Below are 144,179 nucleotides of genomic sequence, written 5' to 3'. Positions count from 1 at the left end.
TTTAAGCTTCGCCATTCGGTGAGTACATTTTCTTTGGCATCAGTGGCCAAAAACTGCTTCATAATGGAATCTCTTAAAGCTTTCCATGTTCGTGGAGCTTCACCGTTGGCTCGTAGGCTAGACCACCATTTCCTGGCGGAATTTTGAAAGTGCATAGCTACATGGCGTAGCTTAGAGGACTCTGTGAAGCCCTCATCTCCAAACGCCGCATCAAACTGTTGGATAAAGGCCAAAACTTTGTCCGTAGCACCAAAGGTGCCATCATAGGTAAGGAGAGAGATGCTCTTCCCTCCCTCTTTAAACTTCTTCAGCTTGGACGACCTCTTCCATGCGGCATAGGATTTCCTATGGCCTCTTCTTTTTTATGGTTCAAAGGTTGCACCATCACTTTCTTCAGAAGGTGAAGAATTTGAAGAAGGTGGAGAAGAGGTCTTTCTTGCCTTTTTCTTGTCTTGATCTTCGTCATCTTCACCATCACTTTCATAAGAGGAAGAGGATGAAGAAGATGGAGAAGAGCGTGTCCTCTTTCTCGCCTTTTTCTTCTCTTGCTTTTTATCATCCCTCTTTGAATTATGGTGTGGAGAAGGGTGCAATGGTATTCTCTACTTTGGTGGTGATGGAGAGCGTTTAGCCCGCCGTCTTCGTGGATCCATCTCCGCCGAGGTGGCAAGAGACTCACTTCTTTCTCGTTCCTTCGGTGGAAGATCTTGAGTTCTCCTTTGGGAATGAGATGCATCATCAAGAAGTAAATTCTTGAGCCCTTCGTATGGATTCTCTTCTTCTTTCCGAATCGGAGAGAGACCTCTTTTGGAAGTCTCACAAGGAGGCTTTCTAGGTGTTCTCTCGTCATGGTGGTGAGCTTGGAGAATCCCATGAGCACGGAGCTGCCGTTGCACTTCACTTTGGAGAGATAGATTGCCCATGGCTTGTTGAAGCCTAGAAACAAGATAGTTAACAAGCATCGGAGCATCATTAGTAGCTTGCTCATTAGCAAAATCAAAGTTATCAACATTAATTTCACTCTCTTTACTATTGTCATCCATTCTAACAACTTTTAGGTGTAAACTTTTTAGGTGTACTTTGGCACTTCAAGCCCTAGTTGCAACTCCTCTTTACCCCTTTAGAAAAAGCACTCAAACTACTATACCCATGGCTCGAATACCATTAATTGCAAGGAATAGAAGAGAGGGTTGTTCAACACCAAAACAGCACCAGCTCTTGTCAAGCTTCTAATAGTTCAATAGTGGTTAAGCCGTAGGTAAGCCCCGTAGGACTCCACTATTAAGACCATAGCTCTCGACGGTGATGCCTCGTTAACACGAAGGCAGGCGCACTGCAAGGCTGAAAAATCCCTATTCTACTTACTCACAGGCAATTAATACCAACCATTTATAGCTAGCTTGAGGACCTCCCTTCTTGAGCAAGAAAAGAGAAACCTTGTGCTCTGATACCAATGTAACATTTAATGGCCTAAAAACTTGTGTGTAGCGGAAATTAGCATGAACATACTGGGCATTTCATTAGAATAGATTCTTAATGAGAATTACAAGAGTGCTTGGGTAGAGAGAGCAACAAAAATCATAACACCTAGTTAGATAGCATGAACAATACTTTCAAAAGAGAGAGAAATTAAGCTATTGACAACATTTGAGGACCGGATTTACATGGATCCGGTCCCCCCTCCAAAAGGCTTTGTATTATGGTTTCTCCCATCCAGAGAGACATTGTACAATACAATTCTTTGTCTTCTTTCAAGACTAGCTAGTGCAATGAAGATGAAAGCTTCATGCACTAAGCAAAACACTTAGCAAACACAACATAAATTATCCCCAGTCTCAGACCCAAGACCTCACACACCTTCGAAGATGGTGAGAGCTAGCAGGGTATGAGAGTAGATTGAGAGGAAGAAGGAGTAGTCTTACGAGAAAGATGTACATCTCCTCACATAATCACTCATATTAGCATAGCTTAGCTTAGTAATTATCTTGGTAGAGGAGATGAGCATGCATTGGAGCTTGGCTCTTGGTTGGATTTGCATCCACATGCCAAGAGTGTGTCGATGTAGGCTTCTATCTCACAAGCTTGGAGTAGAAGATGAGCTCTCCATTAAAGCTTGGGAAGAGATAGTCTTTTTCTTGCTTCTCCATAGACTGTGTGAGAGAGTGTGTGTGTGATAATTCCTTGAAAAAATCAGCCCCCTCTCTCTCTTGGGCGAGCCCTCTTGCTATTTGCTCTTGTTGTCCTCTCATTGGACCTCCCTAGGGCTAGCCAATGACACTTAAGCAGCATAAGTGATAGCCTTCTGACATGTGTCCTCCTTTCCCCTTTTGTGAGAGCTTTAGGTTATTAATAATTCAACTAAACTCTCATTGGACCCCTTTGCCTCCTAGCCAATAGGAATAAGGCAAGCCATTGGGCTGCTGAATGCTCATTGGACCCCTTGGGAGACTGTCCAATAGTCTTCTAGAGGACTTAATTCTCATTGGTTCTTTTATTAAGTGTTTTTAAATTAATTAAACTAGATTTACTCTAGCCTAATTCTCATTGGTCCACCTCCAAGGCCATCCAATAGGAATTGGGTACACCTTGTGGGCATCTGGCCTAGGGAGCTGACATGTGTCCCTCATTCCCTTTGTGTAAAGGGAACTTGTGTGTGTTTGTGTGTCTTTCTCTCTCATCCCCTACAAGCTAGGCTCGCCCCCTCCTTAGTAGGGATTTGAGAAGACTTTTTTGACACACACAAAGCATCCAATTCCTCCATGGTTGACCTTTGGACACAACCTTTGAATTTTGAAACCTTAGTATTTTGGAAGTCTTAATGGGCGGAACCTTAGGGTCCTTTTAGCCCATTGTTTCACATGGCTCTTTTGCAAATGGCCCCCCCTTTGGATCCCTATTTTCCCTCCTTTGGATCCCTACTGTGGCCGGTTTGCTAGCTTAACCAATATTCTAGCTTTTTCTCCCCTTGCACTTCCCCATATTAAATGATCATTTTAACATGAGAAAATCATTTAGGAGAATAATATATTGATTATTATGGCATGTTGGCTCTTGGTATTTCACTGCTAAATGAAGTTTTCCATTGCATATACTCAACTTTGCTAATGTAGGTACAGTGATATACTCTCCCTCATTTTGTTAGCTTCACATATTTCATACCTTGAGGTTTAGATAAAAAAACAGTGTGCCTTGACCCCACCTATGGATGGTTTATAGGGTACATCTTTCTCATTGGTTGACCTTTTTTCGTCCCGCTAGATTTTCACATTGCCCCCATGTAGACCAATATCTAACAAAACTAGTTCCAAAGCCTCTAGAGCGACCTGTCATTCAGCTGACTTTTTGATTTTCCAAGCAAACCCAATGTACAGATATACCAACTTCTCTGCAATTCGACAGAGACCATGCATTGTACAAATATCGACATTAGCAAGTGGTATATCCAGAACTCGTCGGAAATTAGAGTCTTGATTGTGATGAGTAGGAGTCTTTCTCCACCACTTTGGGTCCATCACCTTTGCAGGCTCCATGCAATACAAGCATGGAGACTTTGCCATGGTACCCTTTCCACAATCATACATACACTTCAGTGTTTTGAGGTCACCTGCAAGATGCCATTGAACTTGAAAGTCTCCTCTCCCATCTACAGCCAGTACCTCTCCTCGATTTATTTGCCTATCAATGATATCTAGATTAGGGGTTTTATGGAACACCCAAAATAAATGTCATGGTCTTCTGAGATACGAAAAATAAATCTAAAATTTAGGTACAATAGAAGGCTTGCTAGAGCTGCAAAATTGGAAATAACTGGATTACCTAAAATGCACCAAGCCACCATATGTTTGTTTCTGATTGAACACTGAAGCATGAAGGGTCATCAGTGGGCCCTTTGGAAAGGTCCCTATTCATTAATGTGATTGTAACTCGCTCTAGCTTCTTCTCTTTAATAATCTCACACTCATCTAGCTTCAAAACAAAATGTAGAACGCCACTTGTCTCTTCAAATGTGATATTGTAGAACTCTACCATTCTAGTTTGCAACAAAGTAAGGTCCATGAATATATTGTTGTACTCATCATAAGTGACAGTAGTTCCCTGTGAGCTATAAATATCTTGAATATGAAATGGACATCCAATGAATTTGGTCTATTCATTATTGAGCTGGAGTCTTTCCTTCCAAACACTTGCGCTATTGGTAAAAGCTTAGACTTTATTCCCTTCTTCACAAACATGGAAGAGATAGACTGTTGAATAGCTGACTAACCTCTTTTACTAACGCCAAGGGAGTCCAATGTACCATGTATTTGCTTGGCAGGCAGTGCATTCTTTGAAATGAATATGTCAACGACATCCCATTGCAAAACCTTAAACTTTCTGTCATGCATTATATCTTTTACAAGACCACTAGTTATCAATGGCTTTAACTGCTTTCCTAATTGGGCTTCGGGTCTTTGTCTGGAAAGATAGAATCTCTATAAAGAAATAATAACTAACATAAGCAAAAACTTAGATCAGTTTAAATTAATTAGACAATTTACAATGCTCACCTCAATGCTTGGATCTTTTCTTAAGGCCGCCAGAGCCTACCTTCAACGTTTCAAGATTCCGTAGTTTCTTCTTTTGCACACAAGTGCTTAACATTGTCTCTTTGTTTTGTAATGTCCGTACCTTTGTTCGCAAGACCTGTGATTCTTGTGTGCACTGCAGTAAAATATTTTGGTCCTCATAATGCAAGTTAGAAAGTCCCTGAATCTCATCTGCTTGGTGCTTCACCATGTATTTATAAGTTTTTGATTTGCTATTTAGAGCTTTACAGTAGTCAAGCAATCCATTCTTTCCATTACCTGCAAAGATCAAGAAGTTAGTGGGATTTGAAAATGCAAGGAAAGTATTGTTCATGGGATTCAATGGATAGAGTGAGCCTTTTGTCCAAATATCTAAGTGTTTGCTCCCTTTGCTATGAGTCTCTCTCTCATGATCGGTGTCACTTTGATGTTAGTTTTGCCTCGCTTACACATTGGCGTATATTGGGGATCAAGGTCAATGTGTAGATGATAAAAGGGTCTTTTAAGGAGGACATTTGTGGGGGTGGAAGAAGAAGCCATGTATGCAGCAGTGCAAGAAAGGGAGGATTTCTTTGAGTTCAGCGCACAAACAGTGAGAGAGTAGGGAGAGAGCATGTTTGGAAGGATACGTCTTTTTTCCTTTAGTCATACATTCCACATACAGGAAACTCCCTCCAATTCTACGACGTTCATTAAATGCAACTGAAAACGATTTATTCTTCAATCATCATGGCCGTTATGACGTTGTGGCAAGAATCTACTTGTAAGTGCACCTTTTGAATGGTTATTCCAAGTTTACAATTGCTTTTACCACACCTATTTTCTAGAGAGAAAAAGTCAAAATTCTATTTTTCTTAGAAGGCCCTCCAAATGACCTCCGAAATTTCCTAATGAATATAACATTTAGTATTTACTAATTGAGATATTAATGGTTATAATGGTGTTGTTTTGTGAAAATTTTAAAAACCCACACACACACACACACACACACACAAGATGGTGCAAGATTGTAGAATTGAGCAAGGTAAGCCTACCTTCCTCCTTCGTTGCCCCTTCTCTCCACATGCCCTCTTTGTTTTCTCTCTCCCTCCGCCAAACACACATGCACACATGTGTGCATGCTCACACTTACACACATACATTGACACAAGTGCATAGATCTATACATTGCCACACGAAAAAATGCACGAGGAAATCACATACACACACACATGCAAAAATTTATGCAAATATTTTTCTAGATTAGTTTGTTGACTAGATTATGATTAGATTTGTTAATTGAATAAAGATCTTTAGCACATTCATTAATCATGTTTTGTTAAATTTATCTTCTTATTTAGCTTGTTTTATCAATAATTTGTTAAACAAACAAAAAAATTTAAAAAAAAAGAAATTTTGGAACAAAGATTGAAAAATAGAGTTAGAATTAATTACATAATATTAGAAATAGGTATAGATATATATGTATCACTATATACATATTTATATTCATATATCTAAATGTAGATAGCGGTAGAGTAGCAATAGAGAGGTAGGAGGGATAGACATATAGTAGGTAGAGAGGTGAATTCACAGAGAGATAGATGGAGAGATAAAAAGAGAGGTAGATAGATTAAAAGATAGAAGTAGAGAGATGAAGAGGACAAGCTAAGAGAAATAGGCATGTAGAGAGATAATGATAGACTAGAGATCATGATGTAATCTTAGAGTTGCATCCACACACAGAGTCCACTCTTCCTTTCTAAGAGAAGCTAGCTAGAGTCCCCTCTTTAATTCTTAGACAAGATAGCCCCCCTTTTGTCTTTGCTTTCTTTGAGTCTTGTCATTGAGGACTTCTTTGAATGAATGAAATTAGAGAATTCAACACAAAAAACATCAAGAAGCTCACACTCTTTTCTTGAACACCGCACACATTTCACACAAGCAACTCCATCCTTGAATTCAACTTTTTTTATATGATGTGATCTACTGTCAAAGTTTCTCAATTGATGCTACCACATGCAATATAAATACGTTTTCTTATTGATGTTTTTGTGATTATCCATGCTCAATAAAGTTGATCTTGCTATTCTATGATACAATGTCAAAGGTGTAGGTTCTAAATGCAGATTTGGCATGTGCAAACTTGAATAATGAAAATCAACAACAAAGTGGGCACATCCGATCGAGACTCATAGCTCTGGGCTAGTGTGTCATGTTCTTGTAATCAATGAAAACGGGATATGCACCGAAGTCAATGCATTTCAATGAAACATGTTAAATACTATGATGAATTTGATCCAGCTATTATAGATTGGGTTGTGGTTGAGCACAATTCATTGGTAAGTTTGGAAAACAACATGAGGCTATTGTATACAAAAATTGTTTGGGACGGAGGTCGATGACATGTCTGTCACAATTATGAACACCTAGGAGCTCATGTACAATGACATGAAAAGAGAGACCTCTTCCCCACTCTATTGGGGAGTGATGATGTCCAAATTGAATACAATCTTGCCCCACTCTATTAGGAAGTGATGATGTCCAAATTGAATGCAATCGTGACCCTTGACACTCTCCAACATGCAAATAAAAGGTTATATCAAAAAAGTTTCCCACCTCAATTGCTTCCATAATTCCTCATAAGATACAAGTGTACATAAGTACATTTATATAGATTTGTGCTCATTTGGTCTTTGTTTCCACTAGTGCCAACATTGTGTGAGAAAGTATATCCTTTTGTGAATGTAATTATGCTTAACTCTTCCAGCTTGAGCAGTACCTAGAATAGCTAAGACGCTTAGACCACAGAGAATATAAATTGAAGTTTTGGGACTAACACCTCGCTCCTTTATTGGCTTAGTTGCCTGACTCTGACTTTTATGCCATGTATTTTTAATGGCGACTTGGACGTATCTGTTCAAGGCCAAAAACCCAATTCCATAAGTTCTTGGAGATTTAGGCCTCTTCCATTGTGTTGGTCTATGGATGCCACCATTTTGTCAAGTAGGTTGGCATATTTTGGCTCTTCTTGACATGCTTGTTGTATGTTGACACTGCTTTGTGAAACATGTTCCATGATAGCTGATGGAGCCTTTGCTTTATCTCCCATAAGAAGTGGTTGTCAATGTGTGTGGGTTCTTTCTGATTGAGTTCCCACTAACAATTTTGGAACCCACCTTCTTGTTGGTCATTGTGTGATCTTCTTTGCATTTGCTCTTCTGCTTTAGCTTGATGGAGACTAGGCTTTGTATCCATATCTGATTGTTTCCATTGTAGAAGCCTTGATTTTGTAGTTGGAAAATGAGTTATCCATCTAGAGGTTACATCACCCTCAATTGTGATTGTCTTTTGTTGGCTCTTGGTTGCGGCTGCTTGTTTTTTGGGTCGAGCCATGTGCTACATGACTAATCTTGGTTGTTCCAGTACGAGCTACTACTTTTGGTAACCATATTCAAGTGTTACCTTCACAAAATCCTTGTGCTTCAAGTAGCTTGATCAAAATCATCCATTGGTTCACTTGTCTTAATTCGGTATCTTGACTGAGATCTGACTTAGTACCCAAACTTGTCGCATTGCTTGTTTCTTTGGAGGTCCTTTTGTTTGTCTTTTGCTGTTTTTTCCTCTCATGTGTGAGTTGTTTGTTTTCCATGGATGGCTCAGCTTGGTCTTTGTAGAACTTATTACTTGAGATGATTAGACCCATGTTGTTAATTTAGGCTTTTTGGCCCAAACACCGGTGTTTCCTTGGAAGTAGCCATGAACAGTGATTGACTCATATGATGCAACCCACCCGATGAAATTTGGTTGTTGAAGTTGAACCCGTTCTTGATGTATCCAAATTAGATCTTTGACTTGGATGTGCTCTTTGGATACCAACACTTGGATAACATTCTTCGGCTTCTTCCATACGCTTTTTGTGATGGAAACTTTGGTTGTTGATAGATTTTTGCTTTGGTTTCCATTGCATTGTCGATGGGGGCTCTTGATGTAGAGGCTACGCGAGAAGTTGTTTGATGGAGGCTTGTTGAAGGTAAAGTTGTCTTGCGAGGCTGATCGACTTTAGTGGTTGCTTTAGCTTTACCTTTCTCGATGGTGGTTGGTTGTTTCTTGTTTCCATGTACTTGAGGTTTCTCTAGGACTTTTGGTGTTTTTGTTGAATCTTTTTTTTCTGGTTGAAAGAAGATGTTCCTCTAGCTTTTTGTTAAGACAAGACTCTCTTTGATATGATGGGAGTTGAGTAGGTAGAAAGTATCTTTGTACTCCCTAGTACTCAACTTGAGTACGACTTCTACATTAGGAGAAACTTGGACTCAATTTTGGGCCCTGTAAGAAATGCCAGCTCAGCATAGAGAGAGGTAATTCTAAAAAAATACAAAAGTATTTTCTTGGAATTCTATTTCTCATAGTACATACGTAAAAATTTCTCGATTACTTAAATGCATGCTCGTACAAATTCTTTTTGAGAGCCCAACTTAAGTGTACACAAAAATCCATTTCTGTGAATCTTAATGAGTGATGTGATGTGCGATGAGAGAAAATACATAAGACATGTTTTCAAAATACAAAAAGAATACCACGGATACATCTGGAATTTCCAAAAACCTTAGGGTAGCACTTTAAAACGCTGAAATCTAATGTCTCTAGCTCAAGATATAGCATTTTTGAGCGTAGGGCCTCATGAGATCAGTACCAAGCGAATAGAGGTCCTTGAGACCCCTCAAGGGCGTCAAGGTCAGCACCAAGCGGAATAGAGACCCCTCAAGGGCCTCTATTCACTTGGTACTGACCTCATGAGGCCCTAGGCTTAAAAATGCTATATCTTGAGCTAGAGATGTCAAATTTTAGCGTTTTAAAGTGCTATCCTAAGGTTTTTGGACGTTCTGGATGCATTTGTGGGCGTAAAAATGCTATGTCTTAATCATAGGGCCTAATGAGGTCAAAACTAAGCAAATAGAGGTCCCAAAGACCCCTCAAGTGCCTCTATTCGCTTGGTTTTGACTCCTTTATAGTCTTAAATAGTACCTATCAATCGCTATTAAGTACGATCCGTCCGAATTTGAATTACAAGTACTTCATAAAAAGGTGATGCTTGTAAGAGATGTACAGGTACAAGCACTTCACTTCATAGGATAGCAGCAGCGGGTGATAAAAAGGTGTTCCGACGTTTGTGCAAGATGTCACTGTCAAGCGCCTTACTTTTCTAATGATAGTGACAATATTACCAAAATGGTTTTCATGGACATTTTCAAAATGAGAAAAAAGGCTTTTTCTACGTAACGTTAGCCTTCTTCCTATTGGCTAAGGAGCATTCTCTCACTAGAGCTAAAAGGTCCAAAAATGAGTCCATTTCTTTCATAATGCCATGTCAAAGCTAAGAATTGGCATTTTTGAACTTGTGTACAATGTTTCATCTAGCTCTTTGATAGATGGCTTTTCTACCATCATCCATGTTCCATAAGACATTAGATTCTTTGTGGCATTTGGATCTATCATAGCTGAACATGTGATTTTTTGTCATGTTTCTTCGCATATGCCGAGTTTGATCTTTGTAGGTGACACTCGATCTTTTGTCATATCCTTGTCCTTTCCTTGATCTTGCGTTTGATGTTGAAGTTGGAAAATTTTCTCTGTCATCTGCTTTTATTTGCGCTTTCTCTAGAGTTGGCTTCTTTGAATCAGATTCTATTGATCCTTTGGGTATGTCAATGATGACATATTCTTGTGTTTGCTCTGCTTCCTTTGTTTGCATTGTGGAACCATGCTCCATGATGTAGCTATATGTCTCACCTTTTCTGTTTTCATGCTCACAAACCTCATTTGCTTCCTTCAACACCTTTATGGTAAACAAGGGAGTTAAGTCGTAGCCCCTTGGAAGTTCATTTTCATCATCGTTCCCTAAATCATCTCTCCTCAAATTATGGTATTCATCCTCATCAACCTGTGGAAGATCTCATACATATTTAAATGAATATTGATAGTATAAAGGACCATGAGGCACAACATTGATGAGCTTGGAAGGCTCTACCTACACATGAGGTGACAAGGTCTCTCCTATAAGGACACCCCAAAAACGGCACTATCATGGGGTACTTTGAGGTCATATATTGCTAAAAAAACATGTAGTAGATGTTCAATGCATAAATATGGACTACTCTTTATAGAAGCCAAGCTAGATATAGAGGTAGAGCTATTGTGTGAAACCTATAAGCTCGTGAATATAAAGCATCCTTTGAAGTAGACTTATGCACTTTGATATTGCAATGATCAATATTGAATCAGTGATGACTATGAACAAAATCTTTTGAGAGAGAGAGAGAGAGAGAGAGAGTGTGTGTGTGTGTGTGTGTGTGTGTGTGTGTGTGTGTGTGTGTGTGTGTGTGTGTGTGTGTGTGTGTGTGTGTGTGTGTGTGTGTGTGTGTGTGTGTGTGAGAGAGTGAGAGAGAGAGAGAGAGAGAGAGAGAGAGATCTCAAATGGCAATGTTCTCATGCCATTTCTGCAATTGCTTGTTTGTTCAACCTCAGATGTTTCAAAAAAGTTTTCGATTTCATGGACAACGTGTATTATCAAAAAGGGTCTTCCTTTTCTTGACACTTTGATATTGCTCCTCTTTATTTTTGAGCTCTTTGATCTAGCCTTGAAGATTCTCAATGATGTTCATCATGTTCATCATTGAAGATTCTCAATGATGTTCATCATCGCCTTGGAGAGCATCAATTACTTGTTCCAACTCTCGAGCTTTATCACTGTGGCTGAGAGTTGTTGTTCACATCTCCTCCGTCATCATCTGCATCTGCTTTGCATATTTATTAACATGGATGATAGTTTCATCAGTTGTTCCTATTCTTTAAATTCTACTTCAGGTTGCTTAGAAGGTCCAGCAGATTCGGCTTGCATCTCTTTAGACGGTTCAGCTGATTCTGCTTGAGGTTATGTAGATGCTTTAGTTGATTCTTCTTTCTTTGTGTTGTAGAAGGTCTAGCTTCATCTTTGTCTATTTCCTTGGGCTGTTCATAACTGGCTTCCTCCTCTTGTTTCTCTTTCCCTTTTGTTTCCTCGCCTTCATTGGATTTGTCAGTTGGTGAAGGACTTGGATTAGGAATTGGTTGGTCTTCTTGTTCAGTAGTGGGTGAAGGTGGTCCTGGAGACATCTCTCCTTGTTCATGTTTTGGTTCAATCTGTTGTACAGATTTTGATTCACACTCGACTCTTCTCTTGCCTTTCTTTGTGCTTCTAAAGCCTCCTGTATCTTTAGGGCTTCGGCTTTCGCATACATTCTCTTGAGCAGATTCTTCGGATCTTCTTGAATCTTCTTGTTGGGGTTCTTTTGGTTCTAGGACCCTTGATTAACCTGGGGCTCCATGACTCTGGGTTTTCTCATGCAGCTTGACGACTTCTTTCATAATATTATTTCTCTCTTTCGAACCTTGCTTTTTCCTACTGAGGTTCTTCTTGATGGGCTGCCACTGCTTTTCTCTTCATTTCTTCTCTACTTGCCCTCTTTTCTTCAGTGTCAGAGCTCTCCTCACTGCTATGGGCTTTAGGTGAGTTTTCTATTGATTCTTCATCTGATTTATAGATTCTTTTCTTCTTTGATCTAGTGGCTCATGGAGAGGGTTGAGCTATAACTATCCATATATTCAGATATGGGGCTGGCGGCAAGTTATCGGGGCCATCCTAATGGCATGGTATGCAATCCAAGTTAGAACTTTTGGAGCTCCCAGATATTCTACTCTTCCTTACTTCTTCGTGCTCGTGAGTGTTGTAAGCACATATTGAGCATGATCTATTGTTTTTCTTGTTTTTTGACTTCAATACCTGCATAAAGGTGGTTGCAACCGCATGATTTGGAGTAGTGTATCTTGGTGGTTTCTTTGCGAGGAAGTGGAAGTGTTGATGATAGAGACGGGCGGGATCCTCCACTTGCTTGCGAATAAGGTCGGAGAAGGCGGCGGCAGCTGTATCCTTTGCGAATGCGCCAGCTATCTTCCTATCTTTGGCCCTCATTGTCATGCCTTTAGTTGGTAGCTTTAATGCCTCATCCACTATGTCTTTGTTAATAACCACTTCAACTTTTTGTCCCTGTTGATCCATGATCTGAGCAAATCCATCCTCTTTGATTGTGGACAACAGTTCATAACCTTGCTGGAAATCTACTCCACATGGCTCTTAATCATAGAATTCTTGAAGTCCTAACCTTATGTTGGCTTCTTTTGTGACTGGCTTTGTGGCTACATTATAAACTTCTTTGGGTAGCATTTGCAACTCTACCTGATTTCCATATTCACACTTGAACCTGCCGATGAAGACTCCTGTTCTTTTGATAGGTAGGTTACCTTGGCCATTTTCACTGAACTCGGATCCACTTGATATGGTGGCAATTCTAGCAGCTTTTCTTTCTGATTCATCCTCTTCTTTGCTTTCTCAACCGCTTGCATTGCACCTATTAGGAAACTATAGTTGGAAGTTAGAAAATTCCACAATTTTTGCTTTGAAATGTCAGGTGTCTGAATTGTTGGCAAATGATGTCCATTATGCTTCAAATCAACTATGGACCATGCATAGATGTATAAAAGCATGTAAAGATCAAAACCACTCAATCCAAGCAAAATTTGCAACCAAAGTAAATAATCGCGATTATTTATAGTAGGAAATTTTTTTAATATTTTTACACTTTTGACATCATAGGCTTGAAAAATATGTGATTTAGAGTGAGAGAGTAATGTGGACTCATTTGAGTGCACAGAGTGGAAATGGTGCCAGATTTAGTCTTTAGAGTCTGAAACAGTAGATATGAAGGGATTTTTGGTTTTTGTGATCCAAATGTGATCAAACTTGATTGGTGGGCTTGTCACATCTGTACTTTGGTCCCAAAGGTCAAAGTTGAAATTTGAACTCATTCTGGTGAAAAAGTAAATAATCGTGATTATTAATATTTTCATCAAATCGGACATTTTTTGTTGCAAGCTGGTTCTAGACATGCTATAGAGCCTTTGTGTGAGATATAGGACGATTTGGATTAAAAAAATGTGACAAATTAACTCAAAATTTGAACAGAAGAGCCTTTAGTGCATTTCTTGACAGAATCTGAGATTTTCTTGATCTTTGGGCTGTGAAGCAAAATGTTGATTTTCAAGCCAATTATGCACAAAAGTAAATAATCGCGATTATTAAATACAGTCGCATCTTTTGCTTGAAAAGATAATTTTATGATCTACACATCTTCATTACACCTAAACAAGTCCTAAAATGAGTTTGGTAAGATTGGTTATGTCGGCATCACTTCGTGCTCTTGTTGACTCTAAAATCACCGGTTTTTGTTACAACTTGGTGTGTAGATTGGTTATTTTGAAGCCATGGGCTTGTCCGCTACATAGTCTTGATACTGCTTATCCGGTTTGGGCTCATTCAGAGTCAGTTAACTTCATATGTCAAATTTGACACTTTGTAGTCTTCGAGTTGTTTCCTGCTGTTAGAGAGCTTTCCTTGACTGTTTTCTTAAAACCATCTAGGTACATTGTGTATAGAGCTTGTCTATAGGCTTCCCGTGGAGTCAGAATTCAATTTTGGCATGTGGCCGAATCCTAGATTATCTACTTGGGGATCCCTTGGACCCCTGCCAAATGGTCATCTAATGATATGGAAGTGTTCTATTATCTAGAGGCATGCTACAGTTCAAGTCTCATCCAATTCGGTTGAGCTGACAAGCCGCTATGGTCGTTTTTGTGTCGTAGGAATTCGTACATAACTAAGATTCTAGGGTTTTTTCCTGGGCCTAGACTTGCTACCCAGCTGTATAAAAACATTCTTTGATGAGTTGAGAACTTACCTCTCATGTCTCGTGTGAAACGGTGCTGAAAATGGAAGACTGTGGACTCCAAAAATCACGTGCGAAGAAGGTAGAAAGCTCTCTTCTCCAAGAGTGACTAGTGAAAATGAGGTGATTTTGGGCTACCTTGGATATCTATACTCGGACTTCCTAAAATATTTTTCCCCAGATTTCCTTGTTAGTCCTAATAGGCCGTTAAATGTATGTGAGACTGGTTCCTCAATCACACTACGTTAGCTCATTCTGCAAGAATTTGCAAAAACTGGCTCTAGTGGCCTAATTTAGGCCTCTTGCTTCCATTTGTCGTTATGATTGAAATTTTTTGTGCCTATCCGTCTTGTTCTTATGATCATAAACGTATCTTCAGCTTCTCCATCTGAGCTCATTTTCTATTTATTATTAATTTTTGACATGTTTATTAAAAAATCAAAGAAAATAATAGAATGCACTAAAAAAGAAAATTAAAAAATCAATAATTAAGAAAATGCATTGAAGAACACTATTTTATTACTTTTTGGTGGATTTCTCCATTTTTAAGCTCCAATATCAAGAAAATTTGATGAAAATAAACAAAAAGTCTCTTTTTTTATGTAATCTCTGATAGTATATACACTATTTACGCTCATCGGGAAGATGTTATCAGCTAAAATTCCCCTGTTGATGATTTTTAAGGGCATTATTAGGTAATTTTGCAAAAAATCACACGTTAACATCTAACTTTTCCTCCCTCTTCAAACATTGCCCTTGATTAATGAAGTCCTTTCGCCCCTCCTAGATGGAGCACTCCGGGACGACTGTGTGCATAGGTTGAACAATTGTGTCTATGCAAAGCTGTGATTGGTTCTATCATGCTTTGAAGGTCAATGCATTTCAAACCGATATGCGGTGCAAGAGTTGGGTCTTAAGTAGTTAACTCAAGGGCTTCTGTGGTCGAGGTTTCTTGTTGCTATTTTCTATAGCAGATTTTGTAATTTGTGTTCTCTTTGTCTGATTGCACCATCTGGATTCTTTGGCACACTAATTTCCTGAGCTATAGGTATCAATGATGACGGTTGATGAGATTTAAGTCTCCATTGGTATATTGGTTTTCCGTTGATGAACTATTGGGGTTGAGTGTTTTGAGATTCAACTTTCACTGATTCATCGACTTTACAATTTGTGGAGAAGCTAAAGTCTCCTTTGGTTTCCAAACCCATCTAGTGCTGGTTTCTCTTTTTGAAAGATGTTTTTCTCTGAGTTGTTAGATGTGAAACTGTCTTCAGTATAGTAGATGAGTTTTTGGGCACCCAAATTTGAGACCGATTGTACTTGATTTGTGCTTTTGGTACCCAAATCTGTCTAACTTCTTGCATGCTACTTGTAGCATTTGCTTGTCTAGAGGTTGATGTAGATTGATTATTCTTTGATTTCTTTTGTAGGCAACCTCTTTTCCATTTCTCTTTGCTTGGTGCAATTGAAACTAAGAGTTGTCCTCCTTTAAGTGATAGCTTGAGTTGATTGGTGTCCCAATCAGGTACTGCCTTGTATGTCCGCATCCATGAGATTCCAAGAACCATCATTTCATTCATATGTTCATCTGGTATGCATACAAAGACTCTGAGGAAGAAGAATTTGAGTTAAATCTTGGTGCAAATGTGGGAACAAATCATTCAAGGCTGAGTGGTACCCTAGATAACAATCTATCCCGGAGAAGAGAAGACATGAGTAGCGATTCATCTTGTGACCCTTCACTAGAGATCGGATGTAATAAAAAATTAGATAATAAGTGTAAGAGATATAAGAAGCGACGATATCGAGAAAATTTGTGTGCTAGAATAAATGAAAAGAAATCTACCATAGAATGGCTTAATTATAAAGGGGCATGTGATGCTCATCGAAAGCTGGTAGATAATTGGGGAGAATATCTTCAAAATGTCATGTGGTGCAGTCCACAACCGATTGACATCGCACAGCTAGAAGCTACAGAGAAACTGTTAGCAGCAAGCTTACTCGAATACCATTTTTTGGAGCTCTCATTCTAAAAACATTTATTATTTTGATGAATCAAGAATATTATAACCCCTATTTTCCAGATAAATATTGTAATTGATGAGCCGGGGCTACAAGCTTCCAGATTGTATCAACCTGTCTTTAGTTAGAGCTCCCAGATTATTAGTTTTGACCACCAAAAACCTTGGCTAAGGTAGCAAAGTTTTTGTAAGTTTTTTATAAGTTTTGGATAAATGAAATACAACCTGAGCTAACGGTGCTCACTTCTCTCCTTCTCTCACTTCCTACTCCCTCCCTGATTGTCACATTGCAGTCGCGTCTATTGCATTGCAACCACAGGTAAGAGCTCTACGCATTGACGTAAGCATTTCATAGTATTTTGTAGCTTTTGGCGTCGCCGAGACCCGCGTGTTGAGATAGGCATGGGACATCCCTCTACACCTCATTTCAGTTGATGTTGACACCTTAGTATATTTACTGTAAACACAAGAATAAGCCATGTATAGGCATTTGTGCCAGCCGTGTAATATCAAGGCCCTATATAAAGCCTTGTGTTGTACATATAGTATATGCTATGCAATATGATATCCTACTTTTGTGTGTACATCAATTTGTCCCTTTAGTGATTGTGTACCTTTTATTATTTGTGTGTAGCTCGCTGTGTAACAATGGTGTCTTTCACCTTTGAGCCTCCTTGAGCTCTTTTCCCCTCTCGATCCTTACAACTAGTATCAAAGCCAGTGAGCACCATAATTAGCTTAGCAACCTTCTCCTCATTGCATAGACACCCCACTTGCCCACTTTCTACTAATCACATAGTCGATTAGAAGCCAATTAACATCCTTAATCACCCTCTTAAATTGTGCAAAATTAGCCTCTTCACTTGGAATTACGCCGATCGGAGTACACGGATGCGAATATCATAGAGCGGCATTTTGTCTTGCAACTTTCGATCAAGAAAAGGAGCAATTTAAGCCAAGGCAAGGAGACGATACTGAGCAAATTAGAGCCATGACACTATTCACGCATTGCATCAAAGTCTAAAGCCGGGCACCACTAAAATTAGGTAGCGAGCAGAGCGCTATAAGGTGTATTCGATAGAAATCGTGCTGCAGGAGGGAACTTGACAGTGCTACAGGAGACTGATCTTGTGAGCTCTATTACTTCACACACACACACACACACACACACACTTGCGGCCGCTCAAGGCTCTCCACTGGCAGTCCCTATCCATATGGAACCTCGTGGATGAAAGCACAACAGTAGGGCGACCTCAGCTGCAGCTTCAAATCCCTCAAAGCTTGAAAACGCCATCAACCTCCTTTGGAGGGTATCTGCTTGTTCTCGACAGTTTCTACTCTTATAATTCACCAAAATCGTTTTCCTCTTATAAAACTTTTTTTAAGTCTTTTGTTTTCATTCCACCGCCCATCTCTTGGCCTCTTTTAAACCCGTTTAAGCAGCATGTCCCACATGCACTGCGTATTGCAAAGTTATAAATCATTTACAAGCGTACACATAGCACCATAGGATCCTCATCTCGTGGTAGCTCGACAACATAGACAACACTTTCCACAACACATAGCAACAAGCAACAAGTTTTTTTTGTACAAAGTTTTTTTTTAAAGCTTTTGTAAATTCTCTACAAGTGCAAAGCAGATATTCAAAGCTCTCCCTCGACTTCAAGGCTAAACCTTCTTTTTTGTGAAGAGGAACTTTGCAAATCCTACTTGCAAAGAGTGACTTCGCAAGTTAAGCATAATCCGGCATTCATATTACCTCCTGTAAAGGGCAAGACACTGCCATAGAGATAGTATCTCTATTGGTAAGACCGAGACCCTCTGCGTTTGGAACCACTCTACATCATGGGAGAGAAAGGGATTGAAAAATTCAATGGAGACGGTTTCCACACTTGGCAAACCAAGCTGCGAGGATATCTTATGGAAAACCAACTATTATCTGTTGTAAAACCAAGAATAAGCGAACCATCCACTTCTGCTGAAGGCACTCTCACTAGAGCCCAAATCTCACAGACATAAGCTAAAGATGAACAGGCACTCGACATAATTATCACATCACTGCATGATAATTATGTGCATTTTACAAATAGATGTACCACTACAATTCAAGCATGGGATATTCTGGAACATAACTCCGGTGCTAAACAAAAGCAAAGTAAGATTAGCTTAAAGAAAAATCTTTACAAACTTACTATGCTTCAAGAGGAGGATGTTGCAAGCCTCGTTAATAGACTAATGAGCAAAATCACGCAACTCACTTACATTCAGTGCCAAGTCCCGGAAGAAGATCAAGTTGATGTGCTACTAAGTGCTCTACCTGAAAGTTTTGACAACATAGTAACAGTCTTAGAACAAAAGGAACCCATACCTTCTCTGCAATATGTTACAGGGGCAATCCATGAAGAAGAAAAGAAAAATAAGAAGAAATCGGAATCAATGGGAGGAGCTTATTTTACATCATCATCACCATCATCATCTAGGGCGTCATCATCATTACCCAGATTAAATAACAAGAAGTGTTATGAGTGTGGCAAGCCTGGACACTTCTCCAAGGACTGCTACAAGAACAAATATTGTAGCAATTGCGGCATCAAAGGTCATCCGCCATCAAAGTGCCAAGGAAGCAACAAAAATAGAGTCAATCTTACAGAAGAAAAGGACGGAGATACAGCTGAACAAGAAGAGAATTGTCTCCATGTGTGTGCCGCCCCCAACTATTTTTGCGAATATACTGATGTACTGTAAAATGGATAGTCTTCCACCTTCTTTGTTTAAGGGGAGGACTTCTTAGTCTGTGTGACACCATGTAATGAGACCACTCATTCCGTGTGAATATAGTATGTGCGACTACCTCGGTCTGTGTGACCATTAGCCTGTGTGGCTTTAGGTCTCGATTCAGCTTCATTCAGTATAGTCCATGCCTAAGGGGAGGATTGTTGAGATAGGCATGGGACATCCCTCTACACCTCATTTCAGCTGATGTTGACACCTTAGTATATTTGTTGTAAACACAAGAATAAGCCATGTATAGGCATTTGTGCCAGCCGTGTAATATCAAGGCCCTATATAAAGCCTTGTGTTGTACATATAGTATATGCTATGCAATATGATATCCTACTTTTGTGTGTACATCAATTTGTCCCTTTAGTGATTGTGTACCTTTTATTATTTGTGTGTAGCTCACTGTGTAACAATGGAGTCTTTCACCTTTGAGCCACCTTGAGCTCTTTTCCCCTCCCGATCCTTACACTGCGGTCTAGGCTGGGTATAGGGGTATCATTGCTAAGCATTTAGATACATTCTGGGTTGAAAACGACTAGGTCAAAAATCCACTGCTGTTAATAATCGTGATTTTTGCACTTGATCTCAAGTGGGATTTGAGACCATAAGCATGTGTTTAGGTCTTATAAACATTTCCTAGAAGTTTTGTTACGTTTAGATGTCATTTGATGTTGTAACAGATGTGATTTGTTTACCGATGAGAGCGATTGGCTTTTGGTGATTTCCGTCATTTAAGTGTAGCTTGAGTTAGATGTGAATTTTTTGTTGTTTTCCAAGAGATTGACAACCTCTTGTAGCCTCTATGCACTAGTCGAGTCAGCTTCGTCCCATGGATTGACAATTTATTCGTGGTTCTCGATATGTCTGCAATAAGATAGGAGTGAGGTTAGACACCCATCCCACATTTGGCACCGCTATTGGGGACAAATAGACCTAAACTAGGGAAAACACGAGTGTCTTGTGTAGTTGTCCATTAAATTCCTCTAGGATCTTCTAGAGTAAAAACTTTCTTTTTAAAACCGCATAGCTTAAGAGTGTCGTCGTTGCTGTGTAGAGGTAGCTTGGAAGTAACCGTACTTGCTCAGTGCCTTTAGGATTGTAGTATTGTAGAACTAGATCAGGGTTTGAGAATGATTGATGGACGAGACAAATCTTAAGATCAAAGCTCAAAAACCATAAAAAACAAGAAAACGAGTATTTGTGGACACTTTCCACAACCCCATTGCAGTAGAATCTAGGAGTAGGGTAAGTAGAATCCGAGGTGGATTTCAGAACATTGCTCTCTCTGAAAGAATCAATTGTGAGTTGTTATGTGAAGTTACAGAATTTCAAGTTTACGGCTAGAAATAGCACCACAAGACTGTCAACCACTCAATCTGACTGGAGAGTATGCTTTTAAAGTTGTATGGACAAGTGGGTAAGCTCAAGGGCGCATTGAGGTAAAAATTCCAAGATTTTGCAAAAACTCAAATTATTTACTTTTTCTTGACATTTTAGGCCAAACTAAGTTTTGACTTGACTCAGAGGCTTAAAATAGCTCATGAAAAGACTATGTAGTGAAAAAGTTCAAAAAAGTGTTCATTTTGAGCATAAAGTAAATAATCACGATTATTTACTTTCAGCTCAAAACTTACCAAGGTTGATACCACAGACTCTATGCATGTGTACAAACAACTTTTGTAAAGCCCATAGAATTTGGATCTCCAAACTGACCAAAAACTGGGTAAAAACTAAATATTGTACTGACTTTCGAAACTTGAGTGTAAATTGGGAAAATTTTGTTCAAACTCAATGAAACTTGACCCATAGGCTTATATTGATGTGATAAACATGTGTACATGCTCAATTGACCAAAAAGATGTAAAAATTTACCAGAAGTAAATAAACGTGATTATTTACATCTGTCCCATTTTTCAACTTTTTTTACCAAGTCAGCATACCACTAGCTTTAGCATGTTATAATAAGCCCACAAATCAAATTTGGTAAGATTTGGATCATTGAATTGAAAGTTGTGGCCAAATTTGCAAAGTCCGTTTGCGGATACAAACTTATGACCGACTGAACAAAAATTATCCAAACTTGATGAAACTTGGGTAGGGAGCTTAAGTTGAGATAGTTAACAGATCTGTGTCAAGATTGGGACAAAAACTTGCAAAAAAAAAAATTGGAGTAAATAATCGTGATTATTTACATCTGCTACAAAAATTGATAATCTTGCACATTTGAGTATACCACAAGGTCAACCATATCATGTAGAGCCCACAAATCAATTTTGGTAAAGGTTGGATCACAAAAGTCAGACTTAAGCCAGATTCTTGAAAACTGAGTCTGCGGACACGAAACAGTTGAGAACTTGGACAAATTTTTTTCAAACTTAGTGAAACTTGTCCAGAGATCTTAACAAGTTGTATACTTGGAAAATCAAGCCAAAAAGTATAAAAAGCTAAGAAAAATAAATAATCTCGATTATTTACTATTGCTACACAGAGACACCATTTTTTCCTTTTGAACTTGTACTGTGATAGACCAACATAATACAAGGTCACTAACAAAATTTTTGGGTTCAATCTGATTCAAATTAGTACATGTTCACTCAGTTTCTAGGTTACAGATTAGTCCTTTGACTTTTTGCAAAAGTAGAATCTGAAAGTCTCAAGGAGACTGACTCAGTCAGCTCAATTTGAAGAGATACACATAGACCAGTCACAATAGTTCGCAAGAATTGTACAATCTTCGTGAAAGAATAGATAGCTTGATCAAAACTGATACAGGAATCAGGTTGTAGACAAGGAATTAAAAGCTTGACAAAACCTGCAATCAAGTCAAGTGGAAGAAGTTGACAACAAGTTGATTTGACGGTAAGTACTCTATCCAGGGCTTCACAAGTCTATATGAACCTTAGATATGGTCGTATACTAGCTAATCAAGGCATATTTGGGGAGACCGCTAGTAGAGTATCCACCAAAGAAAGTGTGAATCAAGGCAATCCCTTGCACACTATCCTTGAAGAAGTCTTAGACACTTTTTCAGATTCAGCATCTGAAATGTCTTCCTATTCAACTCATTCAGATTCTGGAACGACAGTGCGATATAAGCACATACTCTCTTTTTATAAGACTAATCGCCATGGAGTTTAGGTTTACCTGGATCCTAATGAAGAGTATGCTATTCGCATTGATGACCATGGTATTGAGTTTGAAGAGGAAATCACGGCAAACAAACAAAGAAAAATGTACATGGATAGAAATGAAACTTAGTATTTACAAGTTGAAAACCTTACGTGATAGACAAATGGGGGTTAGAAGTAAATACCATAATTCTAGATATGGCAGCAAAAGAAGGACCGCTGATTTTAGAATTCAAGGGATGCAATCAAGCTGACTTGAAGCCTTTGAAACGGCTTAGTACGGATAATCCTAGGATCGGAGTCTATTGTTGGGAGGATAGAAAGTAACACATCTTCTATGGACTTCTCATGCCAAATCAGGACAGCTAACGCCCATGAAGATCATTTATATCTACAAAATTAAAGATAAAGGATTAGCAGATCTACCAACCTACCTGTTTAGGGATTGTTATAACAATAACTTTGTTATGATGACTCCTGAGGAGGTGGAACAAACCAAATACCAAGGGTACTCCATAAGGGATTGGATATTGGGCCAAGGACCAGAAACTATTCCAAGAGATAAACACCGTGAGAGATCCTTTGAGAGTAATGTTAAGAAACCAGAAACCACTTCATCATGAAGAAAATCGGGTGACACTAAAGCCAGTCCAGGGTTACATGAGTCACTATTTCCAACAGACTATTTTTGAAGGACTCGGAATAGAACCAATTGCCAGGAGATCGGGAGTTGAAACAAATAGACATGTCAGACCTGCTGATTTTTAGAAATGGGTCAAAAAATACAGTGGATCTAGGGATCCATACGACCACTTAGCAAGCTTTAAACAAGTGCTAAGAGCATAATGTATATTTGATTTCCATACTCAATTGGAGGGGTTTGGAATGACATTAGAAGGAAAAGCATTGACATGGTTCCAAAACATTCTACCAAGGTCAATCATGGACTTAAATACATTAGCTCAAGGATTTGTAGCTGCTTGTTCCAAAATGGGGATCAAACATAATACGGTAGCTCAAATCTATAGTTTCAAATAGAAACAAGGTGAGTCTGTTAGGGATTGTGCAACTAGAATAAAGCAATACATTACAAAATGCCCAGAGCTTGAGATACCTGCAGAAGAAAGACTAGTATCATTGTTTCTAGAGGGACTGCTAAACAAAGAACTTCATGCTATAATGTATAGCAAGAAGCATACAACCCTAGAAGAGTGTGTGTCAGATGCTATTGACTTAGGGAACAATTGTGATATTTTCAACCAAGAAGATGTCCCTAAGGATAATCAAAGTGAGAAAACAACATCCACCAAACCAGCACAAGTGGGAATGGCTACTGCAGCACCGCTTTCAGCCATAGAAGACATGCTCAAAAGGATGAATGACATGATGAATAAAATGAAAAAAGCACCAATAAGGGGAACAGGGCAAGGAACTCCTCCACAGGGACAACCAATTAGGCCGCAGAAATGGTGTGCAATCGAGGGAAAATGGACCAACCATGAGACCAATGAGTGCTATTACCAACCAAAGTATGATGGAAATGTTCAATACGTGCCTATGAGACCACAAGGGCAACTTATGTACAGATATCATCCTAATATGGCCCCACCTCAAAGACCACCAATGGGTATGGAAAGACCTCACCCTGTGTTGGGTCAACAACCTCCATATCCGGGACATAATACAGTGCCTGTAAAGTACATGCATCTAGAGGGAGTCTTAAATGAACAAGCACTAGTGTCTGTTACACCCTATGCTGAGCCTAGTCCATCTACAATAATGGTAGAAGGAGACTAGTATAAGTCACATTCACCACCAATGGAATTATCTGTGACTTATACTACACCAGAGCTTGCATCGATGTACTATGTAGCTAATCAAGGTGCTAGACCTCCTATGGTAAGACCCATGATTAAGCCAAGAACTGGAAACTGTCATAACTGCGGAAAAATGAATGCCCAGATCCTGACAAGAACCTCAAGCCAGTTGAAGCTTACAATGTTGCAAAAAGGGAGGACCCTTCCCTGAAGATTATCCTAAAAATCCTTTGAAAAAGAAAAAAACAGTAGTGAACGTAGTCCAAGTGATACCTAGTAGCTCATCTGAGAGTGAACTGATTGTTCCAATCAAGGTAATCACTAGAGCCCAGGCTAAGAAAAAGAAACAGAACCCCTCTGATGATTCGGAGAATACAAAAATTTCCTCTCAAAAGACCAAGAGAAGCAGAAACAAAAGGTATGAGATGAGAAAACAGAAACAAAGGGCTGAAATCAAGGAGAAAGCAAAGAAACTATTCGAGAAAAAGGTGGAAGAAACTGAGAAAGCAAAATCAAGGAAACCACCGTGAAATCTGGAGGATCAATTTTGGTAGACAAAATTTTTGAGCCAATTAATGCAGCTTTGGAAGCTTACACAGTAGGACTTAAATCATGCCAAAACATGGAAAACAAATGGAAAAACTATCCTTCTCCAGATATGGAAGCAGCTAAGCTTGAAGCTTATCAAACTTTGGGTAAAAATTACTCAAGAGATGCTAGAAAAACAAAAACCCAAGTTTGAGAGTATGGAAAAACCTGAGGAGCTTGTGGTAGGAACCAGTAAAGAAAAATCCAAAGTGGTGGTGGAACCCCACCTTGAAACAAAAGAGCCAAAACTTATAGTGCCGCCGGATAGCAAAGATGCCTTAGACAAAATTCCATTTGTAGAAGAAGACTGGCCAGGAAACTTATGGGAAAAAGTGAGAGAAATTAATGATGGGAGCCTAACGTTGAAGTCAGCCCCTATAGAGGAAGTTTGGTTGGACAATCTACCTCCTGATATGGACATGGATGTACAATCCTTGTATGGGGATTGCAAATCTGAAGCTTTAGGAATGTCTAAGCCATTGACCTTTAAAACATTACCCTCTTACTTGGGTGATAATGAAGATGAATCCATAGTGTGTAAAATCACTCAGGAAAAAAGAGTTGAACAGACTCTAGAGTTAGACAACATCCATTCAATCATGTCTACACCCATCCAATTCACTCTCACTTTAGGCGAACTGTTAAAAACCCGACCATATCTATGGAATGATCTATATAAAACTATAGAAAGGTGGAGATAACAGGGTTGCAAAAAATTGAAACACAAATTGGATAACAAAGAGATTCAATCTGTTCCAATGAACAAAGTCAGAAGGGGAAGAAGGAAACACAACTCTTCCAATGAAATATAATGACATAGAAACCGTGGAAATACTAGATAGTGGAGCAGGCATAGCCATAGCAGTCGCAAAACATAGTATCATTGATGACAAAGCTCAAGTGGATTCACAAATACCACTTCCTATTACAGTCAGATTAATTGACCAATCGGGTATGTATCAGTTATCAGCTGGCAAGTTATACAAAAGAAATCGAGATGGAATATTGCTTTTATGCATTAATTCCGAGGAGAAAACCCAATACCTAAGTCAAGCACATATTACCATAGTAGGACTTCACTTTACGGAAGACCAAACTATGCAAAGGATCTTGAGACTTGGAGTATTTTGGCCAACTATGAGGAGGGATGTTCATTATTTTGTGAAATATTGTCTTCAATGTCAAAAACAAGCACCCATATCTCATGTAACATTGTTCAAAATGTCGCTTATTCCTAAGTGGAGTAACTATCTAGTTACTTACTTATCAAGCCGAACATTTCTTGAGTATATGAGTAAACGCCATCAGAGAGCAATTGAGACGGGAGCAAGAGACTATGCTCTTATTGGAAACCAACTGTATTGGAGAGGTAAGGATACACACTTGCGTCATTGTGCAAATGAAAATGAATACATTCCTATTACGGAACAAGCACATGCTGGATTAGTTGGAGGTCACTTTCAAGAGAAACCACCACAAGAGAAATCTTAATGGAATGCATATGGTAGCCAACACTTTTTGCAGATGCCAAGGAATATGTTTGAAGGTGTGATGCGTGTCAATGAGCTAAAATGTCAAAGCATGCCCTTAAGACCAATGATGGGGGCTAGAGCTTTTGCAAAATGGGGTATAGACTTTGTTGGGCCAATATAGCCACATGCTTATAGAACCCAAGCTCAATATATCATTGTAGCTACAGACTATTTGACCAAGTGAGTCAAGGCTAAAGCAACTAAAATAATGATGCCATAACCACAATGCTTTAATATATGAGTATGTGTTCACAAGATATGGACTACCAATAGAAATTGTCAGTGATAAGGGAACTCATTTCCTCAATGAGGTAATTGAGTATTTGCTTAATGAATTTATGGTCATCCATAACAAATCAGCTCCCTATCACCCACAAGCAAATGGACAAGCTGAGCATACGAATAAAATTCTTAGCTCGATATTGACTAAAATGGTTAGTTCAGGACGGACAGATTGGGAAATGAATCTCCATGCCACTCTATGGGCTTATAGAGTATCATTCAAGACAGCTTTAAATGCTACACCCTTAAACCTTGTTTATGGTCTTGATGCCATACTGCCGACAGAATTTCTACTACCGACACTAAGGGTAGCTAAGAATCTCGAATGGACTGGACATGAATTATCAGAGAGACTTGAAGATTTAGAAAAGCTGGATGAGCAAAGGCTAATTGCTGTAGCTCACATCTACGCACAAAAGCGAAAACAAAAATAGTTTTCTGATTCCCATGTAATTACAAAAATCTTCAATAAAGGAGACTTAGTTTTAGTCTTTTCCCTTAAGCAACGTATTCCCAAGTTTAAGAAAAAGGAAAACGGACAGTTCATCATTGAAGATGTATCTCCAAGTGGAGCTGTTAAGTTATCCACTCTAGATGGTGAACCAATGGTTGCCACTAACCAATGAATTGCTAGAAAGAATGCATGCAGCCAAACAACGAAAGATAAAACGAAAGCAGGTTATTGATGAAGCCCAAGAAGAAGCTCGGCTTCGAGTAATCAAACAAAAGGCTGCTCTCAAGAACCAACAAATACCTATTCCCATCAACACTCTGAAACTAGATGACTAACAATGGGAATTGCAGAAAGATACAGTGTCAACAGATGATGAATGGTTAGATGGAATGGATCTTTGCATCAAAGTACAGCTAAACAATCATAGCACAAATGCATTGGTCGTGATACAGGAGCTTGAGTAAATTCAGCTAGTTATTCCCCGAGGTTATTCCACATACAAGAAAGCAACAAGTCAACCTTTGACAGCAAGAATAATGACTATTAAAGGATGCAATAAGAAGCCAACACCACCATGCGGAGTAGTCAACTTAAATGTGATATTACATGGATGTTCATGCCCTCATCAGTTTGTATGCTTGCCAGATGAACACATGAATGATACAATGATTCTTGGAATCCCATGAATGTGGACATACAAGGCAGTACCAGATTGGGATACCAATAAACTCAAGCTATCACCTAAAGGAAGACAACTCATTGTTCCAATTGCACCAAGCAAGGAGGAATGGAGAGGAGGTTACCAACAAAGCAAATCGTTAAGCAATCAATCTTCTCCATCCTATCGACAAGAAAATGCTACAAGGAACATGCAAGGAGTCATGCAAATTTGGGTACCAAAGGCATAGCTTAAGGACAAGCTCATTCAAATCTAGGTGCCCAAAACACCATCTACAATATTAAAGACGGTTCCAAGGTTCAGCACACAAAGAAGAGCATCTCTGAGTAGGGAACCTAACACGAAATGGATTTGGAAGAAAAAGGAGCACTTATCTTCTCGCAAACTGTAAAACCAGTCAAGCAATGGAGAGTTAAGTCTCAGAAGTCTCAACCACATCATTTTGACCAAGACAAACCAATATACTAATGGTGGGTAAAAACTCAACAACAATCACTATTGATACCGACAACTCAGAAAATCAATATACGAAAGCATCCTAAGCACACAAGCTACAAGATTTGCTCTTTGGAAGACAACAAAAGAAAACCTCGACATCAGAAACCCTTGAGTTAATTACTCAAGATCCAACTCTTGCACAGCATAATGGTTTTAACTGCATTGATCTTCAAAGCATGGTAGAGCCAACCAAGGCTATGCATAGACACGATTGCTCAACCCATGCTCACAGTCGTCTCGGAGTATGCCATCTAGGAGGGGTGGAAGGAAACTAAGCAATTAAGGGCAATGTTTGAAGAGGGACGAAAAAAGTTTGATATGAACGTGTGATTTTTTACAAAATTACCTAATAATGCCCTTAACAAGTCATTACACGGAAAATATAACTGATAACATCCCTATGAGTGTAAATAGTGTATATACTATGAGAAAATATAAAAAATAGTCTTTTTGGTTACTTTTCATCATTTTTCTTGATATTGGGACTTAGTAATGGAGAAATACAACAAAAAATAATAAAGATGTGTTTTTCAATGGATTTTCTTAATTATTTGATTTTCACTTTGCTTTTTTAGTGTATTTTGTTATTTTCTTTGATTTTTTTAATAATCAGATCAAAAATTAATAATAAATAGAAAATGAGCTCAGATGGAAAAACTGAAGACATACTGATGATCAGAAGGATAAGACAGATAGGCACAAAAAATTTCAATCAAATCGGCACAAGAAAGCGAGAAGCCTAAATTAGGGGGCGTAGGCCACTTTGGCAAACTTCTTGCAGAATGAGCTACAGGAACCCGATTGAAAAAAATATATAAGTCTAACATAGATTTCATAGCCTAGTAGGACTAACAAGGGAATTTGGGGAAAAATGTTTCGGGAAGTCCAAGTATAGATATCCAGGGTAGTCTAAATTCACCTCATTTCCACTTGTCACCTTTGGAGAGAGAGCTTTCGCGCATATTTTTCGGAGTCCACAGTCGCCCGTTTACAGTGCCGTCTCACACAAGACATGAGGGCTAAGTTCTATACTTATCAATGATCCATTCTGTACTGTCGGTAGCTAGTCTAAACCCCAGGAAAAAACCCTAGAATCCGAGCAGTGCACGAAGTCCTACGACCAAAAATTGACCATAGCGGCCTGTCAGCTCAACCAAATTGGACGAAATGTGAACTGTAGCATGCCCCCATATAATACAACACTTCGATATCACAAGATGACCATTTGGCAGGGGCCGAGGGAGGTCCCAAATAGAAGAGCTAGGTTTTTGGCAGATGCCAGAATTGGATTTTGACTTCACAGACAGCTTGTAGATTGGGCCTACACACAATGTATATGGTTGGTTTCATAAAAACAATCAAGGCAAGCTCTCAAAAAGTAGAAAACAGCTCGAAGGCGACAAAGCGTCAAATTTGACATACGACACCAAACCGACTCCAAATGGGCCAAAAATGGATGAGTTGCTTTAGGAAAATGTAGCGGACAAGTCCATAGCTTCAAAAGTGACTAACCAACTCCATAGGCTATGTAGTCAAAAAAATCGGTGAATTCAGAGTCGACAAAGCACGAAGTGATGTTGACAAGACAAAACTTTACCAAATTCAATTTAGGACTTTTTTTAGGTATATTGAATATGTTTAGGTCAAAATTTATCAAGTTTTGCAAAAAACGTTGACTGCTGTAAATAATCACGATTATTTACTTTTGTAATTTTTTGGCTATTACATGCCACGTTTCAAGTATGAGCCAAATTAATCAATGATAACTTGGAAAATTGCCAAAAAACGCAAAGAAGTCCTTCCAAACCAAATTTTGAGTTGTCTATCACAATTTTTTGATCCAAACCTCAAATCTCATACACAGAGTTTACATCATGCTTAGAACCAAGTTGCTTCAAAAAATGTTCATTTTGATGAAAAAGTTAATAATCACGATTATTTACTTTTTGACCCAAGATGGGGGCAGATTGCAACTTTGACTTCATGGGACCAAAGCACATGATGTCTCAAGCCCACTAACCAAGTTTGACCAAATTTGGAGCTCAAAATCTCAAAATTCCTTTATATCTACTGTTTCAAACACTAAAAGCCTAAATCGGGCACCATTTTCACCCTGTGCACTCAAATGAGCCCATAATTCACTCAGCGTATCTATTTGATATATATATCAAGCCTATGATGCCAAAATTACAAAAAGTTGAAAATTTTCATCAGTTGTAAATAATCACGATTATTTACTTTTATTGCAAAATTTTGCTTGGACTTTATGAATTTGATCTTTACATGTTTTTATCTCAATTTGTCAGCAATTCAGACTGAAGGGCATTTCAGAGCGCAAATTGCAGAAATTTTCTAACTTTAGTACTCTATTCACTAAAGAGGAGCAATGCAAGCTGCGAAGAAGGCCAAGAAGAGGGTCTCTCAAAAAGAGAAGTTGCAAGAGCTACCACCATAATTGGAACCCAATTCAATAAAGACGGCCAAAGTAACATATCTATCCATAGAACAGCTTGAAGAGAACAACACCACAATTTTCATAGGCAAGTTTAAAAGTGAAGAAGGACATCAAGAGAGCTACAACTGCTACCTAAATAAATCTATGATGTCACGGCAAATCCAAACACAAAGGAGGCCAATAGAAAGCTTTGCCTCAGAGAATTCTATGACTAAGAACCATGTGGTGTAGACTTCCAGAAAGCCTATGAGCTCTTGTCTACAATCAAGGAAGACGGATCAGCCCAAATTACTGACCAGCAAGGGCAAAAAGTCAAAGTAGGCATCACAAAAGAGATTGTGGCCGAGGCTTTGAAGTTGCCAACAGAGGGGATGACGATGAGGGCTTGAGACAGAAAGACAGCAGGTACCTTCACCAAAGAAACTACTGCGGAAACCTTTGTTGATCTCATCCAGAAGAAAGTGGAAGAACCAGCACGGTTATATCATTAACTTCCATTTTCTAGCAAAGAGACCGCCAAGGTACACAACACCTAATCATGTAGTTGCAACTACATTCACACAAGTGTTAGAGTCAACGACCAAACAACCCATTGATCACGCACACTATGTGCTATCCACGTTGAAGGGTACCAAGAAAGAGGGTAAGATCACGTATATGGGTGCACTTGACGTACTAACAAGAATAGCATACCATGCTATTGGCATGGCAGACAATTTACCACCTGCCCTAGATCAAAACACATGGATTGTGTCGGCACACCCATCTCCAAGAACCACCCACTCGTCAAAGAGAGTTTACAAATCTGATGAAGAGTCTGCAGGAAGCTCTCATGAAGCACATAGCTGTTAAGTATGGAGCCTGATTTACCCTTGTAATTTTCTGTGGTAAAAGCGCGCATTTGTAAGGCCCCCATTATGAGGAGAAGCCATCGTGCGTGAAGGAAAATCACTCACCGGAAACCAAAATTTTCACGGACAAGAATCAGGGGCAACTTTAAAGGCCTCGGGGGTGGAGGCCACCAAGACTTTTTTTTTCGCCGGAATATTATGGCCGGACGGCGGCCGGAAAGTGGTCGGAAAACAACCGGTTGGTTGGCCGGTGGCCGGTGGTCGGAAGTCAATGGCCGGTGGCCGAATTCAAAAGCCGACTTGTCTTCTCAAGGGCGGCCACACATGGGCGGATTGGAGGGTCCGATTTGGAATTATTCGCACAAGGGCGGCTACACATGGCTGTCTCTCATAAGAGAGGGCAGCCCTTTTGGCCTATAAAAGGAGGCCATTTCTACACACATTTCATAGTGTGAAGTTGATGCAACAAGGTGAGTGTGAGGTGGTGAGAGTGAAGCAAGGCGGGAGCTCCATTAAGGGTATAATCCCTTTGTAAACTACTTCTTGTTTTGAAGTACTAAAGCCATTGAGTGGTTGCTTTCCCGTGGACGTAGCCCACATTGGGTGAACCACGTATATCGTGTGTACTCTCTCTCTCTCTCTCTCTCTCTCTCTCTCTCTCTCTCTCTCTCTCTCTCTCTCTCTCTCTCTCTCTCTCTCTCTCTCTACTCTATAATCTCGTGTATATAAATCTGTCTCTCTCCATTAAGTAATCTACTCAATTATCTATTTAGCTACGTCTTATTTCCTAACAATAGCAGCAAAATCTCAGACAATGAAGAGAAAAGAGCCAGAAGAAAGGAGATGAAGAAGAAGGTAGTGGTTGCACATCAAGAACAACCTCAGGAAAAGAAGGCGAGGTTTGAAAGGGAAAAAGAAACCTACGAAAGAAGCCGTCAAGCTACAAATAAGGACACGGCACGGTGGGTCCCAAGAGATATAAAAGGCCCCCGAACCAAGAATCCTGTCAGGAGAGAACCAGAAGATCCCAAGGATTCTCTTGAACGCATGTACCAGGAAGCAAAAGTCTTAAAGCAAAAAGAAGCTCAAGAAGTAGAAAGAAAAGAAAGGGAAGATGCGGCGGAGCAACAGAGACAAGCTGAAGCGGCCCAACAAAGTGAAGCCCAACACAAACAGGGTGAGATGTCTCCCAGACCATCATCACCATATACAAAACAGGAAGACCAACCTATGCCAAGCCCTCCACCTTCGCTGACAGTTAGACCCATAGAGGGCGAGCAAGCCAAAGAAAAGGAACCTGAACCTGAACCAGAGGAGGCACCAATTGTTGAGCAAACCAAAGCAACAAAAATAGAAACCACACCCTCTACAACCACCCAACAGGAAACGGCTGAGGCATCCACGAAGCCTCACAAAGACAAAATAGTCGAGGCAACCACACAGCCACAAAGAGAGGTACAACCCTTACCGCTACCACAAACAACTGCCACAGCCCCACCCAAGGAGCCACCCACGGAGACTACTGAAACATCTAGGCAGCTCACTGAGCAAGAAGACTGGCAGACGAATGACGAAGTCATCATGCAAGTTAATGAATATGCAAAACAAATGCAAGAGATGACTAAAAAAATGCGAACAGCAGCACTTAGCCACAGTGCTAAGGCTAGAGAGATGGAGATGGTCATTGACGCTCTCTAAGGAGAGCTAGAGGGCAGAATGAATGTCATCTCCGATATGCAGAGACAAATCCAAGAGCTGAGAGCTCAAGCTGAACAACACCAGCTAGCAAAAGAGAATCAACAAAAAGAAATGGAAGAGCTAGGTGAACTTCTCATGAAGTTATCAAATGCCTGCAAGACCAAAGACGAACAATTGACAGAGGTTACCAATGAACTCATAACTACAACTCTATTAGTGCAAAAGATCCAAGTGCAGGTCGATGTAGTGAATGCTTCACTGCAATATTCACAGCAAAGAATCAATGATCAGGCAGCTTTCTTGAGACAGATAAGGGAAACTCCCAGAGTTGCCTCCATCAAAGGTACAAATGAAGTATACAAATCTCTAGAAAAGAAGAACAAAGATCTTGAACTCGAGAAAAGGGAACACCGATAGAGGAATACATGGTGAAAACCCTAACGAGCACCATGACATTCTTCAAAAGTCTCCTTGATCTCTCATGTGCTATGCTCTACAAAATTTGTTGAACGCTGTTCACATGCATTGAAGCTTTTCACGAGCTAGAGCAAGCAGGAGCACCGTGGATGTCATTCTTTGAGGGCAATAAGAGTCTTTGCTACGACCTAAGCGGCCAACCTTTCGAAGAATTCCTTTATGTCTTCTACGCCCGGTGCATGTTTTTACCATCTCACAATATGTTGGCGTTTGAGGAAGCGTTCTATACATATAACTTGGCGAACGAAGATTTTTGGGCCAGAGATCAGCAACCTAACCTCCATATTCGTAGGCTACTCAGCCATTGAGCTAAAAAACAGGGTCACCATGCAATTTTTGCAGGTTCTAGACAAAGAAAGAAAGATCATGTATGAGAAGGCTCTCCATGCACTTAAAGACCGCCTCGCCATCCGTCAACCCGAAGATTACTTCAGCCCATAAAGCTATGTCAAGGGATGACACAGGCGAGGAGGGGGGGAATGTTAGCAGCAAGCTAACTTGGATACCATTTTTTGAAGCTCTCATTGTAAAAACATCTACTATTTTGATGATTCGAGAATATTGTAACTCCTATTTTCCATATAAATATTGTAATTGATGAGCCGGAGCTACAAGCTTCCAAATTGTATCAACTTGTCTTTAGTTAGAGCTCCCAGATTATTAGTTTTGACCACCAAAAACCTTGGCTAAGGTATAAAAGACAATTTTTGTAACTTTTGGATAAATGAAATACAACGTGAGCTAATGGCGCTCACTTCTCTGCTTCTTGTGCTTCCTACTCCCTCCCTGGTTATCACATTGCAGTCACGTCTATTGCATTGCAACCGCAGGTAAGAGCTCTATGCATTGACGTAAGCATTTCACAGTATTTCGTAGCTTTTGGCATCGCCAACCCGCGGCCCAACCCGCGGCCTTATCTCATCATAAGTAGGAATTTAAGCTTCAAAATCAAAAGCTAAGTTTATACGGGATATTGAGGCATCATTGCTAAGCATTTAGATGCATTCTGGGTCGAAAACGATTAGGTCAAAAATCCATTGTTGTTAATAATTATTATTTTTGCACTTAACCTAAAGTGGGATTGGAGACCATAAACGACCTAAAGTGGGATTGGAGACCATAAACATGTGTGCTTAGGTCTTACAAACATGTCCTAGAAGTTTCGTTACGTTTGGATGTCATTTGATACTGTGACGGATGTGATTTTTTTGCCGATGAGCGATTGGCTTTTGGTGATTTCTGTCATTTGAGTGTAGCTTGAGTTAGATGCGAGTTGTTTGTTGTTTTCCAAGAGATTGACAACCTATTGTAGCCTCTTTTCACTAGTCGAGTTAGCTTCATCCCATGGATTGACAATTTATCCATGGTTCTTGCTATGTTTGCAAATAAGATAGAAGTGAGGTTAGACACCCGTCCCACAGAAACCAAAGTTGAGTTGTACTGTAAGGAGACGACAAAATTGAGAGCTAGCTCAACAACAAAAGGAAGTGGAGGAGAAATCACAGTCCAAAGAACAGCAAGATCCTACGGACTTACTCCCTGCACGTGAGCATTTCAAATCTTACACCACGAAGGAGCGTAAGGTTGTGTATACAAAGGCCCAGAGAACACCTATTGATGGCATTAATGGAGTCTATGATGGTCTAGCAATAGTTAAGGAAATAGAGTTAGCAGACCCGGGTGAGGAGTCCAAACCTGTCTTCATTGCCCAAGATTTGACAGAGACTCGAGAGTATGTACTTAAAGAACTCCTCAAGGAATTCAAGGATATATGTGCTTGGACACATTATGATATGAAAGGTGTTCACCTTCCGTGGTGCAACACACAATCCCCATGAATAGCATGGCTAAACCGGTCCAGCAACGACCCTACCCAATGAATCGTAAGTATGTGAAGATTGTTCAAGAAGAGATTGAAAAGCTTGTCAAATGCGAATTCATATACCCTATTGAGCACTCAAAATGGGTGTCTCCAATAGTTATTGTGCCAAAAAATAATGGGAAACTTAGAGTGTGTGTGGATCTCAAGGAGATCAATGCCGCCACAGGGAGGGACCGTTACCCCTTGCCATATTCAGAACATGTGCTTGAAAGAGTTGCAGAGAAGGAAGTTTATAGCTTTTTAGATGGGTACTCTAGCTACAATCAAATCACAATTGAGCTAGAGGACCAAGCTAAAACGGCTTTTATAACTGAATTTGGAGTGTTTTCATTTTTTGTTATGGCTTTTGGCTTAACCAATGCCCCGCTACCTTCCAAAGATTGATAAACATTGCTTTTAGAGAATATTTGAGGGAGTTTTGTTGAGCTTTCTTAGATGACCTTTTTGTTTATTCCTCTTGGAAAGAACAGTTATTATCATGTTTACAAAAAGTGTTTAAAAAGTGCAGGTTGTATTGCATCTCATTAAACCCTTTCAAATGCCAATTTTGGGTTAAACATGGAGTCATTTTAGGACATATAGTGTCCAAAAATGGGATTTTCACATATGAGAGAAAAATTAAATCCATTTCCAATTTGCCACCACCTAGAAACTATAAAGGAGCTCAAAGGTTCATGGGCCATGTTGGTTATTACAAGCGGTTTATTTTAAACTCTCTCAGGGTAGCTCCCCCTTTGTACAAGCTTCTTATTGAGTTCCACTGAACTGCAGTGTGTGACCATACTTATGAGTCATTGAAAAAGACCTTGACAAGAGCTCCCATTCTATGAGTGCCCGATTGGAATGTAATTTTCCATGTGCATATTGATGCATCAAACTTTTCTATTGGGTTTGTCCTAGCTCAACCAGGAGAACATAAATTGGACTACCCCATTAGCTTCGCAAGTCGTCAATTAAATGATGCTAAAAGAAACTACACTACAACAGAGCAGGAAGGTTTAGCTATGATTTATGCAGTAAAGAAATTTCGCTACTACCTTCTTGCCAACAAGTTTGTTTTCTATGTTGATCATCAAGCATTGTTGTATCTAGTAAATAAATCTTCTTCCACGGGAAGAATTACACGATGATTGTTAATTCTTCTTGCTTTTGATTAAATACCGTTGTGATGAGACCCGGTAAAAGACATGTCATATCGGATCACCTATCTGGCATACCCATTGGTGAAGTCCCTACAAGAATCAATGATGAATTTCCTGATACTTCCCTGTTCCTAGTCGAGACCATGTGTGAATGGAGTGAGAACATTGTGAACTTTTTAGTTAATCATTTTCCAGCCAAAGAGCTTCATAAAGATATAGCTCAAAAACTGTTAAAGGATGTGAACTTTATTCTCTAATTTCAAGAAAACTCTACAAGCTAAATAAGGACAATATTCTTAGAAGTTGAACCCGTGAGGATGAGTATTTATACATACTACAAGTAGCCCACATGGGTATAGCCGGAGGACAGTTTTTAGGGGAATAACTGTTAGAAAGGTGTTGCAAGCATGCTATTGGTGTCCTACCTTATTCAAAGGTGCATCACTTTTTGCAAAAGGGTGTGATAAATGCCAACATGACAAGATCACACAACAAAAGGATAAGATGCCCTTACATCCTATTAAAGTGACTCAACCGTTTGAAAAGTGGGGTTTAGACTTTGTAGGCCCAATTAGTCCAGCATCTCGTAACACTCAATCTCAATATATTATTGTTTCCACTGACTAGGTAGCAAAGTGGACAGAAGCCAAGGCAACACGCAAGGCTGATGCAAGGTCGACTGCCAAGTTTCTCTTTGAGAACATTATTACACGATTTGGTTGTCCCTTTGAAATTGTGAGTGACAATGGTACTCATTTTATAAATGGAGCGATAAAGGAACTCACTATCAACTTCATGATAGCCCACCATAAGTCCACGCCTTATTATCCACAAACAAATGGCCAAGCTGAGAGCACTAACAAGACCTTAATTTCTATCTTGATCAAAATAGTGGAAGCTCATCGCACAGATTGGGATTTGAAGCTGACATTAGCTCTATGGGTTTATCATACTTCTGACGAAGTGGCTATGTACACCATTCAAAATGGCATATGGCCAAGAAGCAGTTATGCCATGGGAATTTGTAATTCCTAGTCTACGGATAGCTTCACAAGAAGGTTGGGATGGTAACCCTCTTGTTGAGCGTTTATATATCCTTGAAAGCTTAGATGAAGAAAGGCAATTGGTTGTGCAAAGTGCACTTGTGAAAAAAGATAGGAGGAAGAAATGGTTTGACCGTCAAAGATATCAATGTTGGTGATAAAGTCCTTATGTATGGAGTGTGTAACAAAAAGAAAAAGTTGAAATATGCGGTAAAAGGACCATATTATAGAGTATGTGAAATCACTCCACAAGGTACCATTCATGTGGAAACTCCTGATGATAAAGTTGAAACCATTGGATTCCTCAATGGGAGAAAATTTAAAAGATATTATGATCCTTTAAGCCAAGAGGAGCTACATGCCATCCATTAAAAAAAAGGTAGCCAAGGCACAAGCAGAATTGAAGAAAATGCAAGCTCAAGCTGAGGCTAAGGAGCAACAACAATGTATAAGACGCCAACGAGAGGCCAACCTTGGAGTTACACATGCATTTCACATTGAAACAAGGATGATTGGTTGGACTCTGACATACCTCTACGATACCCTATTGAGCTAAATACCACATATGGAAAAGCGCTATATAATGCCTTATTGGACACGGGTGCTAGATATAATCTATTGTCATATGGAGTATGGTGTCAGTTTGGAAAGCCATCTCTACCTCAGAGTACTATCCAAGTCAAGGGTGTCAACAAGAAAAAACCTACGATTTTTGGAATCTGACACACTTCTGTCAGTTATAACAATGGGGTTGTAGCTCAAGACTTTTTGGTCATGCTTGCTAGAACTATGGAAGGAAATATAAACCTAGGACGCACGTGGATGATAGAGACCAAATGCACTATTGATTGGGGGACTGGGAGTGTCACAACACAGAAACCAAATCTTAGCCCTACCACTCAAGCCATAGTCCATAAGATATTACTTCCTAAAGAAATAAAACCCAAAACATTGCATGTCCAAGAGGTTGAACCATATGTCCCTATAGCCCAACTGTCTATGGGGACAACCAGCCATTACACAAACTTGAATAAAATTGCAATTGGTTGATGGACATATCAAAAGACCCTTAGGACTGCTTGAAAAAGTGATAGTTAATTCCTGTGGGATTGAATATCAACACACTTTTGTCATAGTAGACTTTGTAAAGAAACTCAATTACGAAATCATATTGGACAGACCTTTCATGCGACAAGTACAGCTCATCGAAGATTGGGAAAACAATTATCTGTACTTGAAGCAATTGGGATCAATAACAAGGGTTAATCTAAAAGATCACACTTACAGAGATGTCATAAAAACACCCATACAAGAATTCGATTCTGTCTCTTCGGCTGAAACTAAGCTTCCATCTTGGTTGAACAAGGACACACCTATTTGGATGTGCAGAGATTCAAAAAATGGGAGCTTAAAAGGAGAAGAATGTATCTTAGAAAGGGATTGCACAGACGAAGCCTACGTACATGAATCCTTTCCAGAGCATTTGTTTGAGCCATTTGAGTGGACTCAAATCTTAGCAACAATGGATGTATGTGTAAATATGTCTATGCCTACTCAATTTTGCAATGAGGATGGCTATGACATAATTCCCATACAAATGATTTCAACCCTTCACGTTGAAGACAAAATTCAAGAATCCAAGGACTTAATGAAAGCTCAACAAGTCGTTTCATACCGCTACTATGATACAATAGATGAGTTAGAAGAACATTCTGCTACCTTAGATGATTCGGGGTCAGAAAAAGAACATATGAGAGCTAAGCTACTCATGAGAAGAGGGGAAGAAAAGTTTTTTGACTTTTCAAACCAAAAACCGAGAAGATAGAAATAGTATAGACAAAAAAGAGACACAAAAAACTTGAAGCTAGACCTATGCCATCAGTCTCCAGTAGAACACAGTTCCTAATGCAGATAGATGCACATGATTGTGTCAAGGACAAAATCATTGGTAGGTATCCTTTAAAAAAAACCAGGAAATACCAAAAACATTGAGAAAAATGAGAAAGGAAACTCAAGCAAAACCGAAACACCATGACAAAAATTCAACAATGACACGAGTTAAGCGGAAAAAGAAGTATCAAGAGTTGAAAAAAGCTCTAAAGGAGATATATACAATTTAAATGGAAACCACTAAGGAGGATGGCAACGATGTAATGAGTGTTCCATCCCATTACAAGAAATATACTCTCCAAGACCGGAAAATCATAGTCAAACAACCTGTCAGGGAACTTCAAAACAGAGCGAGTCCTACGAAGGACCTGAAAACACAAAAAAGATAGGTCTGACCAAACCAAGAGAAGAGCCTAGACCTGCCTACATTGCAAATGACCTAACAGAAGAAGAAGAAGAGCTTTTGTTAAGCTTATTGAAAGAATATCGAGATATCTTTGCATGGTCTTATAAGAATCTCAAGGGTGTTGATCCAGAAATCTGCCAACATACCATACCTATGAAATCTGTCAACATACAGTACCTATGAGAGATGATGCAAAACCAAGTAGACAGAGGCCATACACATATAATGAAACATTTGCTAGAAAGATTAAAGAAGAGATAAAAAAGCTAAAGAAGCCGAATTCATTCATGAAATTGAACACACAGATTGGGTGTCTCCAATAGTGGTAGTACCCAAGAAAAATGAAAAATTAAGAGTGTGTGTCAATCTCAAGAAAGTGAATGCAGCTACCATTAAAGACAACTTTCCTCTTCCAATCACTGAGCATGTTTTAGAACAAGTTGCAGGAAAATAAGCTTACAGCTTTTTAGATGGATTTTCGGGATACAATCAACTTTTGGTTGACCCCAAGGATCAACATAAAACTGCCTTTGCAACTGAATGGGGTCTTTTTGTCTATCGATTTATGCCTTTTGGTTTAACTAATGCTCCTGCCACCTTTCAAAGATTGATGAGCCATGCTTTTAAAGAATATCTTCGGAATTTCTTGGAAGTATATATGGATGATCTATGTGTACATTCATCAACTGAGCTGATCATTTTGAACACCTCAAAAAGGTATTTGAAAAATGTAGACTTTATAGGATTTGCTTAAATCTTGAAAAGCACACATTTATGGGTAGACAAGGAAAAATTCTTGGACACATAGTGTCTGAAAAAAGCATAGCTACTGATATGGATAAAATTCATGTTATTGTTGATTTGCCTAGACCAACCACAGTCAAGGGGATTCAAGCCTTCATGGGACATTGTGGATATTGCAGACGATTCGTATACATGTATGCTATAATTGCAAAATCCATGTACAGCTTGATTACACACTTTGAATGGATTGATGAGTGTGAAGAATCCTTCATGAAGCTTAAGCAAGCTCTCACTTCAGCTCCAATATTGAAAGCACCAGATTGGAATAAGATATTCCATGTCATAATAATCAATATCTAATTCTCCTAAATGATTTTCTCATGTTAAACTGATCATTTAAAATGGGGAAGTGCCAGGGGAGAAAAAGCTAGAATATTGGTTAAGCTAGTAGACCGGCCACAGTAGGGAACCAAAGGAGGGAAAATATGGATCCAAAGGGGGGGCCATCTACAAAAGAGCCATGTGCAACAATGGGCTAAAAAGACCCTAAGGTTCAGCCCATTAAGACTTCCAAAATGCTAAGGTTCCAAAATTCAAAGGTTGTGTCCAAAGGTCAACCATGGGGGGAATTGGATGCTTTGTGTGTGTCCCAAAAGTCCTTTCAAATCCCTACATAGGAGGGGGCGAGCCTAGCTTGTAGGGGATGAGACAGAAAGTCACACACACACACACACACACACACAAGCTCCCTTTACACAAAGGGAATGGGGGACACATGTCAGCTCCCTAGGCCAGATGCCCACAAGGTGTACCCAATTCCTATTGGATGGCCTTGGAGGTGGACCAATGAGAATTAGGCTAGATTAAATCTAGTTTAATTAATTTAAAAACACTTAATAAAAGAACCAATGAGAATTAAGTCCTCTAGAAGACTATTGGACAGTCTCCCAAGGGGTCCAATGAGCATTCAGCAGACCAATGGCTTGCCTGATTCCTATTGGCCAAGAGGCAAAGGGGTCCAATGAGAGTTCATTTGAATTATTAAATTACCTAAATCTCTCACAAAAGGGGAAAGGGGGACACATGTCAAAAGGCTATCACTTATGCTGCTTAATTGTCATTGGCTAGCCCTAGGGAGGTGCAATGAGAGGATAGCAAGAGCAAATAGCAAGAGGGGTCACCCAAGAGAGAGAGGGGGATGATTTTTGCAAGGCATTATCACAGACACACTCACACAATCTCATGTGTGAAGTAAAGAAGACTCTCTCTCCTTCTCAAGCTTTAATGGAAAGCTTACCACCTACTCCAAGCTTGTGAGAAGGGAGGCCTACACCAACAACTCTTGGCTTTGTGATGCGAATCCAACCAAGAGCCAAGCTTCAATGCATGCTCATCTCCTCTATCATGCTAATTACTAAGCTAAGCTATGCTAATATGAGTGATTATGTGAGGAGATGTACATCTTTCTCGTAAGACTACTCCTTCCTCTCAATCTACTCTCATACCCTGCTAGCTCTCACCATCTTCGAAGGTGTGTGAGGTCTTGGGTCTGAGACCGGGGATAATTGATGTTGTGTTTGATAAGTGTTTTGCTTAGTGCATGAAGCTTTCATCTTCATTTCACTAGCTAGTCTTGAAGGAACACAAATAATTGTATTGTACAATGTCTCTCTTGATGGGAGAAACCATAATACAAAGCCTTTTGGAGGGAACCGGCTCCATGTAAATCCGGTCCTCAACTGTTGTCAATAGCTTAATTTCTCTCTCTTTTGAAAGTATTGTTCATGCTATCTAACTAGGTGTTATGATTTTTGTTGCTCTCTCCACCCAAGGACTCCTATAATTCTCATTAGGAATCTATTCTAATGAAATGCCCACTATGCTCATGCTAATTTCCGCTACACACAATTTTTTAGGCCATTAAATGTTACATTCCACATACATGTAGATGCTTCCAATTTTGCCATCGGGTGCATACTAGCTCAACCAGGAGACGGGATAATTGATTTTCCTATTTTTTATGCTAGCAGACAGTTGAATATAGCAGCGGAAAAACTATACCACCACCGGAAGGGAAGGATTAGGAATTATCTATGCCGTAAAAAAGTATAGACATTACCTATTAGCAAACAAATTTGTGTTCTTTCTGGACCACCAAGACTTAATGTACTTGGTCAACAAGCCATGCAACACAGGAAGAATAGTGAGATGGTTCATCATTCTTTTGGAATTTGATTTCATTGTAGTTGTGAAAAAGGAGACCACTCATCAAAGAGCAGATTATTTGTCAAGGATTGTTTCAAGAGAACCACCCAAGGGAGTAGACGATGATTTACCAGATGCATATCTTTTCTCCATGGAAATGATACCTCGATGGTTGGGAGCGGAGCTAGGATGGATGGTGTCAGAGAGCTGCCATTGATTGGAGGGAGAGCAGAGAAAAGAGAGAGAGAGAGAGAGAGAGAGAGAGAGAGAGAGCAGAAGCACAATATACCAAGCAACGCTATGTTTGATTTAAAATCCTTGTTACATATAAAGCCTCATGGCCATGAAAAATTAACTAAAAAGAGCTTGAATTCATATGCATGCTCTAGGAGATGTTCCCACGGGCTTGGAAACCCAACAATCCCCCCCTCAAGCCCGAACTAGACAAATGACTCTCATGATACCTCGAGTTTTTGGTGTACTCAACAACCGTGAGTTTTAGGTACTCTCACAACAAAGGATTTTGGTGTATCCATAACCTGGTGCTATGATAGTAAACACCCCCCTGAACAAATAGGGTGTAGGTTGAAAAATTAGCTACCAACAAATGGAGTTTTTGGTTCACTACCAAACCTTGGGTTTAAGGTGTACCCAGTAACCTCATGAGAAGCCGGACAAAAGAGGACTTGAACAAAAACTGATAATTTGGGAGGTCTTACCACTCATGTGTGGCAGTGTCTATAGCCCGTACAATGTATGTCATGGCATGACCGACAACAGATACAACAAAAGAGGCTAAGACTGAAAAAAAGTGTGTGGTTGCTTTGACAATAGATAAAAAGAGTACAAATCTATGACACTGAACAAAGAAAAATAGTTTTCTGTACTTTGCATGTGTCACTTGTTGCTGCAAACCTTCAATTTGGGTGATTTTCATTTATCAAATCACCTTTTGTGAGGACAACTTGTCTCATGGATCAGTCTCTATTGTTATCTCCTCTTTGCACACCCGTTTGAATCCATAAAGCATAAGAAAAACCGCCATGAGATGACTTTTGAAAAACTGGGAGTCCATTGGGGATGCTCACTTTGTGATTGATGAAGTTCAAGTTTGCAGATTTATGAAATGCTTTGTTGACAGACCCTTTGTGGCTTTTCAATCCCGAGCCAAGGCTTGCCGATTTTTTGCAAATCTGAAATTCATTGTTTGTTGAGCTTAAAAGTAAGCCTCCAGAATCACTTGCTAATCTACTATGAGCACCGAGCATCGAGCACCGAGAGTGTGAATAGGCACTTGATTAAAGCCAAAAGGGTCAAATAAGGTGGACAATTGGTAAAACAATGTAAAAATAAAATAATGCCTATGTAGCTTAGTCGAGGAGAGAAGAACGAACAACGCTGATGTCATTTTGCTTAAGGGCGTCTAGTAGAGATGAAATTAGGAGACGATGTAGTGTCGAAAACTCACTAGCTTGCCAAGGCGACATGTTTGATGCCGAGTATGAGCCGTTTGATGTAGGTCAACCCACAAGCTTTCCCCTCTGCAAGCGACAGTTCCTGCGAGCTGCGCTGAGTTGAGCCGAGGCCATGCAGGGCTCTGATACCAGTGTTGGGAGCGGAGCTAGGGTGGATGGCATCGGAGAGCTGTCGTGGCTTGGAGGAAGAGTAGAGAATAGAGAGAGAGAGAGAGAGAGAGAGAGAGAGAGAGAGAGAGAGAGAGAGAGAGAGAGAGAGAGAGAGAGAGAATAACGAGAGCAGCAAAATAAACCAAGAAACGCTATGTTCAATTTAAAATCCTTGTTACATATAAATCCTCATAGCCATGCAAACTTAACTAAAAAGAGCTCGAGTTCAATTGCATGCTCTAGGAAATGTTCCCACGGGCTTGGAAACCTAACACTCTAGAGCTTCAACTTCTGTACTTAAAACAAAAATGAGACACACAAGACCCATCGCAATATAACCAAGAAAACATAGGAATGGGTCCCTAAAGCTTCTTTAGCAACAACTTATGATGCTAAAAAACAGAAGCCTTGTAAGAAACGCCCCACTCGCTCCAAGAAATGTAAGAAAACGTTGCGTTGGATTCCTAAACGACTATTGGAATCCCAAGGCTACTATGAAGGAAATGATCAAATTGAGGTGCCAAAACGTAAACTGTGTTCTTACCTGTCACCTGACCCATGTCAATCAAAACCTGTAATGATAAAGCCGATTGAAGATCGTGGGAAGGGAAAGATCACAAAACACTACACACCTCATCAGGAGCTAGTTTGGACATCCAAGTGAGAACGACTTGTTTCGCTTGGCTCAATTATAGAAAAAAAGCTTCTTGCTCTTCATGTAGTTCATATACGGAAATACAAGCTTCGACACTACCTTCACCTATCATTGTAAATATCCATAGAAATAAGAAAGAATTTGCACCTCCTGTTGTAAGTTCACAACCTACAACAACGTTGCAAATTAAATCATGGAAGAGTACACCCTTGAAACTAGATGAAATGCCTAGGGCGGTCAACAACTATTGGTCAAAGTCTTCACCCATGACAACTTGGAGCAACTGGTTTCAAAAGATGACGACATCATTCCAAAAGGTATGATCTATCCAAGGAAGGGGGGAGTGTTTGTTGACATCCATCATTCACTTGGTCCCCTCTTAACCTTTCTCCCTGACAGCTCAATCTCGCAATCTTAGAGAATGTATATATATAGCCCTATACTCAAAAAACAAAAATAAAGAAGTAAAAGAGCAAGAGCCACCAAACAAAAATCGAGAAACCTACAAATTCATAATAACTCATTATGCACAAGGACACGACCTTTTGACATGACCCTTATAGTATTTGTACTCTAACCAAAATCTATCTGTGTGTATAGATATGGCTAGTACGCTAGAGTCATCGACTCCTACCCTCGGTGAGAGGTATCCTCTACCCGGTGCTTGCCTGCAAATTGGATTTGGTAGATACGCTAGCTGTGAGAAGAATTTCAAGGAATTAGAGTGGCAAATACGTCTCTTGACCACAACTGATCCCTACTTAGTAGAGAGTGTCTCTTCGATTGCACAAGCTTACCCATTTGACCAAGATGACCATAGACATCTAGTGATGTTCTTAGTGAACATTTGTGCCTCTAATGATGAGGAAGAGCTATATGATTACACGGATGGCACGTATGGTCTCACGGATGATGACTTTGTTTTTCTCGATGATGACGAGGATAGGGGTTTAGACATAGGTTTACCCGCCCGTCTATTCAATATCATGTTCCCTTGACTCTCTAGGGGGTTGAAAATAATTAGGTTAGGGTTCCTTATGTTGTGTGATTGTGTTCAATAAATGTTGGTGCCTCTTCCCACTGATGTGCCTCCTAGAGGTATTCCTTGTGTTTTCTAGTGTGTACAGGAACGCGTTGCCATTGTTAGGATTTTGAACTTCATGGAATATTTCTCTTGTTCACTCTTCAAATCAAGCATGATCATCAACACGAACAGGTGTTTCTTGTCCATTAGCATTGCCCCTTCTCTTTTTTTTTGCAGCCATGTTTGTCTGCTTTAAATGTGATTGGTAGCACAATATTCATCACATTTGATTAGATTAAACATTATATTCTATATAATTTTTTGTCATAATCCCTTGTCTACGTTTAAGAATCAAGTAGTATGACTAAGCTCGTTTGACCAAGTTAGGCGTTAGAGATCTTCTCTTAATACCATGGGGAATGCCTTCCTAATAATCAATGGTTACTTCATGTTCTTAATCCGATTTAGGCAGCATTGTGTGCAATGTACTAGGGCTTTCTAGTAGGCTTAGTCCCTGTTGACCTTTAGCTTAAGTATTATAAAGGGAGTTTACTAGTGTGATGAGCTTGGGGAGGGTAACAGTGTCAATATGACCCCCTAAAGTTACAAAATTGAAAGGCAATGAAAAAACAAACAAAAACAAAAGTGTCAAAAATATAATATCTTAATTTGGTACTTCACTTACATGTATTGCCTATGGTACTAGAGCCCTAGAGGTTCCCAGTGTGGGCACTTTTCCTTTAAAAGCAAAAAGCCCAAGGCATTCAAAATAAGCATCCCTATCAAAAATTGAATCAATGTGAAAAAACTTTGGGGAGTCAAAGAAAAGGGAATAATTGAGGCGGTGATCTCATGAGCAATTCCTTTTATCGTAGCTTAACTACAAGGTCTTCTAGGTTAAGCCTCTGGTCAGCCCTTGAACATGAAATACTTTGTTATCGTAATTAAACAGCTTAATTGACCAGAGAGAATTGAGAAGCTTGCCACGGTATTAATAGTTGACCTCTAGTGCCTCTCGATCGTTAAATTAGCGACCCCGGACTTGTTTATTTTTTTACCTTTACAACTACTTATACGTTTGATTATATTATAGTTTAATGTTTTACTGCTAACAAATTGTTTAATATTCTGTTTCCAATCAATTTGTGTGCCTACAACTTTATATACTTTTTAATTGTATATTAGAATGTAATTATTGTGTCCATTTGGGTTGATTTTGCAGTGAAATTGAAGAAGGCTAAGGACATTCAATTTCGGATTCTCTTCCACCTCGACGAACGGGCTTCATCTCAATAGCTTCCTAGGACGGAATCTACATCAAGAAGGGGGGCATGTTAACCCTCACGGACACCCTATCACCTTCGACGGACGCCTTATTATTTATTTGGTTGAGTCATGGACCGGGCTTGTCAGTTTAGTAGGTATGTAGGTGATCGCCAATGAAAGGCGCACCACTTATCTTATTTTTACAGTAGTTTTACAACGACCGGCCACTGTGGGCGTCCATGTGTGAATGGGTCAAACTCTTATAAAAGGTCCATTTGACCTAAAAATCCTCATTCTTGGATTTGCAAGCTAAGAAGTGCTCTTGCTCCATCTCTCTCTCCTTCTCCTTCGTGTGCTCACGGATGTGTGTGTGTGTGTGTGTGTGTGTGTGTGTGTGTGTGTGTGTGTGTGTGTGTGTGTGTGTGTGTGCGCGTGTGCTTGAGAGAGAGAGAGAGAGAGAGAGAGAGAGAGAGAGAGTGTGTGTGTGTGTGTGTGTGTGTGTGTGATCAAGCATTGGGACGACATCGGCGACGGCGAGGCGGTTAAGCGCGGCATTAGCGGTGACTCCTTCTTCGGCATCGGCAGCACAGGATTCTCCATGAAGGAAGCATTGAGCGTTGAGTGACACACCATTGTTTCTTTAAGCTTGCTAGGACTGTTTAGTTGTGTGCTTGTAGCCTTTTGAGGCTCACACACAGTGCACAAGCAAGTTTTCAGCCCCCGACACGTACGGCAAAGCGCACAGGATACCAAAAAACCAAAACTATACTGAGAAATCTTGGGAGAAAACTGGTAGTGTCCCATGTAAACTGAAAAAAACCTCAAGTAAAATCTCAACCATAGACTATGTCGAAATGGCAACAAAGTGGCAGATCACTCGACCACTACATACTTATGAAAACCATCATCAATTACATCATATCGGATGCTCACTTATGCATAAAAACAACTCCAAAATCTGCTATCTATAGACATATAATATGGTTTAAACAACTCAACTGATCATAAACCGCATAATCATATATGCAAGTAGTGAGCAAACTAGCTCAAAACGCATCCTACAAGAGCATATGATTGGTAAAATCTGTAGCCACACAAGCATATGCAACTTTCACTCTCACAAGAGTGAATCCAAGAACGCTAAGTTGTGTCCAAGCTGACAAAAACTGTCAAAAGTAGGAGTCAAACTCAACCATTAAACCATCAGAGAGTAAAACTGCAGATACGGATAAAACATGGCGAGAATCTGAAAAAAAAACCTACAGAGTTTCCCTTGAAAACTGAGTAAAAACTCAAAAAATATCAGTTTTAAACAATTGACAACACAAACAATGCATTAAATGCATCAATGAAGCCATTTCAACAATGCACAATGTAGTGCGGATAATGTGTCGTGCTCTCTACAGTGGGTGGTCCTCAGTGCAATGTGCATGACAATCTCACTCAAACAGACTGAATCTCCTCAAACAGACTGAGCAAAAAGGAAACAATAGACGTCAACAGAGCTCACAAAGACACAACAGCAGACCAGAACATATGACTCGACTATCTCAAAGATTGATACAGACTCTGGCGTGGTAGCACACTCAGCTCCATCCCAGGACTCACAGGTACAATGGGGTTGTCGAGGCTCAGATGTGCAGGGATGGTGAAGACGTGCTCTGTGTAAAGACTCACTCTCGACAACCGCGTCGCTGGACCAGAGGTGAAGATGATAATCCCGATGACCAACCGCTACTACTCATATGTACCACCATAAAGGGCCACCAACGGCTCATAAATGTCAGAAGCGAGGGTGAAGGAGGGGGTGAGTAGGGGCGAGAGTGGGGAGGGTAGGGGCGAGAGTGGGGAGGGGGAGGGTAGGGGCGAGAGTGGGGAGGGGGAGGGTAGCGGCGAGGGTAAGAGAGGGGGTGGGTAGGGCGAGGGGGGCTAGGGCAGTAGATGAAATCCATGGTCCCCTGGTTGAAAGAGGAGATGCTACAGAGCGCAACCACCATGAGCAGGACAACTATAAAGAGAATGGAATTCATCAGGCAGGACAATCTCTGTGAAGGGAGCTTTGTTCTTGGAGAAGAAGACACCAATGGGGCTGATTTTTTATGTTGGGTGAACTTCTGTCGAGGAGATTTCTTCCCACTTCTATTTTCCTCCATAGGCTCACCAAATTCAAAGACTTCCTCCGAGGGCGCATCCAGAGTAACTTCTATGGCCTTCAACCTTTGAGCTCGCTCAGGTGGCTCATTGGGGTTAGTTACTGTGGAAACAATGGAAGAGGGTGTACCTCTAGGCAAGGAGTGAATACAGACTCCATAGCACGGCATAGATTTGGTAGCTTCTAACCACTCCAACAGATCTTCATCTGACCCTTCAGGTGTAGTAGGTTGTTCTTGTTCAGGGTTGGTTTCCATTGACAAAGAAACTTGCTCCACCACGGGATCCATACCTCCTTCTAAAAGAATCGATTGCATCGGGGAGCCAGAAGTATGTATCCACATTGCATCGTTTCCCCAATCATGGAGTGCTTTAGTGTGTCGCAGCCATGGCCTTCCAATGAGCAAAGGAAATCCACCCTTACCCTGGGAAAGACGAACCACAACAAAATCCAAGTTAAAAGTAAAGTCTTGTACCTGCAGAGGCACATTGTCCACTATGCCTACTGGGTAGACTGTCCGCGCTGGTCAGCCAACGTAACTGTGAAGGGAGCAGGGCGAGTAGGCTGTAGACCTAGAGCTAACATAGTGAACTCGGGCATCAGGTTGATGCTAGATCCACCATCCACTATCACTCCTGAGAATTGCCGACCTAAAACGGACACTGTCATGCGAGGGCTTCTATAATCAGTGAGTGGAGCAGCGGGATTAGATATCATATAGGACTATGATGGTCGCACTGGGAGGTGCCCGCCACTAGGACATGCTCCAAGATAAAGTGACTGAATAACAGCAAGGGTGTCACTTCTAAAATTTGCATCTAGCCGCAACATGTCATAAAGGGATACTTGTTGGAAAGTGTTCTTCAAGACTGTCTCTGCTGTAAGCTTCTCTTTTTCTACCTGTTGTTCTTCTGGTATCTTGATTTTCTGCAGATCGGAAACTGCTTCCAAGAAAGCTTCATCAATATCGGAGAGCAAAGATTTGGATTCTTTCATGGCACGAGGGGATTGCTTGTTAACAGCTGCAGGCAAGGTATTCACTGGTGTGAGAATGTGTGGGGGAGTTGAACTTGATGGAATGCTAAGACCAAGAGCGGCTATTTGGGCCCGTGTGAGAACGCCCGATGGCTCCTCTGCCAATTGCAACGGCTTATTTTGAGGGGTAACCATGTGGGTAGAAGGGGGTGGCTGAGAAACAGTGCTAACTACTATCAAATTGAGCTTGGGAAAGACAAACTCATTATGGATTTGACTTGGGTTTGAAGCCATGGATGCACGAATTTTATGGCAATCCTCACTGTAGTGATCCTTCGTTTCGGGGCAATAACGGCAGGGAGGGGACCCTTCTGGCAGGGGGCATTTGCTTTGGTAATGCCCATATTCCCCGCATCTGTAGCACAAAATGGGCCGATTCAAAGGACGAGTCGAAGTGCGAGGTGGTCCTTGCTCCTGGTGCATTGAGTTTGAGGTGGAGGCATAGAAGCTTTGAGGAGATGAGGGAGCATGGGTATTATACAAGCTCTAAGAGGAAAAAGTACTCTGCATACCTTGCATAGGAGGGGCTGTCAGCAAAGGTGGCATATGGTGTGGATGGCCACAGGTAGAAACCATGTTGGACGCAGGTGCTGGCCCTTGCTGAAGAGAAGGACCAAGACTTTTCTGTATTTGTCGCAATCCCTTGAGGGAGTAACAATCCTTATCCTCATGTCCAGATTTTTCACAGAAGTGGCAGTAAACCCGAAGGGGGCATTCCTGTGGAGGGTGCCCTGGAGAGCGGCATGAGCTACACCAAACCGTAGCCTTAGTCTCTTGTTGAGACTTGAGCTCTTCTAGCTCGTGCTTAATCTGTTCCAATGCCTCGTGATTCGGACGCTTCTCTTGTCTTAGAGAGAAGGACCTCTCCTCTTGAAGAGCTCGCTATAACTTTAGGGCTTCCAATTCCCTGCGTAAAGAAGTTAAAGGATTAGAAGGACTTTCCAAAAACACAGAGGGCGTCTCTATGTGAGGGGGGTTGGTGAACAGCTTCCTAGCCCCCTCTATCCTCGTAGCAGCTGCGATGAACTCCTCCAGAGTGGCATCGGGTCGGAGACTCTCTCGTAGTTTTTGCTGAGAACTTTTGGGAAGCGCCTTCTCTACCCACTTCTTAACCATAAATTCACCTGGTTTCTGGGGAAGCTTGGCAACCAGAGACTTGGTTTTCGTCATAATTTCTGCAAAGCTATCCTCTGGCTGGAGCACCATGTTGGCTAACTCATCCAACACCTTCTCTTGGTAGTCACCGGGCCTGAAAGCTGCACAGAATTGTTGCCTTAAGACTGCCCAGGTTGCAAAATGGTTTTGTTGTACCATTTGTCTGCTAAGCCATCCAAGGTGGATGGAAAGAGTACCAAATAAGCATCTTCCCTGTTAAGACCACGACCCCTACAAAGAGATACAAACCTCCTTGCATGGTCGTCAGCATCTTCTGAAGAGAGACCTTTGAATGTAGGGAACTTGATGTTTACCTTAGCCAAAACGCTAGCCAATGGCTCCATGGCCCCTTGCTGAGCCTGTTGCTCAGTAGGCTGCTGTAGAAAAATAGGAGAGAGCTTCACTGGAGAAGGTGATCTGGAAGATGTGGAACCGGAGGGAGGAATGGGTGATGCCGTATGTGGAGGTATGGGTGATGAGGTTGATGCACTTCTAATAGGTTCCAAGGTTCGTCTTCTGTTGTAGTACTTCAGAGGACTCAGGAGTGCGCTTTGACGCTCGACTGACCGCCTTGTATGGGTCATGCAGCGACCACCAAACCAACCAAGCTTTGGGCAAGAAAACCTTGAACTGGCTGAAGACTGGTCTAGCCTCTACTAGATCAGGGACGAGGAGGACTAGACCAGGGTCGAGGAGGTCTAGACCAGAGACGAGGGCAGGTTGGACCCAGGCGAGAGAGGACTAGACCAGTTGGACCAGTCGAGAGGAGAACAATGCAAGCCAAGGTCGGCGAAGCTAGGCAAGGTAGGCAAAGCTGGATAGACCCAACTAGCTTCAAGATTTGCACCTCACAGAGTGAGATTTCAGTTGAGGTCCCACCGTGATCGCCAAAATGAGAGCACCTGTAGCGTGGATAATGTATCATGCTCTCTACAGTGGGTGGTCCTCAGTGCAATGTGCGTGACAATCTCACTCAAACAGACTGAGCAGAAAGGAAACAATAGACGTCAACAGAGCTCACAAAGACACAACAATAGACCAGAACATATGACTCGACTATCTTAAATATTGATACAGACTCTGGTGTGGCAGCACACTCAGCTCCAGCCCAAGACTCACAGGTACAATGGGGTTGTCGAGGCTCAGATGTGCAGGGATGGTGAAGACGTGCGTTGTGTAAAGACTCACTCTCGACAACCGCGTCGCTCGACCAGAGGTGAAGATGATAATCCCGATGACCAACCGCTACTACTCATATGTACCACCATAAAGGGCCACCAACGGCTCATAAATGTCAACCATGTGGTGACCTGGCCACGATGTCCACTAGACCACCGTCGGTACCCTGCCCCACTACCACGTGTCACTCCCAGCCTAGAGGGTCCGTCCAGTGTGAAACAGCCTAGACCAATTGTACTAACTGTCCAACTGTCTGCCTGTCCTGTGAAGTGACACTGTAGCCCTGCTACACACAAAAATAGACTCGGTCTCTCATGTACAAATGTCATACACCAAGTAAAAAGTGACTAAACGCTCTCCAATCACGATGGAGAGAAACAACACAAAACCTGTAGATCGTAATCAAAAACACATAAACCTTTTCGAGACCATCCGTCTCAATCACAAATCCACATATGGCATACATGTACCATAAGCATGACAATCGAGCTCATTCCTACAAGTAGCTCTATGCACGACTATATTTGTCCGAAACACATGTATACCTATATATCTGTCATCCTATGAGCTATATTTAGCTCAAGTTGTATCCGTAAATGCATACATAACAAATCCGCACAAAGTCAAGTGCATAAAACCACTCTCTGAAACGCCCCACACAATCATACAATGCGTACAAAACCGCATCTGGATGTGTAACAATCCGAAATTCACATCACAAAGAATCACTTGCGTATGCAAAAGACGGTAAATTCTCTCTCAAATAGCACCACAGTGTCACATACATAGCGAGAGATGCAAACCGCATAACTCTCTGCAACGTAAGAACCAAACTACCAAAGCTTTTACATGTCAAGATTGTTGGAGACTACTGTAAACAATTAAGTAGTCAAAATTTTGAAATTCTGGTATGACCAGCACATCTAGAACATGTCAAAACCCTAGGATAGACTACTTGACCACATAAACTCAAGTCTCGGTGTGAGATATATCAAATACACAATGTTTCAACTCAAAAACATAGCACAAACTTGCTGCTATTGCACCTGTTGTAGCTCTGATCAGAATTTTAAAAAAAGGACATCACCATCGCATCCAAAATATGTCAAAACCCTAACGTAAACTCTTGAATCGTATCTATCTAACTCCGTATGGTGGAGATATGCAAAAAACGTTGTTTCGAGAGCCAAAAACAACAAAAACGAGCTGCAACATGTTTTCTTCTGCTTTTCTCTACAAAAATTCATAAATGGCTTGCTACACAAGCTCTATACAAGCTGAATATGCATGCCTAAACTCATATTTGGAATCTAGACTTCTCTTGCACTGCAATCTACATGCATACAATGCCGACTTAGAAGCTTCTATGTACATGAGCAAAATCATTTGCAAACATGTCAGATGTCCAAGCTACTCCCTTCTCTTGAATCTGCTACCGTCCATGCGCTTGTCATTGCGAAGCCGTCGACTCACTCGTTGCACTACACCCGCGGAAAATCAAAGCTCTGATACCACTCATGAGTACGCGAATGCCGTGCGTGTAGGAAGAGAGAGAGAGAGAGAGAGAGAGGGAGAGAGGGTGGAGCAATTTAACACAATGTATATGAGAAAGCCCTTTATTCCTCTATGTAATAAAAAATAAGATGTGTACAAGTAATGGACGGTTGGACGTCTCTGACATGTTGACTGAAGAAAGAGACACACTGCCTTTATCCCAACATGAATGGCGATTTTACAATGCTCCAAAAAAAAATCTTCATGAGTGCCCCTTTCACTTTGTTGTGTTAGTGTGAAACCCAACACCATTGAATTTGTCAATGTTTTTGGAAGATAATGTGTATATAGGATGATCTTACCAAATAATTTGGTAATATCTTGAGTCTTTACAAAATTTAGCGTGCAATATGTTAGAGAATACTAGCTTAAGTACGGCATGCACATTAGTTTTGTTTGAACCAAAGAGATAAGTTAATGATCAATACAAACTTAAGGACTGAAGCTTTTAAGGTATTTCACCCTTTGAATTGGAGTTGAGATGCTCTGAAATTTCAATGACTTGTGGTGATTTTGATGTCCTTGGGCATGCCATTCTATTGTTGCGTTGTTGTGGGAGTAAAGCCAAGTGCCTAGTGGCACATATAAGTACATGTTACGGCTATGAGGCCAAGTGGAAACTTGGCCTTAACTAATTGGTGTGGAGCCTTGGAAGAATGCCATGGGAACAAAGCCTTGCTTGAGGAGGACCCAAAAAAGCACCCTTAAATGGGAGTGGAGTAGTGTGATTTGCATCCTAGCGCTGAAGAACCATGTGTTGAAGGCATGGAACAAGGACCCCGAGAGCCAAAAAAATGTTTTATAATGTAAATTTGAGACCTATTATTGGATTCTCCTAGACGGCGAAAACCTGTATGCAAATAGGTCTCTAATCCACAAAAAAGGACTTTGTTTGGACAACAACGGATTGGTTATTTGCAGACGAGATTCTAATCGACGAGTCACCTTCGAGCCTAGTGGAATGAGGATTCCACCGGCAACAACTTTTGCAAAATAAGCATTGAAGGGCTTCTTTTGTCCTCAAGGCCACACACACACACACTCATTCAAAGGACACACACACTTAATTCAAGTGCACATGTAATTGCAAAAATTGATGACATTATCAAGCACAAAACACGGGTACTTAATCAAGGGATTATTGCTTAATGCTTGGGCTAAAAGTGACAATTACTGTCTTTGAAACCTCATGAAAGCCTCTATACACATACATATCAGTTTTCAATTTTTGCTCTCAAAAAAGTAAACTTTGCTTCCAAAAAGTAGGAAAAGTGAAAGGCAATACAAATACAAGCAAACAAATGCAAAATGCAATGAGAATACGATTACAACCACAAGAAAAAGAAGAAATCCAATGGTCTAATGATTAATCGATGCTCTTAATACTCAATTTCCTTGAATACCTTGGTAATGGCTCAAAGGTCTTGAGCCTCTATATATATTCAATGACACACAACTCAAATGTGCCCTACAAATGCAATTCGATACTAATACTAATCTACTAAGATCTTGTGAAGGTGATTAGAAAGTACTAATCACACTCGCAGCTCTGATACCACATGTAGCGACTATGGTGGATAAACCCATGTGGCATTCATCATTGTGTAAGCACCATAGCAATAAAAAATAAGTAGATTATAGAGTATACCTAGTATAAAGGGATAAAACTAGGTTAATTAATTAAAGAATTAGAAGAGATGCAAATTCTACATAGTAATCTTATGTAAGCTCAAGATAGAAGGTGAAAAAAATGTGCATCACACAAACGACAAATAACAACATATGAGCTAAAACATGTGACGTGATTTAAAGTGTGTAATGTGTACAAAACATCAGTAGCATGTGTCAGCAAAATCTATGTAAGAGGTTGTATCCATGGACGTAAGGATGCTTGGCTTTATTTAAGGATTGGTCACAATAGAGTATCACATAAAGGCTTACCCCAATACTAGAAAGTCCTCGGATAAAACACACTGTACAATGTCGCGTACACCTCAAAACAATGGCATTGTTGAGAGGAAAATGGATCACTTATGAGGTAGCACAATGTATGGTGAAAAGTAAACCTTCGCCACTTGCATTTTGTCTTTAAGTTGTTATACGTGTTGTGTATGTGCTAAGCAGACGTCCCACTAAAGCATTATAATCTATCACTACATAGGAGTCTTGACAAGAGAACCATATTATTGCTTAGCTTCCGCTTTTTTGCATGAGCAACAACTCCAAAAGTTGTTGGTTACAATTTAGAAAAACAAACATTACATTGGTTGTATTAACCACAAATGAAGCATATCTTAATTAGTCATTATGTCTTTTTGGTGGAAAATGCATCTTGGCCCTTATGAACCAAAAAGACATATGAGGTCACAAAATGTATATGATATGTGTTTGCCTTTGTTTAATGTTTAACGTTTAATGGCTAATGATCAGCATTGATTTAGCACTAAAGAAACCAACAAGCATTTTAAAGGATCACCACTTCAAACCATCATTATCTATCTTCAAACATAAGCAAACAGTAAGGCCTTTGGCATGGGCAAGCCAAACGAGAGAGAGAGAGAGAGAGAGAGAGAGAGAGAGTGAGAGAGAGTCGCATACCACTGCTACACCAGATTACACTTATGGGACATTCAACTTCCCCACTTTGAATACAATACAAGAAGACGACCTGAGCACGACGGATCATACATTTACACCATTAAGCCATGATGGTGACTTGAGAACGCAACTTATCTTCAATTTTAGTCTCTCCGTTATTTTGTACAGAGTTTCTAACAATGTTTTTGAAAGATTGGAGCAACCCTAGAGGAGACTCCCCACCGGAATGTTCCGCCAATCCTGTTCAAAAACAAATACCAACAACAGCAATTCACATTAAGAAAAAAAAGCTGATTACGAAGCATGCTTAGAAAGCAAGAAATAACCCATTATCATATGGAATGCTTGCATTATGGCTAGCAATCAATTCATATTTTCAATGGTCAGAAACTCGATAAAAGACAATAGCTCAGCTATCACAACTCATTACCAGGCTTTTGGACAGCAGCCTCCTGAAAGATGAACCCATGCACTTCACGCAACTCCTTTTCGACTATATCTCCATTTTGAGGCTCTTCTCGGTTGTTCAAATTGCTGTCAGTCGAGTCTGGGAGCTGTAATTGAAGGTGAGAGCCAAACTTTAAACCATTACAAACCTCCACAAGAAAATATCGAACAACGGAAATCTTTTGTACACAAGTAGCAACAGCAGCAGAAGCTAAAATCTTTTGGCATACCCCAAGATGACCACGAGAGTTAACAGAGTGAATTGAAGGTCGGAATGTGCATTCAGCCAACTCTTGCTTCTGCTTTTCTTTCCTCAAGGATTCAACTTTGGCTTGCCATTTTGCTCGGTCAAGCAAAAGCATCTTGTACCATTGATGCCTTGAGCTGCACATGCAAAGAAAAGTACAAATGAGAACAAGAAGAAGTGCTTACTTTTTGAGCAGTTGTACCATTAAACACCAGTCTCACGCATACAGAAAGCATCTGCCCCTATCATCATATTTTCTCAATCATGCGCTCGTGCTCTGGTTCTTGAACGATGCTCCATCTAGGTATCCTTGTCTGCCTAAAATGTCTGTGTCTGCTTCTCGTCTGCTCTTTCTCCACCTCCGATATGTACCCTCCTCGGGGCTCCTCATGTGTCTCAATGTCCATATTTTGTTCCCCTTCAGCGTCACCACGAATCGTTTCAGTCTGATGTTAAGAGCACACTGAAACCGAAACGTGCATATATGGATTTTGATAGGCCCTAAAACCTAGCTTGTTAGTGAAACGGCATGTGTTTCACTTAGTCAACAAAACGTTTCAAGGCCTGAAACATTTCACCTGTTCGGACCCCCCAAAACGCGTTTCATGGTGACCATGTTCCCCTTGCATGGCTGCCTAATTTTTGCTCTTCACATAATCCATGCCCAGGAAAGAAAGATAACTAGGGGGATCCTACACCAAATGGCAAAGCCTGATGTGGAATCACCCTCAAACTGATGGTGTGGTCCTCCCAACCCGCCCCTTTAGGAGCATCCCCGGAAACCTAACTATAATTGCAAGAGTCTCTCTAAAGCTCTAAAGCTGGAGAGTTCCATACCCAAGACTTATGTTGTCAAAATTGCCTTTTGCATGCTGAAAAGCTACAAGGCTCCATGCAAGAATTGGCCTACCTTTATCTATTCATCCCAATACTCACCACAAAATCTTTATATATACCTTCATAAGTTCATGATAGTCTGAACTCACGAATTATAAGAGGGAATAAAGCACTCATAAAACTATAAAAGCAAGGGATGCACGAAAAGAAAAGAAAAACAAAAACAAACAAACAAACAAACAAACTAACTAAATCACGTTGTTTGCTTCGAAACAAAACTAGATAAAACAAAACATTATTAACTTAAAAATGTTTTTAGAAAAGGCATGTGTAAAATAAGTTGACGCAACTTACTTGGCTTAAAACAAGTACTCAACTTTAAGCAAAAAAAGGATAAGACATCTTAAAAACTTAATCCTAGAAATCAAACTTCACACAACAACTTATAACGGAACTCGTTCTTAAGTCCTCAGGTAAGCTAAATATGAAATCGAAAAATGAATACTACTACAAACCTACGAAGAGCAAAGAACCAAACTTGACAATATGTGATCTCAACTTCACTGCTTGTCCAAACAGGAAGAATAAGATTATCACCTTTATCATGCATAGCTTGGACAACAGCTATGACATCCCTACTCACGTCGTCAGTGCCCAAGAGTAGGTGCATGTTTATATAGAGGTCATTCATGCTTTGAACGTACTCTACAAAACCAACGAGCTGAGTTTCTATCACACTCCGGAGGTGATAGGCATACTCAGCCATGATAAAGGCTAGCAATTGTCAAGCTATAGTGAAAATACTAGAAGCGCTAAAGATCAAAACAACAACATAAGGTGTTATTAAGTCAAACAATAAGTGGGCTTTTTAGCTCCCCACTTCTATTGAATTTACTACTGATTATCTTGAACATTCCAAAGGAAGAAACTAAAAATAAACTTACTACGATGCAAAAATGAACGAACTTTTTTCATGATTCTTTTGAATGAGTATCCTTTTTCAACTAGTAAAGAAATAAGATGGCAAGATTGAACAACAAAAGTAGATTTACTAGAACAAAGACGAGAAAATCTAAATAGTTGAGAGCAAATGACACCGTACTTAGCTAAAAGAGAAATGTTCGAAGAAATGTGAGGCATGCGGATGATTTTTAGATTGGCATATTCTGGTTCAAGGCGCTTATCATAGATATCTACTTCTAATCCCAAGGGAGTCTGAAAAATCTTAAGTTCTAAAAAGGCACAACAATCACTATTTGTGGTACACTTAAGTTCACAAAACTCCTTGGGATAAATTCCTCCGCCTACCGAACTCGAATTCAAGTACATAAAATCTTGAAAAGAAGGAACGTCAGGGACAAAAAGATCATCTACAAAGCGTCTTACATTGCATAACTTGTGCAAAAATATTGGGCACAAGTTTCAATGAATTGTTGAATATTTTGAAGTTGTATCTCTCGAGACCACCAACGTTGTGGTAGCTGTAGATAGTTTTCATGCTCCAGGCCAGGGTTAACTTCTTATTTTCTGGAGTTTCACATACGACTTTTATTTCATGCAAAGACACCCCAAAACTCTAAATTGTATACTAAAATCCTTTTTCATTTGTCAGCCATACTATCAGAGTAAGTGTGCCTCTGTATTAAAGTGAGAATTATATTTTTAACTTTTCACAAAACATTATCTAAGCAGACGATTGACACCTTAAAGTATTGGTAGGCACAGGTGCACACCTAAGCTATCTGACTAAGCCTCCTGAGAAGTTGTGGGAGAGAGCTTCACTCAAAAGGCACCATAGGATAGAACTTATTTGATATGTCTTTTTTGTTTCTTGATTTCTTAAAAAATATGTTGCAAGTTGAATTGGAAAACCTGAATCTCCTCTTTCTATTGGCCAAACTGCGGGAATTTTGATCCATTTTGAATTGAAAACTGAATTTCTCACTGTCAAGATGAGATTTTTTGGTGCATCGGAGATCAAAAAAAGGGGTTGGACTTGCTTTCTTCTGCAACTTTTATAAAACAATTAAACATTAAAAATGCGATTAGATCCCTACTTGTCTATGAAGATTGTGCTAAAAAGCATTTCCAACCTGAACATGACTTAACAAGTCCAGAAACTCGGAAAAGGTGACATGCTTTTTATTTTGGGTTCCCAAATGCTTGACTTCAGAGGCACCTGCTATCACCTCCTTTGGCAGCTGTGTCAGCTCTGCTGGATCAATGTCCACAAAACCATCCTGAGCGTGATCATGAATGCTTAGTCAGTTGAAAGCCTACAAAGCAACACGTCTATTGTGTAACTGTTGATTGCCCAAAAAACTTAGTTTATTCATCAAAATTATCAAAATGTTGTGGCAGAACATAATAAAGCAAGTAGAGATTGGGGAGCCTTCCATATTGCCTCAGTGAAATAAGAAAGGGTTTCACTATAGAATGCATTGCAAGGCGACTCAAGTTGTAAGACTTGACGGTGGACTAGCAACACACGTCCTGATACAGGTGGTTCCGCAGGAAGACTTAAACAGAAAAACGGTGCTTCTGGATACCTGGTCTTTATCAAGATATTGGAATATTTTATGAAGCCTGCGTTCTTTGGCACGGTTCAGTAATTGTTGAGATCTTTGTCCCACATAATGCCCATTTGCAAGTTCTTTCAACTCTTTCAAGTCTCTAGCAGCCAGTGTCTTTTTCTTGTTTTCAAGTTCGAACTTTTGCTGATAAAGAAAGTCACCAATCGGCAAAGCAGCTGCATTTCTCTGCATCATAAGAAACATCAAATCTCAAATGGAAACAGATGCTGCAGTACAGGCACATTCACCTGAACTGTTTCTGAACTCTTTTGTGTAACCTTCCACTTACCACACTCCCAGTTATTAACCCTCATCCTCTGAATATAGCTCACCACATGCCACCCTGATCCTACTCCATATGGCAACCCCCACAGAGCCTCGTTACTCAACTTTATGACCGCCCAGCTTGCTACATTTTTATGCTGATTATTGGCTTGTTTCCTCTGCAACAATAATTTCACAAGCACTTTTACTAGTCTTACTGGATGCCCAGTTGCATCTTGTCAGAATTCTTCTGCTCATTAGCAGATCCATGGTAAAACCTACTCATTAGCAGATCCATGGTAAAACCTGCTCATTAGCAGATCCATGGTAAAACCTGGTGCCAGATCATCCATACAACGAAAAAAGGAGAGCAATCTTCCAACCCTTCCTTTGAGCTCAAGAGGGATTCTTAGATACTCCTACCAGGCAGCCCATCTTTTGTTAGATTACATACAGTTCAATGGGAATAGGCCCCTCCATTGTTGCTCCTACCCACAATTCTTCCCGTGTATTAAACATTTACATTGATGCATTCAAAGCGCTTTCGCTATCTTTTGCAGAATAATCACACATCTCTTCCTTCGAAAAAAGGATGACGGAATAGAAGTTAGAACTGGACCTCCATATACGTAAATGACAAACATAAGCTATTGCCAAAGCCTTACATCAGAAAGTCTCAGCACTGAATCATGTTACATTCACAATCTACAAGGTCTAAGTAGTCATTACATACAACCAAGAGTGCATCTGTGTCTTAAATATCCCTATGCGTATTTTGTAAACCATGTCCTGTTGTTTAGCATCGAATCATAAGTTTTAGATATAATGCAGAAAACAAATTCAGGGCCATCGCAGTAGGGTGCATTAGACATTCATGTAACGAAAACAAAGTTTTTAAGATAAACTGCCATAACTTACCACCGCTGATTAGCATTAAGACCGCAGACATATGGGGGCAATAGATGGGACAATGCAGGCCATCACCCTCAATCTTTCAACCATCAAGGTCACTTTAGCAGTGTTATATTTCCTGAGCAACCTGGCAAGGGAATGGGCACAATTCATAAGGTAGCCTTCAGGAAGAGTTTTGAATGAGAAGGGGATCGGACAAAGTTTCACCGCAATCTACACCTTCCATTTTCTTTCCGGGCCATCAGACCAGCACCTTAATTCTACCCTAGTGGTCGTCCCATATATATCTGTTTGCTTGCTTTTCAATGCTCACATAGAAAAGAGGAAATATTAACATACTAGTCATTGATGGCTTTAATCTGGCCCAAAAAAATCCTGATTGATTGATTATATTTTTCACAAGCGTAGTAAAGCAGCCTGATAAAATTGAAACAGTGCGATCTCTTCATCAACCAAAAGAATCAGCCTCATAACATTGACTTGTGTCACATAGGTGACATCTATAAGTGTTAACATTAAATTTGAGTTCTTAAGTCAAGACTCTTGCCTCACAAAGAGGTTTTCGCCCTGTTTGTGGTTTGAATAGCACCTGACCCGTAGACAAGTCCACTGGCTTTGAGCAGCTTTCTTGATTACTCTGAATTCTTTTCTTTTTCTCTGTTAACTTTACCGCATACTGCATAAGTCTTTCAAAAACATTTCCCTCGTGATAATGTCCATGGTCATCAACCATCCCTGAACCCTTATGGTGTCTATTTATACTAGGACGAAAGGTAACTCTGCAAACAATTACATGAGAATGGCTTCAACGAGGGAAACAGCCTCAGACCAGGGTGTCCTCCTACCTAATAGTACATGCATGCCACTAGAACTAACAGAATAAAAGTTCAATAAGAGCACAGACATTATCGAGGCAGAAGCTTACCCTTCAGGATACCATTGACCATATTTAGCTTGACGTCTTCTGCGATTTTCAGCATCCCAGAAAAGCTGATCAAAACGACTATGCAATAAATCTTCTTCTTCTGGAGGCCGCTGATTAACTCGTGGTCTGAAAGTGCACTCCATAAATTTTGCTTCCCAAACCTGACCCAGAACAAATTGCCAACCAACAAGTAAGGCTCTGAAATGTACCAAGCACAGCAATTAAATATACTACCTCCTGACGCAATCCTTGAAGATCATGCCGTGGTTTCTCATATAAAAGCCTATCCCAAACTGGAATATCCTCTCGTTTGATTTGCTTAGCCAATTTACTAACCAGGAATGTGATATGAAAGAATAAAAAGACTGAAATCAGGAATACATCCAAGCAATCAAGAGCTTTTGTTCCACAAACAACTGAATTGATGACTAAGTTCAAGAAACAGCTACCTGATTTCTGGTTTTAACGTTAAAAGTCTCAGTTCTTTGTCTTCGTCTTCTTGCATTTTTTTATCAATCAGCCTTTGCCTCTCTTCTTCCTTGTTGAGGCCCTCTCTATAAAGCAATTCACCATAGTTACGGAATTGTTTGGCTGCCCTGCCGCGAAGTCGCATAATTCTTCTTGTTTTCTGTTGAAAATTGATGCTTTCCAAATCAAAAATCTATTCAGCGGTCTACAGATAATCAGAACATACAGAAAACTTATCAAAAACAAACTGTCAAATGTAACAATGGTTACAACTCTCGCTTGGAGGTGGTAGCGAAAAAGATACCACGGTGCAAGAATCATCCTGCAGAAGTTACAACACACATTCCCACACGCCAGCCCACCACCAAGTTCCAACTGCAGTTCCTTTACATGCAAGCAGCCATAAATGATAAACTATTGTCACCCTCCTGTTGACACCTACTATCCCACAGTAGTTGAGAAGTCTCAAAAGAACTCCTCAATAAGGCTCGTGCAGTACCAGTGCTGCCAGAAATACTTCCTTGAAACCCGCAAATCTGTGCCGGTACTCTTCTCAAGCAGACATTGCCCTTTTTAAGTGAGTTTTCGGGGTTAGGACAACCTCCAACACAAACACATATACCTTCATAAGTTCAGAATAGTCTGAACTCACGAATTATAAGAGGGAATAAAGCACTCATAAAACTTATAAAGCAAAGGACACAAGAAAATTTTTAAAAAAAAACTAAATCACTTTAATTGATAAGAAACAAAACTAGATAAACAAAACAATATTAGCTTAAAAATGTTTATAGAAAAGGCATGCGCAAAATAAGTTGGTGCAGCTTACTTGGCTAAAACTTCAAAGAAGTACTCAACTTTAAACAAAAAAGGATAAGACATCTTAAAAACTTAATCGTAGAAATCAAACTTCACACAACAACTTCTAAAGGAACAATTCTTAAGTCCTAACGTAAGCTAATTACGAAATCCAAAAATGAATACTACTACAAACCTACTAAGAAGAGGCTGCAAATAACAAAAGAAGTACAAAGATCCAAACTTGACAATATGTGACCTCAACTTCGTTGCTTGTCCAAACAAGAAGAATAAGATTAACCGTTGTCATGCATAGCTTGGACAACAACTAAGACATTCCTACTCATGTCGTCAATGCCCGAGAAAGGGTGTAGGTACTCTACAAAACCTACGAGCTGATTTTCTATCACCCTCCGCAGGTGTTGGGTATACTCAGCCATGATAAAGGCTAGCATTTGTCAAGCATACTAGAAGCACTAGAGATCAAAACAACAAAATGGTGTGTTACTAAGTCAAACAATAAGTGGGCTTTTAAGCTCCCCATGTTTATTGAATTTACTACTGATTATCTTGAACATTCCAAAGACGTAGCCATTACACCTGTCATTGGCAAACTTCGGTTGCATTGTCAGGGGTATTTGGGGCATGAGGACTTCTATATAATGCCTTTGGAAGGTTGTGATGTTCTCTTGGGAATTCCCTGGTACCACAAGAACAACGCCGTGATCGACTATCGAGCGAGGAAAGCAACTTTGACCACAGAGAAGGGCAGAACCATTGTACTCGATGCAAAACTTAAGGGTGAGTCCGTCCCTATTGTATCGGCTTCGGCCATTTCAAAATTAATAAAATCCAGTCTGTATGTTTACTCGATCTTTTTGAAAGAGTTGAATGATGAGGATAGGACAAACATGTATGAACTTGATAAAGAACGCCAAGGTTTTCTCCACACTCATGGCAATTGCTTCTTAGAGGGCTTGCCAGGCGAGTTACCAGCCGCTCGTCCTGAAGATCATACCATTGATTTGATACCTGGAAGCACACCACCAAACCAGCCACCTTACCGTGTGAGCCGAGCCCAGAACGAAGAAATTATGAACCAAGTGAAAGACCTCTTGGAAAAGGGTCTTGTCCAGCCTAAGTACTTCACCGTACTGCTCTCCTGTGTTGTTGGTTTTGAAGAAAGACGGATCTTGGAGAATGTGCATCAATCATAGAGCTCTCAACAAAATCACCATCAAGAACAGATTTCCGATTCCTAGAATCGATGATACACTTGACCGACTTCAGGGATCCTCGTGCTTTGGCAGGATCGACTTGAAAAGTGGATATTATCAGATCCGAATCGCGCCGGGAGATGTCTACAAAACAGCCTTTCGGATGACTTTTGGGTTATTTGAGTTTTTGGTGATGCCTTTTGGCTTAACCAATGCTCCTGTGACATTTAACCGGATGATGGACAAGATTTTTTGAGAGTATAGACTATTTGTTGGCACTTTCTTTGATGACATCATTGTTTTCTCCAAGAATGAGGCAGAACATAGAGAACATCTGCTTCAAGTCTTTTAGGCATTACGAGATCACAAGTTGGTGATTAATGCAGAGAAAAGTAAATTTTTCCTACTAGAGATACACTTTTCAAGACACATTGTATCAGCAGCAGGAGTGCAGATGGATCCGGCCAAGATAGAGTTTGCGCTACTTCTTGTCACAGAAGCAACTATCGAAAAAGCAGATGCGTTGGGCAAACATCTTGTCACAGTTTCACTTCCAGATTGTCCATGTGCAGGGACAGAAGAATTTGGTGGTAGATGCTTTGTCTCGGAAGCCGTTGGTTCTGGCTATTTCCGCGATACATCATAGGAGCTTCGAGGATATGGTCGATCAGTATGCCATAGATACAGATTTTGCACACATTTACACACGGATACGGTATGGGGAGACAGTAGCGGGATATTCCATTTGGGATGGCTACTTGATGAAGAAGACCATGTTGTGCGTTACACAGCCATTGAGGGAGAAGGTTATGATTAAATGCCACTGTCCGCCTATTACGGGTCGGCAATTTGGGAGAACATTGGCACGCAGTTGCAGTTTTCGTCATCTTTCCACCCGCCATAGACTGACGGGCAATCTGAGATTGCCAATTCAGTGGTTTTAGATTTATTGAAGTCTTATATCTCGGATCAGAAGACTCAATGGGAAAAGTACTTACCTTTGGTGGAATTTGCCTACAGCAACACGATACACTCTTCGACGGGGAAGGCGCCATTTGAGATCATTGAAGGTGTTGCTAGGTTCCACCCTTCCTAAGCACGATTTTTGAAGCTGATGAGTACACGCACGACTTGGACACAGCTTTTGCCAAGGTCCGCGAGGCTTTGCAGAAATCTCAGGAAAGACAAAAAAAGGCAACAGATCACCATCATCGCGATTTGCAATTGAAGGAGAATGATTAGGTGCTCTTACGTTTTGAGAAGGCACGCCTGAGAAAGAAAAAGGGAAAGGAGAGGCTTTTTTCCAAATCTTTGGGTCTCCTCAGGGCGCCTTGCCTTGGATATGGGCGCCTTGAGGAGACCCAAAGATGCTGCCTATAGGACTGTGCATGGCCACAGCAGAAATGACTCTGATCTGCTGATGACCTCCATTCTCTCAAACATGATGTTCACGTAGGGAGGCTGCAGCATGGTCAGCTAGCCTAGGGCGAGCACTGGGCTATGAGAGAGACTACAGAAACCTGGGGATCAGGGTTTAAGCAGCACATCTGCAGTAGTATCTGGTGCCTGAGTTCTCGGCTACAGTTTGGACACAGGAGAGAGACTGCAGATGGGAGCTCTCAGTAAGCTTGGTTTATGGTTTGCATGGTGGGCCCGAGTATCCGAAGGTAGACCGGAGCCTCCCGCAATGACACTGCACGCTTTCTGGCTGAAGCTGATTCACATTCAAAGGACTGTATGATAGCATACATGGCAGCTTCGACAGGGCTGAGAGAGAACGTCAGCCATTTATTTAGATGTGGCCACTTGGACCCTGCTTCACAGTGGACCATGATAGCCACTAGCATTACAGCCCACCTATGTGGGTCTTCCTCCCTCCCACTCTTTGATCTAGCCTTTGTACATATACTGTGGATCATGGGAGGGTCTCCCTTTTCTTTTGCATAATGTACCCTCTTGATAGGGAAATCTAGTTTGCTGGGCATGTAAGTATGTACATGTGTATGTGTGTAGCGTTATATGCAAGGAGAAACACCCCGCATGGTGACAAGCTGCAACCAACAGCAAGGAACCTACATACTTTTATGCAGCTACCAGCCTACCACCTAATGATCAGCAGGAAAACTGGATAAAATAATAGATAGAGTCCAATTTATTATACATCAAAAACTTCATTCTACGCCATTCAAAGTAACAGATGATTCTTAACTGAGTACCTTTGAGAACATAGGCTTGTCCCTCTCAATCCTCTGCTTGTACTGCTCCTGACACCAGCGCTTTTCTTCCTCAATTCGCTGTTTTTGCCGCAGAAACTCTCCATAAAGCCTCATATAAACTGCCTTCTGCCCTTCAAAATATGCAACACAATAACTACCAAATCCAAATCTCAAACATAAGTGTAACCTTTAGAAATTGGCTTTACCGCTCGTTCAGATAGTTGCTTGGCTCTCCGGGATTCCTTAGGATTTTCGATCTGCTGATTTGCCTGACTTTTGGCTAGGCTGGTGAATGTCGGTGATAGTAAACTCTCTGAAAGAGACTTTACAATTTTTCTTTCATGAGCACCTCTGTTAGGATTCCTGCTTGACTTTTCCTCCTTATCTGACTCAAAACCCCGATCAAGATCCTCATGAGAGTCCCATGGTTTATCCATACTTTGCAAATTCCTGTCTTCCAGTGTTTGTTGACTTGAAGCCGCTTCATCTGTGTAAACCATTCCATCCTGAGATGCAAATCTGATACTCTTGTCCACCTTACTGTCAAAGAATTTTTTAAATAATTGTAAATTTTATGTAGCATCACGTCAACAAAAGCAATCATTATAAAAATTTGCTATACATGTCAAAAATAGTATCAGCAAGCACTCTGATTACTGTTGACACAAAATTCCTTACAACCCTATTCTTTCTTCCCCTTAACTATATTAGAACATTTATTTGGTGAATGCAAGTGGCACATGGAGCAACATAAAAGAAAGCCTATCCTTCCCACATAGCTTACAAATAGATTAGATTGTCTGAGGCTGAAAGATTTAAAAACTTGCCAAAAAAGGTTGGTGCCTGAATAATGTAATGATGTAGCTTTAGAGACTCCATGAATACATAAGAGAAGTTCAGAACGTATCCCAGCATGATGTGGTCACATTCGACTGTTACTTCGACCATGTAGCCAAATGATCTCTGTAACAAACTTGGACACCCCAAGTCAAGATTCTACCGCGACACAGCAGAGATTTACTTCAAAACAGTTCACAAGAGACGACACGGCCCGGCGTAGTTCTGTGCCAAGAGGTATTGGTCCCAAAGACTAGCGCCCCTTTCGGTATTTATTTTTTATATTAATCTGTGTGGAAAGTACAAAGAGCCCGCGGGTGCTCACTCTCAGTCTCTGCGTCCAGATGCTCTCAGAAGTGAGCCCCTAAGGCCACTTATAAAGATTACATGGGATGCCAAAAGCAGAGCCCCAAAAACTCAAACTCAAAATCTTCTAAATTTTAAAAGCAACTCGTCTTCAAAACTGCCAAAAGCAGTCATCTCCAAAAGCTGGCACAGCAAAACGCGGAGAGTTCATACTATTGTCCGTACGGCCTGCCACGTCAGCATGTCAACGCATTTCACGGGATTCCGTACAATCAGCCATGTATGTGTGTCCGGGGGTCTCCCACATCACCAGTTTGTGACATGCCCCCCTCTTGAAAGAATTGTAATCATCCTCGATTACGCCTACGAAACAGACAGAGGCCATAAACTGTCTTAGTAGACACTGACTGTTAGTACCGACGCACTAGACACGACACATCTAGCACTTGCACAAAACGACAATCACAACACAAGACATCACAGGACATCACTTGACATCACACGACAACACATGACAAATCACTGACAATTCATTCTAAATCTTAGATCATGACCATCGGCAACGTATTTAGTAACCGATCTAGATCCATTCCGGACCTCACTGATGCCCGATTAACTAATCCTTATTGCAATCATGTCTATAGAGATTTATGAGACCGAAATGCTACAGTGATTTCGTCTTTCAGTTCCTGCACTCAAACAAGTCAAGTACAAATCAATCATATTCATTTTCGGGAATTCCTATCATAGAGTCATACAACAGAATACTACTCGGCCCATTAGTATCCCTGAAACCCAAAGGGGACATCAGTGACTCTATTCAAAATCGGGGTAATCTGTTGACAAAGGAGCGGAGTGACTCCCCTCTTGTGCAAACCCGCTGCATTAGATTCACCCTCGCTGAATTCAGGGTTCTATTGGAGTAGACTATGCTAAACCGAATGCTTCAAGGTAAAGTTCCAAAATCTGAGGAGTATCTACTAGGTCCTCCACCATCCACTTCGCATCCAATGCAAGGTAGTTGATGAATTTAACCAAGAACTGCCTAATCACTTTACCTTTTATCTTTCTATCCTTGTGTGCCAAAATTTGTTCAAAATTCAGGAAAGAGTATTTCCTCGCTTTCCTCCACTTCAGGTTGCTCATCAGGCTCCCCATCATCAGGCACATCGCCTTTAAAAGGCTTCAATAGACTCACATGAAATGCATTGTGAATCTTCCAAGTATCGGGCACCTCGAGTCTAAAGGAGACATCATTTATCTTTTCTTTTATCTGGAAAGGACCATAATACCGCATGCTAAGCTTTGGAAAAAGCCGCTCCTTTCCCTTTTACTTTCTTAGGCGTGCCTTCTCAAAACGTAAGAGCACCCAATCATCTTCCTTTAATTTCAAATCTCGTCGATGTCAATTTGCTGCCTTTTTATGATGTTCTTGAGGTTTCGCTAAAGCCTCCCGGACCTTGGCAAATGCAGTGTCCAAGTCCCTCATGTATTGGTCGGCTTCAAAAATCTTATCTTTAGTGTTAAGGAAGGGTGGAACCTTCGGAGCACCTTCAATGATCTCAAATGGCGCCTTCCCCGTCGAAGAGTGGATCGTGTTATTGTAGGCAATTCCACCAAGGGCAAAAAAAATTCCCATTGAGTCTTCTGATCGGAGATGTACTCAGATTCCCATCTGTCTGCGGGTGGAATGATGATGAGAACTGCAACCGTGTGCCAATGTTCTCCCAAATAGCCCTCCAAAACAAACTCGTGAATCAAGGATCTCTATCGGAGACTATTGTCTCACGCATGCCATGTAGTCTGAAAATCTATGCAATGAACAGTCTCGCTAAATGATCCGGCTTGACTGTTTCTTCACTGGAATGAAGTGAGCTTGCTTGCTAAATTTGTCGAAGACAATCCAAATGCCATCATGCCCACTCTGTGTCTTCGGGAGATCAAAAATGAAATCCATTGCAATACTTTCCCAAGGGCGGGTGGGAATGGGTAAAGGCTCTAACAATCCATGTGCCTTATGCCTATCAAACTTGACCTTCTGGCATACTAAACAACTGCGTACGAAGTCGTCCACATCTTTCTTGAGTCTAGGCCCAAAAGAAGTAACGCTCCATGTAGCCGCCCTGTTAACTTCTAAAAGGGCGGTAGACTTTACTTCAAACCTTGATTTAGCTTTCACCCATTATTAGTCGTCTATTCTATCTATGCTATAATGACACAAGAGAGGGGAATGGGATACAAATGCTAGAATGCATCTGTATGCGAGTCAGACACCAGGTTGGCCCCTAAATAGGCGCCCCTTTCGGTATTTCTTTATTCTTTAAAAGAGGGAATAAAAGCTGTGGTTCCCTACAGGATGCCCCGCACAATCTGGGCTGAATTTCTTCTATTCTGGCCCGATTTCGGCAACATAACTGTACTAGGACCCTTCACAGTCAGTATCCCCACGCATTAGATGACTTTCCCGACGCATACGGACACTTTGCAAAACCTGGCGAGAATCTGCAGCACACTGAATTCTCTGTTTTCTGCCCCGAAAATGCGCCAGATCACCTGTACAGCGGTCCCCTCGCGTCCCCGAACCTCCTGGGGATATTAGGGTCCGTTTAGGGCCAAAACCCTAAACCTGCAAAAATACACAGCAGGCTATAATTCACTGTTTCGGGCTCCGTTTCGTGTGCCGGTCGCATCCGTAGCAAGCCCTCGAGCTCCCGCACCTGTAGGGCTACTTGCCCTTTGAATCGGACGAGATTTCTGACGTGAAACCTCTCTGAATTCACCTGTACCTGCGGGGGATTAGCCGCTAGCTAATCCAATACCTGTGCAAGAGGCTCTTGCCTCGGCAATCGCGCATGAACCCACATAGCTGTACATTGATCAAATGAAAAGCCCACTAGAGGGGCATAACCATAAAGAATAGGGGAGAGAGAGAGAGCAGTGAGAGGTGTGCAGGTCATGACATCTTGCACCTCACTGTACATAGAGGGTAAGCCAGCGCTCCATTGAAGCTCTCCCACCTGTGACAGCACTCAAAAACAAGCTCACAGTTGAAAATCACGTTTTTGCCTTCTCTTTAAGTAGTAAACTGGCCTCAGAGTGCCAAGTGTCACTCATTTCTGCATTTTTCCGCTTTAGACCCTCGGGTCTAAAAATATCTCACCTGCAGCCTCTGTTGACTTAGCCACAGAGTAACAAAATGATCCCCATGTCAAACTGCACGTAATGACGCGAAGACATTTTGCCATCCAAAAATAGCAGTCCCTAAAATTTAGGAGTTTCTGCCATTACATTCTTCTAGGTCATCTGACCCTCTTTGTACACTGCAGCCACACCCACAACTGAAATGTAGCCTATGTGGCAAAGGATTCCGCTTTGGCTAGCCAATGACCCCACTTTGGCTAACCATAGTCCTTGTCCAACCTTAGTGCTCTTTAGCCCTCAGGCCTGGACTCTCTCTGAACAGTTCCACACTGGCTATGCAATGCAGGGCAGTTAGATTTCTAGAGGGGTGTTTCCAAAAGGTAAAAAAAACGAAATTCCCCAAAGAAAGAGAAAATAAACAAAAATGGAATTGCCATTGACTGGTGACATACCCCCCTCTTGAAATCTCAAACGTCCTCGTTTGCACCTATGTTGTACATGCTTACAGTCAGCACTCGGGTGTCCGGACACCGTGCCGACACATGTACGACACATACATGCTCACAGTCAACACCTCGTTGACACATGTATTGCCTGGGTGTGAACCCTGTCCCAATGACATAGTGGAAACGTCACACTCTGCCATTGCTTTGAGTCCATAACTTTCCAATGACAAAATGGTAGCGACACATTTTGCCACTGTCTTTTAGTACACGTTGGATCCAGTAACACTTTCGAGCATACCCAAACCGACAGTTTAAGAATGCAGTTACACATGTACCCTTTAATAGAAGCAATTACTGTATCCTTGACAAACTGACAAGAAATACTCACTTCTATAGCACTAACCAAACTTTTGGACATTCCATAAGAGCAATTGCCAAACTCACAATCTGTACAGCTTTAACATTCATGTAACATGCACTTCATTTGAGCTCACTGTAAGTAACATGTACATCATTTCTTTCAGAAGCCATTGTCACACTGACAATCCTTGTAGCTCTGAATCTCAAGGGGTCAAGGTAGGTTGCAAACCAAGGTTTTAAGTTCCCATACTTTTAGTGACTCTGCAAGTTCACTTTTTTCCATCCACTTGACATCCAGAGGTGAATAGCTTTTGAACTTTCCCAAACAGCACCTTGCAACCTTGCCTTTTCTTTTCTTTCTTTATTTGCCAAAATCTGTTCCGGGACCAAGATCTCGTCAAGTTCCTCGACTTCTGGCTGTGATCTTCAGCTGGCATATCTTCTGACACATCACCCACATAGGGTCTGAGAAGACTCACGTGAAACGCATTGTGAATCTTCCAACTCTCAGGCAATTTCAACCTTTATGCAATATCACTAATTTGCATACTGAGCATCGAAAACAATCTTTCTCTGCTCTTCATCTTAATCTTTGGAGATTAACCTGTGATCTACCCTTATGCTGTCACTTTTATTGGGCTGAGAATTCTCTTTTTGACCCAATTTTGGCAACATAACTGTAGTAGATACCTTCACAACCAAAAATCCACATATCCAAGTGATTATCCACGCATAATAGAGCACTTTTGCAAACCTATCCTGGAAATTCAGCACGCTGAATTCTCTGTTTTTAGCTCCTAAAATGCTCCAGATCACTTGTATTACTGTCCTCTAGCTTCCCCGAAGCTCTTGGGACAAAAAGGCATCAAATAGGGTCAAAACCCTAAATCTGCAGAAAAATACAGCAAGCTGTATTTTCTTCTTTCGGGCTCTGTTTTGCGTGCCAATCGCACCAATTCGTAGCCTTTGATCTTCTGCATCAATAGGACTACTTGCCCTTTGATTTACACGAGATTTCTCGCAAGAAATCTTGTTAAATCATCATGTACCTGTTTTGAATTAGCCTTTAGCTAATTCGATACCTGTATGAAATCATTCCAAGTGGAAGGAGTCTGTCCTTGTAACAACAGTGTATTCCACCACTAACTTGCATTTTCTTTTTCAGAAAAGTGGCAGCTTTCCTGACTTTAAATGCTCCTTCCAACAAATGCTTTGTCAAACTGTTCTAGGAAAGAGAAAACCTTTGTCCTCTCATCAAAGCCATTGAATGTGTCAATGGACTCACTGATCATCTTCTTTGTATTGCTTTAGCTTATCCATTGACTCCAAACTGTCAAAAGTGACAGTTTGCATAATGGGTACACCTGTGGGAGCCATCTGTACTCCCTGGCCAGTAACATGTTGATGTCCAGGTGTCATATTCATTGATGGGATTGAAAAACCAGCCATACCCAAGTTGCCTTGTGACACCCCAAACTGACCTTGTGTGCCCTGAAATCTTGGGTGCAAACCAATGTTTGCATACATGGGGTTAGGCACCATGCCTTGCATACCACTAAACATTGTTCCTGGCATGCCAAAACTGCCTTGAACTTGATGTGCTATTGATGAAGATTGTATAAACTCCATAAATCTTGGATTCTCCATCAATTGCTTGAACATGGTCACAGCAGTAACAACCTGCAAAGCTTTCTCTGCTTGGCCTCAACTCTCGCCAATTTCATGTGCAGTTGGAATAGGCTGTCTATCCTCTAAAGAGGAACCCTCTTCCTTGTTGCCATCCATCCTATATCCAAAGAAAGACTCGTAGCCTTTCTCACCTATATCCAAAGAAAGACTCTCGTAGCCTTTCTCACCTGTAAATCCAAAGAAAGACTCGTAGCCTTTCTCACCTGTAAATCCACTCGATCTACTTTCAAACTCTGTGTTTTCAAGGTCATCCCAAACTCTCTCTGTGTCATTAACCCAAACTGACCAATGCTCACTTTTTGAGGAAAAAGTGATTTAATCCCGTCGATGGAACCATTTAACCGGCCTGTTAACTTCTAAAAGGGCGATAGTCTTTACTTCAAACCTTGATTTAGCTTTCACCCATTATTAGTCGTCTATTCTATTTGTGCTATAATGACACAAGAGAGGGGAATGGGATACAGATGCTAGAATGCATCTGTATGCGAGTCAGACACCAGATTGGCCTCTAAATAGGCGCCCCTTTCGGTATTTCTTTATTCTTTAAAAGAGGGAATAAAAGTTGTGGTTCCCTACAAGCTGCCCCGCACAATCTGGGCTGAATTTCTTCTGTTCTGGCCCGATTTCAGCAGCATAACTGTACTAGGACCCTTCACAGTCAGTATCCCCACGCATTAGATGACTTTCCCGACCCATACGGACACTTTGCAAAACCTGGCGAGAATCTACAGCACGCTGAATTCTCTGTTTTCTGCCCCGAAAATGCGCCAGATCACCTGTACAACGGTCCCCTCGCGTCCCCGAACCTCCTGGGGGTATTAGGGTCCGTTTAGGGCCAAAACCCTAAACCTGCAAAAATACACAGCAGGCTGTAATTCACTGTTTCGGGCTCCGTTTCGCGTGCCGGTCGCATCCGTAGCAAGCCCTCGAGCTCCCGCACCTGTAGGGCTACTTGCCCTTTGAATCGGACGAGATTTCTGACGTGAAACCTCTCCGAATTCACCTGTACCTGCGGGGGATTAGCCGCTAGCTAATCCAATACCTGTGCAAGAGGCTCTTGCCTCGGCAATCGCACATGAACCCACATAGCTGTACATTGGTCAAATGAAAAGCCCACTAGAGGGGCATAACCATAAAGAATAGGGGAGAGAGAGAGCAGTGAGAGGTGTGCAGGTCATGACATCCTGCACCTCACTGTACATAGAGGGTAAGCCAGCACTCCATTGAAGCTCTCCCACCTGTGACAGCACTCAAAAACAAGCTCACAGTTGAAAATCACGTTTCTGCCTTCTCTTTAAGTAGTAAACTGGCCTCAGAGTGCCAAGTGTCACTCATTTGTGCATTTTCCCGCTTTAGACCCTCAGGTCTAAAAATATCTCACCGGCAGCCTCTGTTGACTTGGCCACAAAGTAACAAAATGATCCCCATGTCAAACTGCACGTAATGACGCGAAGACATTTTGCCATCCAAAAATAGCAGTCCCTAAAATTTAGGAGTTTCTGCCATTACATTCTTCTAGGTCATCTAACCCTCTTTGTACACTGCAGCCACACCCAGAACTGAAATGTAGCCTATGTAGAAAAGGATTCCGCTTTGGCTAGCCAATGACCCCGCTTTGGCTAGCCAATGTCCTTGTCCAACCTTAGTGCTCTTTAGCCCTCAGGCCTGGACTCTCTCTGAACAGTTCCACACTGGCTATGCAATGCAGGGCAGTTAGATTTCCAGAGGGGTGTTTCCAAAAGGTAAAACAAACGAAATTCCCCAAAGAAAGAGAAAATAAACAAAAATGGAATTGCCACTGGTTGGTGACACTCCACACCTTTCAAGGTGGTGTCAATGCCGCCATGACCCGTAAAAGGTGGACAATAGGACTCAGTCAAAACCTTTTCCCTCAACAGCTGTGTAACACACAACATCGTTTTCTTCATCAAGTAGCCATCCCGTATGGAATATCCCGCTACTACCTTTCCATTCTATATTCGAGTGAATACATCAGAAAAATCCGGATTTGTGGCTGACTAATCAACCATGTCCTCGAAGCTTCTATGAATAATCGCGGAAATAGCCAAGACTAGGGGCTTCCAAGACAAAGCATCTGCCACCAAGTTTTTATGTCCTTGAACATGGACAATCTGGAAGTGAAACTGTGACAAGATGTTAGCCCATCGCATCTGCTTTTTCGAAAGCTGCTTCTATGACAAGTAGCGTAAACTTTGATGATTAGTGAAGACCGTAAAATCGGCTCCGAGTAGGTAATGTCGCCACTAAGTAAGAGCATAGATCATTGCCAAAAGCTCTTTCTCATAAATCTGTGTTGTCAACTCTGGCCTTGAAAACAATCGCCTTTCATAGGCAATGACATGGCCTTCTTGCATTAAGACTGATCCCAGACTACGACCACAAGCATCACAATATACTTCAAATGACTTTTGCAAGTCTGACAAAGTCAACACTGGTCCGGTAGTCAATTTCTCTTTGAGTGTCTGAAAGGCAGTCACCTCTGTCCATCCCACGAGAAAGGGACTCCTTTTTGTGTCAGAATGTGCAAAGGGGAAGCTACCTCTGCAAACTTTCGAATGAGCCGCCAGTAGTAAGAACACAAGCCCAAGAAGCTTCTAGCTTCATGAACATTCTTCAAATCTAGCCAATCATGTATACTTTCAATCTTGGCCAGATCCATCTGTACTCCTGCAACTGAGACGATGTGTCCCAAAAAGTGTATCTCGGGCAAGAAAAATTCACTCTTTTTGGCATTGATTACTAATTTGTGATCTCGCAATGCCTGAAAGACCTATAGCAGATGGTGTCGATGTTCTGCTTCATCCTTGGAGAAGACTATAATGTCATCAAAGAAAGTCTCAACAAATGATCTATATTCTCAGAAAATCCTATCCATCATTTGATTGAAAGTCTCTGGAGCATTGGTAAGGCCAAAAGGCATCACCAAAAATTCATATAGACCAAAGCTTGTCCGAAAGGTTGTCTTCCAGACATCTCCCGGAGCGATTCGGATCTAATGGTATCTGCTTTTCAAATCAATCCTGCTGAAACAAGAGGATCCTTGAAGTCTGTCAAGAATATCATCGATCCTTGGAATTGGATGTTCTTGATATTGATTTTATTGAGAGCCCTGTAATCAATGCACATTCTCCAAGATCAGTCTTTCTTTAATACCAACAACAGCGAAGAGCAGTAGGGTGAAGTACTCGACTGGATAAGAACCTTTCCTAGGTCTTTCACTTGGTTCATGATCTCTTCATTCTAGGCTCGGCTAACACGGTAAGGTGGCCGGTTCGGTGGTGTGCTTCCAGGAATCAAATCGATGGTATGATCCTCAGGACGAGATGGGGACAACTCGCCTGGCAAGCCCTCAGAGAAACAATCAGCATGTGTGTAAAGAAACTCTTGGCGTTCTTTGTCAAGCTCAGACATGGTCGTTCTGTGTTCATCATTTAACTCTTTCAAGTAGATCGAGTAAACAAAGAGACAGGATTTTATTAATTTGGAAATGGCCAAAGCTGATACAATACGGACGGGCTCGCCCTTCAGTTTTACATCAAGTACAATTTTTCGGCCCTTTTCATTTGTCAAGGTTGCTTTCTTTGCCCGATTGTCGACCACAACGTTGTTCTTATGGTACCAAGGGACTCCTAGGAGGACGTCACAGCATTCCAAAGGCATGATGTAGAAGTCCTCATGCCCTAAATACCCCTGACAATGCAACCGAAGTTTGCCAATGACAGGTGTAATGGCTATGTCCCGTCCGGGTGCCGCTAGAACTGCCTCTGCTGGTGGTCCAATCCTGTCGGGTGTAATCTCGAGCCGCCCCGCCAATTCAGGTGAAATGAAGTTGGCCTTGCCTCCTCCAACGAAGAAAATCAGGGCTTCTTGATCTTTCACTTTGCCCCAAGCTCAAAGTTCTGTACTTTCATCAATCGGGCTTGGGTCAGTACCCATGCAATCTGGTACCAGTCCTGCTTTCATCTTGCCTTTTCTACCACGTTCCTCTGCTGCTCTAGAGCTTTGTGGCCTGTCTTCAATCTGTTCTTGTTGTGCATTTTTGGGGCACTTTGCGGAGATGTGCCCATGTTCCCCGCAACCAAAACACTTCCCCTCTTTGATATAGTTAGCTCTTTCTCAAAGAGTCGGTCGGGGTCGGGCATCCTTATCCTTCTTTTCTTGGGAACTCTTTCTCTTTCTACTTTCATTGTTAAAGGTCTGTCTTGTTCTCTGAGTCAAGATCTCATCAGTGGGGTAAGTCAAATTTCCTGAATGTATCGAGAAACCCCTTTTCGCATGACCCATTAATTCTTGAATAGAATTTGACTTTTGTTCCAGGCAGTAGTCTCGGATCTCTGTAGGGAGTCCGTAGCAAAACCGCTCAATCTGTTCCTTAAAAGAAACCTTCTTAAATGTAGAGGTTGATAGAAAAGAGTCCCAAAACCCCTCGCAATAAGCGTCCAGAGAAATCCCTTGGTCATCCGAAGATGGTTCCAAGCGATTCATATATCCCGTTCGTACTTCCGAGTCAGCCAAGAAGAAATAAAGAGCCTTTTAAATTTTAACCACTTAACTGGAGCTTCTTTCCTCACAAGAAGGGTGGACCACCATGTTCGAGCATTTCCTTTAAGAGAAGATGCAACCCTCCTAATCTTGAAGTGCTCTGAGTAATGCCCTCCAGAAAAGGCTATGTCAAACTGCTAGATGAACGCCAAAGCCCTCGGAGCATCTCGGAACCCAAAAAAGGATTCAAATTTTATCGACTGTCCACCTTCTTTAAATTCTTTTGCTTTCTTCCTCTTGTCTTCAAGGAAGTCATATTGGTTAGCTCTGTAGAAGTGCTTCTTTTTTGCTTAAAACATATGGTCATCGAAGTCCGAGCTGTCAGAGGATGACTCCTCCATAGAGCTATCAAAAACTCGACGAAATCTGAATTTCTTTGCCTTTTTCTTGCCCTTTCCGAAGCTTTGCTTTTTGCTTCGCTTTTTGCTCTTTCTGTCCTCCTCGCTCGAGTCAGAAGAGCTAGAAGGACTGTCAGAAGAAGAGGAAGAAGAAAAATTGGGTAGTCCTTCAAAGCATACACGTTTCTTCTGCTTTCTTGTGGATGCAAAAGAAGATTGTAGCAGGCTACAGTGTCACTTTCACATGACACAGTTAGTACAGTTGGTCTAGGCTGTTTCACACTGGACGGACCCTCTGAGCTGGGAGTGACACGTGGCAGTGGCAGGGTACTGACAGTGGTCTAGTGGACATCGTGGCCAGGTCACCACATGGCTGACATTTATGAGCCGTTGGTGGCCCTTTATGGTGGTACATATGAGTAGTCGTTTTGGGCCAGTTGCATTATCTTGTACGTAGTCGTCTAGAGTGAGTCTATGCACAGAGTACTTCTTCACCATCCCTGCACATCTGAGCCTCGACACCCCCATTGTACCTGTGAGTCCTGGGCTGGAGCTGAGTGTGCTGCCACGCCTGAGTCTGTATCAGTCTTGGAGATAGTCGAGTCATATGTTCCGGTTTGCTGTTGTGCCTTTGTGAGCTCTGTTGATGTCTATTGTTTCCTTTCTGTTCAGTTTGTTTGAGTGAGATTGTCACGCACATTGCACTGAGGACCACCCACTGTAGAGAGCACGACACATTATTCGCGCTACAGGTGCTCTCATTTTGGCGACCACGATGGGATCTCAACAGAAATCTCACTCTGGGAGGTGCAAATCTTGAAGCTAGTTAGGTTTATCTAGCTTCGCCTAGCTTCGCCGACCTTGCCTTGCACTGTTCTCCTATAGCCTGGTCCAACTGTTCCCCTCTCGCATGGTCCAACTGGTCTAGTCCTCTTTGCCCCGGGTCCAACCGGTCCTCGTCCCTGTCTAGACCTCCTCGACCCTAGTCTAGTCCTCCTCGTCCTTGGTCAGCCTGGTCTAGTCACTTGCCTGGTCTAGTAGAGTCTAGACCAATCTTCAGCCAGTTCAAGGTTTTCTTGCCCGAAGGTTGGTTGGATTGGTTGTCACTGCATGACACATACAAGGCGATAAGTCGAGCGTCAAAGCGCACTACTGAGCCCTCTGAAGTACTATAACAGAAGACGACCTTTGGTACCGAGTAGAAGTCCACCAACCTCATCACCTATCCCTCCACATACATCAACCATTCCTTCATCCGCTTCCACATCTTCCAGATCTCCTTCTCGAGTAAAGCTCCCTCCTATTCTGCTACAGGCTCAGCAAGGGGCCATGGAGCTGTTGGCTAGCGTTTTGGCTAAGGTAAACATCAAGTTCCCTACATTCAAAGGACTCTGTTCAGAAGATGCTGACGACCATGCAAGGAGGTTTGTATCTCTCTGTAGGAGTCGTGGTCTTAACAGGGAAGATGCTTACTTGGTACTCTTTCCATCCACCTTGGATGGCTTAGCAGACAACTGGTACAGCCAGTTTGTAGAGAACCATTTTGCAACTTGGGCAGCCTTAAGGCAACAGTTATGTGCAGCTTTTAGGCCCGGTGACTACCAGGAGAAGGTGTTGGATGAGTTAGCCAACATGGTGCTCCAGCCAGAGGAGACTTTTGCAGAGCTTATGACTAAGACCAAGTCTCTTGTTGCCAAGCTTCCTCAGCAACCCGGTGAATTCATGGTGAAGAAGTGGGTAGAGAAGGCGCTTCCCAAAACTTCTCAACAAAAACTCCGAGAGAGTCCTCCGACCCGACGCCACTCTGGAGGAGTTCATCGCAGCTGCTACGCGGATAGAGGGGGCTAGGAAGCTGTTCACCAACCCCCCTCACATAGAGACCCCCTCTGTGTTTTTGGACAGTCCTTCTGATCCTTTATCTTCTTTACGCAGGGAACTGGAAGCCCTAAAGTTACAGCGAGCTCTTCAAGAGGAGAGATCCTTCTCTCTTAGACAAGAGAAGCCTCCACATCACGAGGCATTGGAACAGATTAAGCGCGAGCTAGAAGAGCTCGAGTGTCAACAAGAGACTAAGGCTACGGTTTGGTGTAGCTCATGCCGCTCTCCAGGGCACCCTCCACAGGAATGCCCCCTTCGGGTTTACTGCCACTTCTGTGAAAAATCTGGACATGAGGATAAGGTATGTTACTACCTCAAAGGATTGCAAATACAACAAAGTCTTGGTCCTTCTCTTCAGCAAGGGCCAGCACCTGCATCCAACATGGTTTCTCCCTGTGGCCATCCACACCATATGCCACCCTTGCTGACAGCCCCTCCTATGCAAGGCATGCAAAGCACTTTTCCCTCTCAGAGCTTTTATAATACCCATGCTCCCTCATCTCCTCAAAGCTTCTATGCCTCCACCTCCAACTCAATGCACCAGGAGCAAGGACCACCTCGTACTTCGACTCACCCTTTGAATCGGCCCATTTTGTGCTACAAATGTAGGGAATATGGGCATTACCAAAGCAAATGCCCCCTGCCAGAAGGGTCCCCTCCCTGCTGTCATTGCCCCGAAACGAAGGATCACTACAGTAAGGATTGCCATAAAATTCGTGCATCCACGGCTTCGAACCCAAGTCACAGCCAGAATGAGTTTGCCTTTCCCAAGCTCAACTTGATAGCAGTGAGCACCGTTTCTCAACCGCCCCCTTCTACCCACGTGGTTACCCCTCAAAATAAGCCGCCGCAGTTGGCAGAGGAGCCATCGGGCGTCCTAACCCGAGCCCAGAGAGCCGCTCTCGGTCTTAGCATTCCATCAAGTTCAACTCCCCCACACATTCTCACACCAGTGGATACCCTGCCTGCAGCTGTTAACAAGCCATCCCCTAGTGCCATGAAAGAATCCAAATCTTTGCTCTCCGATATTGATGAAGCTTTCTTGGAAGCAGTTTCCGATCTGCAGAAGATCAAGATACCAGAAGAACAACAGGTAGAAAAAGAGAAGCTTACAGCAGAGACAGTCTTGAAGAGCACTTTCCAACAAGTGTCCCTTTATGACATGTTGCGGCTAGATGCAAATTTTAGAAGTGACACCCTTGCTGTTATTCAATCACTTTATCCTGGAGCAGGTCCTAGTGGCGGGCACCTCCCAGTGCGACCATCAGAGTCCTATATGATATCCAATCCCGCTGCTCCACTCACTGATTATAAAAGCCCTCGCCTGACGGTGTCCGTTTTGGGTCGAAAATTCTCAGGAGTGATAGTGGATGGTGGATCTGGCATCAACCTTATGCCCGAGTTCACTATGTTGGCTCTAGGTCTACAGTCTACTCGCCCTGCTCCCTTCACGATTACGTTGGCCGACCAACGGACAGTCTACCCAATGGGCATAGTGAACAATGTGCCTCTGCAGGTACAAGACTTTACTTTTAACTTGGATTTTGTTGTGGTTCGTCTTCCCCAGGTTGAGGGCGGATTTCCTTTGCTCATTGGAAGACCATGGCTGCGACACACTAAAGCACTTCATGATTGGGGAAACGACGCAATGTGGATACAAACTTTTGGCTCCCCGATGCAACCCATCCTCTTAGAAGGAGGTATGGATCCAGTGGTGCAGCAAGTTTCTTTGTCAATGGAAACCAACCCTGAACAGGAACAGCCTACTACACCTGAAGGGTCAGACGAAGATCTGCTGGAGTGGTTGGAGGCTACCAAATCTATGCTTTGTTATGGAGTCTCTATTCACTCTGTGCCTGAAGGAACACCCTCTTCAAATGATTCCACAGTAGCTAAATCTAATGTGCCACATGAGCCTATGAAGAAGCATAGAAGCGGTAAGAAATCTCCTCTACAGGAGTTCACCCCCCCTCAAACATCAACCCCTTTGGTGTCTGCTTCTCCGACCAGAACAAAGCTCTCCTCTGTGTCTACCAAACTCCCTTTACAGAGCCAGTCCTACAAGATGAATTCCAAGATCATGATAGCTATCTTGCTCATGATAGATGTGTGCTCCTTATTTGCACCTATCTACCCCTATCCCCTCGATCCTATACACAATCAGAATGCCCACATCCTTAGAGTTCCCAGTTGTGGCAAAGAGATCATCAAGAGCGCCGAACACTGTTGTTCCCATAATCTACAAGAGAGTCACCAAAACAAAAGAGAGCAGGCACTAATGTTGTCCCCTACTGTTGCAGGCTCCTGGCAGCAGGGCCTCCTCCATCGGTGCTGGCTCCTACATTCAGTTGTTCAGCGGCGGCTGGTGGAGGTGGAGCTAGGCCGGGAGCAGCTTCTGCACGTGAGCTCCATCATCCCCGCCACTCCTAGTCCCCCTACTCACCCTCGCCCCCTACCCAGCTCTCGACACTCTTCCCCCCTAGCCCCTGCCTACTCGCCCTACTCTCCCCCCTCACCCCCTCGCCCTAGTCCCTCCCTCCCCCTCGCCCCCTACCCCTAGCCCTACCCTCCCTCTCTCCTCCTCCCCCTCCCCCTCCCCCTCGCCCTAGTCCCCCTCGCCCTTGCCCTAGCCCTAGTCCCTCGCCCTTGCCCTTGTCCCTCCACCTCTCCCCTCGCCCTCGCCCTACCCTCCCCCTCACCCTCTCGCCCCTACCCTCCCCCTCACCTTGCCCTCGCCCCTACCCACCCCCTCTCGCCCCTAACCAGTCCCCCACTCACCCTCGTCCCTACCCACCCCCTCGCCCCTACCCTCTCTCAACCTCGCCCCTACCCACCCTCGCCCCTACCCTCCCCCTCACCTTGCCCTCGTCCCTACCCACCCCTCGCCCCTACCCACCCCACCCCACCCCCTCTCGCCCCTACCCTCCCTCGCCCCTACCCACCCTCTCCTTCCCCTCGTCCCTACCCACCCCGTCACCCCTCGCCCCTACCCACCCCCACCCCTCTCGCCCCTACCCTCCCCTCCCCCCTCGCCCCTACCCACCCTCTCCTTCCCCTCGTCCCTAGCCAACCCCCCTCGCCCCACCCCTACCCTCCCCCTCCCCCCTCGCCCCTACCCACCCCCTTCCACCACTCGCCCTTATCTAGCCCTCCCTACCCCCTCAACCTCAGTAATTTTTTCGGGCTTATGGTCATCCCTCCTTGCGGTGTTACTCGGGCTTATGGTCATCCCTCCGTTCAAGAAGAGTGTTGTTGCAAAAAGTGTGGCAAGGTTATCTGCAAGCATGGACGAGGTCATTTTCCTCTCACTATGGTTATCAATAATAAAGATGCGCTGGATCCAAACCGAGCATATCTCTTTGCTGTGGAGCTTTATTCTGTTTAGCCAATTGGGATTCTTGGATTATGCAATCATACTGAGTCTCGCCTATCCAAAGGCATAAAACGTTTGCAAGCAGTGCAATGTGTCTAAACTCCACTTTTGGGCCTAGAACCTGCTTCAAGAAAGATGTGCAGATGCAGTACCTAATGGTTTTCTTTCACAGTTTTTTCAGTATTTCCTCTCACCGAGACGGTGAGCGGTCTTGTGGCGGGCAACCTGTAGCAGGCTACAGTGTCACTTTCACAGGACACAGTTAGTACAGTTGGTCTAGGCTGTTTCACACTGGACGGACCCTCTGGGCTGGGAGTGACACGTGGCAGTGGCAGGGTACCGACGGTGGTCTAGTGGACATCGTGGCCAAGTCACCACATGGCTGACATTTATGAGCCGTTGGTGGCCCTTTATGGTGGTACATATGAGTAGTCGTTTTGGGCCAGTTGCATTATCTTGTACGTAGTCGTCTAGAGTGAGTCTATGCACAGAGCAGTTCTTCACCATCCCTACACATCTGAGCCTCGACACCCCCATTGTACCTGTGCGTCCTGGGCTGGAGCTGAGTGTGCTGCCATGCCTGAGTCTGTATCAGTCTTGGAGATAGTCGAGTCATATGTTCTGGTTTGCTGTTGTGACTTTGTGAGCTCTATTGATGTCTATTGTTTCCTTTCTGTTCAGTTTGTTTGAGTGAGTTTGTCACGCACATTGCACTGAGGACCACCCACTGTAGAGAGCACGACACATTATCCGCGCTACAAAGATTGACGGCCCAAATAACCAGGGTAGTCAGTCCCCTTCTTGCGCTTTTTCAACTGCTTTTTGGATTGATTTTTCGCGTCCAAAAGCTGATTGATCTGAGTCTGAACCACCTCTCGCATTTCTTGTTCTATAAACATCCTCGGAGGAGGAGGTTTCTTGATTTTCGATTTGATGGTGCTTTCTCCCACTGAGTGTGCACTTCAATGATGGATTGCTGAGACAAAAAAATTTGCAAAGTGAGGATCTTTCGCAAATTTAATCATCTGCTTTGTGCACTCGTCAACCTGCTGTCGACGTTCCATCTCTTGAAGTTCGTACTGAGTAGGCCAAGGTGGCCCGTACTCTTCCTCTGTTAAATCATTAAAATCTTTTGCATGATCTCCTCCTGCATCAGCAGATGCGGAAGAAGTCGACTGATTCTTGTTGGAATACATAAGTGTCGCGAGATAAGGGATCGAATTTCCCGGTAGAAGAAAAATCGACTGTGCTTTGATACCACCGTAACAAACTTGGACACCCCAAGTCAAGGTTCTACAGGGACACAGCAGAGATTTACTTCGAAACACTTCACAAGAGACGACACGGCCCGGCGTAGTTCCGTGCCAAGAGGTGCTGGCCCCAAAGATTAGCGCCCCTTTCAGTATTTATTTTTTATATTAATATGTGTGCAAAGTACAAAGAACCCGCAGGTGCTCACTCTCAGTCTCTGCGTCCGGATGCTCTCAGAAGTGAACCCCTAAGGCCACTTATAAAGATTACATGGGATGCCAAAAGTAGAGCCCCAAAAACTCAAACTCAAAAGCTTCTAAATTTTAAAAGCAATTGGCCTTCAAAATTGCCAAAAGCTGGCAGCGCAAAACGCGAAGCGCCCGTACTGTTGCACGTACGGTCTGCCACGTCAGCATGTCAGTTCATTTCACCAGTTTGTGACAATCTCTATCTACCCAAAATAAACCACAAACTAGCCGACAAGTTGTTGCATGGTCACGACTCACACTTAAACTACACCTAGGTCCTATAGTATCAAGCCAAATGAACTAAGGCCCGCCGCCCAAGGCCTAAAGGTGCTAGGAGTGAGAGGGGATGCACCTCTTTCTCATTGTCTTTAACACAGCTACTTAACATAATCTCCCACTAGATTATAATGTGTAGTCCACCATGACTGACTGGCTAGGCGTCAGAAAAGATGCAACTCTTTGTCATTGTCTTTAGCACGGCTATTTTTAACATAATCTCTCACTAGCTTGTAATGTGTAGTCCACCATGACCGAGCTTTTGCTTAAGCGCATGGTCAAGCTGTTCTTGTTAGTACAGCTTTTGCTTTTCTACAAATGGCTTTGCTTTTGTCTTCAAGGCTGACCTGAGAGGCGGGTAGACGACTTCTCTCCATTGGAGTGAACCTCGTCAAGTGGATGATTCTCCTGATACTTCACATATTTCAGGTCCTTGGAGTACTCGATCATTCTTTTTACACACGTACAACCAGAAATTGATGTCGATACTCCGTCTTGTCGAGATCTCCCACTAGAAACTTGCCATGATCTCCCAAATCCTCAAAAGGAGGCTTGTTCCCGTTGGAATCTCCCTTGGTTTCCTTTGTTTCCCTGCTGGGATTGTGGTTTTCTTCATCTCGCCGCAGACGGGCAGTCGGTGGGGTGTTCTCTCTGTCAGATTCACTGCTAGAATCCATGTGTGCTACAGAAAAGGATGGCTCCTCCATAAAGAAGAATCGTCTGAGCTTTGATACCACTTAACAAGCTTGGACACTTCAAGCGAGAAATCAATAGCAACACACGAACAAAAACTGCAACAACTGAATTCAACTTGAATAGAGAGAGAGAGAGAGAGAGAGAGAGAGAGAGAGAGAGAGAGAGAGAAAGAAAGAAAGAAAGAAAGAAAGATTTTTAACGTCTATGTCAGGCCGAAATCGGCCTATGAGACAAATCAAATGTACATGGTGTGTATGTCATCCGTCTATCGGAAAGACAAATGAAACAAAACTGATACAAAACTGAACTGAATGTAGGTAGTGGGGTATCTGAGGAGGGATGGAGCTCTATCTCTAGGGGTATATGCATGTCTATATGCTCAAGGTAGTACAATCATGAGAATGCATCAAGCTATCTAGCTCCATCCTGTACTAATGGGGGGATGTAAGATGTGGTACATGGGCGGGTCTGGTGCCAAGGCTGCCCGGATGAAAGCTGTCGGGTCGGCCCTCATCTGGGCCACTCGCTCCTCAGTGGCACGGCGCTCCCGGGCTCGGATCTCCTCGATCTGTCGGTGGTGGGAGCGCGCGCCCCTGTAGCCTGTGACTCGTGGTCGTCGTCTAGCTCGGCTCACCTCCGCCTGTGGGAGTGTCACTCCCCTCTGAGTGTCTGGTGGGGGAGGGGCGGTAATCCTCTGAAAGAAGTCTGTGAGCTGCGACTGTCTCCCCTCTGTCTGTGTAGCTGTGTGTGGCTGTAGTAGTGTGTCCCGATGGCTCTGTATCTCTAGTAAGAACCGTCCGAGCTGTCTCTGATCCCGAGAGTCCATGATCTCTCGGAGAGTGGGTTGTCCTCTGAATAGGGCCTCATACCTGCCTCTGATCTCAGTGTATGCTCTGCATCTACATACAAAGTGCTCCTCACTCTCCACCTCCTCTGTGCAGGCTCTGCAGACGCGCTCCTCCCTAGGGACACCAGTATGTCTCCCGATCTCAATCTCTAACCTGTGTGAAGCCACTCTCAGCTGACCAATCGCCACCCGTGAGCTATGTGGCATATATGTGTCCATGTAGCGTGGTCTCTGTATGAACCCCCCAGACAATATGGTGAGAAACTGGTCTCTGTAATCTGACATCCTCGTCCCCAAGCCAGGTGACTCCCAGACTCTCCTAGTGTATAGCTGCCACAGATCCTGTCTCAGTACCAAGTTCCTCTCACTGCGAGAGAGGTGAACATATGGTGAGTGGGGGTCGTACTGGAAAGGTGGTAGGCTCTCCATGTCAAGACCGTGTCCCTCAAACCATGCTCTGACCTGTGAGTACCATGCTCTCTCATGCCCACTCTCTGATAGCTGTATAGCTGCCTCAAATGCTCTACGAGTAAGTCTGTCAGGAGGTAGCTCTCTCATCCTCTGGATGAAGCGGACTGTCTGGAATAGTGCCTCTACCACCATGGGTGGTGTGGCGAGCTCGGCTCTAATAATGTCATGTGGCACTGTCTTCTTGCTGCGGAGCAAGCGTGAGATCATACATATCTGTGGCCTCTCAAGCTGTGTCCACTGGTCAGCTGTCAATCCTGGTGCCCATACTGCCACCGAGTACATCAAGGCCGGGGTGACTAAGGTGTCGAAAAGCCACCCCTTCGTGCGGGGTTCCTGAAAGTGTGCCTGGTGGCATCTCCGCTCTAGCATGGCCAGAGCTGCATATCCTCGGGTGAGCCTGTCAGCAGCAGCCTGCCTCATAGTGAAGGGTCCTGGTAGGCTGGTGAATGTGATGCCAAGGTAGACATAGGAGGTGACTACATCAACCTGTCCTCCTGCTGCTGTGAAGGTGGCAGCGCTCCTCACTGCACTGGATGTGTGAAAGATCATAACCTTGGTTTGCCAAGGTTCACAGTCAACCCCCTGTGTGTGCTGAATTCGTCCAAGGCCTCAAGATGGCGTTGCAAGCCCTCGGGTGACTCTGAAATCAACACAATATCATCAGCATATAACATGATGTGGACCGGAGTACCTGCCAAGTCGCTCCCCTCTCCCCCTGCTCGCAGAGAGAGAGAGAGAGAGAGAGAGAGAAGAAGAAGAAGAGAAGAAAAGAGTCGACACAAAGCGGTGGAGTTCCGCTTCCATATGCACTAGCCCCAAACACTGGCACCCCTTTCGGTATATCTTTCTTGATTGCCGATCACAAAGGTACAACTTCCAAGGGTGCAACTCTACGTTCAAATGCTCTGCCAGGGAGTGGCCCCAAGGGCTCCTTGTAAACTACATGGGATGCCTAGAAGGAGAGCCCCAAAAGAATCACATTCAAAAGCACTCGTCCCAAAAGCTGTTGGGCCCAAAAGCTTGTGCAAAGTTGCATGTCTGTACACTGCTGCCACATCAGTACAGTTCCTCCTTTTCGGCTAAAGTGCCACATCAGCACGCAGCCGCAAATTGCGCTGTCCTACCCAGCCATCCACGTCAGTAATTTTTTGCCTTGCTTTATTAGGGTTTAGGCCCCTAGACCGGTATATCCAAGTTAGTGGGGGTTAGGGATTTACAAACCCTAAACCCCTATCCCTCAAGAGTGCCATGTCACTAACTTGTGACATGCATGCCATCTTGATCTAGATCTTGATGGAACGTATGAGAATCCTCTCCTTTGTTGTATCTGAAGAGCAAAAGATTTTTACTTTATGAATCTCACTCAATCTGAGGGAATGGCAGCCCTTTGAGATCTTTAATTCCATTGCGGAATCCCTAAAGCAAAGGCCAAAGCCTTCTACTGCTACTGCTGTCACACCAGAGGAAACCTGCAAGACACAACAAGGGGTGAACAGATATCTGCTGTTACATCAATACATCATCACTTTGATGAGATGCGGGAGCAGAATGCTATAGACCAGATTGGGGTGGTAGAATCTGTGACGGAGCAGCAGAGAAAGTGGTGCCAAATATTATATCGCTGATGAAAGAGCCTTGCATACCCAGCAATGGTGAATCTGATGGAAGTCTGCTTTTAGTTACCAGTGGTAGGCGGAGGCTGAGTTCCTTCTTCCTTTGAGGAAATACCAACCAAAGAAGACATGATGATGCACCAAGGGTGCCGAGAGGTGAGCCGCAACAAGAGATAAGCTGACAACCAAACACAATTTTATTGGCAGAAATTGTGACCTCAATGAGAGAGCAGCTGAGAGAGTTTGATGAGATCTACAGCAGATCGTAGAAACCACCTGTAAAGGTCGCTTTTGATGGGAAGAACATTCAATGCGAATCTAGGGGTGATTTGGTTCAGCTGTCAAGTAACCTGCAAAAAAGCAAGGGATATGCACCAGAGAGGGTCGTTTTTAACAGTAAAAGCAAATCTAAGGCAGGTCCCTGAAAACGCAAACGGAGGACGGCAAAAACACAAAGGAAGCTTGCAGGTGGGGAGTCGCTTTGGACAGCCAGATCAAGAATCCAATGCTGAAATTTACAGAAAAACACAAGGGCTGCAAAAAAATTTGAAGCACCTCCCATATCCGGACCAAATTCCCAACAATGCGGGGTCGATTGGGTAAAGAAGGGATGGGATGAAGAGAGGAGAGCGAACGGAGGAGACAAACACTGTGTGTGTGTGTGTGTGTGTGTGTGTGTGTGTGTGTGTGTGCACACAGAGAGAGAGAGAGAGAGAGAGAGAGAGAGAGAGAGAGAGAGAGAGAGAGAGAGAGAGAGAGAGAGATGAAATGAAATGTAATATTAACGTCTTCAAAAGGCCAAAATGACCTATGAGAGCATAAGGTTACATGTGGTGAATCTAATACCAGGTCTGGGTACAAAAAGTACAAAGAACTGAAAAGAAAATAGTGGGTAGGGGTGGGGTAAAAGCTGATACAAAGAGGGATACAGAGGGGGGGGGGGGGGGGGGGGGGGGGGGGGGGGGGGGGGATGATACAATGGAGCTCTCTAACAGTAGAAACATCAGTATCCAAAAGGCTGTAGAGGTTCAATGTCCTCCAAGGTAAGCACTCTATCGGGACTGCTCCCATGTCGTGCCAGTATGGTATGGATCCTCTGCCGCAAATTGCAATCTGCGTAGAGAGAGAGAGAGAGAGAGAGAGAGAGAGAGAGAGAGAGAGAGAGAGAGAGAGAGAGAGAGAGAGAGAGAGAGAGAGAGAAATGAAATGAAATGAAATGTTATATTAACGTCTTCAAAAGGCCAAAGTGACCTATGAGACCAGAAAGTTACAATGTGGTGTATCTGATACAAAGTCAGATTAACAAAATAAATTAAACTAGGATAACAAAATATAAATACTGCGGGATCCTAAACTAAGCAGTACAAGAGAGAGAGAGAGAGAGAGAGAGAGAGAGAGAGGAATGGAATGAAATGAAATGATATATTAATATCTTCAAAAGGCCAAAATTACCTATGAGACCAGGTATTTCAACATAGTGAATCTGATACCATGTCTAGAATCAAAAAGAACTGAAACAAAATACAACTACTACAAACTGGGATTGTATGGATGTGCCAGCTAATACAAGGTGCCTAGTACATTGTGTAGTCCAATGAGAGAAGGGGGGGGGGGGGGGGGGGGGGGGGGGGGGGGAAGATAGATATGGTAGAGATCCATCCTCATCCACACTATGGCCATCGAGAAAGTATGGCTCGAATCCTCTGTTGTAGTCTCCGTCTATACTGCGTAGCTCCTCTCCTCAATCGCGGTCTTCTAGATCTCCCTAGCTCCGATGTTCGGTCTATGAGAATGCCAGTAGTGGTAGTATGAGTGCGGGCAAAGCTCTGCAATGGTGGTTGCTCCTCTGGTTGCCCAATATCTAGTGTAAAGAAATCTGTACTCTGTCTCTGGGACTCTCTCTCTCCGGCTCTCCTCAGTAAAGTGTCTCTATGCCTGTGTAACTCAAGTAGATACAATCCAAGACATCTCTGATCCTCATAACTCACGACCCTAGATAGAGGGTCGTGCCCAAAACCCTCTCTGAATAGACAATGGAAACGGCCTCGTATCTCATAGTACACTGTGCAATGACATATGTAATGTAACTCTGTCTCTGGCTCTAGATGACATAAGCGGCATATCCTGCTATCTGCTGGTATCCCTCTGAATCTGTCAGTCTCAATCTCGAACTGATGTGAGGATGTACGTATCTGGCCAATGGCACAACGCAAACCATGAGAAAGATGTGTGTCCATATAGCTAGGTCGAATCACAAACCCGTCCTCTGTGAGAGCACTCTTTGGTGAGAGCTCTTGAGGTGTGTGGCTATGGAGTCCTTGAGCTTCTCCTTGCTCATGAGACTTGATTAACACTAATCAATGATTCATTCTCTTTCACTATGCCTCTCTCATTCTTATGATTGCCTATGATGCTTAGATTAGCTAGATCTTAACTAATTAGTGGTTAATCCTTCTCTAATCTTGTGTGATTGCCCTCTTTTGCTTGTGTGTGCATGTAGGTTTGATTGGAGTGTGGTGCTCGATAGATCTATGTGTGTGTGCTTGCGATTAGTGTGTTGCATGATAGGATTAGTGTTGTGTGCATCTTGCGATCGTAGTGTGTGTGATTGGGTTGATTAGAGGTAAAGAGAAGTGGATGTGGAGATTGCCCTTCTTTGCGGCTTAGCTCCTCCATAGGCCGAGAAGCTCACCTCATAGAGTTAACCATTTGTGTTGCCATGATTAGCTCACTAATCATGTGAGTGTTTCCATGCCCTAGCCGGGTAGCTCATCCCTCCGTATTGACAATTTTGTTTGTCATTGGAGCTATTGCAACGATGGGACCCCCAATGAGAGAGAGAGAGAGAGAGAGAGAGAGAGAGAGCTGAAATAAAATGTTATAGTAGTGTCTTCTAAAGGCCAGAAAGAGAGAGTCAGATTAACGTCTTGTAGAAGCCAAACTTGCCTATAGGACCAATCAGATACTTGCAGTCCACTTCGGGTATCCTATAGAATGAGGGGTAATTTCAGAGGCTCTTATGACTCATAAGCGATCTGTTTACAAAACATAGTGATCCATTTTACTTGGGTACTATGAGAGATAGCATTTGTTTATGGAGTTCTTAAAACTTACGGATGATGCCTTTTCCTTCTCTGTCGAGAGAGAGAGAGAGAGAGAGAGAGAGAGAGAGAGAGATGAAATGAAATGGAATGTTATATTAACGCCTTCAAAAGGCCAAAATGACCTATGAGACCAAAAAGTTACAACGCAGTGAATCTGATACAATGTCAGAGTACCAAAAAAAAAAAGATATTGAAAAAGGAGGTACTTAGAACTTTAAACTGCTAGATGTGAACTAATAGGGATATAATAGGTAAGAGCAAATACAAAGGCTGATACAAAGAAGAAGAGCAGGGTGTACAATCTTCAAAAGAGCTAAATCAAAGGAGATCCAACATCGATCGTTGGCGGATCTCATCCATCTCCCCCATGGTCAGTAGTCTAACCGGGCGTCGTGCATGTCGGGCCAAAGCGATCCGAATTCTCTAGCTCGTTCGCTCAATCGATCAGCGTGCCTCTGATGTGTGTGTGTGTGTGTGTGTGTGTGTGTGTGTGTGTGTGTGTGTGTGTGTGTGTGTGTGTGTGTGTGTGTGTGTGTGTGTGAGAGAGAGAGAGAGAGAGAGAGAGAGAGAGAGATGAGATGAAATGAAATATTAACGTCTTCAAGAGGCCAAAATGACCTATAAGATCAAATTACAAACTGTGAACCTAATACCATGTCTGGGAACAAAAAAGAGATGCTAAAATTAAATTAGGAGTGCTGCTAGCTGGAACAGTGGTGGGTATGTGTGATCACTAATACAATGGGTCCCCACTACAAGAGGGTGATATAATGGGTCCTCATCTGTACTCTGGATGTCGATATAGTATGGCTCAAATCCTCTGCCGCAGTCTCTGTCGATGCTATAAAGCTCCTCTCCTTGGTCGCGGGTGTCTCGATCTCCCTGGTTCCAATGCTCGGTCAAAGAGAGTACTGCGGGTGTGAGTATGAGCTGAGCTTTGCAGTTGTGGCTGCTCCTTTAGTTGTCCAGCGTCTGGTGTGAAGAAATCGGTAATCTGTCTTTGGGGTTGTCTCCCTCCATATTGCCTCAGTAAACTGACTCTGTGTCTGTGTAACTCAAGTAGATACAGTCCAAGGCATCTCAGGTCCTGATAGCTCATGACTCTGGAGAAGGGTCCGAAGCCGTCTCTAAATAGACAGTGGTAGCAACCCCGTATCTCGTTATATAATGCATCTTCGTCTCTGGCTCTGTATGGCATAGGTGGCATATCCTGCTGGCTGCTGGTATCCTTTTGAATCTATCAGTTTCAATCTCAAGCTGGTGGGAACATGTCCGTGTCTGACCAATGGCACACCGTAGCTCTTTATAGAAAGCCATCTTTGTCCCTAACTCCTGTGTCGGCTCTATCCATGTCCTCCTGGTGTCCAACTGGGTCAGGTCCTAGCGAATGAGAGAGAGAAATGAAATGTAATATTAACGTCTTCAAAAGGCCAAAATGACCTATGAGACCAAAAGGTGAGAGAGAGAGAAAGAGAGAGAGAGAGAGAGAGAGAGAGAGAGAGAGAGAGAGAGAGAGAGAGAGAGAGAGAGAGAGAGAGAGAGAGAGAGAGAAATGAAATGAAATGTTATATTAACGTCTTCAAAAGGCTAAAATGACCTATGAGACCAAACTGTTACAAAATTGTGAATCTGACACCATGTCTGGGTACAAAAAGATTAGAACAAAAAATACTACTACTACTAGAATCCATCCTCATCTGCACTCTAGATGTAGAGAGAGAGAGAGAGAGAGAGAGAGAGAGAGAGAGAGAGAGAGAGCAATAACTCACTAACTTAAGCAAGTGTTCAGACAACTGGATATGAGAATGAGGGGGCAAAGCACCACCTATGCCAAATAAGTGACCCACAGCTCTAGAAACAGAGGATGCCTTGGTCTAATAAACTGCCACATCATCAAAATAATGGCACGTGGCATGAGAAGCTAATAAATGAACCACCTAAATTTAAAAACTAATAAGTACGCAAAATTGGCTGAAAACGCATATGCAAGGCCATTACAGCCATAAAATCACGATATACAACCTACGATGCCACCATCTGATGCTAACATATCTCCAACATGATCTTGGCCTAGACCAGCACTTATAGACCAGACAAGCTAGGAGACCAGCTTGGATTTGCTTGTACCAATTGAACAGCTTGGACTAGTCCACTCGTGCTCAGACTAGCATAGTCGACCAGCTTGAGTTAGCTTGTAGTGGTCATAGTCGACCGGCTTAACTACCGATCAACCTGCTTGCCTAGTTGACAAGCATGAACTAGTCCAGTCGGCCAGCTCAAGCAAGACCAGTCGACGCACGCTAGCTAGCCATGGCAAACACAAGTGACACGATCGTTGGGGTCCCACTAGGCGTGCCAAAATTGAGAGCTCTTGTAGAAGGAAAACAGTGACACCGTGCACTCTGCTCTCTTGGTGGGTGCCTCTCAGTTCAGTGTGCAAGAAGCCGCACTCACAACTAATTACGATGTCAACGAGTAAACAACTGCATAACAAGTGAAGTGAAAGACAAAACACGGTGGTGCTCAATGTCCAGCTGAACCCATCAACTAACAAAGTAGCATCTCATCAATTGGCTGGCAGCACGCTCAGCTCCAAACCAAGACCAGCAGGATACATTGACTAGCTGAAATCACACTCAGCTCCATACCAAGACCAACAGGATGCGAGAGTGTCGAGGCTCAACGGGGCATGGAGTGTGCTGTGTGCCAGTCACTCAAAACTCTAGACACTCAATTGATGACTGATGACATCCATCTTATATACTAGCGCGAAATATCTCCATGAAATAGCTGATCTGAGAGAAAATATCTCTCGGGATGAGGGTCAGTGAACTGAGGTGGGTGGTAAGCCTAGTAGGCCAGAAGCCATGCTGATGACCTGCTGGCTACGACTCGTCGTCTCCCGCCAAAGCCCTGGTCCAGTAGTCAGCAAAAATCCAATGCAGCTCAAGTCCTCTAGTCAGTGGGTTGGCTCGCTGTCCACGTTCATTAGCCTTCTAGGCTACTGCTCTCGCTAGTTGAGGGCCTAAACCAACCGCACAGTCCAATATCCGTCTCTCACTAAATACTGATAGCTCTATAGTGCCTTGGATAGACGCGTCAAAAAAGGCCTTTTACTTAAACAGTTCAATACAAATTGCAAAGGTTTTGCAAATTTAGTGAGTTCTTGACAGCTATGGGCCAAATATAGGATTCTTGGCCATCTTGTCACACTTGCTGAGGAGGTGAGAAGGATGCGACTGTGTGACCTAACAGAAAAAAAGGTTCCAAATGCTCCAACCTCTACCAGTTTGGTACCAACTATAATTAATCCACATTTGACTCAACATAGAAATCAAAATCGTTATAGACATCAGCACTTTGTATTAAAATATTCTGGACAGAACAAACATCAGTAGGAAGTGGGAGAAAGTAACCCACCTGATCCTGCGCACTTCTTCGACAATATGCTCGGTCAAGGGAGCAACATACTTCTCTGGAAGTAGATGAGTTTGACAAAATTTAGTTGCTGCAGCCTCAGCTGAGTCTCCATCTCTTATCTCAATATACTCAAGATGCCCATCCTCAACCTCAACAGTAATGGCCAAAAGTATTCTCCTTTCCTCCTCCGCATCCATGACTGTTCAATGAACAAACTCACTCACTGCCAAGTTCTTGCAAGATAGACCTTAAAATGTCAATATTGTTCCCTAATTTCGTACATTAAAGAAGAACACTTAAAAGTCTCAACAAGAAGAAAGCAGAGGAGCCAACTGAAGACTAATAAAGGAAATATAGAGTTATGAGTATCCCAACCTAGGCAAAGGTCCCAGGTTTCTACATTCTATCCACTCTCCAGTAAGCAATTCATTCATACATATCTACGCAACAAGGTAAAATTCCCAAAATTTCGATTGAATTTCGCTCCTTTGAAGTTTGAAGAAACAAAAATGACTTCAAATATTACAAATAAATGATACCATTTAGAATCTACAAAATCCAAAAGCATAGTTGAATAAATCCATCATGAATTCACCTATCACCAAAAGTGTGCCTTTCAGCAAGAAACATAAACGAACAGAATGTGAAACCGGCCCATAGAATCGCTAAAGGGTGGTGGACTTTAGCTTTCACCCGACCTTTACACTGTTAAACTTTATGACACAGGAACAACACAAATAAACCAGTGAATTACACTTCAAATAAAACACGGCCTAGAAGCTAGAGTGCTTCCAAGCAGACAGTGACACCGTGTTGGCCCCAAAGGTGGGCGCCCCTTTTGGTATTTCTTTATTCAATTAAAACTTTGGAGAAAATCCTATAAGTTCCTACGAGCTGTCCCACTTTTATTGGGCTGAAAATGACCTTCTCTAGCCCAATTTTGGTAGCATAACATCAGAAGATCACCAGGACCTAGTATCCGCAAGGGGCAGCCAGCAGCGTTTTCATCGCCAAGCACCAACAAATCAGCCAAAGTGTTTTTCATCAGCATCCTTAGATCAACGATTTCAGCACTAGTGTCTTTTGCAAACCCGTACCCCAGCACCATGCCTGTGTGGAAAGCATGTGAAACCGGCCACTCTAGGAAAACACTGTAGGAAATTAAGTATGGCCAAACCATGTGTAGTTGCCATCTCCGTGAGATGTCTCCCATACTCTAGCTGCTCTTTGTCCTATGAATGTATGTCAAGCCCAAATCTCCTACATCCAGCTCTCTAAGCATATCTTCTAAAGTGTCATGGAAGACTGTCTGAGCATTTCCCGTCCAAGCATTGAAGTCCCCTAGGAGGAGATGTCACCATCCCTGAAAAACTCCCATATGTAGTCATCTAGGACAAAGAGAGGTGACTGTCCTCTAGGCCCAGCAAAGAAGGGCAATCGAAGAAGAGCAAAGAAGGCCGGTATGTGCCTTATATGTGAGGGTCACCGGCCTCAAGGATGTCAACAATGTTGAAAAAGAGGTCACAAGCCTCATGTCCATCATGGGGATGCAGAAGCCTTTACACACAAAGGCATGGTGGGTGGGCAAGAGGAGTGAAGGCCCAAGAGAGTCCTCTAAGGACAGAGCACTCCTACTACGTTTCCCCTCCTTACAGGAGGAGTAGTTCTTGAGGAAGAGTCCAACCCTCAAGAAGACGGGTATTTTTCTCGGTGATAATCTCACCCTCTCGTTGCTGGCTCACATGAGAGAGGTGATGCCAGAGATTAGAGCAGCAAGGGAGAAGGGAAAAATGGCCTTCGACACAAATGGTCAGGTGGTGATTGTAGAGTGACGCTCTACAGGACGGTGTGAGACCTATGGGACCAAACTGAAGATGGGAGCCTAGAATTGTAATGGATCTTAGAGGCTCGATGTGGGCGCCTTTGAAGACAGCTTTTGGGACAAGGACATTATATTCTCCTGAGAGACTCATCAAGCCCGTGGACAGATGATGCCACATGTGACGGGATATAGATGGGAGACAGCTTGCCGGACTAACACGAGATCTGAGCATGGGAACAAAGGATCGAGGGTGTCACAAGGCGCGCACCACGTGCCAATAGAAAAGAACAGACTGAACAGACTTTTAGCACTTCAATAACAACTGAACTAAAAGAGAGAAACGACACGCAACACGGAGTGGCGAAATTCCACCCCAGAGAGTATTGGCCCCAAACCTTGGCGCCCCTTTCGGTATTTCTTTGTATTGCATCAACACAGTTCAAGCCGGTACTCTAGACTCTCCACCTAGCATGCCAAAGAATGATCCCTAGCTTCATATTTAAAGGCCCTTGGCCTAAAAAGCAGTTTACAGTAAAAAGCCTTCAAACTTAAAAGCTTCTGGTCCAAAAGCAAAGCCAAAAGCTGCCAACGTAAATCACGAAAATCCGTACAGCTTGCCACGTCATCAACCAGCGTAAATTTCGGAAATCAGCCTACTGCCCTTAGGGTTAGGGTTGGGGTTTCTGCAGTTTTAGGGTTAGGGTTTCAGCAATTAGAGTTTCCAAAATTAGGGTTTTAGCAGTTAGGGTTTTTGGAATTAGGGTTTCAAAAGTTAGGATTTCTAGAATTAGGGTTTCAATAGTTAGGGTTTCTAGAATTAGGGTTTCAATAGTTAGGGTTTCTGGCAAAAATTAGGGTTAGGGTATTCTGCTCTCGGGCAACCACGTCATCACTTTGTGACACTTCTTCTGTTACTTGTTCTTCTTAGGGTTTTAGGCTCCTCGGCCACATCTGTAAGTTGGCTCTATTCATGCGGGCTTTGACACGTCAGCAGTTTGTTACATATCCCCTTCTTGAAAGAGAGTAATCGTCCTCGATTACAGCATATCTGCAAAACAACTCAAGTTAGCTCAAAAATTTCCGAGGGTCATTCCGAGGGACATTCCGAGGGACAATCAGTTTGCTCTTTTTATTAAGGAGTTAGCTTCTCCTTTCTGCTCTTTTGATCAAGGAGTTAGCTTCTCCTTTCGTCCAAATAGGAACTCTTGATATTCCGGCGTAGTAAAACTAGCCATCACACCCAGACCGTACTAATCTTCCACGGGTGTCTTGATGCACTAAAATTACATACCCAGGTAATCTCATCCAATTAGGAATATTCAGTAATTGGCACATCACAATGCAACACAAATGCTTACATATGCATGTTACAAGACATAGAAACATAAAGCCGCCGATGAACACTCCTCCCGCATAACCTAACAAGGTCCGGGCCGGGAGATATTCAACGACTCCCTCATCACTCCTCCCGCATAACCTAAAAAGGTCCGGGCAGGGAGATATAGAGGCCTTTTACAACCAAACGCCCCCCCAGACCGCAGTCTGCGTCGTTTGGAGATGCTAAGAGTAACCACTGCTCAGACTTCTTAATACTCCTCCCGCATAACCATCCAATCCGAGCCGGGAGTCACAACAACAATTATTTTACAAGCATACAACCAAACGCTCCCCAGGCATCGGCCTGCGTCGTTCCGAGGTTCAAACAATACCAAAACGGTATTTCTCACTTCTCCACCCGGGAGTAAAATCACTAATCATTGAAACCAGTATCAAACCAGAGTCAAACAATTCAAATCGGCACGAAAACAGGTTCAAAACAGATACCATCCATTTCAAACAAATTCCAAACAGGCTCACCAAGCAAGATCAAACAAAACTCAAACCTAAAAAGCAATCTCGACATCAGTCGAGCTCGAAAAGTCGACTGACTTTCCATCTTGAAACCTGCACCAAAAATTAGGGTTAGGTTCCTTCCATGAGGTCGTAGCTGAGCACAACATGGTCCGTCAACTCTTGGACAAACAGTGTTGCTTTGGCGGCGATGGTAGTCCCAAGATAGCAATCGCACTAAACCTCCAAGGTCATCTGCTCGTGCAGAGACATCTACTGAGAGATGTCGAGAAATTTCAAGATATAATTTGCTAGGGTTTCCATGGCAAGCATTTCAGAATAACCCACTCTGCCAGAAGTTGCACTCCGAAGGAAGATGTCAGAAACCATATAACTTCGGGCCAAAATTTTCTTGAAAGCTTGCCAAGTACTTGGAGTATGTTGCTTGGTTGCTGTAGACATCAACATCTGCATGGCACTGCTTCTGAGAAACAAAACACTGACTTGAAACAAAGTTGGATCCTTCTCTTGCAAGTGATCTTAATTGGCTTATGCCTGTAAGACATGAGCGATGAAGATGGAAGCGCATCCGATGGGCGAGAAGTAAGGGTGGGAGTGGCTAATAAGTCCGGGTTGGAGGGTGAAGATACCTCAAATAAAATTCCAAAAGCTCTGTCTGCTCTTTTATAGGACCGGTATGCTTTCAGAAAAGCACACGCCCGATGCTCTGATACCACTGTCACAAGGCGGGCACCACGTGCTAATAGAAAAGAACAGACTGAACAGACTTTTAGCACTTCAATAACAACTGAACTAAAAGAGAGACGACACGCAACACGGAGTGGCGGAATTCCACCCCAGAGAGTATTGGCCCCAAACCTTGGCGCCCCTTTCGGTATTTCTTTATATTGCATCAACACAGTACAAGCCGGTACTCTAGACTCTGCACCTTCTCCAGGAAGCATACCAGAGAATGAGCCCTAGCCTCATATTTAAAGGCCCTTGGCCTAAAAAGCAGTTTACAGTAAAAAGACTTCAAACTTAAAAGCTTCTGGTCCAAAAGCAAAGCCAAAAAGCTGCCAACGTAAATCACGGAAATCCGTACAGCTTGCCACGTCATCAACCAGCGTAAATTTCGAAAATCAGCTTACAGCCCTTAGGGTTAGGGTCAGGGTTTCTGCAGTTTTAGGGTTAGGGTTTTCAAAATTAGGGTTTGCAGGTTTTAGGGTTAGGGTTTCTAAAATTAGGGTTTCAACAATTAGGGTTTTCAGAATTAGGCTTTCAGCAGTTAGGGTTTCCAGAATTAAGGTTTCAACAATTAGGGTTTTTGGAATTAGGGTTTTTGGAATTAGGGTTTCAACAATTAGGGTTTCTAGAATTAGGGTTTCAACAATTAGGGTTTCTGGCAGAAATTAGGGTTAGGATTTTTTGCTCTCAGGCAACCACGTCATCACTTTGTGACACTTCTTCTGTTACTTATTCTTCTTAGAGTTTTAGGCTCCTCGGCCACATCTGTAAGTTGGCTCCATTCAGGCGGGCTTTGACACGTCAGCAGTTTGTTACAGAGGGAAGTAGCAGTGTTATTCAAAGAGGAGCTACAGTCACTTCTACATATTGTACGAAGGCATGATCATGCTAGATACATGTGGGTGAGACTGAGTGTAACAGGACAGCACCACGTGCCAACGGAAAAGAACAAACTGAACAAAACTTTAGACACTTCAAAACAACTAAGCTGAAAGAGAGACACCTTACACGAGACATGGATTGGCATAGTTCCACCCCTAGAGTGCACTGGCCCCAAATCAATCATTCAATACTCCTCCCGGGAAAGCCCGAGCCATGAGTATCCAAAAGTTTTCCAAGAGTATTGAAACCACCGTCAAAACCAGAATCAAGTAATCTCATATCTACACCAAAACAAGTTCAAAACAGATAAAATCCATTTCAAACATAATTCCAAACAATATTCTCAAACAAAGTTCAAAAAGTATCTAAATACAAAGCAATTGTAAAATTCATTAAGGGTTTCCTTTTGACAATCGAACTTTAAGGACAATTGGCTTGTCTTTCTGCATCATACTAATGGTACGGTTCTGGATCTAGATGGTGGCATCATTCTTGTCGTGCCAAGGCATGCCCAAGAGAGCGTCGCAATTGCCTAGCTTCATGATGTGGAAGTTTGCCTTTCCATGGTACCCTTGGATAGTGACGAGAAAGGAACCAATAAGGGACACAACCTATTGAGTTTGCCTTGTGGCTAACTCAACTTCATTTCTCCCGCGAACTGGTCATACTCGAAGTCCATCTACTTGAGAAAGTCTAGATGGAGAAAATTCTCGGTGGCTCTCAGGTCAAAGAAGATAAATGCTTTGAAGCCGTTGATTTTGCCATAGCCTCTGCACAATTCATTGGAACCTTCAAGATTAATTTCATAAATGTCAAGAACAAGTCCAATCGCAATTCAAACTCTTTAAGCCGGAGGTGGTTCTGGGGTTCTATCTATTGCTTGAGCTAGAGATGGCTCGGAGGGTCTATCTGCTCTTTGGAGACGATTCTAAAAATTATGTCTTGATTGAAAACATCCAAAATATCGGTCTTCGTGTAATAGAGTTTCTCCTTGTTGTATTGTCAAACAAGGCCTTTGTGTTGGACTTACACGAGAATCCCGGGAATTTGTTCGTTGTGGCCAAGAAATTTGATTGTTTGCGAAGGGATCTTTTGTAGTAAACTTCCCTTTCATAAGCTTGTATCCGACCGCAGCATGGTCCATAAGTTCTTGCATTGTTGATACTTGTTTAGAGAGACAATATTCCTGTAATGGTGATGTCAATCCAATTGTATAGTGCTCGAATTGGTCCTCCAAGGGAATCAACTTGAAGAAAGACACCAAAAGGTAAACATCAAGGAACCTTTAGTTGTAGTCTTCCATGGTTTCCGTGGCAAGCATTTTCAAGTTTCTCCATTCTAACAAAATTTCGAGTTCGAACAGGGAGGGCATGCCGCTTTGTGCAAAAATAGTCTTGAAAGCTTGCCAAGTCCTTAAAGCATGCGGCTGGGTAGCAATTGAACTCCACCACTGCATAGCATTATCTTTGAGAAATCCCGCAACTCGAGAGATCTTTGATTCTTTGGTATAGTTCCCCAAGGCATAGATGTTATCAAACTGTTGTAGGAACTGCAAGGCTTTCTTCCTATCTTTCACCTAAAAAAGTGAAAAATTTTATTCTAGTTCCACCGTCCTTAAAAATCTTTTGGTTGGTTTGGTGCAAAATCAAACCATTGTACCTAGGAGGTGGTTTTTTTTTTGTGTTTGGGGGGGAGGGGGCGCCACGGCGGTTGCACCGGATCAAGGTCAGACGGTTGTACCATGTTCTTGAAAACTCCCCCAATTGGAACAGAAGACCGAGTATGTTGTCACTTAGACGCCCTTGTACTTTTTGATGCCGGAGGAGGCGGTACTGCGAAAGGCATCAGAGGGGGCAACATGTAATTCGGGAACTGCTGAAAACTTTGCAAAACCGGGAGATTCTGTTGAGGATGCGACGAAAGTATGTCGCAGAGCTCGTTGAGGAGAAACTACAGGTACCTAGTAGAATCTAGAAGCGCCATCTTGCTTTGTCTGTTCTTAGAAGGATCAATATGCTTTTAGAAAAGCACATAACTGGAGCTCTAATACAACTGTAATGGGAAGGCACCATGTGCCAATGGTGGAAGAACATATTGAATAGACTTTAGATGCTTTAAAACAACCGAACTAAAAGAGAGACACGTCACACGAGACACGGAGTGATGTAGTTCCATCCCTAGAGTGCATTAGCCCCAAACTGTGGCGCCCCTTTCAGTATTTCTTTATATTGCTTCAACGAGGTACAACCCTGGCGGCTCTGCTCTACATCTCCTGCGTGTAGAATGCAAAAGAGTTAGCCTTGAGTACATATTCAAAGGCTCTTGGCCATCCAAAAGCAGTTTACATGAAAAGCATCAAGTCTAAAATCATTTTGTCCCAAAAGCTAGCACTAGAAGCTGCCAGCGGAAATCACAAAAATCCGCACAGCTGCCACGTCAGCATGTCAACGCAAAACGTGGGCGTATGTACAGTCTGCCACGTCATCAATCTTTACGCCATAGTTACCCGGAACGGGAAATCGGAACAGGGAACGGGGAACAGCAACATGCATCGAATGCCATTCCCTGTTTCGGATACTCACATTTGAAACACAGAACGGGAAATTGGGATGGGAACGGGGAACAGGGACCTGAAAATGGCCATTCCTTGTAACTATGCTTTATGCAAGTTGGAGAGTGCGTGCGCGCACGCGTGTGTGTGTGTGTGTGTAACTGCTTTGTTTTAGGCCCCCTCGGCCAGGGTTCCGTAAGTTGTTGGGCCACTTTAATCATTGGGCCACTCCACCAAAATCTCTAAGTTGGTAAATTCTAACCATTTTAATAATTGGGCCACTCAACCAGAATATGTAAGTTGGTAAATCCTTATGCGTCTTCTATTGCTGCTAGGGTTTAAGCCCCTTGGCTGGGATCCACAAGTCGGGTAGGGTTAGGGCTAAGGAGTCATAATCCTTTGGGTCTTCAGTGGCTTGACACGTCAGCAATTTGTGACACTAAGAGCCGACACAGACCGATTTTTATACATCGCCATATGCCACTTCCCCCAGTACATCAATCTATGCTGGGCCTAGAGGGCAGTCACCTTTCTCGTACGCACAGTTCCATCGCGACGGAATGCAAAAACGGAGAGTTTTCTCGCATGAAAACTTGTCCGATTTACAGGGGAACTGTCCTAATGCATGCACAACCTGAGACACACGTAGGCGTGCACCGTGCTCGCTCCGCTCAAAACAGCCCAAAACAGAGAATTACAACCTGCTGTGTTTTTCTGTAGGTTTAGAGTTTCGCACCTAAACTGTAGGGAATCACCAGGGGATGCGTAGTAGGCACCTAACAATGGCAAAACAGAAAATTACAGCATGCTGAAATTGACCTGCAGCTCACTAGAAAGCTTCCATACCGCAAGGAAAAGTGTCCTTGACGTGTTCTTTTGACCTGCAGGGATATTTGCGCCGTTATGTTGGCGAAATTGGCTTAAAAACCTGCAATTACTGAAACCGGCCCGTAGGGCGGGCCGCGGTAGACGTTAGCTTTCACCCGATTCTTCAACGCTTGACTTTACGACACAAAGCAAAGACTTAAAAGGAACCTGTACCTGGGACTGAATTACACTTCAAGACAAATAGCACGGCCAGGAAGCTAGAATGCTTCCAAGCAGACAGCGACACCTGTAGGCCCCAAAGGTTGGCGCCCCTTTCGGTATGTCTTTATTCTTTAACAGAGGGAATAAAAGCTGTGTTTCCCTACAAGCTGCCCCGCACAATCTGGGCTGAATTCCATCTGTTCTGGCCCGATTTCGGCAACAGAACTGTACTAGGACCCTTCAAAGTCAGTATCCCTACGCATTAGATGACTTTCCCAATGCATACGGACACTTTGCAAAACCTGGCGAGAATCTGCAGCATGCTGAATTCTCTGTTTTATGCCCCTAAAATGCGCCAGATCACCTGTACAGCGGTCCCCTCGCGTCCCCGAACCTCCTGGGGGTATTAGGGACCGTTTAGGGCCGAAACCCTAAACCTGCAAAAATACACAGCAGGCTGTAATTCCCTGTTTCGGGCTCCGTTTCGCGTGCCGGTCACATCCGTAGCAAGTCCTTGAGCTCCCGCACCTGTAGAGCCACTTGCCCTTTGAATCGGACAAGATTTCGCACGCAAAACCTCTCCAAATTCACCTGTACCTGCGGGTGCAAGAGGCTCTTGCCTCAGCAATAACCCACACAACTGTACATTGGTCAAATGAAAAGCCCACTAGAGGGGCATAACATACTGCTCATAGGGGAGAGAAAGAGCAGTGCGTAACGTGCAGGGCATCGCACTGTACATAAGAGGGAAAGGAAGCACTCCATAGCTCTTGCAACCTGTTGCAATCCGCCTACTGCTGAAAAATGCGCCCCCTTCCTCTTGTAGACTCCCCTCAAAGTGGCAAAAGTGCTCACAGAGTGACACCTCGCCCAGTTTCCGATTTTGGCCAACTTGGCTAAAAATATCTCAATTGGTGCATCAATTGACTTGGCAACAGAGCAATAAAACGTTCCCCTTGTCATACCGGAGGTAATGACACGAACACATTTTCAGGTCCAAAATAGCAGTTCCCTAGATTTTAGGAGATGCTTCCATGGCACTCACACTGGTCATCTGACCATCAATCACCACTGGAACCACATCGAAAAATGCAATGTCGGCCAGCTATCAGGTGATTTACACTCGTAGCCTCACCATGGCTAACCTTAGTCCATTTGTCCAACTTCAGTGCTCACTCGCCGTCCGGCCTAGACTCTCACTATCCGCCTCACACCATGCAACTCGGGCATTGGCATTTCAAGAGGGGTGCTTTAAAACAAGTCAAATAAAATTCCCCCAAAAAGAAATCAACAAGTAAAGTTGCCACAGACTCGTGACAATTACAGCCATGGACAGGTTTGGACAGCTCGATGAGGGTTAGGTGAAAGCGTTCAAATCGTTTATTCGCCACGGGAGCCTCGGGAAAGCATTGGGTGCTTGTATAAGACAATTTAGAGAGATTTCCCGCGAGGAATCTCGTCTAATTCAATGGGCAAGTGACCCTACATGTGCAAGAGCTCGAGGGCTATCCACAGAAGTGATCGGCACGCGAATCGGAGCACAAAACAGAGAATTCAACGAGCTACAATTTCTCGCCAGGTTTTGCAAAGAGCTCTAAAGTGCGTGGAAAGTCAATGTTTACTTGGGATTTTGTCCGTGGAGACTTCTACTATGGTTATGTTGCCAAAATTGAGTTAGAGGAGAGGAATTTCAGCCCGATAAAGTCGGACAGCTTGTAGAAGTTACAGGTTTTTCTCAAGTATAATAAGAATAAAGAAATACCGAAAGGGGCGCCAGTCTTTGGGGCCAACAGGGTGTCGATGTTTGTAGGTAGCGCTCTAGCTACCAAGTCGTGAAATGTCTTGAAGTGTTGAATTCCAGTCACAGGTTTATTCGTGAAGTTCCTTTGTGTCATAAAGTTAAAGTAAAGAATCGGGTGAGAGCCTACGTCTACCGCCCTCCAAGCCGGTTTCACATGTACGCACTCTAGAGGGGATATCTGATTTAGTTCGCTCCAATTGGAGTGAAACAAAGTTGTCCACTGTCACAAGCTGCTGACGTGTCAACTTTCAAGCCACTGAAGAACGGAGCCAACCTACAAATCCCGGCCGAGGGGCCTAAACCCTAAAGAAGAAGCAACAGAAGTAGCACAAGAAGTTTTTCCAACCTACAAAGTCTTGCCGAGTGGCCTAATTTTAAAAGAAATTCCCACTAACTTATGGGACCCCGTCCGATGGGGGCCCGAGTGACCTAAATAAAATAGGACACTTTCTTACGTAAAAATTGATGATGTGGCAACTATACGGACGACCCGCGTTTGCGCTGACTGATAACATGGCAACTGTATAGATTTTCGCAAATCGCTCTGGTAGCTTTTGGGCGCCAACTTTTGGACCAGATGTTTTTAGAACTTGATGCTTTTCATGTAAACTACTTTTAGAGACCAAGGGCCTTCAATAAGACCCATGGGCTCTCGCTCTGGCAATCTACCAATGGGAGATGCACTCCAGAGCCATGGGAGTTGTACCATGTTAAAGCAATATAAAGAAATACCGATAAGGGCGCTAGGGTTTGGGGCCAGTGCTCTCTTGGGATGGAACTCCGCCACTCCACATCTCGTGTATCGTGCATCTCTTTCAGTTAGTTGTTATTTGAAGTGCTTAAAGTTGTTCAATCTGTTCTTTTCCGTTGACACATGGTGCCCATCCCATTACAACCATTGTCTCCTACTCTATTTGGTATGTAAATAGATGAGGTTTTTGATTACATTGACAAAGAGGTTGAAACAAGTGCCCAATTGGCAGGGACATGGACTCCATTGTTGTTATATGGCGATGATATTGTGTTGATCTCTAACTCACTGGACGGCATGCAGCAGCATTTGGATGCATTACATAGCTTTGCGCAAGATAGTGGATTGTCTGTAAACCTTGGTAAAACTAAGGTTATGTTGATGATATTGTGTTGATATCTAACTCGCCGGAGGGTATGCAACGACATTTGGATGCATTACATAGCTTTGCGCAAGACAGTGCATTGTTTGTAAACCTTGGTAAAACCAAGTTCATGGTGTTTAACACCACACTGTAGTGGATCAGGATAGCACCTACATTCACTTATGGCCAAGACATTGTGGAGTACAGAGATGCACACACTTATCTTGGGGTAGTCTTCATTGGGCCAAGGTTTTCTTTGAAGAGAGCAATAGACTAGATTGACGACAATATATCTAACCTTGGAAGGATTGGTCAGGATGTGTTCGCAGGTTCAGTTCCAAGAACCCCGAATGCAGCTCTGGCTCTTTGATACCTTGGTATCAACATCTATCTCAAGGGTTATGGTGTGCCATCTTCACACCAGCTTGAGATTGAGACTGGTAGATTCAGAGGGATACCAGCAGCTAGCAAGATATGCCGTCTGTGCCATACAAAGCCAGAGACGGAGATGTATTATATATGTCACTGCACAATGTATTACGAGATAAGGGGTCGCTTCCATTGTCTATTTAGAGAGGGCTTCAGACCCTTCTCCAGAGTCATGAGTTATCAGGACCAGACATGTCTTGGACTATATCTACTTGAGTTACACACACAGAGAGATAGTTTACTAAGGAGATCTAGAGAGAGACAATCCCAGAGACGGATTACTGACTTTTTCACACCAAACAATGGACTGATGGAGGAGCATCCACCACTACAAAGCTCAGCTCATACTCACACCTACGATACTCTCATTGACGGAGCGCTAGAGCTAGGGAAATCGAGATGCCGACGATTGATGTAAGGTGCAACGGAAATGAATGTTGCACTTTCCTCAAGATGAGTGCTCCGAGCTGTGCTCAAGGTTCCTTTTTACTTAGGGAAGGGAGAGCCTTCCGTTCTTTAATGAGAGAGTGCAAGTGATCACAAACAAAGTGGATGAACATTGTGAATGAAGGTGCATGAGATTGAGAGATAGAGAGAAGAATACTACACCAGAAAGTTGTCAAACCCTCCTCCAAGGGCCCCTCTCTCGATGGCGAGAGAGGTCTATGCTATTGACTGCACAATCTGATACAAGGGGCTGATGCAATGAGTCTAAATGCTGCTATGACGAGGTCGACGGTGCAGACAACGATGACGAAGCTAAGGCTGAAAACTGAATGCTTTGAAATGCTTTGCTACTGTCTTACTGCTGAAGGAAAACGCTGTTATGCTGCTGGGAAAAAACGTTGTTCTACTGCCTTTAAAAAGGCTGAATAGCAGTCCATGAAAACGCTGAGATAGGTTGATAAATCTGCTGCAAGCCTGGTTGAAAAACGTTGCTTTGATGCTATCCAAAACGCTGGTCTTGCTGGTTGTAAAACGCTGCTGCTGCTGGCTTGAAAAACGATGAAATGCTGTCTATGAAATGTTGGACTTGCTGGTTCTGCAAAATGCTGCTGTGGGAGGGTAATTGCTGTTGAAAACTCTAAAATTGGGACCTTCAAACGCTGGGATTCCTGCTGAAAAACGTCAAGCTGTTAAGGCTGAAAACGCCAAGTCTTGTTGGGTTAAAGGCCCAAATGACCCCCTTTGTGTATATTTTAAAGGTTACTAACCTTTGGCCAAGTTCACATTGAACTTGGCCACTAACTTAAAAATGGTCCTATACTTTAAGAAAGGGAAAGAGAGCCCAATCTGCTCTCAACAATTTCTCCTCACAAAATTGTGCGCTCTCTCTCTCTCTCCTTCTTCGATTCCTAGCGCCCCACCTCCGCAGGCCATCGCCTTCTCTCTAAGCCTCTAGCCCTGCACATCTTCTCGTACTCCATCACTTGCACACATTGCTGCGCACTCATCAACTGGTATCAAAGCAAATTTAGGGTTTGCTTCCAAACCTGCAAACGCACATTTTCAGCCAAGGAGGTCAACTTTCACGCGAGATTTTGCAATTTTATCACCAAGGACTCATCCCCGGACACTAGAGAACTTCCGGCTAGTCAAATTGACCTAAAACAGACTGAAATTAAGCCAAAATCAGCAAATTACACGTTATGACAGCAAAATACAGGTTTTGCAAATTATGTATTAAGGTGTGGGTGTAACAAACTGCTGACGTGTCAAAGCCTAAAGAATGGAGCCAACTTACAGATGCCGGCCGAGGGGCCTAAACCCTAAGAAGCAGTAGAAGAAGTGTCACAGAGTGAGGACGTGGTAACCCTAATTGCTGAAACCCTAATTCTGGAAACCCTAACCCTAAAACCTGCAAACCCTAATTTCTGCCAGAAACCCTAACTGCTGAACCCTAATTCTGGAAACCCTAACCCTAAAACCTGAAAACCCTAATTCTGGAAACCCTAACCCTAAAACCTGCAAACCCTAATTCTAGAAACCCTAAGAAGAACAAGCAACAAAAGAAGTCCTACCAACTTATGGGGACCCCGTCCGATGGGGCCCCGAGTGACATAAAGGCATTAAAAATAAAGCAGAACACACTCAAAAGACTTTGCACATCAAAATATGATGATGTGGCACCTGTACGGACGTCCCGGAATTCGCGGCGGATTTTTAGGGAAATCCCGAAATTTTAGGAAAGTGATTTTTTGGAGTCAGCTTTTCATATTTGATGCTTTTAGGCTTTGGGCCTTTAAATATGAGCCTTGGGGGCCCTCTCTGGCACTCTTCAGCGCGCAGATTGCAGAGGAGGTGCTCCTCGGTTGTTGTACTTTGCGAATCAGCAGTAATATAAAGAAATACCGAAAGGGGCGCCAAGGTTTGGGGCCAATACTCTCTGGGGTGGAATTTCGCCACTCCGTGTCGCGTGTCGTCTCTCTCTCTCTCTCTCAGTTCAGTTGTTATTGAACAGTTGTTATTGAAGTGCTAAAAGTCTGTTCAGTCTGTTCTTTTCTATTGGCACGTGGTGCCCGCATTTGTGACAGTGGGAACATCTTTACTAGGTCCCCACTACCCGAAAACAAAGAAATTGCCAAAAAACAGGTCCCAAAACAGGTGTTTTCAGCAATTTCAGATTTACGCAGGTTTTTGCAAGTGTATGTTTGATGTATCTACATTGAGGAAAGTGCAAATTGATGCAATTTATGCACATTGGACAAGTTTTGGCTATGTATGACCATTTGTGACTCAATTTTCTGCAATTTGATGCTACAAATTGGGGCTTTTGCTCATACATGCTTCTAAAGGTTGTGCATTAACCTTATGTATGTCCAGTGAGGCTAAAAACAACTAAAATTGTTGTTTTTGAGCACAAATTCACTCGCTGAAATTTCGTGCGCATAAATTTCAGAAATTGTTTTTTGTGTCTAAATTGACCCATTTTGTCTCAAATTGCTCCTGTGACCATTTGGAGCTGTAGTGCACACTTCTGTGAGGTTATACTCCGGTTTTGGTGCATTTTGCCCAAAAATTCAACGTATTAGCCCTCTTATTCATGCAACTATGGCCTCATCTTCTTGGATGTGAAGAATCTCTTCGAGATTAGGAGGTTCAATGGAACAGGTTTCGACCTTTGGAAAGACAGGATCCAAGGAATCCTATATCTTAAGGATTGTGAAGGAGCACTTGAACAGGTAAAGCCACAGAATATGTCGGATGAAGCATGGGTTAGCCTGAACACGAAGGCAATTACATACATCAAAATGGCCATGACCAATGAGACAGTCATTGATTTGAAAGGTCTCACAAATGCTTTTGACGTGTGGGAGAAGTTAAAGGCGATGTATAAGAATACAACGCCTGTCAACCAAGTGCATTTGATGCGAAAACTTGTTGGCATGCAGCTACCAACATGCTGTGTCACCCTATAGTGCTAGCTGTTGGGATGACTCCAAGGCTAGCCGAGCATATCTCCTTGGAGGCCTCCTTGGGGGTGGGCAAGGAGGATGCAACAGTTCCTCTGTGGTGTAGCTGAGGTCTCTATCTGTGTCTCATGGATGTCTACTGGTGTGTGTCACAAGACGGGCACCACGTGCCGATAGAAAAGAATAGACTGAATAGACTTTTAGCAGTTCAATAACAACCGAACTGAAAGAGAGAGAGACGCCACGCGACACGGAGTGTCACTTGTGACACGTTATATACACCCTTCCCACAATTTGCTTCACATTATTTATGATTTCCATTCATTATGCTCACTACTATTTTCTTTTTGCTTTCCTGCAATCAGGCCACTTTCTATACACCAGGGATGGAGCCACCTCCATCAATGCCATTGGTGCCCACCACGACTAGCACAACAAAGTCGCTTTCCTAGCCCTATAATCAACCACGACGGTGTTCTTGTGGAACCAAGGGAATCGAGATTCCTAGGAGGACGTCACACCCTCCCAAAGGCATGATGTAAAAGTCCTGGTGCCCTAAATACCCCTAACAATGCAAACGCAATTTTCCAATGACAGGTGTAATGGCAACATCCCATCTGAGTGCCGCTAGAGCAGCCTCCGCCTCTAGCCCCATTTCCTCGAGCGTAATTCCAACTTTGCCCCATGTGCGGCAAAGTTCAGTGCTTTCATTGCCATATAGAATAAGGATTTGCTCGGATCTAGTACTCCGCACACAAACACAAGGGACACTTTACTTCACTTGAAAGAACTGAACTAAACTAAAAGAAAGAGAGAGACGAGAGAGAGCGACACAGGGATGTCGGGTCCCAACCCTCAAGGGCCCCCTTGCTCTGTTGCAAGAGCAAGTACTTTCTTTATTCTTGCACAATGCTGCTACAAAGACTAAATGCTGAGATGTTGATGCTAAGGATATTGATGCTACTGATGTTGGGTACTAAGGTACTGAAGGGGTACTGAGGTACTGCGGGTTCTATGTCGAAGACGGGGAGGTCGACGACGAGGTCTATGTCGAAGACAATGAAGTCCACGACGAGGTACTAAAGGTCTTTGTCGACGACTACGAAGTCGACAACGGTATTGTGTCGAAGACGGTGAAGTCGATGACGGTTCTGTGTCGAAGACGGTGATGTCGACGACGGGGTCTATGTCAAAGACGCTAATGTCGACGACGGGTACTGTTGGTCTATGTCGACGACAACGACGATGGTGACAGTGACGATGACGACGATGGTGTCGTCGTCAAGTTCGAGACTGCAATGATGATGACGAAGGTGTCGTCATCAAGATAGGGATCTGCGATGACAATGGCAATGATGGAATCGTCAAGGGCGCAAGTGAAGTGCGCACGTGACCTCCCCCACTGTTAAAAGTGAGGCACAACTGCCGAACTTCTATCTATATTTCTGATGCTGACTGATGAATGCTTCTGTCACAAAACGGGAGCGTACACGAGCACTTAGAAATCTGAAAAATAAAATACTTTGCAAAAGGGAGAGAAGGGAGAAGATCGACACAGTATTGGGGACCACAAGATGGGCTGGTCCCCCCCCCCGTTAAGAGTATTCTTTATTCAAAGAGAATTCTTATACAAGCACGAGAACCCGAGGAAACCCCTCCGTTCTGTAATCTTAGACCCGAAGGTCGTGCTTTCCCGTAAAGGGCTTGGGCACAAGGCCGTTCCTTCTCGTAAGGGACCTAGGCGCGAAGCCGTACTTTCCCGTAAGGGACTTAGGCGTGAAGCCGTACTTTCCCGTAAGGGACTTAGGCGTGAAGCCGTACTTCCCGTGAGGGGCTTTCCCGTAAGACGGGAGATTCCTGCAAAACAAACCACACAAAGCAATAATTCTCAATGCGTATCAACACCTTATACCTGTCGCTCCTTGCTCGGAAAAGCGACCTCCGTACTCAGTCGTCACACGAACACTTGCAATTTTCCATCGCCCGTCTCTGCTCCAGAATCCCAGCGCTAGCACTCTCTGCTGCTTCCGGCGTGTTGGAAACTGAACGCTTGCTGCCCTTTTATAGGCTCTGGTACCCGGCGGGAATAGCAGCCGAAAAAGCAGAGCCCTGGCGCCCTAGAGAGAGGAGAGAGAGAGATTGCTGGTGCTGGCGTTTTTTAGAGAGAGGAGAGAGAGAGATCGCGGATTTCAGCCTACGTAGCCTATTAGCGCTGGCTTTTTAGAGGGACTTGCTTTATTTTATTAATAAAGGGCTGGACACTTAAAAGTGACCGACCACCTAATAAAATAAAGTGTGAACCTGTTCAAACATTAAAAACTCACTCAGTTAGTGAAAACCATGCTACACGAACATATTCCAGGCGTCCCCGGGTGCAAAACACGGCACAAATGCAATGCAGACACAGACTCCTCGCGGAAAGCATCTGCCTTCCCGCGAATGTTCCTGCTTTTCGTAAAAAGCTTCATTGAACCCATCTTTATTCTTGTGCTTGCGTTCTTACGCGTATTTTCTTACTCAGTTCGGATTTCCTCCTTGGCCTACGAGATGCCCCCTTACTGATGTACCCGTCACCCATCATGTGACGCATCAGGGGCACTCGTAACCCGGCCCTTTCCACCGAACTTACGGAAACTCCTTCGCGATGTTTACCGTCACCCATCAAATGACACATCAGAGTTTGTCCGTTCTTGATGGCAGTTCCTGTAGCTACAATCTTTTAACAGTTCTTAGTGCACATAATAAGATATCCTAAAAAAAAGAGATTAATCATTAAAAATAAGAAAAATAGTCCAATTAGCAACAGCTTCTGATGCTATGGATGTATCACCGATGAAAATTCCTTCGAAACCAGGGACTGATGGTACTGCGGGTGTTGTTTCAACTTGTGGGTACTGTTGGCGATGCAAACACCGTGTAAGGGGCACTGTCCAACCTTACTACGATTGCCGAATATCAGCTTGGACTCTATACCAGATAGTGCTATCTCTGCCTCCTGTAGCAAGAGCTGTTCCCCGAACACTGACTGTGGTGAAAACAATACCGGTGCTCATGGACTGAGGTTTGGTTCTGGAGTCCTTTCCAAAGGTTCAATGACGATGGAAATGGATGCACGCTACATGCGAATGCAAATGCAAATGCAAAAGAGGTTAGGGATCCTGTCTCCAACTCCTTCCATATCCGAATACAAGGCTAGGAGATCTTGGTACTCAAGATCTGGGTTTTCGTGTATTCATTGTCAATCTTCCTTCAAAGGTATGGCAATGAAGATGGGATCTAGTAAGTCCATGGTCGGGACTCAAAGATTCTTCAGGAAAAAAAAACTGAGAGGTTCCTTGGGTTCTTGATGGTTCTTGGTTCTTGAGGTTCTTGGTTCTTGAGAGGTTCTTCTTCAGGTTCTTCCCTTGAATTCGTGAAAACCGAAGCACGCACAGAGCTCTGATACCAATGTCAGATGCAGCGGAAGAGAATAAGGATTTGCTCGGATCTAGTACTTCGCACACAAACACAAGGGACACTTTACTTCACTTGAAAGAACTGAACTAAACTGAAAGAAGAGAGAGACGAGAGAGAGAAAAGAGACGACACAGGGATATCGGGTCCCAACTCTCAAGGGCCCCCGTGCTCTGTTGCAAAAGCAAGTACTTTCTTTATTCTTGCACAATGCTGCTACAAAGACTAAATGCTGAGATGCTGATGCTAATGGATACTGATGCTACTGATGTTGGGTACTGAGGTACTAAAGGGGTATTGAGGTACTGCGGGTTCTATGTCGAAGCCGGGGAGGTCGACGACGACGGTCTATGTCAAAGACGATGAAGTCAACGACGAGGTACTAAGGTAGTCGACGACGGTACTGTGTCGAAGACGGTGAAGTCGATGACAATTCTGTGTCGAAGACGGTGATGTCGACGACGGGGTCTATGTCGAAGACATTGATGTCGACTGGCACTGTGGGTCTATGTCAACGACTACGACGATGGTGAATGTGACGATGACGACGATGGTTTCGTCGTCAAGTCCGGGACTGCGATGATGATGACGAAGGTGCCGTCGTCAAGATAGGGATCTACGATGACGATGGCGATGATGTCGTCGTCAAGATAGGGAGTTCGACGACGATTACGATGGCGACGACGACGATGGTGTCGACGACGACGGTGTCAAGGCTGAAAACTGAAAACGCTGGGCTGTCTGCTGAAATCTGAAACGCCAGGCTGATCTGGGTCTTCTTCTTGAGAAAACGCTAGGGCTCCTGCTGAGGTGCTACCTTCCTGCTGGGTGCCTGCCTCCTTGTGCCCTTGCTTCTTTTGCTTCTACTAACTGCCCAATGGGTTTCTTTTATAGATCTTTAGCAAATTTGCCCTACCTATTTTTCCAACAAACTTACAAAAAGAATTCCAAAAGTCATTTTTAATAAAATGACTTATAAGAGGTGGTTCACGTGGTAAAATGCCTCCATGATGAAATGATTGTTCTTGTGCAAGAGAGGGTATGCAAGTGTGGCTGGCCTGGACAAGCACGTCCCGCTAGAGGCTCACAAAGGTGCCAAGCTCAATCCTAAGCTAAGACTCATGCTAGACTATGGCAGAAGCGTGTCCACGTGGCGCAAGTGAAGTGCACACGTGACATTCATCCATTTGATCCAGGTCGGTCCCCACACAATCTGGTACCTGCTTTCGTCTTTCCTTCTACGTTCTTCGACTACTCTAGAACTCTCTGGCCTATCTTCTGATTGTCCTCTGGGTGCCTTTTTGGGGCACCGTGCGGATATATGTCCTTGTTCCCCACATTCAAAGCACTTCCCTGTTTTTAAGTACTCAGATTTTTGTTCCTTTGTCAGTCGAGGATGTGTATCCTTCTTTTTTTGAAACTTCCCTTTTCTTCTGCTACCATTATTCAAATTTTGTACGGTCCTAGTCGTCAAAGGTTGATCGATTGGATACATAAGTACCAGAATGCATAGAAAACCCTTGCTTAGCATGTCCCATCAGTTGTTGTATGGACTCGGACTTCTGTAGCAAGCAATAATCTCGTGTCTCTTTGGGTAGACCACAGCAAAATCGCTCGATTTGTTCCTTAAAAGTGATCTTTTTAAAAGAAGACGCCAGTAGGTATCCCAAAATCTCTGACAATAAGTATCCAAAGTATCTTCCTTGATCATCGAAAGATGATTCCAAGCGGTAATCACATCATGTTCGTACTCCTAAGTGAGCCAAGAGGAAGTGAAAAGTCATTTGAACTTCAGCCACTTTGTCGGTGCTTCCTTACGTAGCAAGAGAGTGGACCACCATGTCTGTGCATTTCCTTTCAAATAAGATGCTACCCTCTGAACCTTGAAGTGCTCTGAATAGCGCCCTCCAGAATAAGCTCTGTCGAGTTGTTGAATAAAAGCGAGAGCCTTGTGCGTATCTTGGAAGCTTGAAAAAGTATCAAACTTAACTGCGTGTCCACCCTCCTTGAAATCTTTGGTCTTCTTGCTCTTGTCCTCGAGAAAGTCATATTGGTTGGCTCTGTACAAATGCTTCCTCTTAGAATAAAACATCGAATCATCGGAGTCCGAACTCTCAAAGAGGATGAAGTCTCCTCCGAGCTATCTAGATATTTTCGAGATCTTCGATGGGATCTGCTTTTCTTGGCCACCTCCTTATTTTTTCCGTGTCTTTGGATCTTTCGTCGTTTCTTGCCCTTTTTGTCCTCATCATTGAAATCAGAAGAAGAAGAGCTATCGGAACTATCAGAAGAGGATGAGGACGAAGTGACACATCCTCGAAGCGTACACGCTTCTTTGGTTTTCGTGCATTTGCAAAAGTAGACTTGTGACCCAAGTAGCTAGGATAGTATGCAGATCGACTGTGTTTCTTTGAATGCTTCTTTGTCTTTAAAAGTTGGTTGACTCGTCTGTCGACAACGTCGTCGAGTTCATCTTCAGTGAACATCCGTGAAATAGGAGCTTTCTTCAAAGCTGACTTCAAAGGTGAATCTATGGCCGTCCGCCATCGAGAATGCATCTCATCAATCGAGTGCCGGGCCAAAAATTTCGCGTATTGGGGATCTTTGGAATACTGGAGAATCTGCTTAGCACAAGCATCAACCTACTGTTGACGCTGCATCTTCATTCATTCATATTTCGTGGGCCAGGGTGGCCGTACTCTTCTTCTGAATCTCCAGAAAGTGGTCGTCGTCCATTTGAATTTTCCGTGCTTTCACCAGACCCTGAGTTGTCACGTGAGTTGTTCTGATCCTTACGGGATTCGTCGACTGAATCCGTGTGTGTCGTGCTAAGAAGGATCGGATTCCCCATAGAAGGAAAATCGATCGAAGCTGTGATACCACTGTAACAGACTTGGATACCCCAAGTTGGAAATCTGGCACGACACACGAGAAATCACTTAAATTTACTTCACAAACTTTATCACGCTTCAATAGAGACGACACGGACTGGTGTAGTTCCGTGTCCAGAGTTATTGGCCCCAAAGTCTGGCACCCCTTTCAGTATTTATTTTTATATTAATGCTTGAGCAAAGTACAAAGTTCAAGGGTCCTCTCTCCTAAATGCTCTCTGGCAAAACTGAGAAACAAAGAGGCCCTTAATACTATTTTTATACGCCCCATGGCCTCCCACAAGCAATACATGAAAAGCTTCAATCTCAAAAGCATAAGGTCCCAAAAGCTAGCGCTCTCAATAGCCAACACAAATCGCGGATTTCCGTACAACCTACCACGTCAGCCAGCCAACGCGTTTTACGAGCCTCCGTACAGCTGTTCATGTCAACACTCCACGCGATTTGGGTGTCCCCAAGGGCCCCATCGGACAGGACCCCATAGGTTGAGAACAACTTTTAAAATCATTTTTCCTTGAGGTCATGCCATGTAATCATTTTGTGACAGTCTACCTGGGACAATCTGCGGGGGCCACCAAGAGATGCAACGTCCATAAACTACATCCTCCAAGGCACTCCCCAAACTCACCAGTGGATAACCCACAGGGGCACATATCCAAAAACAGGATAGGCTGAATCCACTATCCACGCCGATAGTGGTGCAGCTCATACTGGCGAATCTCATGTACTCCAGAGGACAAGGAATCCCTTGTATTGTGCCTGTAATATAACCTGCATCCAATCCTTTGAACTCCATGTGAGCCCCGAATAGGAAGGAGTTCACCTACAAAGCATACTGACAATGTGTCTCTCTCTTCTCAATTCTGATTTTTATGGCTGCCCTAAAAACACATTTCTCCCCCTTTTGGATGAGTAGACATAATGCTCTGGAGGAAATTCCCTCCCCTTTCTGAGGGTGGTCTAGAAGATTCTCTACTCCTTCCTGGGACTCCAGAGGAACCTTTGAAGAGACTTGTGTGAGTCTAGAGGGCTCTTTTTTATCTAAGTGAGCTTGCTACTTGGAGAGAGCTCTACCTGTCGAAAGGAGAAATTAAGTTGTAAGCTATGAACTGATCTTGCACGGTTGCTCACAGAACTAAATTGTTTTGCACTTCTTGCGATTGGCAAGAAGTCATGGATTAGAAGCACAACTGCTGAGATAACTAATTTGTTTTGCACTTTTGCGAATGGACAGGCAAAGTAGCGTATTGTAGGAGCTCGATCAATAGAAGTATCATCACCATTTAAGTCATGGAGTTTTCTTGGTTAACAGAGAGCCAAGGCTTTAATTTCTTTGAGGATTAAGGTTGATCCTTTAGATAACCACAATCAGGAAGGGAGCTCCAGCTATTAACAAGAGTAGAGGAGTAAGATATAATAGTCTTTAACAAAAACCATGAGCACAAAATTCACTGCTCTCTGAACCAACTCACTGATGGGATACAGCTAGAGTCGTAACATTTTGCCACGCCGACAAATGTGGTTAAATGCTTTCTAATGTATAATGCCATATATCTAGTAAAACATCCAAATAACTTTTTATGCATCTACCAGACCGTACCTTCAGTTGAGCAAGTCTCTTCTATATAAGGCAATAGAATTGTTGAAGTGGGAAGACTTTGATCCTGTGACATGATGACCTGGAATCAACACAAAATCTGCCTGTGAACTTCACTGGGTGAAGATGTAAAAGTCAGCCTCACTTCACGATCCTATTAAAGCTTACCTGACTTGTCTTGATGTCACCTTCAACATGACTGCTGAAATGATCTCCACTCTGCTGCAAAGTGTTGAGGAAACTTGACTGTTGAAGCCAATTGACAGTCTCTGGCAAGCTCGATGTCTCATCCATATCCACATACCTCGAAGAGTGTTTCTTCATAGTTCTTGATTTCAATGCTACGCCAACAGGCGTAGAAGCCTATTTTACCCAGCTGCACCAACCTGTAGAAGACTATCGATACTTAAGCTTCCAGCCAAGAGACACCTTTTCTGATAATTGCTACTCAGAAGAAGAGCAAAAAGTTCTGGTTAACATGAATAATGACAAAAATCTATAGAGTCAAAATATTCTTTTTTTAGTTGGTGAAAATGATCTTTATCATAACATTGAATCAAAAAGTGAGCAAAATCTTTAAGATCAAGGTCCCCTCATGTGCAACCCCAAAGAGGGCCATCTCGAATTGAAAGGCATATTGAGTCGAAAAATGACCAAAATCTTTAAGATCAAAGTCCCCTCCTGTACAACCCCCAAAAATGGTCGTCTAGAATTGAAAGGCCTACAAACTGCATTTAGGGCTCATATCACTTTATGGAAGCTGTCTATCTTGCAGAGGATATGAATTATGCAATGACAAAGAGATCCTCTTGTGATACTGCAAATCTGTTCTTTCTTTCGCAAAAGCCAGCATAGAGTGGGGTAAAATGGAAACTGCACAGATGGCAGAGAATGTTAATAGTTTCAAATTCATTGTATAGTAGGAGGATCACCATCCTGTGGGCAAATAGCCTTGATATTTGCATTCATATGAACACTTTTCCCAAAAGGTCGAATGTTGTGGCTTGTGCCAGGAAATATGATCAAGCAACCAATTATACAGTTATTTTTTCCTTGAGCATAGTTTTAGACCATCACTCTTTCTTGTAGGCAGCGGTGTACAGAGACTGTACAGACACTAACATACGATGGAATCAAGCTAGGTAATGTCTTCCAAGGAAAAAAAAAACCATGCAAAAGCATCATCTCGTGGTTGACTTGTAAGCTTCAGCACATGTCTCTGCGAGATGCCTCCTTCCGGCTGCTCAGCACGTTTTTTGAAGTACCCATTTTGTATTTAAGGCGACCGTGAACAATTCGCAGACATAATGCAAAACCATGCAAAAATATCATGTATTCTCTGTTACTGTTTTTCCTCTAATTTAAATTCCACCCTTGGCCATTTTTGCAGTCCACAACAGAGAGGAGAGAACCCAAGAAGGCAAAGGCCGAGAAAATGCTTACTTGGAGAGTGGACGCAGGAAGGGGATATCAATCATTTAACAGCTGGGCGGAGCTTTGGGGGTTGGGGTGGCCTGTCTGTTGAAGACGCAGAGAGTGGACGTGTGCGTCCCCAATCTTGTCAGCAGACCCTCCTTACCCGAAGGGCAGTTGTTTCTTTCTCATGTACTACGCTTTTAACGAATCAAATTTTTGAAATTAAAGACTCCATCATCCATGGACCATGAGAGAGACGTCGTGGATCTATCCTGCGAGTCTTGAACTCAAGACTTGTTCGTCGAGTGGAAAGTGAATAAATGTGTGTGTGTGTGTGTGTGTGTGTGTGTGTGAGTGAGAGAGAGAGAGAGAGAGAGAGAGAGAGAGAGAGAGAGAGAGAAGAAGAAGAAGAGATTTTAACATCATAGGAAACTATCCCAAGAGACCTTAAAGATCTATTCGACGAGGAGAGAGAGATCAAATAAAACGATATGCACCACACTCAGATGAGAGAGACGAGAGCAAAAAGTGAAGTGAATGAGATGTACTCTTGTTGTAAGTAAACTTTTTTCAAGCATTGTTTGGTTTTACGATCAATCCAGATAGTCTCAAAAATGCTTGCACCCTAATCCTTGATGAATATTTTCAAACATCTTGTGAATTGCACTGTTGATAAAAGAGGCCACAAGTCACAAGCATCTACACATGTGTCGCAAACGAACCTCAAACTAAAAAATGTGATGAACCACCTAAGGTCGAGGGGATGGATGTGTACATGAGAATCAAGAATATTGGACAACTTTTTCAAAAAATGTTTGTTTTATTGGGCTAAAGAAGTGAGTTGGTACATTGTGAAGGAGTTTAAGAAACTAAAGCAATCTTGACCATTTGTTGTTCCATTTAAGGGGTTGAAGGCTCGTTGAACAAACCTAGTCATGGCTCACTCTTGAGTACTCCATTCCATTAGAGCACTAGTACTTGGTTTATCTGTAGGTTTGTGATTCTTTTTTGACATGGTCGCCACACACATGATACGTTCTTGCTATAGCTACACAAATTCTATCAAGACACTAGGTTTTGTGGTACTATTGCACATGATAGAGTCTTTTCTATGGCTATAGATCCAAGCTAGTCGGTGAACTTGCTCTACCAAGCTATAAGAATGACAATGACCACTAAACCCATAGGACTAGAGCTTTGGACTCGCTTAATACTAGATAGGAGAGAATGTGTGAGCTCTTTCTCACTCCTTATATAGTAGCCCTACGTTATGAAACTACACGAGGATTGATGTTTTCAATCAATGCCACCAAGTAAATAGAAAAACTCAAAATACAGGCCCTATTAAAGTTCAAGTGTATATGACATCCTTCAATTTGTATCCTATAGTTGACTAAAAGTACTTTCACAAAAGAAAACAAGTGCTAAAATAACGAGGCCTGCCTAGTACTAGAATGGTGGAAGTTAAATGAATGCTTCATAATAATCTAATTGAAGCAATTTGTGTGTGTGTGTGTGTGTGTGTGTGTGTGTGTGTGTGTGTGTGTGTGTGTGTGTGTGTGTGTGTGTGTGTGTGTGTTGATGCAGTAAACTAGATACATGTATGCAAAAGAACGTAGCATTCAAAAGACACTGGCTTTAGATAACTGGACAAAGATTTATATAGAAATGACTCAGTTTTTTATTCATTTATGTACAACATAATAAGAATGAGACATCATTCTAATGATTTTATACAAAAGTAGTAGAGTTGTTGGGGTCATCTCGGTTGAATAATCAGGGGTCTTTAGAGTCGGACTGCAACACGCTAAACCGTTTTAAGTCAAGATAGAATTCTCACTTGCATCCATATAGTCAAGACAGTAGATTTGTTATACTTGGCTATGTATGGCAGGCTTCAAAGAACCTATCAGTTGTTATCCATGTTGAACTTAAAAATTATTAGACAAGCTACAATCCTACATGTGCCAAAAAATTTGATCCAATTCTTTAAGCTTATATAAACCCTTCCTTTGCTTACTTCAAGGTCTAACATAATTTGTCAAATATAATTTGTCAGTAAAAGATTTTGGAGTCTCAAGTTATACTCACGCAGTAGAGTCCATTTTCTCATCTCTATAATTTTACTGCTTCATGTAAATTACTTTTAAATTATCAATTTTGAAAACCAATGCATAGTCTACAGCTTAGGTTCTCCATGAGTTAAAGCCAATCAGGTAGTATTAAGTTAAAGCCAAAGTAGAGATAATGCTTAATGGTCAACAACTCAGGAGTGCCAAAGCCTTCATAAAGGCGATATTTTGTAAGTCATTTAATATGAGAGCGACCTACCCTAGCCAAGAAAGCTCAGATGAGAAACCTATTAAAAAGACCCTGTTAGATCAAGTACACAAGCCCTGGTAAAAGAATTTTATGCCAAAAAGTCATATGCCAGCACAATCAGTACTATAAACAGGTCATTATCCCAACCAGTGACAACCATCAAAAAGCAGTCCTATTTCATTAAGACTTGTAGTAAAAAAAGATCAAATAGATCAATATCCAATTAGTACATAGAAGCTAGTCCTTCTAGGGATTTAATCTCTGGTCAATCCAATCTGGGGATTAATCTTCCCAAGTTAAGTTCAACACATCAGATTGCTGCCAACCACCAAGTCAGTACTAAATCCAACCAGTTTCTAAGTTTTGTGTCAGTAGAGTATACTAGAACCACATCATTCACTATTTGTATGAAAATGACCAGTAAATCAACAGAACCAGTAACCCAAACCAAGAACAAGCATCCTCCTTTTCATATTTTCAGAACAAGCCACAGTCCGACGAATGTAACCTACCAGAAAGAGTAATACCATAAGTTATTAAACCATTGGGTTAATGAATGCCATACCTAATTTAAGGAAAACGCCAGTATATACTAGCTTATAAACCAATACAAATTAGCAAATATCAAGTTGCGACTACTACTCAAAATTTAATAAACACCAGTAAACCACCCCAGAGGGTGAACCATGCTAGTAGGTCTCAGCAAATCGTACCAAGGCTAGAGAACAACATTTAGGTCATGGTAAGCCCCCCAATATAAGTATTAGTATTAGAGAAGTTCTCCATAGATTTTCAACAAAAACACTACATCTCAATGCCAACAATAAGCAATGTCAGTAGAGCAAAACATCATCCAACACCCAAAAGGATTAAAAAAACCTCAGTTTAGTATCAGTGTCAAGGCAAGAACCATGCCCTAGCATACTCCAAGTCTCCATATAATGAGTGAGCCATAGTTAGTTTACCAAGACTCTCATTGTACAATATCCACCTTTTAATAATTTCCATTCTAATGTATGAATAAATGATTTGTATATCACCTAAAAACCAGAAAGCACATATGAGGAGAACTAGTGTGTTTAGACAATATGGAAAAGCCCTTTTTAGTTCAAGCCAGATAATCTATTAAGAAGTAACCCTCTTGCCCAAGGTAATGATCTTGAATCCACCCTTAACTCATTTCATCATTCTCAGGAGTATCAAGAAAAGACATTCATTCAAATCAATCAAGCCGTCCAGTTAAAGTACCAACCCAATCATATATCTTGAGCTAGACAAAATCCAAAAGCACCATAAAAACTCAGTAGTACATCAGTATAAACAACTAGGAACCGAGAACAAAACTCTTCTTTAATCTTGAATTAGGTGACAACAATAACCAAAAGGAATAGGCATCCGCCACACAATCTATGTTCATAGTAGAGTGGTAAAGTTGAATGTCTCCGAACATAATCACCATGCCTTGAAACTAGTCAAACCCTCTTTCTCTCTCTCTCTCTCTCTCTCTCTCTCTCTCTCTCTCTCTCTCTCTCTCTCTCTCTCTCTCTCTCTCTCTCTCTCTCTCAAGCAAGACAGAAAGCTTAAGTAACCAAAGTCTAAGTGAGGGGTTGAATCCATCACCTTAAAATAGAGAGGGGCAATGGGACAAGTCACCATCCTCCTCCTTCCATAGCTAGTGATTAGGTCATAGGAATAGACTCATTTGCTTGAATAAATGCACCTATAAGAATATTTTGAGTAGGATACCAGGCAATAAGTGCTACCAACCGAAGGATTTGCAAGGGAATGCATTTTTATGTAATTATAAATTATTCCAGCGCTATGTATGTCGTACAAGCAGTATTGAGCCAAGCACTAGGAACAAAGCAGATTTGTAAAATGCAAGAGGACAACACATAGAGGCTAAGATCAAGGGAGAGAAGGCTCTTTTAATTATAAAAATAGTCCAAAATGATGACAATAAAGCATCAGAGGTGATACAAATTTAACTTTCATATTGGTGTTAGTAGTCCATCTTAGGAGGGGAGGTGGGTATTACAACTATGATGCGCTCGTAGTGCAGAGGAACAAGGGTGACAAACAGGTTGCAGAGCCTAGCGAATGAGGATGGGGTGAATTAAACTAAGTGACGAGTCCAGTACAGATGCTCGGCTTTCATGAGAAATGAAGTAAAAAGGGAGCTTTATTAATGTAGTGAGATTTTTATTGAGGGGATAATCCCATAGGCTAAGCAACACTTAGGGGTTAGAGTGTGAAGCAAGACAACCCAATTAAGAGGTCAAAAAATCTTAAAGTATTAAAATCACGATCAAAGCATTTCAGGGCCACTCCATCTAGAGGTAGAAAGTGCTAGGTAGAGACTTATGGTAATCCCCGAACAATACATCCAAAGAGGAGATTACAAGGCAAGGGATTATAGTAAGCATCCCAAACATTATACCCATCAGCTTCTTCAAGCATATCATGAGCCAAAATCACCCATTGAGGAAGTGTAAAGTAACTAAAGTAATTATCCACCAAACAATAAAGCCATCAGCTACATCAGTTGTTAAAGTGTAAGTGTTGTGTAGCTAGATATATCAATCATAGGCAAATGAAGTGACCAAGAGTGTGTGTGTGTGTGTGTGTGTGTGTGTGCACGCCCACCCTTACCCGTGCACCGTACTCAATGTTAAGGCAGTAGGCCCATTGAGTATGGGCCTACTGCCTCATCAAGTCGATGAGAGCAAAATAGTCAAGTGTGAAGCTTAGTGGAGATGTACCATATCAAAGTTCCTCTAAAGAAAGTAAAGCCGATCTTAACACAATTTTTAATAATGTCTTCAAGGAAGACTCTACTCCATTAGAAGTTTTAAGGGTTTGATAGCCAATGGAAAAAAATGTGGTTGTCATTCATAGTCTTTAGATGTTTTTCATGATTTTTGCTTAGGATCACGAAAAAACCTCATACGTGCCGTCTGTTTAAAAGTAACATGTCACTGAAAAAATCACAATTAAGTTAATCAAACATGGGTGAGTAAATTTGGATTAACCTGCAACCTAAAATTGGTTGAGCAAAAAGACTACAATAGCCGTGAGCAGGAACCCAATATATAGTCAAGGAAAGACCACCTAACATCTGTCAACCTAACCAGGAATTATAGACGGTGGGTCACATAGTCAATGTTATGTGGCTATGAAATTGAGTTAATGGAAATATGAGTATTGAAGTTCTCTCTATTATAAAAATCATTTAAGAATTGGGCTACCGCGATATCCCACTATAGTGTGGAGGTGCTTGCACTCACTCAAGGAAAGCTTGGTTTAGTCTAATCTTGTCTCTTAATTTAAGCACTTCACATTGGTGGAGGAAAAAAGTAGGGTTTTTTATTTTGTGTATGCATTTCTTGCTTCACATGCCATGTCATTTGTATTATGGCATAGCTAGACTCAAGCCTTGCATGCCACCTTTGCACCCCATCAGCTATTGCCAACACTTGTCATGCACCTCTAAACCAACAAGGTGTGCACCTCTCAGTGTTTGTCATAACTTGAGAACAAAGGAGAAACATGGATCACCATCAGCCAACCTCAACCACAAGTAGCTCTTTTTGCCGACTATGTGCTCTGACCACACAATTCCATACTTAGCCTTCTCTCACTAATGCTCTATGCTCATCAAGCACCATCTTTTTTTGTTGCGGGCTCTTTAGGGTTTTAACTCTCTTTTTTTAATTCTTCAAAGTGCGCAAATTCACTCAAAAAGTAGCTCACTCGTGTCTTTGTGATCCTCTACTTGCACTACAATTATTGAAATAGAAACTAATTGTTGTTTTGGTTCTTGCTTCCAACTTTTTGACTTTCTTGTAGTTGGATGCCTTGAATGGATCGATTGTTGTGCATTTGGGTGCAACCATTTATAGGAATTAGCAGTTCATGAATTTACACAAAATTCCTTGGTATTTTCAACATCCAAGCTCTAAGCTTACTCTTCTTGGCTACTAATGTGTTCATATGGCATCATATGAGTGACATCATCTGTCTTATATATGCCTTCTATAAGTCAATATCCAATCAAGGCAATGACTTTCACTATTTCTCTTCTGAGGATTGTTTTTGGCCATGCTGTGATTGTGTTTTGCACTTTAAGAAGAAGAGACATCCAAGGATAATGATTCAAAGGTTACAAGTCTACAATTGGAAGTTTGAAGTTGAGTGTTTCTTTACATTTCTTCCTTGAGCACAATTCCCCTAGCATGAATAAAAGAGCTAACACACCAAGCCTCTTTGAGACGGAATGTATTCACAATTTAACAAAGTATGATCCTTGCCTCTATGGTCTAGCCCTACAGTTGTTCCTCATCTTGTCTTGTCCATTCACATTGGGATAGGGACCTAGTGTTTGATGCACACTCAAGATGTGCTCCATGTTTTGACATGATGTGCACACGGACCTAAAACCCCGCTTTTCTTCGTCTTGTTTGGCATGGGAAGATCATTTCTCAAGTTCCTTCAATGGAATGTTTAGCTCTTATGTCCTTTTAGTTGACTTCAAAAGTGTCCAATTCATTGAGCCATTGTGATGACCCTCCTATGGGAGGTATTGGAGTCAATCTTCATCATGTCCCATCAAAAAGAGTCATGGATCTTCTTTCCCCCAAAGGAGGAGATATGGTATATGTGGGCATCGGGCAAAGAAGTCCAGTGCGGAACCTCTATATAACTACCTCTAATGCAATATGAGGAGGTGCGTGCAAAAATGCAAGGCCCCTTGGCTCTCAATTTGAGCACATCATATTATTCACAAAATTTCTCTTTGGTGAAACTTATCATCTCATACAAATTAGCTTAAAAGAGCTCAAAGTTGCTCAAATGCATTTGTGCATATTGTTGATGGAGGTTGTGTCATCCTCGCACATGGAATGAGATATATATATATAGAGAGAGGATGCCTGTAAACATGGATGAGTGACTAGTATTTTAAAGGCCAAGTCAAGCATGCATATTGCGCTTGAAATAAAAATAATGAGAGACTAGTTGGTTGCAAATCATAAGTTTCCAAACTATCCATGAGGAGAAACAGAAAATCTACAAATACCCTTATTACATACCGTACATCTCTCTTTTATGCAACCATTCAAATTAATTTTATTGAGGCTCACATTAAAGGAAAAATGACATCAATGTGGATTTACTTGGAAAAAGCATTTATTAAAAGGGGACTATAAGTATAAGACATTTTCAAACTTAAAAGTTAAGGTTGGACCAAAGCACAATGAAATTTTTATCTTTCCAAGCAGTAATTCGATATAGACTAGGATGTGTGAGCCGAGTGTGAGCCATAAGAGCCGATTATCATGGAGTGCTCTCTCTCTCTCTCTCTCTCTCTCTCTCTCTCTCTCTCTCTCTCTCTCTCTCACACACACACACACACACACACACACACACACACACACACACACACACACGCGCGCGCGCGCACACACACATGTATACCTATACAACAATTTGATTATATATATAGAACAAAAAAACATATTTTTCCTTTCATACACAGATCCCTAATTACCTTGTTTAATATTCTCAAGTTGAAAACCTGAACTATCGAACTAGTCGGTGTGGTTAAAAAAATAATAATTGGGGGGTAACCCTCCTCCTTCTAAATATCTCATGGGTACCCACCCCTTAGTAGATTTTGCAAACATAGTGGCTTTCATTACCTTAAACTTCACGCCTGCTTGCTCTCTCTATCCCCCTTAACTACACTACAACTCGCAGTAGCTTATGCTAACCCCTATACTTGCTCTCTCTCCCTCTCAACTCCCCGTCTGCAAGCAGGAGTGGCCATAGAGACGGCTTGGGAGACAGTAGCTATTGAGTACTCGATTGTGGGCGTCTTTTCACCTTGAGCATGCCGGCTGCGCTAAATAAGGTGAGGGTGCTCTGGCCCCTCACTTACTCTGTGGGTATTTTTCCTCTTTGCGTGTGTATTTCAAAGAGAGGTGTGAGGGCTTTGATACTGTGCAGCTATGGAGGTTGTTGAACTACCATCTCAGGTCGGTACTCACCTTGATAATAGTACCTTTATGACATACAATAATGTAACGTCCTTCCTGTACTATGAGAAGGTTAGGTTATTTTCTGCCATTTGCGTAGTTACCTACTTGATGTACCTGGTTTTTTTGATATTATGCCGCGACTGCATAACTATGCAGGAATTAATTGTTTGTAGGATGGATGGTGAAAAAAATATGGCTTGCAGTACACATTTTTAGATGGTGATAGTTGGAATTAATCACGCTGATTACTGTTGGGTTTTTTGTTGTATTGTTTTTTTTGGTAGGCTGATTAGTTTCTTGTGAGAAAAGGTTTTGTGATAACTTGTACAGTGCCTTAAATTCATTATGGATGAGGATTTTTGGTAACCCATGCATAACCAGAGTAGTGGTGCTTGATATGGCAATATTCAGATAGTAAAAAATGGGGGATTTTGGTACTTGGTAATGTCATTTGTTTGGTCTGTCTTGATAAAATGCAGCCTAAAGTCGGGGCTGTTTAATCTTTATCTGAGGCATGGAAAACTCTGCACACTACTGCGTGGTGTAATGGGGTTTTTTCTTTCCTTATGCCAATTTTGGGATTGTTATACTTGCAAAGGATCTCGCTTATTATCTTATATAGCATGACACCGACAGAGTCGTTAACATATATGGGTTTTTCTCTTTTTAATAGACAAGCTATCAATAGATTCTTTTTACTAAACTTCTTGGCTTTGGCTCATTTAGTGTGTTTTTTCTCATTTAGCTTATGAACTTTGGTAAGATGAACTCCGTAAGCCCAAATGGGTATGAGAAATATGATTTGGCTTGTTAACATAAGCCGAGTTTTTTCAAAAAATTGGAGTATCTTAGCTTGTGGTGTGGATACTTTATGGCTTCATGGTACTTAATAAAGCTAGTGAAATTGGAGCGTGACAAAACTGGCAAAGTTATTATGGTATTGAAAAACTGATCTAAGAGATGATATGAGGATTAAGACACTTGGTTCAGGAGGGTTGGTGGCCTTTTTTATCAAAATAATATATATGCTAATATAAGGTCTAAATTTTATAAAAAATGAGGATATATAAATATCATTCTTATAAGTACTTCCTTTAAAAATCTTTGGGGTTGCAAAAAACAAAGGACTGAAATACATGAACACTTTAAACAATGGTTTTAAGTTTTTTTTTTATAAATTGTAAGTTGGACATGGATAACAACTGATATAGTCCATTAACACCTGTAAAACACATCCAAGACTAACGTATTTGTCGTCTTGTTTGGATGGATGCAGGTGAGAACTCTATCCTTGCTTGGAATTTTTTTTGGCTTAAAGCTATTGTATGCCAGATAGTACACTTGCTCCTACCACTTGGGAAGTAATTCTTTATTGGATCACTATCATTGTATACTAGAATGAGGCTTCATTCTCATATGCCGTGTACAAAGATAATTCTAAGACTGAGTTGTTTTTGTACTTATTTTTGCCTTTTGTATAAAGCTAGCTGTCTTTTGAATGTAAAAGTCCATTTATGTCTTATTATATAAGTTAAAACAACTACACACACACACACACACACACGCACACACACACACACATAAGTAGTGTTGAAATAAACTTTTCTATAAACTTGAAAAATTTATACATGGAATGTTTAGAGATAAATTAACTTTATTTGAAGGTTTTTACAAATAAACTTCTCTAAATCTTATAGGTTTTCTTACCTTCAAATTTGATAGAGGCAAATTTTGAAATATTTGGGTGGGATTGCACTAAATCTCTCTCTCTCTCTCTCTCTCTCTCTCTCTGTGTGATTATACAGCTGACACAAAAAGCATCCCGGTCTAAGCTGGATTTTACCAGCTCCCTTGCATCCGTGTTTGAGCAACCCCTCTAGTTTGAGCTAGTGCCTACCCTAGGTGACCACAATACAACTTTGCAATCAAGAGCAAAGTGAGCATCAATAGACCAGCTTAGGACCATGCCATACTTGAAGCTTAGTGCCCCCTCCATTAAAGGACTTGCATGGATTGTCTTTTTCCTCACGCTCAGCATCCTTTGCACGTACTCCACATTTAAGAGCATACATCTACTATAGAGTAGTAGCAAGAATTCACACGAATAATCACCACTTCTTCTTCTCTCTCTGTCTCTCTCTCTCTGATTGCTTAGCCTCATCACTCCTGGCATCCATCAACTATCTCTATGCATGGATTGCCATTGTAACTACTCGAGCCCATCAAGAGTCATTAAGGGTTCTGGATCTCATTGACGGGCGTAAGGTGCTTGCTTTCATTGTCTTGTTGCAACATTCAACATTGCGTTAAGGGATGTAAACATGCTATTATGCTCAATTTTGAGGTGGAAGGAACCGACCAATGATATGTTGATTGCCTTGCCTTCATATTTGAGAATATTGGACAATTTGATTACAAAAATGCAAAATTGATAAATCCTGGGACATTGCTTAGGGAGTAGGCACATGATATCTCCAACCCCACATGATGATCGTGGGGGTGCTACATGATCTCTGCTATGTTGTGGGATTTTCCTTGGGGTTGATTTACAAACGTAGCTGGAAGTCCTTACTACGGGCTTGGCATTAGGAGACAAGCATCTCCAACATGTTAATGCATCCCAGGGACCAAATGTCAGAGGCAATTTTGCAATGCTTGCAGTGAAACATGAAATCAACAATTATGTTGGCACCAAATTTTTAAAATGCCAGCTTAGAGTAGGCGTACCAATGATCATACTTAATGAGGGTTCCTACGTCGTGGCAGATAAAGCACGCATCACCTTCTCCAAGTGCCTTCAAAAGTCGATTGCATTACATTGCAAGCAGTCTGGAACGCATTGCAGACAAAGATCTAATCGTCTTGTGGATTATGACACATACACAAAAGCTCTCTCTCCCTTCATTTCATCTATAAACTCACCAATGCTTCTTGTAGCTGGCACAGTCCTTTGTCCAGCTTCCTGGGTGCTTTGTTAGTGCCCGTATTTGAAAGAAATGTAATAGAGATACTTTTATGTAATTTTATTGCGGGCTATAATAATTAAGAAACCTCTTGTTTCTTTCAAAGATTCCTTTGGAATCCGTAGGCTAGTTACACACTTGAGTGCTATATTTGTTGTTCACATGCGTGCGTTGATGTGGTCGACGAGTGGCCCTTTGAATCCGCAAAAGAAGGTCCAGCCTAAAGCTTGGGTGTCCCCCATCCAAAAGATTTGGGCATCGCCCATGTGCATCAAACTACATCCACGTGGACAACCTCACACAAGTGCTGAACGAAGTGTCTATTTCATGCTTAAATATGTCGATTAGTTAATATAAAAGATAAGCATGCACTAGGCATGCATAGTGTGTACCCTCTCCTCTGCCCATCTTTGAATATGACAGGCAGGCAGTGCATGATGTGTAAATGCCCTTAATTGACTCTTCCATGACCTTGCTGTTGTGCTTCTCTACATCACTCAATCTCTCTTGCTTACCCCCCCCCCCCTCCCTCCAATTGGGACTCTCTTGAGTCCCCATCTTGGAAGTTTGTCGCCCATACACTCCTGTGCACCTGCCCCCTCCTACCTCCCTTCCCCCTCTCTCGGCAACCTACTTCTTGCATTTGCCTAAGTGTTGTCCATCACATCAAGAGAGAGAGAGAGAGAGAGAGAGAGAGAGAGAGAGAGAGAGAGAGAGAGAGAGAGACACACACACACACACACACACACACACAAAGTGATTGAGCGAGGGAAGCTCTTGAACAAGTTGAAGCTGCATTAACAAACTAACTCCTATTAAGGAGTAACCTGAGGTTTCGAATGGCGATGCCATCGATAACTACACATGAAACAACAACCGCTCGCTCACAAGTTCTCAGCCCCCTACAATGCCACACCTTCGACAAAAATCCAAGACATGAAACTATCGCACAAGTATTGATTTTGTGGATGGTAGATAGGGTAGGAAACACAAGAAAATCTATGGTTGGCAATTTTGTGCATTGATGCCTTCTACCTAGAGCTTGTAAAGATGTGACCTATCATATCCGGTTCAAAGCAAATGTGGTGGGTGGCGATGGGAGGGTAGGGGAGGTGTCAAAGGTCATCATCTTAGTGTAGGGCCTTTAGTTCTGAAACGTGTCTTTGGAAAATGACAAGGGATGTCATTGCTAAACTTTAAACTACCCATATACATCCTCACCAAATAAGAAGGATGTGACTATAATAACAAGTTTGGCTACACAGTCATATGATATTGTCATTGAATGCTATATTCTAGGCGTATTTTTGGCCATTATGATCCTTTGATAGCAACATTCTATTGTCTCATCTTCATGGCTAGAATTTTTGCAAAATTCCTATTTGTTTAATATTGGAGGTTGATGAGTTGGGCATGGTTCAAACTTTGTGTCTATTTTTTGTTGTTTACAAAGAAATTTGGATAATGGAGTAGGCTTTCAACTTTTTGGGCATGCCCAAAAGGGGTGAGGCCTTAGGCTATGGTCACACAAGGCATAGTTATCCCCCTTTTAAATTATGTAATGTAAGATTTTTTTGTCTTTTGCTCTTATGGGTGACCACACACAAAATGCCAAAAGGCTTAGTTTTGTGCATAGTTTTGCAACTATCCCAAAAAAGCTTAGTTACAAAACAGAAAGCTTGGTTGTTTGACATTAGCAAATAACTAAGACTACCCCTAGAATGACCACAACCTTCATGATGCCTCCACTTTTTGCTAATGAAATAGGAGAGGTTACTTTTTGAAAAATGCACATTTTTTTATTGCTATTTTATTGGTCGATAGAGACAGTGGACATTTATTATGCCCTGAGGATATCTAAAGAATCATAAACTTGAGGGCTTATGGTATTCTTTAGCATATGCATCTACTGCAATGGAAATGGCCTATGAGCTTGAGAGTAGCAAAATTAGGAAAATTTGAGAAAGCATTTTTGTAAGATTACTTTGTGAGCATAGAGGGTGAATTTAATTGATGGTAGCAACATAAACATAGTACTTAGTTAACTTGGCATGAACAATAATTTTGCAAGAGAGAGAGTTTAGAGAACATGAAAACAGTTGAGGACCGGATTTATGTGGAGCCGGTGCCCCCTCCATTATGCATTTGTATTATAGATTCTCTCATTAAGAGAGATTTGATACAATACAATCTTTGTGTTCCTTGTGACCTAGGTGATGCAATAAAGATGGAAAGCTTCATGCATCATGAGAATAACATAAAATTTGTAAAAAGCATTAACTACCCCAAGCCTCAGTCCCAAGGCCTCAAACACCTTCGAAGCTGGAGAGAGCTAGTGGGGAATGAGAGTAGGGAAGAGGAAGAAGAAACATTTCATAGGAGAAAGAATTAGTTCCTCACTTATCATCACTCTTCTTGCTAGCATGCATAATAGCATAGTAATGAAGTTGGAGAAGATGGAAAGCTTAAGCATTAAGGCATGGCTCTTGGTTGGCTTTGCATTCCATAGCCAAAAGTGTTGGTGTAGGCTCTCAACTTCTCTACTAGCTTGGAGAAGGAGATGGAGCTCTTGGACTTTGCACTTCACACAATGAGAGTGTGTGTGGGAGAGTATAACCCCAAGCTAGCCCCCTTCTTGCTTTGGTCAATCCCCCCTTGTAGCTCAAGCTTGAAGCTCATTGGACCCTTGTAAGACTAGCCAATTACATGCAGGATGCATTACAAGCAACAAGGGTAGCCTTGGGACAAGTGTTCCCCCCTTTCCCCTTTGAGAGAGAGGACTTGATAAATACAAAAACAATTAATTAAATCTATTAAATTATCATTGGACCCCTTGGGAGGCTAACCAATAGGCTTTAGGCAAACCATGAGGGCAACATGAGAAGGAACTTGACAAGTGTCCTATATGCTTCCTTTGTACCAAGCTTGCCTTGTGTGAGGGTGTGTGTGTTCTCTCTCTAGCCCCCTCTTGTAGGGCTTGCCCCCTTCTTGTAGGGATAGTTGTTGACTTTGTGGAACACCTTACCCTCAATCACCTTAGTCAACAAGCATGACAAAGCACCTCAATCTTGGGTAATGTTCCCACAAGCATCTCAAGCTCCTTAATCGGCAAGCACAACAAGCACCTCAAGAATCTTAGTTAGAAAGTACGACAAGCACCTTAAGCACCTTAGTCAGAAGAACGACAAGCACCTCAAGCTTGGGCCGGGTTCCCTTGAGCTCATCCCTAGATTATTACCTAAGGTCAAAGGACTTTTAACACTGACCTTTGGAGGTATTCAATGAAGCTAACCCTAAGGTCTTGTAAGCTCCATTGTCTAGCCTTGCTCTTTGACAAACCATCTCTCATTTGGATCCCTTTACCATTGGCCTCGTGGTGAGATAGCTCTGTAAGCACATGTCTAAATTCTTACCCTTGTTCCCATTTATTCTTTCACATTAAATGATCATTTTAATATAAGAAAATCATTTGGGTTGGTTAGATATTAGATTTTATGACATTACCTCTCTCTTGAAATCATAGTCGTCCTTGACTATGAGGTAGAAGAGATAAAGCCTTAGTCATTAGTCAAAGTCATTAGTCAATGTTTCTTAGCGGGTAAAGGATCCCCTTTTACCCTACGACATATTTCCAAGATGGATGACTAATCTATTTTGTGCTTGGGAGACATGGCTGCTGCAAGCATGTCTGCTCTTTAGTCCATTTCATTCTTCTAAGTAGAGTGACAAATTCTACTTGGTGTTTGAGAGACGTTGTCATCACAAACATGATTCTAAGTATGCATACTACTTAAATTTGTGCACAATAAAAAGGGAGAACTACTCTTATAAGACAAAAACATTGGTCATTTAAAAGAAGTTTGTACATTTGCTTACTCTAATGTAGCATTGTAAGCATTGAAAAGGTTCATACTATCCTTAAGTTGTAATCCTTGCATCCATCTAGCATCTTCAAAAGGATAATTTTTGAACTTAATAAGATACCATCGGATAATCTTACCATGTTGTAGTACCTTGTCTTCATGCCGAAGGATAGCTCAGGTTGTAGCACCTCTTCTTGGTCTACAATTTTGGGAGAGTCTTCAATAATTGGTTCATTTGGTGGCTCTCCTTTGTAGGGCTTAAGTAGGCGGACATGAAAAGCATTGTGTATGAGCCAATGGTTGGGCAACTGGAGTTGATTTTGTAAGAAACTTTGAAAGGTGGCAAGTGCATTTGTTAACCCAAATGGCATGACGTGATATGCAAATATGCCCCATTCTATGGCAAATGCCGTTTTATATTGGTCCTCGAGTGAAATTTCTAGTTGATTATAGCCAGAGAACCCATCCAAGAAGGAATATGTGCACTTTCATGCCACTCGTTCAAGGACATGTTCTGTAATTGGCAAGGGATAGTTATCCTTTATTGTGGCTGCATTGACTTTTCTGAGGTTGACACATACTCGGAGTTTACCATTCTTTTTAAGTACAACAACGCTTGGGGATACCCAGCCAGTGTGTTCTATGTCATAGTTAAACTCCTCTTCCCTAAGTTTATCAATCTCTTCCTTGATACGCTTTGCAAAGGTATCATTGTACGTATAAGGCCGTTGTCTGCTTGGCTTTGCATCAGGTTTTAATGAGATAGTATGCTAACATATTGTCAGATCCACTCCCTTTAAGTCCTTGTAAGACCATGCAAACACATCCTTATATTCCTGAAGAACGCTGAGAAGTTCCTCCTTCTCCTCTTGGCTTAGGTCTGTTGCTATGTATATAGGTTGCTATGTATATAGGTTGAGGTGTTTCTCCAGGTTGTGCTAAGTCTACTTTCTTTGCATCTTTTGGCCCATCACCCGGGGAGGTCATCTAATAAAAATGTAACCTATCACATGAGTTCAACAGAAGGGTATTTAAAGTTCTTGAAACTTACAAAAATATATATACAAAAAGGCATTATTTGTTCAAATTTGAAAAAACTTACAGATTTTAAAAGAAAAGGCTACATTACATTCTTAACAAAATTCATAGATAAGGGGTTTTACAAACATGTCTTGAACGCACGTGATATAGTAGTTTTGCACATAGTGAACCCCCCGAGGCCCATCATAAGACTCTTTCTCTCGTCGCTCTCTTATGGACTGTGTCAACACTATTTTTTGATCTTGAATTGTGAACTTTCTATAATGGGATGGTACACTCCTATTGTTTCCGCTATTGTCTTTTTCATCCTCTCTATTGTTTGTGTCTGTTGTCCAGACTTTCTTTAGAGTTTTCTTGAGCTCTTGGTACCTTTTCTTACATTCAAGTTTAGTCAATTTTGGTTCTTCCATTTTTTATTATGTTTCCCCTTTTTTTAATTTAGTTTCTGTTTTTAGCCTTTCCTTTCTTTCTTTCGCATCCCTAGAACTGTCTTTTGTCCTTGGGTCTTGATCTTGAGAGAACTGAGCTGATATTTTGTTTTTAATGCAGTCTTTTGCCTTTACCAGAGATAAGAATTCTATTCTATTTTTTATGATTGGCATTGGGTTATCTCTGGCCTTGTGAATTTCTCTCCGTTTTTTGTATTGTGCTTGACGTCTCGGTTTTTGATTTGGAAAATCGTAAAACCTTACATCAGGTAGCCTTTCCTCTAGCTCATTAGGGTTGTCAGAACATTTGTTATCTGCATCGTCATCCCGTTCAAGATGGTCTGCAGAATCATGGAACAGCTCTCCATTCATTTCTTGCCTATTTTTTATTTTTTTTTATTGATCCAAGATTTTGTAATCATCCTCCTTGATTAGCGCAACCATGTAATATGAGACTACATCATACCCATCCTGGTCACAAAACTTAGTCGTCGGTCCCCCAATATAGCACACACATCTAGGGTTGCCAGAGTATGTGTCCACTCTAATGGTTCTAAGGACTCTTCTGGAAAAGGTTCTAGAATGTATTTCGTATCTTCGATTGCTCTGTCTAGAATACATTCTTCTTGTTTTAGGCTTCCACAATTGGATGCCCCACACATCCATAACTCCTTTGGCTTTCCTAACCACTCGGGAAGTTCTGACCCTACTATAGTGGCAGAGTCAAATTCTTCTACCGGGGTTATGTCGACATCTTTGTAGCTATGATCTTTAAAGTCTAATCGTGTGCTAGTTTTCATGTGTCTTATATGTGATTAGCTATGGTCTTTAAAGTCTAATCGTGTGGTAGTTTCCATGTGTCTGAGGTATATGTGATTGTAGCCCCAATCTTGAACCATCTTTAATTGTCTCATAAAGGGCCGTCCAAGTATTATGTCGTAGTTATTTTTCTTGCCAAAATCTACTATAGCAAAGGTATGCTCGTACTCGATTCCGCAAGACTTAACAACTATTTTCTCCAAAACTCCTATGGGTTTCTCCATATAACAGTCAGCCGGTTGTTGCAGTTTCATTCTAGCTGTTTTCAATGCCGGTTGTTCGCATTTCTTCCACACATCCTTTGTTGCAATGGCTACACTCGCTCCATTGTCAAGAATAGCCATGGTGGTAACACCTTCTAATTCCACTGGGAGCGTGGTATTTCCATCTTTCCCTTCGCAGTATTCTCCTACCTTGTTTAAAGGCACTGGTTGCATGTTTACCTGGGGTTTTTCTAATTCTTTATTTCCTTCCTGCATTCGTGAATTCGGATCCCTTACTCCAAATTTTTCGAGACATTTTCCTACCATATTCCACATATTAGATCTCAGAAGCTCTGTGAGAGTAATGGTACAAGTTACTGGAGTCGATAAGAGTGTTATCAACCCCTGGGAGTCCATGCCCTTCCTTGTAGTGAGTTGTTGGGATGGTACAACTTTCACATCTGTCTTTGCTTCATACTCTCCCATGAAGGATGGTAACGTTTTCAAAGATCCAGGTTGGCTATCCGAAGATTTCACTGATCCCTTATCTCCCCTATAAGAGTGCATCTCTAGATCTGCTTGAGGTCCTGCCTCAAATTCTTCAATAGGAGGAAGAAAGTCATCTTCACCCATACTGGTTTTTTTAACCCGTTGGCTGAGTTCGTTAGCTTCATCTAAATCTACACTACAAAAGTAAAGGCTAAGATTTATAATACAAAACAGAATGGTAAGTTTGTACGAGTGTTTGGGAAAAACCATTTTTCCAAACATACAAAATTCCTTTCCTTGAATTTGCCAAGAGGAAAATTTTTAAACATTAGGTGATTTTTTTGATATTTAACACTATTTTTCTCTGTTTTGGGGCGGAATTTCTCCTTTACCCTTTGTCCTCATCCGGCATTTTTGAAATTGAAAGCGGCACAATATTAAGCTCAGACACGTTTTTCCCAAACACCAGTTTGTAGGGAATGAAATGATTTTTGACATTGTAAAGTCGATACTTTTTACTCTACATAGATAAAATAAATGAGGGCATCCTTGTGTCATCCTTAAAAGAAAGCCTTGTAAAACTTCTAAGCTAAAATGCAAAAGTGAGGATAAAAAGATTTGAAATGTAAAAGTGAACGGTAACATTCCGACAACGTAGCATCACAATGGTTTTCAGGCGGCCTTCCCTAACCAAGGAAGTGGGGAAAATATGTAAGTGGATTCAAAGGACATGCAAATTAAGTTCTTTAAGATTGATCTGTTTTTTGGTAGTAATAGGTTGGGAAGTCCTGCTCTTCTTGTATGCACTCAAATAATCAGATACTACTTCTTTCACCATATTTGGCAAGAAAGGAACCGCCGCGTGTTTGAGGGGGATCTGGTTGTGGCAAGCTTTTGTGAAATCATACAAGAGAGCAGAGTGACGATCCACAGGATCGGAGGAAAACAAGCCCCAGAGGATTGGTCTGGAACAATACATGTCTTGATGACATCTTGTAATAAGTAAAGCCTAGGAGTAGTTGTGGTTTCTCTGTCAGCAGAAAACTTGTAATCCTTCGGCCCTCAAGGCTCGGTCTGAGCTTGAGGTTGGTGTATATTTCTGATTACTATCCACCCACAATTGTGAGTTTTGCAAAACAAAAAGTGAACGTTGCAAGACTTTTGCCAATGGAAAGTCAAAAGACTTTTTTTTTCCGTCTCGCTTGTGCAAGCTAGTTTTACAAGATTGGGCCCATTCAACCACACGTCAAGTCAAGTTCGCAGGGGTTGAATCATAGTAGGAGTGCTTAAAGGCCCTCACCTTTACCACTAAGACAACACCATTTGGACAAGTCTAAAGACTTTCTACTTTTCATAAAATAAATCTATCAAAAAAATTCCACATAACCAAAAAAGGAACAATTTTGGTGAAGATTTTGTCATTTAATGAAAATATGATTTTTGAAGATATATTTGGCTTTTTTTTTTCAAGAGGCTTTTTTTGAGACCAATATTGATATATATTCTAAAAAATGTGCAAGTTTATATTTCAAAATTCGAAAAAATAACAATAGAGAGACACTTCTATACCCTTTTGTAAAGTGCTTGAAAATTTGTTGAACACTAGGCACTTATGTTGTTGTCCCCCTTCCCCCAATTTATCGGTTTTTACAGTGAGTGCATGTATGTATATACACACTAAAAAAAAATGAACATTGAGTATGGTTCTATCAAGAGAGGGGGGACTTGTCTACTTACGAAAAAGTTTGGACATCCATGCTCTAGCTCTAGATGCAACATCTCAAGTATGTCAGGGGGGGAGAGAGTGTGAGTGATAGAGTTAGCAAAGAGAGGAGGTTCGTGTGCGGTACACTGTGAGATTTGGTAGGAGCACTCCCCCTGCGTGAATCACCTGGTAGATAGGGCAATGTCATTGCCGGTGTGTGTGTGTGTGTGTGTGTGTGAGAGAGAGAGAGAGAGAGAGAGAGAGAGAGAGGAAGAAGAAGAAGAAGACAAGCTCTACCGTCAGTAAATCTTGGATGTTAGAACCTTGCTTTAAAAGAGAATTTTGATCACCATTCTACTACATTTGGACAATGAAGGGATTTCTCTCTCTCTCTCTCTCTCTCTCTCTCTCTCATACTTGAAAAAAAATTCTTAAATGATGATGACTCTAAAAGCACTAAAGAAACAACATGGAACTATGAGAGCTGAGTACAACTAGCCACATGGAAAAATTAAAAGTGAAAAAACCAAAAACCAAATATAAAGCCTCTCTTAAAGGATTGAAATTTACCCATGGCAAGCTAAATAAAGAGAGGATGATTACATCCTCAAAAAGATAGGGACTTCCACCTAAAGCGCTCTCTCTCTCTCTCTCTCTCTCTCTCTCTCTCTCTCTCTCTCTCTCTCTCCCCTATACACACACACACTATCATAATAATCAATATCTAATTCTCCTAAATGATTTTCTCATATTAAACTGATCATTTAATGTGGGGAAGTGCCAGGGGAGAAAAAGCTAGAATATTGGTTAAGCTAGCAGACCGGCCACAGTAGGGATCCAAAGGAGGGAAAATAGGGATCCAAAAGGGGGGGGGGGGGCATCTGCAAAAGAGCCATGTGCAACAATGGGCTAAAAAGACCCTAAGGTTCAGCCCATTAAGACTTCCAAAATGCTAAGGTTCCAAAATTCAAAGGTTGTGTCCAAAGGTCAACCCTAGGGAAAATTGGATGCTTTGTGTGTGCCCTAAAAGTCTTTGCACATCCCTACATGGGAGGGGGCGAGCCCCAAAGGTAGGGGATGAGAGAGAAAGCCACACACACACACACACACACACACACACACAGGCTCCCTTTACACAAAGGGAATGAGGGACACATGTCAGCTCCCTAGCCCAGATGCCCACAAGGTGTGCCCAATTCCTATTGGAAGACCCTTGAAGTGGACCAATGAGAATTAAGCTAGAGTAAATGTAGTTTAATTAATTTAAAAACATTTAATAAAAGAAACCAATGAGAATTAAGTCTCCTAGAAGACTATTGGGCAGTCTCCCAAAGGGTCCAATGAGCATTCAGAAGCCCCATGGCTTGCCTGATTCCTATTGGCCAGGAGGCAAAGGGGTCCAATGAGAGTTTAGTTTAATTATTTAATTACCTAAAGCTCTCACAAAAGGGGAAAGGGGGACACATGTCAGAAGGCTATCACTTATGCTGCTTAATACCCATTGGCTTGACTTGGGGAGGTCCAATGAGGCAAAAGCCAGACCAAATTAGCAACAAGGGCTCGCCCAAGAGAGAGAGGGGGCTGATTTTTGCTTGGTATTGACACACACACACACTCACACTTGACCACGTGTGAAGAAAGAATACTCTATCTCCTCCCAAGCTTTAATGGAGAGCTCATCACCTACTCCAAGCTTGTGAGATAGAAGCCTACATCAACACTCTCTTGGCATGTGGATGCAAATCCAACCAAGAGCCAAGCTTCAATGCATGCTCATCTTCTCTACCAAGCTAATTATTAAGCTAAGCTATGCTAATATGAGTGATTATGTGAGGAGATGTACATCTTTCTCGTAAGATACTCCTTCTTCCTCTCAATCTACTCTCATACCCTGCTAGCTCTCACCATCTTTGAAGGTGTGTGAGGTCTTGGGTCTGAGAACGGGGATAATTCAAGTTGTGTTTGATTAAGTGTTTTGCTTAGTGCATGAAGCTTCCATCTTCATTGCACTAGCTAGTCTTGAAGGAACACAAAGAATTGTATTGTACAATGTCTCTCTTGATGGGAGAAACCATAATACAAAGCCTTTTGGAGGGGGGACCGGCTCCATACAAATCCGGTCCTCAACTGTTGTCAATAGCTTAATTTCTCTCTCTTTTGAAAGTATTGTTGATGCTATCTAACTAGGTGTTATGTTTTTTGTTGCTCTCTCTCCACCCAAGCACTCTTGTAATTCTCATTAGGAATCTATTCTAATGAAATGCCCACTATGTTCATGCTAATTTCCGCTACACATAAGTTATTAGGCCATTACATGTTACATTAGTATCAGAGCTCAAGGTTTCTCTTTTCTTGCTCAAGAAGGGAGGTCCTCAAGCTAGCTACAAATGGTT

At 42.2% G+C, this 144,179-nt stretch overlaps 1 protein-coding gene across 6 annotated transcripts; it reads right to left on the bottom strand.

Annotated features, from left to right (window-relative positions):
- Window positions 1–57,170: 57,170 nt before the first annotated feature.
- On the bottom strand, window positions 57,171–122,099 carry LOC147436244 (uncharacterized). 6 transcript variants are annotated; one of them, XM_086489165.1, is made up of 16 exons: window positions 121,943–122,099; window positions 120,668–120,943; window positions 120,503–120,581; window positions 96,940–97,138; window positions 68,289–68,622; window positions 68,083–68,208; window positions 63,833–64,011; window positions 63,618–63,714; window positions 63,384–63,544; window positions 63,006–63,237; window positions 61,259–61,468; window positions 60,803–60,949; window positions 60,582–60,721; window positions 57,856–58,009; window positions 57,609–57,732; window positions 57,171–57,418 (listed from the first exon to the last, which is right to left on the bottom strand). In XM_086489165.1, exons 2-16 carry the CDS (start codon window positions 120,821–120,823, stop codon window positions 57,279–57,281), a joined length of 2,478 nt encoding a protein of 825 aa, XP_086345291.1. In that variant the 5' UTR covers window positions 120,824–120,943; window positions 121,943–122,099; the 3' UTR covers window positions 57,171–57,278. The 6 variants fall into 6 exon arrangements, with proteins under 6 accessions (XP_086345291.1, XP_086345289.1, XP_086345292.1 ...); XM_086489163.1 differs by having other exon boundaries at window positions 120,668–120,885; window positions 121,943–122,098; XM_086489166.1 differs by having other exon boundaries at window positions 60,582–60,715; window positions 120,668–120,885; window positions 121,943–122,098.
- Window positions 122,100–144,179: the final 22,080 nt, after the last annotated feature.

Source organism: Adiantum capillus-veneris, chromosome 18 (assembly GCF_014529385.1).
Source record: "Adiantum capillus-veneris isolate H3 chromosome 18, ASM1452938v2, whole genome shotgun sequence".
Taxonomy (NCBI): Eukaryota; Viridiplantae; Streptophyta; class Polypodiopsida; order Polypodiales; family Pteridaceae; genus Adiantum; species Adiantum capillus-veneris.
The sequence above is the reverse complement of the archived record's forward strand: the minus strand, read 5'-3'. Positions and strand labels throughout refer to the sequence as shown.

What these genes read in the sequence shown, in the direction of transcription:
- LOC147436244 (XM_086489165.1), bottom strand. Translation starts at nt 120,823, where the DNA reads ATGAAGAAACACTCTTCGAGGTATGTGGATATGGATGAGACATCGAGC. An exon ending in AGCAACTATCTGAACGAGCG is followed by an intron (nt 68,209 to 68,288) that starts GTAAAGCCAATT and finishes TTTGAAGGGCAG; the next exon opens with AAGGCAGTTTATATGAGGCT. An exon ending in AATATCTTGATAAAGACCAG is followed by an intron (nt 60,950 to 61,258) that starts GTATCCAGAAGC and finishes GATCACGCTCAG; the next exon opens with GATGGTTTTGTGGACATTGA.